Below are 144,179 nucleotides of genomic sequence, written 5' to 3'. Positions count from 1 at the left end.
ACAGCGAGAGAACCGTTAAGGTTAGAAACACAATTTGACCTCAGGAATGTTCTAAAGGTCCTCCCGATCTGTGCAAGCCTAACCTTGACCTCGTGGCATTAACCCTTCACAGTTAAAAGAAGGTGTTTACATCAAAAAGTTTACAATGACATGTCTCCCCATTGGAATACATTGAGTGCGCCTCTAAATTCAACCTGGAGCCTATGTGGGTTATGAATGTCTTATGAACCTGTCTTTTATGTCAGTCCATCAGGCCACCATGAGGTCTACCTGTGTCGATTCTAAGCTTCCTGGAGCAACCGGAAGTGGTTAAATCACCCTAAAAGTGTTTGCCATAGCCAACCTGCAGTTTGAGAGAAATAGTGCATTCAACCCAATGTAAATCAGTCAATTTTTAACATACAGACTTAAAACTCAGGATTCTGTAACAGCCTACTCCAGTGATGATATGTGTTTATTTATAGCTTCCTGTGACAACAGGAAGTGCCATAACTGGTGTCAAATGGGCTGTTTCGAAGGGTTAAAAATGTCAAATCTTTCCAAAACTTCATATATGTGAATAGACAACCCTCATGAACTGTAAATCAGTCATTCATCCCATCAGATTTCAACAACAAAAAAATACACACCCACACAGAAATGATGGAGGGACACACTGAGGGGCTGAGGCAGACAGTGCCTGCAGTAGTTACTTTTGTTCCAACTTTTAAAGAACCGTCCGACCTAGAGTTCTGAAATTTTACAAACCTGTTCTAGACCTCAGGTCGATTGTGCACGGTGAATTATGTGGCTCTAGAAGGTTCTCGGATTGTTAAAATGCATCGTGTATTTGCCTTGTTTTCAATTCATTTTGACCTCAACGAAATGGACGACCTTTAGAAAAGTCCCAGAGTCTCAAGACTAGGTGCATTGAAACCGGCTCGGCCCACAGAGACAGACCCCGACGAGCCTCTTTGATTGCTCATTCAAGGACCCCGTAGCAAGGCAATGAAAAAAGTGGAATTTCAGCACCAATTAGGGTTTTTCTCGGGCACCGAATGACCTATCGAGCCGAAACTTGGGATTCGAGGTCGCCTCACATAGAGCTAAACATAATGTGAGCACTGGACCCGCAGCAAGAACATAACTACGTATTATTTGTTTTATTATGGTTTAAATAGAAGGCGCTGTGAATTTTGGGCCTGCTCTGAAATATGTTATAGTTGGCATCTAAAGGAGTTGGAAAGAGTGAGTTTGGAGTCAGACGGTATCAGTTTGGTGTCTGAAAGTATCTATTTGACTGTTGGACACTGACTTGCTAGTTGACTTTTGTCCATTTGCAATATGTTTCAACGGGGAGGTACCATGAGGAAAAAGCGACATGATGAAATTTCACAAAACAAACGATGGAGATGAACCACTATCACTGCCCGGCCGTCCTGAGGTCATCAGACCGTTGACTTTTGCATTTCTAAAGTATTTAAAGAATGCCCGTTACATTTGCAATATGATTCAACATCACATCATATTGCAAATTTAACGGGCATTTGCAATATGATGTGATGTTGAATCAGATTGCAAACGTAACAGTGTGTGTTACTTTTTCAATATGATGTGGTGAATCATATTGCAAATGTAACGTGCATTCTTTAAATAAACCCTATGTGGGTTATGAATATCTTATGAACCAGTCTTCGATGACAATCCATCAAGCCACTATGAGGTCTACCTGTGTCGATTCTAAGCTTCCTGGAGCAACCAGAAGTGATAAAATCACCCTAAAAGTGTTTTGCCATTCCCAACCAGCAGTTTGTGATATATAGTGCATTCAACCCTGTGTAAATCAGTCAGTTCTTAACGTATAGACTTAAAACTCAGGATTCTCTAAGAGCATACCCCGATCAGGATATGTCTTTACTTATAGCTTCCTGTGACAAGCAGAAGGGCCTTAAGATGGTGTCATAGATGCTGTTTTGAAGGGTTAAAAGGTCAGAACTTTTCAAAACTTCATATATGTGATTAGACAACCCTCATGAACTGTCATCAGTCATTTCTCCCAACAGATGTCAAAGAAAAGCTCTCTCACACAAACACACACACACAAAAAGCAAGGATGGAGTGAAAAAGTACGGTGCTTAACGACACACAAAGCCTGCAATGGCATTACTATTATCTCCAGGCCGTGCCGAGTTCAACGAGATGCCCCGCTTAACCGTAGCTCGCTCGGTCTGAGCGCAGCGACCGTTACAAGAAGACGGACACAAATGACCCTTTGACCTCAATGTCAATTTGATTTGCTTTTGGGAGACAGAGAGAGAACCGTTCAGGTTAGAAGCACAATTTTACCTCAGGAACACTCCTAAGGTCCTCCCGATCTGTGCAAGCCTAACCTTGACTGTGTGGCATTAACCCTTCACAGTTAAAAGAAGGTGTTTACATCAAACAGTTTACTATGACATGTAGCCCCATAGGAATACATTGAGTGCACCTCTAAATTCAACCTGAAGCCTATGTGGGTTCTGAATGTCTTATGAACCTGTCTTTGATAACAATCCATCAGGCCACTATGAGGTCTACCTGTGTTGATTCTAAGCTTCCTGGAGCAACCGGAAGTGGTTAAATCACCCTAAAAGTGTTTTGCCATAGCCAACCAGCAGTTTGTGATTTATAGTGCATTCAACCCTGTGTAAATCAGTCAGTTCTTAACGTATAGACTAAAAACTCAGGACTCTAAGAGCATACCCCGATCAGCATATGTCTTTACCTATAGCTTCCTGTGCCAACCGGAAGTGCCTTAAAATGGGGTCATAGGTGCTGTTTTGAAGGGTTAAAAAAGTCAGATCTTTCCAAAACTTTAAGTGTGTGATTAGGCAACCTTCATGACCTGTAAATCAGTCATTTCTCGAAACAGATGTCAAAGAAAAGCTCACACACACACACAAGTCCAAACTGTTTGTGCACCTGGTATAATTTTTTTAGGTTACCAGATGCCCTGGTTGAAATTGCGTTTAGGGGGCATCCAGACTTCCATACCCGCTCTGGGAGCACTATTCGACGGACAAAAATCAATGGGTGTTGGCCTGAGTGATTTATGGAGGTTTTCCAAAAAAGTCAGAAAATATTCTGTTTTTTTTTCTGGAAAATATTTTTTGTTTTTTATTCTCGAGTCAATGGCCTGAGTGATTTATGGAGTTTTTCCAAAAAACTCGAAAAATATTCTAAGTCCAAACTTTTCGTGCACCTGGTATTTTTTTTCGGTTACCAGATGCCCTGGATGAAATTGCGTTTAGGGGGCATCCGGACTTCCATACCCGCTCTGGGAGCACTATTCGACGGACAAAAATCAATGGGTGTTGGCCTGAGTGATTTATGGAGGTTTTCCAAAAAAGTCAGAAAATATTCTGTTTTTTTTTCTGGAAAATATTTTTTGTTTTTTATTCTCGAGTCAATGGCCTGAGTGATTTAAGGAGGTTTCCAATAAAAGTAAAAAATATATATTTTTCATGTTTTGGGTTACCAGCCGTCATTTTTCAAAACGGTTTTAAATGCTTTTAGGTGTCATCCAGACGTCCATGGGAACGCTATACTACGGCCCCAAATCAATGGGTGCTGGCCTGAGTGATTTATGGAGGTTTGGGGGTGACAAGTTTTTTCTAATCTATTCACATTTTTGACTTCATATTAAATCAGATTGCAAATACCACAAAACATATTCCTTGAGTACAAGTAAACATTTATAAAAAATGATGATAGTAAAATGTGACTAAAGTATTTTCATACAGTTCTTATACATGTGTAATTGACGTAACAATCGAAAGAATTTCAAAAAACGGTCCAGAATGCACTTTTTTAAAGGGGGTGATAGGTTTTTTCCAAATATTTGACATTTTTGACTTTTGACTTTTGACTTCCTATGAAATCACATTCCAAATGCACAAAACATATTCCTTAAGTCCAAATAAATATGTCAAAAATATTATGTTAATAGAATTTGACAAAAGTATTTTCATACAGTTCTTACACATGTGTAATTGACATAAAACTCGAAAGAATTTCGAAAAACGGTCCAGAAAGCACTTTTTTAAAGGGGGTGATACGTTTTTTCCAAATTTTTGACATTTTTGACTTTTGACTTTTGACTTCCTATGAAATCACATTCCAAAATGCACAAAACATATTCCTTAAGTCCAAATAAATATGTCAAAAATATTATGTTAATAGAATTTGACAAAAGTATTTTCATACAGTGCTTACACATGTGTAATTAACATAAAACTCGAAAGAATTTCGAAAAACGGTCCAGAAAGCACTTTTTTAAGGGGGTGATAAGTTTTTGCCAAAATTTTCAAAATCTCAAAATTTGACTCTTGGGTTTTGACTTGTGTTACAAAAGGCCTATGAAAAATTAACATAGAACTCACTCGCCCACTATAGGATTTTTGGGGTGTTACACAGCTCAATTACAATATGGCAGTTGCCATCAAATTTGCCCGAAACACCGCCAGACGCAATATGAAATTCCACACGATCCCATCGTGTATATGGTTCGCTCGGTGCCAGTAAGTTGCCATGTTATTTTGTACAATTGGGGGGACATTGGTGAGTCAGCTGAGAAATAAAGTGTATATGTCTTGTTAATTCTTTAGATCAGTTTCATACCTGCCACCTCTATCCCATTCCAATTTCCAATTGCTGGACTCTCACATAGAGGTTTCCAGGTCACCCAGTTCAAAAACACATTTGAAAAATAGAACTAATTTGGCTTGTTTATCAAGTGTTCTGCCTCGCAATAATAAATATCATAAAAGGGCCCTAGAATTAGGGTTAAGGCTAAAATAGGTTATACATAGGGTAAGAGTCTCCGTATAGCACTTTGTGACATCTGCTGATGTAAAAAGGGCTGTATAAATACATTTGATTGATTGTTAGGTTTAAGGTTTGTAAGGCAAAAAACAGTATGGGTTTATAGCTCTCTTGGCCTTCTGTGGGTACTACATAACTCATTCACAACACCTGCTAGGCTCATAATCTGAGGTAGAAACTGAGTCAGATCTACAAATCAATTAGCTAGACCTGTCCATTTGGTTTGTAACTCAGTGAACCTGCGCAGCATTCGCTCAATTCGATGCCTACAAACAAAGATTTAGATACATATCAAATTACCCAGCAGCCATTAAGAAACAACAAGTCGTCAAAAGAGTGTAATTTCTTCATTAAAACATGTATTCAGGCTGTTTAAATCAGTCACATCTTGAAGAACAGGACATGTGTTTTGTTTTGATTGTATACCTTTTTCTGAAAACAAATATGGTTCAAATGCTAATTCAAATGACGTTTGGCTGAAAGGTGGCTGGTTCGAATCCCGGGCCGGGCCCTGGAAAAATCAGGCGGAATTGATCTAACCACTGGAGGGCTGCTGGGTTCATATCCTCAAAACATTAACCTTTCGTTGATCAGAACTCGAGAGGCTCTTCTTCACTGAGCCCAAAAATATATAATTTTATCAATTTTATAATTTTTAGTGATTCCATATATTAAGGAAGTGATAGAAGCCTTTTTGGTTCTATAAGGAACCTTCTCTTCTAAGAGTGTATAATAAACACGTTTTTCTTTTGATTATTTAATAACCTACATCATGTTATTTCAAGTTCTCCCTTTGGAGCGCAACATCACGTTGTTAAAAAATAATCCTAAATTGGGCGTGGCTATAAATTGGGCAATTGAAGTTATCTAAGGTGTAATATGTGTTAGATGTAAATGAACATTGTTGCAACGTTGTAGGCAACATTATTGGCAAGGGACTTGATGCTACTATGCCAAAGATATTTAGAGTTGTTAAACGGGTGTGAAGAGTGTGTTGATATAACGGTAATATTGTCAAAATTCTGCTTGTAATCAGAAATCAGAAATTGTAAAAAAAATATGCATTCCATTATATTAGGCAATAATTAAGAGTAGGCAAAGTGGTCGTGTCGTGAAAATTCTATCAAATGTATAACATTGCAACGAGTAGTCAGGGTACCGTGGAACCCCTGCAGTACCTCTGCAGACCCCGGATTGAGAACCCCTGCAGTACCTCCACAGACCCCGGATTGAGAACCCCTGCAGTACCTCCACAGACCCCGGATTGAGAACCCCTGCAGTACCTCCACAGACCCCGGATTGAGAACCCCTGCAGTACCTCCACAGACCCCGGATTGAGAACCCCTGCAGTACCTCCACAGACCCCGGATTGAGAACCCCTGCAGTACCTCCACAGACCCCGGATTGAGAACCCCTGCAGTACCTCCACAGACCCCGGATTGAGAACCCCTGCAGTACCTCCACAGACCCCGGATTGAGAACCCCTGCAGTACCTCCACAGACCCCAGATTGAGAACCCCTGCAGTACCTCCACAGACCCCGGATTGAGAACCCCTGATTTTGCAGATGCTCTTATCCAGAGTGATTTACAGGAAGTGCATTCATCTTAAAAAAGCTATTTATTTTGGAAATAAACTTAATCAAATCTTCATAAAATTGTCATCTTACCTCTTAGCTTTGGTGTCATGTCCCCCAGAGAGACTCATTTTAGAGGCAGGGCCCCCCTCCTCTCTCTCCCCAGAGAGACTCATTTTAGAGCACTGACCCCTAAACAGAGATCCAGCATGTCATTATCTCTTTGAGAAATGAAACATTTACTAACAGACATAGAAACAGTCAGGTGATTTAATGCATCACATGAACATGTAGTTGTGACATTTCATCTCCATGGTAACTGTCAATAATGATAATAATAAGTCACTGTTTGTTAATGTAGTTATAGACAGTACAGCAACAACAATAATAATAATAATAATAAGTCACTGTTTGTTAAGGTAGTTATAGACAGTACAGCAACAATAATAATAATAATAATAATAATAATAATAAGTCACTGTTTGTTAAGGTAGTTCTAGACAGTACAGCAACATAAGGCCATGTCTCACACTATGTCACGAACGTCGTAATCCTCCTCGTCTGACCAAAGCGCAGTGTGGTTTGAATACATTCTTCTATTTTTTAATTAACACTTAAACAAACTTACAAAACAAAATAAGACGAACGTGACTGCTATAATAACAATGTGCTAACATGCAACGTAACATAGACAATAACCCACAACCTACAATACAAAACAGGCTACCTAAATATGGTTCCCAATCAGAGACAATGACTAACACCTGCCTCTGATTGAGAACCATATCAGGCCAAACAAGAAACCCCACATAGAAACAGAAAACATAGACTATACCCGCCCAACTCACGTCTTGACCAACAAAATAAAGACTAAACAAAGGAAATAAGGTCAGAAAGTAGGCTATTTATTGTATTTCAATCTGTTCTTTTCTAAATGTATCTGAGAATGTAGACAGAAGGGCTAAAACGGACATGATTGATCTGAGGGGGAAATCATTGATCCATTCAGAAAGTTTATTTGCAACAAGTAAGAGATGTTATATTATGTAAAGTAGACTAGGTTATAATGTATAGTAGTGGGTTGTTAGTGATATGTAGATGTTATATTATGTAAAGTAGACTAGGTTATAATGTATAGTAGTGGGTTGTTAGTGATATGTAGATGTTATATTATGTAAAGTAGACTAGGTTATAATGTAAAGTAGAGGGTTGTTAGTGATATGTAGATGTTATATTATGTAATGTAGACTAGGTTATAATGTATAGTAGTGGGTTGTTAGTGATATGTAGATGTTATATTATGTAAAGTAGGCTAGGTTATAATGTATAATAGCAGTTTGTTAGTGATATGCAGATCAAGGTCTATACCTTAGCTACATATCATAGATGACCAGTCTAAACCTGTTCAGATCAGTTCACATAATATTATAGTCCTACCAGTAGCAGGACAGAGAATGTACTGTATATAACCTACATATCATAGATGACCAGTCTAAACCTGTTCAGGTCAGGTCACATAATGTTATAGTCCTACCAGTAGCAGGACAGAGAATGTACTGTATATAACCTACATATCATAGATGACCAGTCTAAACCTGTTCAGGTCAGTTCACATAATGTTATAGACCTACCAGTAGCAGGACAGAGCATCTACACTATATATACAAAAGTATGTGGACACCCCTTCAAATTAGTGGATTCGGCTATTTCAGCCACACCCGTTACTGACAGGTGTATGAAATCGAGCAGACAGCCACGCAATCTCCATAGACAAACATTGTCAGTAGAATGACCAGTACTGAAGAGCTCAGTGACTTTCAACGTGGCACAGTCATAGGATGCCACCTTTCTAACAAAGTCAGTTCTTCAAATTCCTGCTATAGCTGCTCCGGTCAACTGTAAGTGCTGTTATTGTGAAGCAGAAACATCTAAGAGCAACAACGGCTCAACCGTGAAGTGGTAGGCCACACAAGCTCACAGAAAGGGCCCGCCAAGCGCGGAAGCGCATAAAAATGGTCTGTCCTCGGATGCAACACTCACTACCAAGTTCCAAACTGCAACGTCAACAAAATAACTGTTTGTCGGGAGCTTCAAGAAATCAGTTTCCATGACAGAGCAGACGCACACAAGATCACCATGTGCAATGCCAAGCATCGGCTTGAGTGGTGTAAAGCTCGCCACCATTGGACTCTGGAGCAGTGGAAATGTGTTCTTTGGAGTTATGAATCACGCTTCACCATCTGGCAGTCCGACGGACTAATCTGGGTTTGGCGGATGCCAGGAAAACGCTACCTGCCAGAATGCATAGTGCCAACTGTAAAGTTTGGTGGAGGAGGAATGATGGTCTGGGGCTGTTTTTCATGGTTCGGGCCCCCTAGTTCTAGTGAAGAGAAATCTTAACTCTATAGTATAAAATTACATTCTAGACGATTCTGTGCTTCCAACTTTGTGGCAACCGTTTGGGGAAGTCCCTTTCCTGTTTCAGCATGACAATGTCCCCGTGCTCAAAGCAAGGTCCATACAGAAATGGCTTGTCGAGATCGGTGTGGATGAACTTGACTGGCCTGCACAGAGCCCTGACCTCAACCAATCGAACACATTTGGGATGAATTGGAACGCCGACTACGAGCCAGGCCTAATCGCCCAACATCAGTGCCCGACCTCCCTAATGCTCTTGTGGCTGAATGGAAGCAAGTCCCCGCAGCAATGTTCCAACATCTAGTGGAAAGTCTTACCAGAAGAGTGGAGGCTGTTATAGCAGCAAAGGGGGAACAACTCCATATTAATGCCTATGATTTTGGAATGAGATGTTCGACTAGCAGGTGTCCACATACTTTTGGTCAGGTAGTATATATAGCCTAATCTAAATCAAATGAAATCAAATGTTATTGTTGTATATAGCCTAATCTAAATCAAATCAAATTGTATTGGTGTTAGGAATTTTGTTAATAAATAGTTAAAACATATTCTAGCTTTAGATAAAACTATAAACAAATTGAACTCTGCATGCCTGGTGAAAAGAGATTTGTGTTGTGGGTTATAAAGTAAGCAGAAAGGGTCATTAAACTCTGGTTGAACTGACCCAACTTAGCCCTGAGATGTTTAGATAAGGCTGTGGGTCACTTTTTAGGTCTTCCATTATCTTGAGTTGTCTGCTCAAGTGGTAATCAATTATAGTGAGCCTTCAGGATAAATGATTATATGGTGTTTTCATGTGAGTGCCCTGTGAGGTTAGAATGAACTTTTGAACCTGTTTTCTATTTGATTAGGACAATGAGACGCATTCTGTAACCTATGACGTCATATATTGTATATAAGTCTGTGTTTATGATCAAATGAGAGCTTGCTCCGAGAATAAACACTATTATCTAATTTTAATATGACTGTATCCTGTCTATTTTATGTTAATAAGTATCTTACAAATTCTTATAAATAGACAGATTGAATTGAATTAATGAGTATATTGTAGGAATTATTTAATTCCACTAACAATTGGTCCTTCGAGTGGATTTCCAAACTTTGCCTCTGTCATCCGAAGATATTAGCCGAAAACCGTGCACGGGCGGGTCAAGAACCGTTATTTAAAGTCCTGGCCTCTGAATTGGGGTTAAACAACAGGCCGGTATATATATATATCTGAGGTAGACAGAGACGGTGACGGAATCAAACCAGCATTGCTTTTCCCAGTCTGCAAGACGAAGGTAAATAGTCTTTATTCTCGAATGTGGGGGGTATGATGTAAGTTATCTTTGATTTTAAATTCTAAACGTGTTTAGCATTTATCAATAATAGTAGCTTCGGATATTCCAAACATATTGTGTGTTACTTGTATGACCGAAATACAAGGAAGTTGTTATAGGTCCGAAAAGACCTATGGTGGGTGCATGACCGAAAAAAAAATATTGCCTTAAATGATCCTGGCCTTGCAAGCCGTAAGGATTATTTAGGGAGGATATAGTAAGTGTTGTTAGATAGGACGGTCGTTTTGTACAAATAGGACAGCCATTAATTCAAAAGACATACCCAAATAAAGTTTTAACCTAAATAGTCTATCTGTCTGGGGGACGTAGTCTGACTATGAAATATAGCGGATAGGGATATTAAAACAGGTGAGGATAAATTCGGTTTGGTGAGAAGGCAGGGTAATCCTAGGCGAACGGAATAACTGATCCTATTCAATACTGAAAGGGAATATCCAAAAGAATGTGAGGGAAACTTAATATAGCGAAGTGAGATTGGATAAATACAACCAGAGTTTGACCAGGGAAGTAAGTCCCCTGGCTAATAACTGATAGTTAAAAGTGAGATCTAATGTCCGATCGATAACAACGCTATAGATAAAGTTTCCAAGGAAGAGAATCATATAAATTCATACACATAGATTATAACTTGGGTAAAAGTAGTAACACACACATAGAGAAATAAATAAATAAATAGAAAGACATGGATAGGTGATAATACCATAACTACTAGTAAAGGCAAGGATTTATCAAAAATGGGTAGTAAATCCTCCAAGGAGGTCCCGGTATTAACGGGAGACCAGCGTTTAATGGAACTGAAAGATAAGAGGAATTTAGAATTCTGTCTAAAATGTAGTAAGTATTATGAATTTGATGGTAGGCTAAATGTTGAAAAACTAGAATTGCTTATCAAACAGATACATAAGGAGGGTGGTGAGGATGAAAAGAAGCAGAATAAACAGGGGTTATACACAGCTAGAGTCTGGCTTTCGGAAGCTAGGAAAAGAGTAGAGGGCGATAACAGAAGTCGAGAAAAGTGGGTAATAGTAATGTGAGTCAAAAGAAAAATAGAAAATGTTTTAATTGTAATGAAACTGGACATTTCGCCTGGGAGTGTAACACTCCCTGCAAACATTGTGACAGGATTGGACACAATCACCGAGATTGTAATTTAACTAAGGGAAAGGTAAGGCGCGACTATCGGGAGAATAAGAGAGAGTCGAGAAACAACGAAAGCGAGAAAAATGGGAATTCTCACTGAGGAAAGGCTTGAGCTTTTAAATTAGGATATTTTGTTGACTCGGAATTGGAATTACGAATACAGATACATGTAAAGTGGGCTTAAATGCGAATAAGTTTTTGTTATCTACATAGCTTTGGTGGATCAGTGGTAGAATTCTCGCCTGGAACGCGAGAGTCTCGGGTTCGTTTCCCGGTTAATGCTTTTGCTAAATTCAGAGTTTTTGATTGTAATTAAACTAATTATATGGGTTGTCCAGAAAAATACGGTCGCTAGTGTTTGTATAAGATATAAATTGAACTATTTTAATGGATTGTTTAGGTTAAATTGAGTGACTGATTTATCAAAATAAATAAAATAACAAAACGAATTTCGATGCAAGACGATGTCTTTTGCCTAAATTATATGTTTGAATAATGTATTGGGAATATAGTCGTAATTAAAATGCTGAATCAAGGAAGAGATAGTTACAAAATTCTAATGAATTCTAAAATAATAATGAAGAGAGACTTAATTGTATGGTGATAACACAAAACTGCGTCGTTACGTTGAATACACATTTACGTTACTCAAATGAATTTGAAAGTAGTTTAGGGACGGACTCCCACTCTTTTCTGTACTTCTGGAAGTACAATTTGGATTGGGAGATGTTGATTGATGTTGTAAGTTCTATACAAGTTCCAACATTTGTGATAAATTGGGTTTGGTTTATCGAACCCGTAAAACTGCTGCTACAATCAGTCAACTATGATTGTGCAATTCGTTGAAAGTCGCTGTGGCATGGAGACAGGATGAGCGCATGTTGATGACATCACTCACAAGGCACTTTTGTCGCCACGGCAATGATGTTGTGACTGGGGTGTGGCAGAGAAAAGTGTTTGTGACATTTAGAAGGGAAATACGTCCATTATGTTTTTGAGTCACTTTTCAGAAGTTGATAAACATTTCCAGATACATTTTTAAAAGTAGCTGTAAATCGTCAGGGTAGTTAGTAAAGATGCTAAAAACTAGCAACAGATTCGCTAGGTGGGCATCATTGATTTATGGTGTTTATTGGACTATATTCACCTGTGTGAAGGGAGATCTGAATGTCTGAATCGTAAAACATAGTAAAAATGGATTCTGATGGTTATTGATTATAAACATTGTATTCTGGTGTGTTTAAGTAGAATTCCTTCTTCCGGGACGGATGGAAGTTATCTAAAATATGTAAGTTGAAGGAGCCATGGGAAAATACGTTACATTTTTATTAAATACCTGGGATTAAATTACTGATTTCTTACACTGAGAAATGTACGACATTTGCGACAGAGGAAAAAAGTAATACGTTTGGATAATAAATATTAGGTTAATTGCATCTAAGGCTAGCATGTTCACTTAAGTACACATATACATTGACGTTGTTTAAAACTTATGATTAATGATTTGAGGTAAAGAGGAATTATCATTAGGTTTGGTTAATAGTTCACTTTTGAGTTTCTGAATTGATGTAGCACAGTGAATGCTAGTTAGGCTTTGTGTTTTTCCTGGGAGAGTGCGAGTTTTATTGTCTTCTTGAATGTTTAAAGGGACTATTATCTTGGGGAGAGATTGAGGAGTGAGATTGAGGCCATAAACGACCAAATTGGAAAGGGCCTGAAAGGTTTTTGTTTTTCATTAAGGTTTGCAAATATACACACATAAAACATTTGTTAGGACTATTTGTTTTAGTGCAAAGGTATTTTAAAGGGGCATGCTCACATATGGAGTTTTATGAGTTTTTATCTTCTGAGTTTTAATTACACAAGTGAATTTTTTTGATTTTAAGGATAAAGGGTTCTTTAAAATGTCTAGGAACATGACTATACAGGGGTGGTATAACCTTTGACGTTTATCATGGCTGTCTCTTGAAGTCTGATCAGCTTCAGGGGAGGGCCATGAAGATAATGCATTTGTGGTCATTTGGGATTAATATTTGGATGGAGATTGATTTTAGTTTTGATTAAGGTTATGTAAGGACTTTAGAGATTGACACTATAAGACATGTTGTTTTTTTAAGTCCATGATTTTAGATAAAGCCAAAACAGTGAGACACTTAGTTAATATTTGGATGGAACACATAGTTGTTATTGACTATTATGAGAAAAAAGGCATACAGAGGGGTCTGCCACGCACTGTTGAGATCTTGAAGGTTTGAGAGCAGAGTGGAGAGGGGGGACCAGGACATGAGCAAGGTAGGCTGTGAAATAAGGTAGGTGAGAAAAGGGTTACGGTTTAAATCAATAAATATATATATATTTAAGAACATATATAAGCAGCACAGATACCTTTTAAAGTAGATAAGTCACTTGACAGAGAATTGGAAAAGGATAGATATGAATGGACGCCCAAGGGAGAATTGGAAATGCGGTGAAAGAAAGGGGCGTTCCTACATGATAATGTCAGACATAAGGATGATTTACACTAATTTTACCTAAGTCATTGGTTAGGTTAGGCAAGGTTGTTACTGGCAGAGCCAGGTAACAAGGGGGGATGGGTAAGTGTTGGTCTAGGATAGGATGTGGCCTATTGGATGATAAACTAATAAATAAAAAAAATCTAGCTAAACAAGCAGATATTGAAAGAAGTATTGTTAATTACATGAGGTTGTTTGTTTAACCAAACCTGTATGTCCAAGGTTTTATGCACTACAGGTGAATTACAGGTGAAGTCACTCAATCCAGTCCCTGAGGCCTGTTGGGGGGACCATACCAAGGACTCCTGGTAACAGCTAGCTGAAAGAGCTACCCGGATTCATATCACACTAAGGGAGGGTAAGACACATTGACACTGTCGAACAAGCACAGTGTCCGAGAGGAGAACTGGAATTAACAGAATTCTGGGGGCCATCTCTCGGATAAAGATTTTCCTTTTCCCCGTCATTCCATTCCTGTGTTTGTTCATAGAAGTGAAAGTGTGTCTGGCTTCTTGCTGATGATGTTTTCTCTGGGAGAGGGTGGGGCTTTATAGGTGGGCGGTCCATCCTGAGCTGTCTGGTTGTGGGAGCCATATTCCTGATACACCATGAACCCCAAGAAGGCCAGAGGGTAATATTGACACATAGTTAGACAATGAGGATTTTGTATTAACCAAGCATAAGAGATCACTTGATCTGGATAAACAGGAAGTGAGAGTGGGATTGGGAAGGAAGTCTCAGTGGAGTTTTATGTAGACCAAATGGGGCCTCTGACTCCTTGGAAGTTTAGGACTAAGAGCAGCCATTGTGGAAGACATCTATGCAAGTCCTTGTGTAGTTCATGGAAACAGGTTATAGCTCACATCATGAGAGAGGGATACATAAATCTACATACCCAGTATGGAAGAAGATGGAGAGTAGTGAAAGTAAGGGTTTCAGTTGATAACCTAGTGCCATTCCGAATACGAGAAGTTAGAGCAGATGATAGTCAGCCAGAATACAAGCAGAGCCCTAGACAAAGCAAATACTGACCGTAGAGTTGTCCAGAGCCAAGGCCGATGTGGATGGTTTAGATGAAAGATTTTAAGGAAGTGATTGAGGTGGAAACTGTTATGGGATTCTAACCTATGGTTAGGCATGCCTCAGCAAAACCTCAGTTCATACTCATTTCCTTTCCATTTGATGGAATTGCTACACCCATGGAATGGCCTGTATGATAAAGCGGTTCAAGAGGGCAGGAAGCTGAACTATGACAGTTGCATTGATCTGTGATATGTGTCCCCAGGTGCCGATTACATCCAGATTTTCTCTTTCACAGTGACAGGATTTTATGGATCGCTACATAACACACGGATGGGAAGTAGGGGAAGTCAGTACATGCAAGAGGACTGAGAATGTTACAACCGAGAAGACAATGAGGGACATGATTGGCAGATGAAAAGGTTTAGAGTGTGGAGGTATGAAGCTGTGACCTAACCTTCCTACCAATTGGAATGGTAGTTGTGCACTAGTGCAGTTAGGCATGCTCTTTACCCTTACTCAGATCCAATTCAAAGCGAGGAATTAGATCTTAGCAGGATTAGAGTCAAGTATTTTCTAGTGGTCCACTCTCAATAAAAATGTGGACTAGATCAATTATACCAGAGATGTAATGAATGGCTTGGCAGAATAGAATAGAATCGAGATAGATATGTTATTGGCAGAAAAGGGTGGGGTTTGTGTGTTATTCGGGTCGATGTGCTGTACGTTTATCCCAAGTAACACAGCTCTGGATGGATCAGTGACCAAGGCCTTGGCAGGTTTAACCACCCTAGCTCACGAGTTGGCAGTGACCTCAGGGGTGGATACTTTTCTGACTAATTGGTTCGACAGTAAGTTTGGGAAATGGAAAAATGTCATGATTACTGTGTTATGGGCTATCTTCACATGTGTGACTATTAGTTTTGTGTGGATGTGGTTTGATTCCGTGTGTGAAAGTTCTCATTTCCAGGATTCTGGAGAAATCGATGACACAACAGATGATGAAGTATGGACCAATTCTAAGCTCTGACCAGTGGAAGGATGAATGTATGGGCCCGGATCTAGTGGAAAACGACTCCGGATCTTTTAATTATGAGGAACCGAGATTGGACGAGACTGTATTTGATGTTTAGAGAATTTAGACGGTTACATGTTTCAATGTATAGACTGTTTCTTTAATGAAGATTGTAACGAAAATCCTAATAGAAGTGTTACAATTCTGATATAAGTTAGAACAGTCATTGATGGAGTGTAAATACATATATTGGTTTGGTATTATTCTTGTATAAACATTTAAGTTTATATATGATCTTTTGATATGTAGCTATGAATTGTTTTGTTATTTAGGGTGGATTGTTAGGAATTTTGTTAATAAATAGTTAAAACATATTCTAGCTTTAGATAAAACTATAAACAAATTGAACTCTGCATGCCTGGTGAAAAGAGATTTGTGTTGTGGGTTATAAAGTAAGCAGAAAGGGTCATTCAACTCTGGTTGAACTGACCCAACTTAGCCCTGAGATGTTTAGATAAGGCTGTGGGTCACTTTTTAGGTCTTTCATTATCTTGAGTTGTCTGCTCAAGTGGTAATCAATTATAGTGAGCCTTCAGGATAAATGATTATATGGTGTTTTCATGTGAGTGCCCTGTGAGGTTAGAATGAACTTTTGAACCTGTTTTCTATTTGATTAGGACAATGAGACGCATTCTGTAACCTATGACATCATATATTGTATTTAAGTCTGTGTTTATGATCAAATGAGAGCTTGCTCCGAGAATAAACACTATTATCTAATTTTAATATGACTGTATCCTGTCTATTTTATGTTAATAAGTATCTTACAAATTCTTATAAATAGACAGATTGAATTTAATTAATGAGTATATTGTAGGAATTATTTAATTCCACTAACAATTGGTCACAATGTCTGAGCGGTATAGACTAAGATACAGTAGAATAGTATAGAATGCACTATATACATATGAGATGAGTAATGCATAGACTAAGATACAGTAGAATAGTATAGAATACAGTATATACATATGAGATGAGTAATACATAGACTAAGATACAGTAGAATAGTATAGAATACAGTATATACATATGAGATGAGTAATGCATAGACTAAGATACAGTAGAATAGTATAGAATACAGTATACACATATGAGATGAGTAATACATAGACTAAGATACAGTAGAATAGTATAGAATGCAGTATATACATATGAGATGAGTAATGCCAGATATTTATAGCCGAGGCCAGATACTTTTCACAACATTTCCAACAGAGACCATCAGGTTGGTCGGCATGATTAGTGATCATACTGTAGCTCAAACCTACTGTGACTGTTGAATGTCTGACGACGACCTAACTTTATAATAGTTCGTAGCCTACCTACCAGAATCTGCCCGTCTTTCCTTCAAATCAACACATTTATCTATCTTCTAATGCAGTGGTGTAAAGAACTTAAGTAAAAATAATTTAAAGTACAACTTAAGTAGTTTTTTGGGGTATCTGTCCTTTACTTTACTATTTATATTTTTAACAACTTATACTTCACTACATTCATGAATACAATTATGTACTTTTTACTCCATACATTTTCACTGACACCCAAAAGTACTCTTTACATTTTGAATGCTTAGCAGGACAGGAAAATGGTCTAATTCACACACTTATCAATGAACATTCCTGGTCATCCCTACTGCCTCTGATCTGGAAGACTCACTAAACAGAGAACATCCCTGGTCATCCCTACTGCCTCTGATCTGGTGGACTCAATATACAGAGAACATCCCTGGTCATCCCTACTGCCTCTGATCTGGCGGACTCACTAAACAGAGAACATCCCTGGTCATCCCTACTGCCTCTGATCTGGCAGACTCACTAAACAGAGAACATCCCTGGTCATCCCTACTGCCTCTTATCTGGCAGACTCACTAAACAGAGAACATCCCTGGTCATCCCTACTGCCTCTGATCTGGCAGACTCACTAAACACAAATGTTTTGTTTTTAAATGATGTCTGAGTGTTGGAGTGTGACCCTGGCTATCCGTAAATTAAAATAACAAGAAAATTGTACTGCCTGGTTTGCTTAATAAAATGAATATTAAATTATTACTACTTTACATTTACTTTTGATGCTAAAATATATTTAAAACCAAATACTTTTAGACATTTACTGAAGTAGTATTTTACTGGGTGACTTTACTTTTACTTGAGTCATCTTCTATGAAGGAATCTTTCCTTTGACTCCAGTTTGAGAACTGAGTTCTGTTTCCACCACTGTTCTAACGTTCCATATGAGACACAGTTTCAACAGACATTCTGGAACTGCGTCGGCTACAAAGTTACTTTACATTTCATATCAGGAAATAAAGTAACGGTCACTGGGGGAATTAGTTTTGCATTGCCCGTCTCCCCGGGTGAGCAGAGTTTCGCATTTAATACCGTTCCATTGGTCCTTAAAATAAATGTCCACTCCCCTGTAGCACCGGGCCATGCAAAACGAACTTCCCACTGTTGCAGCGCACTGAGACACAGAGTTCTAAACCCAGACGCGTTTCTTCAAGACATCTCTCTTACATTATTTTAGATAAACATATAATTTACTGGAAACCAAGTTTAGCTGTGTTTTTTTCCTCCAAAATGTGAGTTACTGTTGGACTTTAATTGTAAGCAGGCCTACAAACCCAAAATGTTTTAATTTGTGAATGTTCATTTGTAGGCCTCAAATATTAAACTGTCTTAAAATATTTGATGATTAGTTGAATCAGGTGTGTAAGTGCTGGTAAGAACAAGAGGATTGAGAAACCCTGAGATAAACATAAAACCATATAATTGAAAAGCTCCTCCACCATCTTTACCAGACGTTTTACTGATAACATGTCGGCCTACTGATTAGTTTACACTTTGAAAACTGCTGTCTGTCAGCAACTCAGCTCAAGTAGCAGTTCTACTAACTAGTAATATCTCATTCCAGGTATTCATTCTCTTACTCTGTCCTTTAGAATAGATTATTGTTCAGAAATACTTACTTTATTTGTCAGTTCTCTCCATTTCGCGTTTTCTGCTCTGTCCTCAAAATGGATCCTTTCCAAAAGAACAACTTTACTTTCTGTTCCCCATTTTTGTAGTGACTTCTTGGTCGACCCCCAATTTTCCCTTTTGTCTAACAAGCCGCCATGCCGGTTCAGCCCACTAGGGCATATTTCTCCCATCATTTCATGTAACCATTTTAAGTTTGTTTGTTTATGCATTTCTGTGAATTACTTAGTAATAAATAAATGATTTAAGACAATTGATGTATGGATGACTCAGTGAAGACTGGGTTCGTGCAGATAACCAACAATTTACGACGTTTGGAATGAGACTAACGTGAGGTAAAGTTAATAAATTATTAATCAGAAGACTATTGATCAGATTTGAAAATATCTGAAAGGTTATATTGGGAAATTATAACTTTGTAATCTGACTACTTTCTCTGGTGCCCTCGAATTCATAGTTAATTAGTTACGTTATTAATCAGTTGATCGCGTAATAACTAATTACAAGAATCTTTGATGTAAACTATAAGTCTTCAATTTAATCATAGCAAAGACACGACAACTGTTACCACTATTTAGGGTGTTTTGAAGGGGCTGATACAGTGTCACCACTATTTAGGGTGTTTTGAAGGGGCTGATACAGTGTCACCACTATTTAGGGTGTTTTGAAGGGGCTGATACAGTGTCACCACTATTTAGGGTGTTTTGAAGGGGCTGATACAGTGTTACCACTATTTAGGGTGTTTAGAAGGGGCTGATACAGTGTTACCACTATTTGGTCTGATCAGGGCTCCTGTTACCATTTGTAACAGGGAACAACTTATTATAGCTTATTATATTGTCGACTGACCTTCAAATAGGCTACGCAAAACAGGACTATATGTGATAATAAGCACATCTTCATAGAGGAGTTTATTATAGACCTCTAATAGACTAGGTGGAGATATAGATTATAATACATATAGACCTCTAATAGACTAGGTGGAGATATAGATTATAATACATATAGACCTCTAATAGACTAGGTGGAGATATAGATTATAATACATATAGACCTCTAATAGACTAGGTGGAGATATAGATTATAATACATATAGACCTCTAATAGACTAGGTGGAGATATAGATTATAATACATATAGACCTCTAATAGACTAGGTGGAGATATAGATTATAATACATATAGACCTCTAATAGACTAGGTGGAGATATAGATTATAATACATATAGACCTCTAATAGACTAGGTGGAGATATAGATTATAATACATATAGACCTCTAATAGACTAGGTGGAGATATAGATTATAATACATATAGACCTCTAATAGACTAGGTGGAGATATATATTATAATACATATATTGACATGCTGCTTGGGTTCTGCAGGCTACTACTGTATCATATTGACAAGCTGCTTGGGTTCTGTAGGCTACTACTGTATCATATTGACATGCTGCTTGGGTTCTGTAGGCTACTACTGTATCATATTGACAAGCTGCTTGGGTTCTGGAGGCTACTACTGTATCATATTGACATGCTGCTTGGGTTCTGTAGGCTACTACTGTATCATATTGACAAGCTGCTTGGGTTCTGGAGACTACTACTGTATCATATTGACATGCTGCTTGGGTTCTGTAGGCTACTACTGTATCATATTGACATGCTGCTTGGGTTCTGTAGGCTACCACTGTATCATATTGACATGCTGCTTGGGTTCTGTAGGCTACTACTGTATCATATTGACATGCTGCTTGGGTTCTGTAGGCTACCACTGTATCATAATGACATGCTGCTTGGGTTCTGTAGGCTACTACTGTATCATATTGACATGCTGCTTGGGTTCTGTAGGCTACTACTGTATCATATTGACATGCTGCTTGGGTTCTGTAGGCTACTACTGTATCATATTGACATGCTGCTTGGGTTCTGTAGACTACTACTGTATCATTGTTACGAATCCCTTTGGCCCGACAATCTAGGGGTGATGGTAATGGGATCCGTAACACAACTCATGCAATTTATTTTAGTGACAACGTAACAGTGAGAACAAAAATAACCACAGACAACTTAATTACCGTCAAACACTAAATGTTTATTTATAAACACACGGTAAATGGGGGGAGCAGGAAAAGGGGCTGAGCGGGACCCAAGGAATGAAAGAATAATAATTCAAAAACACCCCTAAGCTAGACTAGCCTACTTCACAAACAGCTAACTAACTAACCAAAAATACAGGGGGTGGTCCGCCCAGTTCTAACTAGTGTTTTTAACAATGTTTAACTACGGGTAGTGTAGCCCAAGGGCAACTTGTCTGGTTACCCCCTTATCAAACAAACACTCAAACACCATAACCAAAAACAATACTCACAGATGGGGACCAAGTGACATGTAGATGCAAACCACACAAGCGACCTACAGACAGAAGGCCTTTACAAAAGAGATTGAGCTGGGGAGAAAACAACTGACAGGGGTTTTAAACCAAGGGAAAGGGACTGTGATTGGGTAAGGGAAAAGGAGCAGGTGTCTTCTGATTAGCGACTAATTGATGACTGATTGGGGAATGATGATGGTCACCTGTGAGTAGGGGAGAAGGAGAGAAAAGAAATACACAGGATACACACAGAACACTTGTATCCGTAACAATCATATTGACATGCTGCTTGGGTTCTGTAGGCTACTACTGTATCATATTGACATGCTGCTTGGGTTCTGTAGACTACTACTGTATCATATTGACATGCTGCTTGGGTTCTGTAGGCTACTACTGTATCATATTGACATGCTGCTTGGGTTCTGTAGGCTACTACTGTATCATATTGACATGCTGCTTGGGTTCTGTAGGCTACTACTGTATCATATTGACATGCTGCTTGGGTTCTGTAGGCTACTACTGTATCATATTGACATGCTGCTTGGGTTCTGTAGACTACTACTGTATCATATTGACATGCTGCTTGGGTTCTGGAGGCTACTACTGTATCATATTGACATGCTGCTTGGGTTCTGTAGACTACTACTGTATCATATTGACATGTTGCTTGGGTTCTGTAGACTACTACTGTATCATATTGACATGCTGCTTGGGTTCTGTAGACTACTACTGTATCATATTGACATGCTGCTTGGGTTCTGTAGGCTACTACTGTATCATATTGACATGCTGCTTGGGTTCTGTAGACTACTACTGTATCATATTGACATGTTGCTTGGGTTCTGTAGGCTACTACTGTATCATATTGACATGCTGCTTGGGATCTGTAGGCTACTACTGTATCATATTGACATGTTGCTTGGGTTCTGTAGACTACTACTGTATCATATTGACATGTTGCTTGGGTTCTGTAGACTACTACTGTATCATATTGACATGTTGCTTGGGTTCTGTAGACTACTACTGTATCATATTGACATGCTGCTTGGGTTCTGTAGACTACTACTGTATCATATTGACATGCTGCTTGGGTTCTGTAGGCTACTAATGTATCATATTGACATGCTGCTTGGGTTCTGTAGACTACTACTGTATCATATTGACATGCTGCTTGGGTTCTGTAGACTACTACTGTATCATATTGACATGTTGCTTGGGTTCTGTAGGCTACTACTGTATCATATTGACATGCTGCTTGGGATCTGTAGGCTACTACTGTATCATATTGACATGCTGCTTGGGTTCTGTAGGCTACTAATGTATCATATTGACATGCTGCTTGGGTTCTGTAGACTACTACTGTATCATATTGACATGCTGCTTGGGTTCTGTAGACTACTACTGTATCATATTGACATGCTGCTTGGGTTCTGTAGGCTACTACTGTATCATATTGACATGCTGCTTGGGTTCTGTAGACTACTACTGTATCATATTGACATAATGACTACTACTGTATCATATTGACATGCTGCTTGGGTTCTGTAGGCTACTACTGTATCATATTGACATGCTGCTTGGGTTCTGTAGACTACTACTGTATCATATTGACATGCTGGCTACTACTGTATCATATTGACATGCTGCTTGGGTTCTGTAGGCTACCAATGTATCATATTGACATGCTGCTTGGGTTCTGTAGACTACTACTGTATCATATTGACATGCTGCTTGGGTTCTGTAGGCTACTAATGTATCATATTGACATGCTGCTTGGGTTCTGTAGACTACTACTGTATCATATTGACATGCTGCTTGGGTTCTGTAGGCTACTACTGTATCATATTGACATGCTGCTTGGGTTCTGTAGACTACTACTGTATCATATTGACATGCTGCTTGGGTTCTGTAGACTACTACTGTATCATATTGACATGCTGGCTACTACTGTATCATATTGACATGCTGCTTGGGTTCTGTAGACTACTACTGTATCATATTGACATGCTGCTTGGGTTCTGTAGGCTACTACTGTATCATATTGACATGCTGCTTGGGTTCTGTAGACTACTAATGTATCATATTGACATGCTGCTTGGGTTCTGTAGGCTACTACTGTATCATATTGACATGCTGCTTGGGTTCTGGAGGCTACTACTGTATCATATTGACATGCTGCTTGGGTTCTGTAGGCTACTACTGTATCATATTGACATGCTGCTTGGGTTCTGTAGGCTACTACTGTATCATATTGACATGCTGCTTGGGTTCTGTAGACTACTAGTGTATCATATTGACATGCTGCTTGGGTTCTGTAGACTACTACTGTATCATATTGACATGCTGCTTGGGTTCTGTAGGCTACTACTGTATCATATTGACATGCTGCTTGGGTTCTGTAGGCTACTACTGTATCATATTGACATGCTGCTTGGGTTCTGTAGACTACTACTGTATCATATTGACATGCTGCTTGGGTTCTGTAGACTACTACTGTATCATATTGACATGCTGCTTGGGTTCTGTAGACTACTACTGTATCATATTGACATGCTGCTGGGGTTCTGTAGACTACCACTGTTAGAGCCGATTTGGACATATTTGTATAAAAGACTGAACATACTGAGCTCCATGTACATTTGTGTAAATATATTAATTATTAATGTATATGATGAAATATTAGGTACGTACCTTTATGATTTATATTTACCTGATTGAGATATATTCATTTGTTGTTTGCGTAACTCAGTTTTTGGCCCCCCCTCTTGCCCATTCATTGTACTGTGTTAATTGTGTTAGTATAAAGGCAGGAAGTTGGGCCTTCGGGGGAGGGAGTCCTTGCTAGACACGGGAGCGGTATAGTTTTTTGACCAGACAGACAGACAGACAGACAGACAGACAGACAGACAGACAGACAGACTATGTATTTGCATTTCAAGTAATCTCTGCTTTAAGTTGATTGGAGAATACTTTTTTGTTAGATAAGAAGAATAAACATTTTTTTGTTGCACCATATCCCTGGATCTCATTGAATGTTTGGCCGTTTGGAAACGTTGAGTGTGGACTGTATGCGTCCGAAACAACCCCGCTTCAGGCTTGGGCAGTGGCTATGGTAAAGAGGAAAGGAAGCCACTACATTCAAGTAAAAAAACTCCGTGAAGGATTACTACCGGAAGGAAATCTCCGGTTCGGACACACGCTGGATTTGGTTCTATTTGTAATTGCATTCGGACCTTAAGGACAGCTCGCTTGGAAGGATTTGAACTCCTAGATTTCGCCAGCCGTGAGTAACCACTGCGAATGAATGAGCTGCCCTGTTCAATGCGATCGTTTGATCGTGCATATTATGGAAGCGCAAATGTGCTTATAATTAAACTTGGGAATGGAATTCAAAACAAGGCGCTGTGAAAACAATGAACAAGTTTAAGTTTGGGAAACACAGATCCAATGCACAATGTAGCCTAATCATATGTCTAATATTTGGCCTAACGTGGAAATGCAATGCATCAACGCAACGAATGCAACTTAAGGATCTAAAGATACTGCGTGTTAACTTCATTAAAGGGATAGAACTTACAACGGGATGAAATGTTTAAAACGCATCTAAAATGCCAAACTTGCACATGTGCAATTCAAAATGGGTCAATTTGCTGAAATGGATGACTGTTTTAAAGCGTTAAAGGAGGTCTAAAGGGGCATTACGTTTAACAATCAAACCAACAACTGTGTCATTGTAAATTGAGTGAACTAAAAGTGAATGATGGAGGATGAAATCCCAAATAAGACTCCACTGGAGAGGGCAGAGGAGCATCTAAATTCAGACGTAAACTGTTACTCAACAGTTAGTTCCTTTTCTGTTGGAGGTATTTTCTGATTACATTGCAAATAATGCTGTTCCTCCCAGTTTGACTCCAGGTCTGATTACATTGTAAATAATGCTCTCTCTCCCAGTTTGACTTCAGGTCTGATTACATTGTAAATAATGCTCTCTCTCCCAGTTTGACTCAAGCTCTGACTACATTAATACCCCAAGAAAGCCCCGTAAACGTATTAAACTGTGATAGAGGATCACTTTGTAAATGTATTAAACTGTGATTTTGACCAGTCCCCTTTCTTCGGGATGGGGATAGAGGATCACTTTGTAAATGTATTAAACTGTAACAGAGGATCACTTTGTGAATGTATTAAACTGTGATAGACGATCACTCTGTAAATGTATTACACTGTGATAGAAGACCACTTTGTAAATGTATTAAACTGTGATAGAAGACCACTTTGTAAATGTATTAAACTGTGATAGAGGATCACTCTGTAAATGTATTAAACTGTGATAGGGGATCACTTTGTAAATGTATTAAACTGTGATAGAGGATCACTTTGTAAATGTATTAAACTGTGATAGAGGATCACTTTGTAAATGTATTAAACTGTGATAGAGGATCACTTTGTAAATAAATTAAACTGTGATAGAGTATCACTATGTAAATGTATTAAACTGTGATAGGGGATCACTTTGTAAATGTATTAAACTGTGATAGAGGCTCACTTTGTAAATGTATTGAACTGTGAATGAGGATCACTTTGTAAATGTATTCAACTGTGAATGATGATCACTTTGTAAATGTATTAAACTGTGATAGAAGACCACTTTGTAAATGTATTACACTGTGATAGAGGATCACTTTGTAAATGTATTAAACTGGGATAGAGGATCACTTTGTAAATGTATTACACTGTGATAGAGGATCACTTTGTAAATGTATTAAACTGTGATAGAGGATCACTATGTAAATGTATTACACTGTGACAGAGGATCACTTTGTAAATGTATTAAACTGGGCATTTGACCAATTCCAGTCCTCTTCCTCCTGGGGATACTATTTGAGAAGCTCAGTTCTGAGATACTCAGTTCTGGTGACCAAATAAAAGTACATTCTACTCCAAAATGTATCAAAATATAATGATGACACCATTTAAAATATGATTTCCACCTCCAGAAATGAGCCCAATAAGATATTGGTAAAAAATTATGTTAAATGATTTTAACATATTGGACTATATAACCTGTATAGATGGTCTATTATCAGATGTTAAATGAGTTTAACATAGTGGACCATATAACCTGTATGGATGGTCTATTATCAGATGTTAAATGAGTTTAACATAGTGGACCATATAACCTGTATAGATGGTCCATATTATCAGATGTTAAATGATTTTAACAGATTGGACCATATAATATGTATGGATGGTCTATTATCAGATGCGATAATGCTTGTTGCAAATAGCACCTGTATCAACTGATGCAGCATAGTGTCTATAAATACATAGGCTGGAGCATGGGGTTTGTCTGTCTACATTAGCACCTGTATCAACTGATGCAGTCTGATAAACACTCCTAACAACCCCACCACTAGGAGGTGTCCACATGGTCTGATAAACACTCCTAACAACCCCACCACTAGGAGGTGTCCACATGGTCTGATAAACACTCCTAACAACCCCACCACTAGGAGGTGTCCACATGGTCTGATAAACACTCCTAACAACCCCAACACTAGGAGGTGTCCACATGGTCTGATAAACACTCCTAACAACCCCACCACTAGGAGGTGTCCACATGGTCTGATAAACACTCCTAACAACCCCACCACTAGGAGGTGTCCACATGGTCTGATAAACACTCCTAACAACCCCACCACTAGAAGGTGTCCACATGGTCTGATAAACACTCCTAACAACCCCACCACTAGGAGGTGTCCACACGGTCTGATAAACACTCCTAACAAACCCACCACTAGGAGGTGTCCACATGGTCTGATAAACACTCCTAACAACTCCACCACTAGGAGGTGTCCACATGGTCTGATAAACACTCCTAACAACCCCACCACTAGGAGGTGTCCACATGGTCTGATTAACACTCCTAACAACCCCACCACTAGGAGGTGTCCACATGGTCTGATTAACACTCCTAACAACCCCACCACTAGGAGGTGTCCACATGGTCTGATAAACACTCCTAACAACCCCACCACTAGGAGGTGTCCACATGGTCTGATTAACACTCCTAACAACCAGACCACTAGGAGGTGTCCACATGGTCTGATAAACACTCCTAACAACCCCACCACTAGGAGGTGTCCACATGGTCTGATTAACACTCCTAACAACCCCACCACTAGGAGGTGTCAACATGGTCTGATAAACACTCCTAACAACCCCAGCACTAGGAGGTGTCCACATGGTCTGATAAACACTCCTAACAACCCACCACTAGGAGGTGTCCACATGGTCTGATAAACACTCCTAACAACCCCACCACTAGGAGGTGTCCACATGGTCTGATAAACACTCCTAACAACCCCACCACTAGGAGGTGTCCACATGGTCTGATAAACACTCCTAACAACCCCACCACTAGGAGGTGTCCACATGGTCTGATAAACACTCCTAACATCCCCACCACTAGGAGGTGTCCACATGGTCTGATAAACACTCCTAACAACCCCACCACTAGGAGGTGTCCACATGGTCTGATAAACACTCCTAACAACCAGACCACTAGGAGGTGTCCACATGGTCTGATAAACACTCCTAACAACCCCACCACTAGGAGGTGTCCACATGGTCTGATAAACACTCCTAACAACCCCACCACTAGGAGGTGTCCACATGGTCTGATAAACACTCCTAACAACCAGACCACTAGGAGGTGTCCATATGGTCTGATAAACACTCCTAACAACCCCACCACTAGGAGAAGTCCACATGGTCTGATAAACACTCCTAACAACCAGACCACTAGGAGGTGTCCACATGGTCTGATAAACACTCCTAACAACCCCCCCACTAGGAGGTGTCCACATGGTCTGATAAACACTCCTAACAACCCCACCACTAGGAGGTGTCAACATGGTCTGATAAACACTCCTAACAACCCCACCACTAGGAGGTGTCCACATGGTCTGATAAACACTCCTAACAACCCCACCACTAGGAGGTGTCCACATGGTCTGATAAACACTCCTAACAAACCCCACCACTAGGAGGTGTCCACATGGTCTGATAAACACTCCTAACAACCAGACCACTAGGAGGTGTCCATATGGTCTGATAAACACTCCTAACAACCCCACCACTAGGAGGTGTCCAGATGGTCTGATAAACACTCCTAACAACCCCACCACTAGGAGGTGTCCACATGGTCTGATAAACACTCCTAACAACCCCACCACTAGGACGTGTCCACATGGTCTGATAAACACTCCTAACAACCCCACCACTAGGAGGTGTCCACATGGTCTGATAAACACTCCTAACAAACCCCACCACTAGGAGGTGTCCACATGGTCTGATAAACACTCCTAACAACCCCACCACTAGGAGGTGTCCACATGGTCTGATAAACACTCCTAACAAACCCCACCACTAGGAGCTGTCCACATGGTCTGATAAACACTCCTAACAACCAGACCACTAGGAGGTGTCCATATGGTCTGATAAACACTCCTAACAACCCCATCACTAGGAGGTGTCCACATGGTCTGATAAACACTCCTAACAACCCCACCACTAGGAGGTGTCCACATGGTCTGATAAACACTCCTAACAACCCCACCACTAGGACGTGTCCACATGGTCTGATAAACACTCCTAACAACCCCACCACTAGGAGGTGTCCACATGGTCTGATAAACACTCCTAATAACCCACCACTAGGAGGTGTCCACATGGTCTGATTAACACTCCTAACAACCCACCACTAGGAGGTGTCCACATGGTCTGATAAACACTCCTAACAACCCCACCACTAGGAGGTGTCCACATGGTCTGATAAACACTCCTAACAACCAGACTACTAGGAGCTGTCCACATGGTCTGATAAACACTCCTAACCACCCCACCACTAGGAGGTGTCCACATGGTCTGATAAACACTCCTAACAACCCCACCACTAGGAGGTGTCCACATGGTCTGATAAACACTACTAACAACCCCACCACTAGGAGGTGTCCACATGGTCTGATAAACACTCCTAACAACCCCACCACTAGGAGGTGTCCACATGGTCTGATAAACACTCCTTACAACCAGACCACTAGGAGGTGTCCATATGGTCTGATAAACACTCCTAACAACCCCACCATTAGGAGGTGTCCACATGGTCTGATAAACACTCCTAACAACCCCACCACTAGGAGGTGTCCACATGGTCTGATTAACACACCTCACAACCCCACCACTAGGAGGTGTCCACATGGTCTGATAAACACTCCTAACAACCCCACCACTAGGAGGTGTCCACATGGTCTGATTAACACTCCTAACAACCCCAGCACTAGGAGGTGTCCACATGGTCTGATAAACACTCCTAACAACCCCACCACTAGGAGGTGTCCACATGGTCTGATAAACACTCCTAACAACCCCACCACTAGGAGGTGTCCACATGGTCTGATTAACACTCCTAACAACCCCACCACTAGGAGGTGTCCACATGGTCTGATAAACACTCCTAACAACCCCACCACTAGGAGGTGTCCACATGGTCTGATAAACACTCCTAACAACCCCACCACTAGGAGGTGTCCACATGGTCTGATAAACACTCCTAACAACCAGACCACTAGGAGGTGTGAATATGGTCTGATAAACATTCCTAACAACCCCACCACTAGGAGGTGTCCACATGGTCTGATAAACACTCCTAACAACCCCACCACTAGGAGGTGTCCACATGGTCTGATTAACACTCCTAACAACCAGACCACTAGGAGGTGTCCATATGGTCTGATAAACACTCCTAACAACCCCACCACTAGGAGGTGTCCACATGGTCTGATAAACACTCCTAACAACCAGACCACTAGGAGGTGTCCACATGGTCTGATAAACACTCCTAACAACCTGACCACTAGGAGGTGTCCACATGGTCTGATAAACACTCCTAACAACCCCACCACTAGGAGGTGTCCACATGGTCTGATAAACACTCCTAACAACCCCACCACTAGGAGGTGTCCACATGGTCTGATTAACACTCCTAACAATCCCACCACTAGGAGGTGTCCACATGGTCTCATTAACACTCCTAACAACCCCACCACTAGGAGGTGTCCACATGGTCTGATTAACACTCCTAACAACACCACCACTAGCAGGTGTCCACATGGTCTGATAAACACTCCTAACAACCCCACCACTAGGAGGTGTCCACATGGTCTGATAAACACTCCTAACAACCCCACCACTAGGAGGTATCCACATGGTCTGATTAACACTCCTAACAACCCCACCACTAGGAGGTGTCCACATGGTCTGATAAACACTCCTAACAACCCCACCACTAGGAGGTGTCCACATGGTCTGATTAACACTCCTAACAACCCCACCACTAGGAGGTGTCCACATGGTCTGATAAACACTCCTAACAACCCCACCACTAGGAGGTGTCCACATGGTCTGATAAACACTCCTAACAACCCACCACTAGGAGGTGTCCACATGGTCTGATAAACACCCCTAACAACCCCACCACTAGGAGGTGTCCACATGGTCTGATTAACACTCCTAACAACCCCACCACTAGGAGGTGTCCACATGGTCTGATAAACACTCCTAACAACCCCAGCACTAGGAGGTGTCCACATGGTCTGATTAACACTCCTAACAACCCCACCACTAGGAGGTGTCCACATGGTCTGATAAACACTCCTAACAACACACCACTAGGAGGTGTCCACATGGTCTGATAAACACTCCTAACAACCAGACCACTAGGAGGTGTCCACATGGTCTGATAAACACTCCTAACAAACCACCACTAGGAGGTGTCCACATGGTCTGATAAACACTCCTAACAACCCCACCACTAGGAGGTGTCCACATGGTCTGATAAACACTCCTAACAACCCCACCACTAGGAGGTGTCCACATGGTCTGATCAACACTCCTAACAACCCCACCACTAGGAGGTGTCCACATGGTCTGATAAACACTCCTAACAACCAGACCACTAGGAGGTATCCACATGGTCTGATAAACACTCCTAACAACCCCACCACTAGGAGGTGTCCACATGGTCTGATAAACACTCCTAACAACCCCACCACTAGGAGGTGTCCACATGGTCTGATTAACACTCCTAACAACCCCACCACTAGGAGGTGTCCACATGGTCTGATAAACACTCCTAACAACCCCACCACTAGGAGGTGTCCACATGGTCTGATAAACACTCCTAACAACCCCACCACTAGGAGGTGTCCACATGGTCTGATAAACACTCCTAACAACCCCACCACTAGGAGGTGTCCACATGGTCTGATAAACACTCCTAACAACCCCACCACTAGGAGGTGTCCACATGGTCTGATTAACACTCCTAACAACCAGACCACTAGGAGGTGTCCACATGGTCTGATAAACACTCCTAACAACCCCACCACTAGGAGGTGTCCACATGGTCTGATTAACACTCCTAACAACCCCACCACTAGGAGGTGTCCACATGGTCTGATAAACACTCCTAACAACCCCAGCACTAGGAGGTGTCCACATGGTCTGATAAACACTCCTAACAACCCACCACTAGGAGGTGTCCACATGGTCTGATAAACACTCCTAACAACCCCACCACTAGGAGGTGTCCACATGGTCTGATAAACACTCCTAACAACCCCACCAATAGGAGGTGTCCACATGGTCTGATAAACACTCCTAACATCCCCACCACTAGGTGTCCACATGGTCTGATAAACACTCCTAACAACCCCACCACTAGGAGGTGTCCACATGGTCTGATAAACACTCCTAACAACCAGACCACTAGGAGGTGTCCACATGGTCTGATAAACACTCCTAACAACCCCACCACTAGGAGGTGTCCACATGGTCTGATAAACACTCCTAACAACCCCACCACTAGGAGGTGTCCACATGGTCTGATAAACACTCCTAACAACCAGACCACTAGGAGGTGTCCATATGGTCTGATAAACACTCCTAACAACCCCACCACTAGGAGGTGTCCAGATGGTCTGATTAACACTCCTAACAACCCCACCACTAGGAGGTGTCCACATGGTCTGATAAACACTCCTAACAACCAGACCACTAGGAGGTGTCCACATGGTCTGATAAACACTCCTAACAACCCCACCACTAGGATGTGTCCATATGGTCTGATAAACACTCCTAACAACCCCACCACTAGGAGAAGTCCACATGGTCTGATAAACACTCCTAACAACCAGACCACTAGGAGGTGTCCACATGGTCTGATAAACACTCCTAACAACCCCACCACTAGGAGGTGTCCACATGGTCTGATAAACACTCCTAACAACCCCACCACTAGGAGGTGTCAACATGGTCTGATAAACACTCCTAACAACCCCACCACTAGGAGGTGTCCACATGGTCTGATAAACACTCCTAACAACCCCACCACTAGGAGGTGTCCACATGGTCTGATAAACACTCCTAACAAACCCCACCACTAGGAGGTGTCCACATGGTCTGATAAACACTCCTAACAACCAGACCACTAGGAGGTGTCCATATGGTCTGATAAACACTCCCAACAACCCCACCACTAGGAGGTGTCCACATGGTCTGATAAACACTCCTAACAACCCCACCACTAGGAGGTGTCCACATGGTCTGATAAACACTCCTAACAACCCCACCACTAGGACGTGTCCACATGGTCTGATAAACACTCCTAACAACCCCACCACTAGGAGGTGTCCACATGGTCTGATAAACACTCCTAACAAACCCCACCACTAGGAGGTGTCCACATGGTCTGATAAACACTCCTAACAACCCCACCACTAGGAGGTGTCCACATGGTCTGATAAACACTCCTAACAAACCCCACCACTAGGAGGTGTCCACATGGTCTGATAAACACTCCTAACAACCAGACCACTAGGAGGTGTCCATATGGTCTGATAAACACTCCTAACAACCCCACCACTAGGAGGTGTCCACATGGTCTGATAAACACTCCTAACAACCCCACCACTAGGAGGTGTCCACATGGTCTGATAAACACTCCTAACAACCCCACCACTAGGACGTGTCCACATGGTCTGATAAACACTCCTAACAACCCCACCACTAGGAGGTGTCCACATGGTCTGATAAACACTCCTAACAACCCCACCACTAGGAGGTGTCCACATGGTCTGATAAACACTCCTAATAACCCACCACTAGGAGGTGTCCACATGGTCTGATTAACACTCCTAACAACCCACCACTAGGAGGTGTCCACATGGTCTGATAAACACTCCTAACAACCCCACCACTAGGAGCTGTCCACATGGTCTGATAAACACTCCTAACCACCCCACCACTAGGAGGTGTCCACATGGTCTGATAAACACTCCTAACAACCCCACCACTAGGAGTCGTCCACATGGTCTGATAAACACTCCTAACAACCCCACCACTAGGAGGTGTCCACATGGTCTGATAAACACTCCTAACAACCAGACCACTAGGAGGTGTCCATATGGTCTGATTAACACTCCTAACCACCCCACCACTAGGAGGTGTCCACATGGTCTGATTAACACTCCTAACAACCCCACCACTAGGAGGTGTCCACATGGTCTGATTAACACACCTAACAACCCCACCACCAGGAAGTGTCCACATGGTCTGATAAACACTCCTAACAACCCCACCACTAGGAGGTGTCCACATGGTCTGCTTAACACTCCTAACAACCCCACCACTAGGAGGTGTCCACATGGTCTGATAAACACTCCTAACAACCCCACCACTAGGAGGTGTCCACATGGTCTGATAAACACTCCTAACAACCCCACCACTAGGAGGTGTCCACATGGTCTGATAAACACTCCTAACAACCCCACCACTAGGAGGTGTCCACATGGTCTGATAAACACTCCTAACAACCCCACCACTAGGAGGTGTCCACATGGTCTGATAAACACTCCTAACAACCCCACCACTAGGAGGTGTCCACATGGTCTGATAAACACTCCTAACAACCAGACCACTAGGAGGTGTCCATATGGTCTGATAAACATTCCTAACAACCCCACCACTAGGAGGTGTCCACATGGTCTGATAAACACTCCTACCAACCCCACCACTAGGAGGTGTCCACATGGTCTGATTAACACTCCTAACAACCCCACCACTAGGAGGTGTCCACATGGTCTGATAAACACTCCTAACAACCCCACCACTAGGAGGTGTCCACATGGTCTGATAAACACTCCTAACAACCCCACCACTAGGACGTGTCCACATGGTCTGATAAACACTCCTAACAACCCCACCACTAGGAGGTGTCCACATGGTCTGATAAACACTCCTAACAACCCCACCACTAGGAGGTGTCCACATGGTCTGATAAACACTCCTAATAACCCACCACTAGGAGGTGTCCACATGGTCTGATTAACACTCCTAACAACCCCACCACTAGGAGGTGTCCACATGGTCTGATAAACACTCCTAACAACCCCACCACTAGGAGCTGTCCACATGGTCTGATAAACACTCCTAACCACCCCACCACTAGGAGGTGTCCACATGGTCTGATAAACACTCCTAACAACCCCACCACTAGGAGTCGTCCACATGGTCTGATAAACACTCCTAACAACCCCACCACTAGGAGGTGTCCACATGGTCTGATAAACACTCCTAACAACCAGACCACTAGGAGGTGTCCATATGGTCTGATTAACACTCCTAACCACCCCACCACTAGGAGGTGTCCACATGGTCTGATTAACACTCCTAACAACCCCACCACTAGGAGGTGTCCACATGGTCTGATTAACACACCTAACAACCCCACCACCAGGAAGTGTCCACATGGTCTGATAAACACTCCTAACAACCCCACCACTAGGAGGTGTCCACATGGTCTGATTAACACTCCTAACAACCCCACCACTAGGAGGTGTCCACATGGTCTGATAAACACTCCTAACAACCCCACCACTAGGAGGTGTCCACATGGTCTGATAAACACTCCTAACAACCCCACCACTAGGAGGTGTCCACATGGTCTGATAAACACTCCTAACAACCCCACCACTAGGAGGTGTCCACATGGTCTGATAAACACTCCTAACAACCCCACCACTAGGAGGTGTCCACATGGTCTGATAAACACTCCTAACAACCCCACCACTAGGAGGTGTCCACATGGTCTGATAAACACTCCTAACAACCAGACCACTAGGAGGTGTCCATATGGTCTGATAAACATTCCTAACAACCCCACCACTAGGAGGTGTCCACATGGTCTGATAAACACTCCTAACAACCCCACCACTAGGAGGTGTCCACATGGTCTGATTAAAACTCCTAACAACCAGACCACTAGGAGGTGTCCACATGGTCTGATAAACACTCCTAACAACCCCACCACTAGGAGGTGTCCACATGGTCTGATAAACACTCCTAACAACCAGACCACTAGGAGGTGTCCACATGGTCTGATAAACACTCCTAACAACCTGACCACTAGGAGGTGTCCACATGGTCTGATAAACACTCCTAACAACCCCACCACTAGGAGGTGTCCACATGGTCTGATAAACACTCCTAACAACCCCACCACTAGGAGGTGTCCACATGGTCTGATTAACACTCCTAACAACACCACCACTAGGAGGTGTCCACATGGTCTGATAAACACTCCTAACAACCCCACCACTAGGAGGTGTCCACATGGTCTGATAAACACTCCTAACAACCCCACCACTAGGAGGTGTCCACATGGTCTGATTAACACTCCTAACAACCCCACCACTAGGAGGTGTCCACATGGTCTGATAAACACTCCTAACAACCCCACCACTAGGAGGTGTCCACATGGTCTGATTAACACTCCTAACAACCCCACCACTAGGAGGTGTCCACATGGTCTGATAAACACTCCTAACAACCCCACCACTAGGAGGTGTCCACATGGTCTGATAAACACTCCTAACAACCCACCACTAGGAGGTGTCCACATGGTCTGATAAACACTCCTAACAACCCCACCACTAGGAGGTGTCCACATGGTCTGATAAACACTCCTAACAACCCCAGCACTAGGAGGTGTCCACATGGTCTGATTAACACTCCTAACAACCCCACCACTAGGAGGTGTCCACATGGTCTGATAAACACTCCTAACAACCCACCACTAGGAGGTGTCCACATGGTCTGATAAACACTCCTAACAACCCACCACTAGGAGGTGTCCACATGGTCTGATAAACACTCCTAACAACCCCACCACTAGGAGGTGTCCACATGGTCTGATAAACACTCCTAACAACCCCAGCACTAGGAGGTGTCCACATGGTCTGATTAACACTCCTAACAACCCCACCACTAGGAGGTGTCCACATGGTCTGATAAACACTCCTAACAACCCACCACTAGGAGGTGTCCACATGGTCTGATAAACACTCCTAACAACCAGACCACTAGGAGGTGTCCACATGGTCTGATAAACACTCCTAACAACCCACCACTAGGAGGTGTCCACATGGTCTGATAAACACTCCTAACAACCAGACCACTAGGAGGTATCCACATGGTCTGATAAACACTCCTAACAACCCCACCACTAGGAGGTGTCCACATGGTCTGATAAACACTCCTAACAACCCCACCACTAGGAGGTGTCCACATGGTCTGATAAACACTCCTAACAACCCCACCACTAGGAGGTGTCCACATGGTCTGATAAACACTCCTAACAACCCCACCACTAGGAGGTGTCCACATGGTCTGATTAACACTCCTAACAACCCCACCACTAGGAGGTGTCCACATGGTCTGATAAACACTCCTACCAACCCCACCACTAGGAGGTGTCCACATGGTCTGATTAACACTCCTAACAACCCCACCACTAGGAGGTGTCCACATGGTCTGATAAACACTCCTAACAACCCCACCACTAGGAGGTGTCCACATGGTCTGATAAACACTCCTAACAACCCCACCACTAGGAGGTGTCCATATGGTCTGATAAACACTCCTAACAACCCCACCACTAGGAGGTGTCCACATGGTCTGATAAACACCCCTAACAACCCCACCACTAGGAGGTGTCCACATGGTCTGATAAACACTCCTAACAACCCCACCACTAGGAGGTGTCCACATGGTCTGATAAACACTCCTAACAACCCCACCACTAGGAGGTGTCCACATGGTCTGATAAACACTCCTAACAAACCCCACCACTAGGAGGTGTCCACATGGTCTGATAAACACTCCTAACAACCAGACCACTAGGAGGTGTCCATATGGTCTGATAAACACTCCTAACAACCCCACCACTAGGAGGTGTCCACATGGTCTGATAAACACTCCTAACAACCCCACCACTAGGAGGTGTCCACATGGTCTGATAAACACTCCTAACAACCCCACCACTAGGAGGTGTCCACATGGTCTGATAAACACTCGTAACAACCCCACCACTAGGACGTGTCCACATGGTCTGATAAACACTCCTAACAACCCCACCACTAGGAGGTGTCCACATGGTCTGATAAACACTCCTAACAACCCCACCACTAGGAGGTGTCCACATGGTCTGATAAACACTCCTAATAACCCACCACTAGGAGGTGTCCACATGGTCTGATTAACACTCCTAACAACCCACCACTAGGAGGTGTCCACATGGTCTGATAAACACTCCTAACAACCCCACCACTAGGAGGTGTCCACATGGTCTGATTAACACTCCTAACAACCCCACCACTAGGAGGTGTCCACATGATCTGATAAACACTCCTAACAACCCCACCATTAGGAGGTGTCCACATGGTCTGATTAACACTCCTAACAACCCCACCACTAGGAGGTGTCCACATGGTCTGATAAACACTCCTAACAACCCCACCACTAGGAGGTGTCCACATGGTCTGATAAACACTCCTAACAACCCCACCACTAGGAGGTGTCCACATGGTCTGATAAACACTCCTAACAACCCCAACACTAGGAGGTGTCCACATGGTCTGATAAACACTCCTAACAACCCACCACTAGGAGGTGTCCACATGGTCTGATAAACACTCCTAACAACCCCACCACTAGGAAGTGTCCACATGGTCTGATAAACACTCCTAACAACCCCACCACTAGGAAGTGTCCACATGGTCTGATAAACACTCCTAACAACCCACCACTAGGAAGTGTCCACATAGTCTGATAAACAGTCCTACAACCCCACCACTAGGAGGTGTCCACATGGTCTGATAAACACTCCTAACAACCAGACCACTAGGAGGTGTCCACATGGTCTGATAAACACTCCTAACAACCCCTCCACTAGGAGGTGTCCACATGGTCTGATAAACACTCCTAACAACTCCACCACTAGGAGGTGTCCACATGGTCTGATAAACACTCCTAACAACCCACCACTAGGAAGTGTCCACATGGTCTGATAAACACTCCTACAACCCCACCACTAGGAGGTGTCCACATGGTCTTATAAACACTCCTAACAACCAGACCACTAGGAGGTGTCCACATGGTCTGATAAACACTCCTAACAACCCCACCACTAGGAGGTGTCCACATGGTCTGATAAACACTCCTAACAACCCCACCACTAGGAGGTGTCCACATGGTCTGATAAACACTCCTAACAACCCCACCACTAGGAGGTGTTCACATGGTCTGATAAACACTCCTAACAACCCCACCACTAGGAGGTGTCCACATGGTCTGATAAACACTCCTAACAACCCCACCACTAGGAGGTGTCCACATGGTCTGATAAACACTCCTAACAACCCCACCACTAGGAGGTGTCCACATGGTCTGATAAACACTCCTAACAACCCCACCACTAGGAGGTGTTCACATGGTCTGATAAACACTCCTAACAACCCACCACTAGGAGGTGTCCACATGGTCTGATAAACACTCCTAACAACCCCACCACTAGGAAGTGTCCACATGGTCTGATAAACACTCCTAACAACCCCACCACTAGGAAGTGTCCACATAGTCTGATAAACACTCCTAACAACCCACCACTAGGAAGTGTCCACATGGTCTGATAAACAGTCCTACAACCCCACCACTAGGAGGTGTCCACATGGTCTGATAAACACTCCTAACAACCAGACCACTAGGAGGTGTCCACATGGTCTGATAAACACTCCTAACAACCCCTCCACTAGGAGGTGTCCACATGGTCTGATAAACACTCCTAACAACTCCACCACTAGGAGGTGTCCACATGGTCTGATAAACACTCCTAACAACCCACCACTAGGAAGTGTCCACATGGTCTGATAAACACTCCTACAACCCCACCACTAGGAGGTGTCCACATGGTCTTATAAACACTCCTAACAACCAGACCACTAGGAGGTGTCCACATGGTCTGATAAACACTCCTAACAACCCCACCACTAGGAGGTGTCCACATGGTCTGATAAACACTCCTAACAACCCCACCACTAGGAGGTGTCCACATGGTCTGATAAACACTCCTAACAACCCCACCACTAGGAGGTGTTCACATGGTCTGATAAACACTCCTAACAACCCCACCACTAGGAGGTGTCCACATGGTCTGATAAACACTCCTAACAACCCCACCACTAGGAGGTGTCCACATGGTCTGATAAACACTCCTAACAACCCCACCACTAGGAGGTGTTCACATGGTCTGATAAACACTCCTAACAACCCCACCACTAGGAGGTGTCCAAATGGTCTGATAAACACTCCTAACAACCCCACCACTAGGAGGTGTCCACATGGTCTGATAAACACTCCTAACAACCAGACCACTAGGAGGTGTCCACATGGTCTGATAAACACTCCTAACCACCCCACCACTAGGAGGTGTCCACATGGTCTGATCAACACTCCTAACAACCAGACCACTAGGAGGTGTCCACATGGTCTGATAAACACTCCTAACAACCCCACCACTAGGAGGTGTCCACATGGTCTGATAAACACTCCTAACAACCCCACCACTAGGAGGTGTCCACATGGTCTGATAAACACTCCTAACAACCCCAACACTAGGAGGTGTCCACATGGTCTGATAAACACTCCTAACAACCCACCACTAGGAGGTGTCCACATGGTCTGATAAACACTCCTAACAACCCCACCACTAGGAAGTGTCCACATGGTCTGATAAACACTCCTAACAACCCCACCACTAGGAAGTGTCCACATGGTCTGATAAACACTCCTAACAACCCACCACTAGGAAGTGTCCACATAGTCTGATAAACAGTCCTACAACCCCACCACTAGGAGGTGTCCACATGGTCTGATAAACACTCCTAACAACCAGACCACTAGGAGGTGTCCACATGGTCTGATAAACACTCCTAACAACCCCTCCACTAGGAGGTGTCCACATGGTCTGATAAACACTCCTAACAACTCCACCACTAGGAGGTGTCCACATGGTCTGATAAACACTCCTAACAACCCACCACTAGGAAGTGTCCACATGGTCTGATAAACACTCCTACAACCCCACCACTAGGAGGTGTCCACATGGTCTTATAAACACTCCTAACAACCAGACCACTAGGAGGTGTCCACATGGTCTGATAAACACTCCTAACAACCCCACCACTAGGAGGTGTCCACATGGTCTGATAAACACTCCTAACAACCCCACCACTAGGAGGTGTCCACATGGTCTGATAAACACTCCTAACAACCCCACCACTAGGAGGTGTTCACATGGTCTGATAAACACTCCTAACAACCCCACCACTAGGAGGTGTCCACATGGTCTGATAAACACTCCTAACAACCCCACCACTAGGAGGTGTCCACATGGTCTGATAAACACTCCTAACAACCCCACCACTAGGAGGTGTCCACATGGTCTGATAAACACTCCTAACAACCCCACCACTAGGAGGTGTTCACATGGTCTGATAAACACTCCTAACAACCCACCACTAGGAGGTGTCCACATGGTCTGATAAACACTCCTAACAACCCCACCACTAGGAAGTGTCCACATGGTCTGATAAACACTCCTAACAACCCCACCACTAGGAAGTGTCCACATAGTCTGATAAACACTCCTAACAACCCACCACTAGGAAGTGTCCACATGGTCTGATAAACAGTCCTACAACCCCACCACTAGGAGGTGTCCACATGGTCTGATAAACACTCCTAACAACCAGACCACTAGGAGGTGTCCACATGGTCTGATAAACACTCCTAACAACCCCTCCACTAGGAGGTGTCCACATGGTCTGATAAACACTCCTAACAACTCCACCACTAGGAGGTGTCCACATGGTCTGATAAACACTCCTAACAACCCACCACTAGGAAGTGTCCACATGGTCTGATAAACACTCCTACAACCCCACCACTAGGAGGTGTCCACATGGTCTTATAAACACTCCTAACAACCAGACCACTAGGAGGTGTCCACATGGTCTGATAAACACTCCTAACAACCCCACCACTAGGAGGTGTCCACATGGTCTGATAAACACTCCTAACAACCCCACCACTAGGAGGTGTCCACATGGTCTGATAAACACTCCTAACAACCCCACCACTAGGAGGTGTTCACATGGTCTGATAAACACTCCTAACAACCCCACCACTAGGAGGTGTCCACATGGTCTGATAAACACTCCTAACAACCCCACCACTAGGAGGTGTCCACATGGTCTGATAAACACTCCTAACAACCCCACCACTAGGAGGTGTTCACATGGTCTGATAAACACTCCTAACAACCCCACCACTAGGAGGTGTCCAAATGGTCTGATAAACACTCCTAACAACCCCACCACTAGGAGGTGTCCACATGGTCTGATAAACACTCCTAACAACCAGACCACTAGGAGGTGTCCACATGGTCTGATAAACACTCCTAACCACCCCACCACTAGGAGGTGTCCACATGGTCTGATCAACACTCCTAACAACCAGACCACTAGGAGGTGTCCACATGGTCTGATTAACACTCCTAACAACCCCACCACTAGGAGGTGTCCATATGGTCTGATAAACACTCCTAACATCCCCACCACTAGGAGGTGTCCACATGGTCTGATAAACACTCCTAACAACCCCACCACTAGGAGGTGTCCACATGGTCTGATTAACACTCCTAACAACCCCACCACTAGGAGGTGTCCACATGGTCTGATAAACACTCCTAACAACCCCACCACTAGGAGGTGTCCACATGGTCTGATTAACACTCCTAACAACCCCACCACTAGGAGGTGTCCACATGGTCTGATAAACACTCCTAACAACCCCACCACTAGGAGGTGTCCACATGGTCTGATAAACACTCCTAACAACCCCACCACTAGGAGGTGTCCACATGGTCTGATAAACACTCCTAACAACCCCACCACTAGGAGGTGTCCACATGGTCTGATAAACACTCCTAACAATCCCACCACTAGGAGGTGTCCACATGGTCTGATAAACACTCCTAACAACCCAAGCACTAGGAGGTGTCCACATGGTCTGATAAACACTCCTAACAACCCCACCACTAGGAGGTGTCCACATGGTCTGATAAACACTCCTAACAACCCACCACTAGGAGGTGTCCACATGGTCTGATCAACACTCCTAACAACCAGACCACTAGGAGGTGTCCACATGGTCTGATTAACACTCCTAACAACCCCACCACTAGGAGGTGTCCATATGGTCTGATAAACACTCCTAACATCCCCACCACTAGGAGGTGTCCACATGGTCTGATAAACACTCCTAACAACCCCACCACTAGGAGGTGTCCACATGGTCTGATTAACACTCCTAACAACCCCACCACTAGGAGGTGTCCACATGGTCTGATAAACACTCCTAACAACCCCACCACTAGGAGGTGTCCACATGGTCTGATAAACACTCCTAACAATCCCACCACTAGGAGGTGTCCACATGGTCTGATAAACACTCCTAACAACCCAAGCACTAGGAGGTGTCCACATGGTCTGATAAACACTCCTAACAACCCCACCACTAGGAGTTGTCCACATGGTCTGATAAACACTCCTAACAACCCACCACTAGGAGGTGTCCACATGGTCAGATAAACACTCCTAACAACCCCACCACTAGGAAGTGTCCACATGGTCTGATTAACACTCCTAACAACCCCACCACTAGGAGGTGTCCACATGGTCTGATAAACACTCCTAACAACCCCACCACTAGGAGGTGTCCACATGGTCTGATAAACACTCCTAACAACCCCACCACTAGGAGGTGTCCACATGGTCTGAATAACACTGCTAACTACCCCACCACTAGGAGGTGTCCACATGGTCTGATAAACACTCCTAACAACCCCACCACTAGGAGGTGTCCACATGGTCTGATAAACACTCATAACAACCCCACCACTAGGAGGTGTCCACATGGTCTGATAAACACTCCTAACAACCCCACCACTAGGAGGTGTCCACATGTTCTGATAAACACTCCTAACAACCCCACCAATAGGAGGTGTCCACATGGTCTGATAAACACTCCTAACAACCCCAACACTAGGAGGTGTCCACATGGTCTGATAAACACTCCTAACAACCCCACCACTAGGAGGTGTCCACATGGTCTGATAAACACTCCTATCAACCCAACCACTAGGAGGTGTCCACATGGTCTGATAAACACTCCTAACAACCCGACCACTAGGAGGTGTCCACATGGTCTGATAAACACTCCTAACAACCCCACCACTAGGAGGTGTCCACATGGTCTGATAAACACTCCTAACAACCCCACCACTAGGAGGTGTCCACATGGTCTGATAAACACTCCTAACAACCAGACCACTAGGAGGTGTCCACATGGTCTGATAAACACTCCTAACAACCCCACCACTAGGAGGTGTCCACATGGTCTGATAAACAGTCCTAACAACCCCACCACTAGGAGGTGTCCACATGGTCTGATAAACACTCCTAACAACCAGACCACTAGGAGGTGTCCACATGGTCTGATAAACACTCCTAACAACCCCAACACTAGGAGGTGTCCACATGGTCTGATTAACACTCCTTACAACCCCACCACTAGGAGGTGTCCACATGGTCTCATTAACACTCCTAACAACCCCACCACTAGGAGGTGTCCACATGGTCTGATAAACACTCCTAACAACCAGACCACTAGGAGGTGTCCACATGGTCTGATAAACACTCCTAACAACCCCACCACTAGGAGGTGTCCACATGGTCTGATAAACACTCCTAACAACCCCACCACTAGGAGGTGTCCACATGGTCTGATAAACACTCCTAAAAACCCCACCACTAGGAGGTGTCTACATGGTCTGATAAACACTCCTAACAACCCACCACTAGGAGGTGTCCACATGGTCTGATTAACACTCCTAACAACCCCACCACTAGGAGGTGTCCACATGGTCTGATAAACACTCCTAACAACCAGACCACTAGGAGGTGTCCACATGGTCTGATAAACACTCCTAACAACCTGACCACTAGGAGGTGTCCACATGGTCTGATTAACACTCCTAACAACCAGACCACTAGGAGGTGTCCACATGGTCTGATTAACACTCCTAACAACCCCACCACTAGGAGGTGTCCACATGGTCTGATAAACACTCCTAACAACCCCACCACTAGGAGGTGTCCACATGGTCTGATTAACACTCCTAACAACCAGACCACTAGGAGGTGTCCACATGGTCTGATAAACACTCCTAACAACCCCACCACTAGGAGGTGTCCACATGGTCTGATAAACACTCCTAACAACCCCACCACTAGGAGGTGTCCACATGGTCTGATAAACACTCCTAACAACCCGACCACTAGGAGGTGTCCACATGGTCTGATAAACACTCCTAACAACCCCACCACTAGGAGGTGTCCACATGGTCTGATAAACACTCCTAACAACCCCAACACTAGGAGGTGTCCACATGGTCTGATTAACACTCCTTACAACCCCACCACTAGGAGGTGTCCACATGGTCTCATTAACACTCCTAACAACCAGACCACTAGGAGGTGTCCACATGGTCTGATAAACACTCCTAACAACCCCACCACTAGGAGGTGTCCACATGGTCTGATAAACACTCCTAACAACCCCACCACTAGGAGGTGTCCACATGGTCTGATAAACACTCCTAACAACCCCACCACTAGGAGGTGTCCACATGGTCTGATAAACACTCCTAACAACCCCAACACTAGGAGGTGTCCACATGGTCTGATTAACACTCCTTACAACCCCACCACTAGGAGGTGTCCACATGGTCTCATTAACACTCCTAACAACCAGACCACTAGGAGGTGTCCACATGGTCTGATAAAAACTCCTAACAACCCCACCACTAGGAGGTGTCCACATGGTCTGATAAACACTCCTAACAACCCCACCACTAGGAGGTGTCCACATGGTCTGATTAACACTCCTAACAACCCCAACACTAGGAGGTGTCCACATGGTCTGATAACCACTCCTAACAACCAGACCACTAGGAGGTGTCCACATGGTCTGATAAACACTCCTAACAACCCCACCACTAGGAGGTGTCCACATGGTCTGATAAACACTCCTAACAACCCCAACACTAGGAGGTGTCCACATGGTCTGATAACCACTCCTAACAACCCCACCACTAGGAGGTGTCCACATGGTCTGATAAACACTCCTAACAACCCCACCACTAGGAGGTGTCCACATGGTCTGATAAACACTCCTAACAACCAGACCACTAGGAGGTGTCCACCTGGTCTGATAAACACTCCTAACAACCCCAACACTAGGTGGTGTCCACATGGTCTGATAAACACTCCTAACAACCCCACCACTAGGAGGTGTCCACATGGTCTGATAAACACTCCTAACAACCCCACCACTAGGAGGTGTCCACATGGTCTGATAAACACTCCTAACAACCAGACCACTAGGAGGTGTCCACATGGTCTGATAAACACTCCTAACAACCCCACCACTAGGAAGTGTCCACATGGTCTGATAAACACTCCTAACAACCCCACCACTAGGAAGTGTCCACATGGTCTGATAAACACTCCTAACAACCCACCACTAGGAAGTGTCCACATAGTCTGATAAACAGTCCTACAACCCCACCACTAGGAGGTGTCCACATGGTCTGATAAACACTCCTAACAACCAGACCACTAGGAGGTGTCCACATGGTCTGATAAACACTCCTAACAACCCCTCCACTAGGAGGTGTCCACATGGTCTGATAAACACTCCTAACAACTCCACCACTAGGAGGTGTCCACATGGTCTGATAAACACTCCTAACAACCCACCACTAGGAAGTGTCCACATGGTCTGATAAACACTCCTACAACCCCACCACTAGGAGGTGTCCACATGGTCTTATAAACACTCCTAACAACCAGACCACTAGGAGGTGTCCACATGGTCTGATAAACACTCCTAACAACCCCACCACTAGGAGGTGTCCACATGGTCTGATAAACACTCCTAACAACCCCACCACTAGGAGGTGTCCACATGGTCTGATAAACACTCCTAACAACCCCACCACTAGGAGGTGTTCACATGGTCTGATAAACACTCCTAACAACCCCACCACTAGGAGGTGTCCACATGGTCTGATAAACACTCCTAACAACCCCACCACTAGGAGGTGTCCACATGGTCTGATAAACACTCCTAACAACCCCACCACTAGGAGGTGTCCACATGGTCTGATAAACACTCCTAACAACCCCACCACTAGGAGGTGTTCACATGGTCTGATAAACACTCCTAACAACCCACCACTAGGAGGTGTCCACATGGTCTGATAAACACTCCTAACAACCCCACCACTAGGAAGTGTCCACATGGTCTGATAAACACTCCTAACAACCCCACCACTAGGAAGTGTCCACATAGTCTGATAAACACTCCTAACAACCCACCACTAGGAAGTGTCCACATGGTCTGATAAACAGTCCTACAACCCCACCACTAGGAGGTGTCCACATGGTCTGATAAACACTCCTAACAACCAGACCACTAGGAGGTGTCCACATGGTCTGATAAACACTCCTAACAACCCCTCCACTAGGAGGTGTCCACATGGTCTGATAAACACTCCTAACAACTCCACCACTAGGAGGTGTCCACATGGTCTGATAAACACTCCTAACAACCCACCACTAGGAAGTGTCCACATGGTCTGATAAACACTCCTACAACCCCACCACTAGGAGGTGTCCACATGGTCTTATAAACACTCCTAACAACCAGACCACTAGGAGGTGTCCACATGGTCTGATAAACACTCCTAACAACCCCACCACTAGGAGGTGTCCACATGGTCTGATAAACACTCCTAACAACCCCACCACTAGGAGGTGTCCACATGGTCTGATAAACACTCCTAACAACCCCACCACTAGGAGGTGTTCACATGGTCTGATAAACACTCCTAACAACCCCACCACTAGGAGGTGTCCACATGGTCTGATAAACACTCCTAACAACCCCACCACTAGGAGGTGTCCACATGGTCTGATAAACACTCCTAACAACCCCACCACTAGGAGGTGTTCACATGGTCTGATAAACACTCCTAACAACCCCACCACTAGGAGGTGTCCAAATGGTCTGATAAACACTCCTAACAACCCCACCACTAGGAGGTGTCCACATGGTCTGATAAACACTCCTAACAACCAGACCACTAGGAGGTGTCCACATGGTCTGATAAACACTCCTAACCACCCCACCACTAGGAGGTGTCCACATGGTCTGATCAACACTCCTAACAACCAGACCACTAGGAGGTGTCCACATGTTGCGTCAAAACAGAACACTCAAAACATGAGCACAATGGCAGCTCTTCCTTTAAAGACCTCCAGGCCTCAAGAGGGCAGATAACCCAAAAAACACGGGTGGAACTAAAAAATTGAGCCAGGATTTCTGGAGGGACTACTTTTACATGCGCACCTGTCAGATAAGCATGGGTATAAAATGTTTGGTCCTCAACATACACACAGCTCATTGTTCAACCCTAAAGACGCAACTGGTATGTAATGTTTGGAATTATTTATTATGTTGCATCCAGTGCTTAGCACAATTTACATGTTTAACTCTGGTAGGAGTGTTGACTTTTGGTGTGGATATTTTCTGACTGCAGAAGTAATTGCTAGAAGTGCTAGATTAAATTGTTTAAACGTTTACTTTATTCAAAGCCATGCTTTGTTGCTGTGTCATGCATTGTTTAGTGTAAAATAATGCATGTTTATTCTCTGTTTGTTTAAGGTTATCAACCTATTCCTAGTGCTAGTGCTATTCCTAGTGCTAGTGCTATTCCTAGTGCTAGTGCTATTCCTAGTGCTAGTGCTATTCCTAGTGCTAGTGCTATTCCTATTGCTAGTGCTATTCCTATTCCCTATTCCTCTGTGATTCAACTACTCTATTCAACAAATCAACTATTTCAACATATTCAACAAATGGCATCAAAACCATAATAAAACACTGGAAAGGAATTGAGTTGTCCCTTTGCATCCTTCACGGGTTGAGCAAGCCGTTTTCAAGTTTGGGCAGAGCTGAAAATAATTATAACACCTAGACAACTTGACAGTTGATAACCAACGTGGCAGTGAAGACAAAAGGATTAACGGCCTGAAGTCAGGAAAGCTGTCGTCGCAGAGAGGAGTATTGGCTTACATCTCAAAATGGCGGAGGAAACTCTTGGGAAAACAGTGAAGGAGCTGAAGCAAGAAAGAACTTTGGCTAAGAGTGCTTTTACCAAGCAAGCAAACTTCCTTAGCAGAGGTGCAAAACACATGACTAAGAGCGAACTGCGAGAGGAGTTCAAGAAGCTCACGTCGGAGGCAAGGAAGGTCAGTGAGACAAATGATGAATACAGGGCTGGACTTCTGGCAGACATTGAAGCTGAAACCGATGAGGGTGAAGAAGCTGACCTGAGCAAGCAGCAGCAGACTGAACTTGAGAAGACATTCCAAGAATGCGAAGTACGATTGGATGAGGTCAGGGGGATGATCCAGTCCAACCTATGGCCTAGATACGGGGAGGACGAGGTGAAGTCTGCAATCAAAGAAGCTGAGACCGCCTGTGATGGAGTTACTCAAATACCTGTTATGGCTGTAAATAGAGATGGCTTCGAGCTACGGTGGGATGGTGCGAAGGCACAAGTCCAAGATGCAATCACAAGCCTAGCAGAGTGGGAGATGTGGATTCCAGTAGCAGAAAAAGAACGGCTGGAAGCCAGAGTAAAGGATCTGAAAGCATTCAGAAACAACCTTGAAGCAAGGAGGGCAGGATTTCTCACAGCGCAAAGAATTGCGGAAGAGGATAAAGACAGAGGGAGAGTGCTGCAGATGCCCATGCCAGCTCCACAGCCGACACTGAGAATAAAACCAACCTGTTTACCCAAGTTCAGTGGGTATAAAAGGAATTTCCATCGATGGAGGAGAGACTGGGAGAGTCTACAGAAGCAGGGGGAACCAACAGGCTCAGTCGAAGTAAAGAAAATCCAACTCATTGACAGTGTAGATGAGAGAATGTGCAGAGACCTCCGTTTGTCTACTTACAATACTGCTGAGGACATGTTCAGGGTGCTTGAGAACAGGTATGGAAACAAGTCTACAATTGCCTTGGAGATAATTGAGGATCTGGAGAAAATTCCTGCTTTAAGAGCAAATCAGCCAAGGAAAGTTATCGACATGATCCAAACTATAGAGAAGGCACTGGATGATCTCACAGAGCTTGGAGGCACAGGAGCCATCAACAACCCTCTAGTGATTAGATCCATAGAAAGCAAGTTACCTGACAACATCAAGCGGGATTGGCTTGTCTTCATGGTTAACCCGAGGAATAATGTCACGCCGGACAATCACTTTGAAAACCTTCTTAAATTCCTGAAAACACAGGAGGAAATTCTTGAAAAATTAGAGCAGCTGGGAGGGAGTGAAAAGCCAGAGAAGAAATATGCTTGTGTGGAGAGGAGATATGCGTCCACACGTTCCACAAGGAAAGGCGGCTGTGTTGTCTGTGGAGATGAAAAGCATAGAGAAAAGATCTTCTTTTGCAAGCGTTTCAAAGAGCTGAAGCCGGTGGAAAAGTTGGATGCTGTAGAAAAGCTGGGGGCCTGCAAGAGGTGCTTGGTCTGTCATGGAGAAGATGATGAATGCAAAGACACTTACCTGTGCAGGAAAAGAGACTGTAAGAAAGACCATCATTTCTTTCTTTGTCTGAAGGGAGATTTCAAGAGAAGTGACTCAGACAGAAGACAATCCAATGTGAGAAGGTATACGCTTACAGAGGAGCAGGAGGAATTGGTATCTAAGCTCTCCCCAGAGATGGCAGAGAAATTCAAGAAAGCATTCACCAACGCCACTGCGAAAACAAACTGTGTCAAAAATAATCAGCTGGGAGTGACTGAGTCAAGTGCAGTAGAAGAATTGCCAGTTATTCTAATGCTGCTCAAGGTAACTGCCAATGCAGGACAAAGAATTGGAACCCTGATCGACTTGGCATCGGACACAAACTACATCACTCACAGAGCTGCCAGAAGATTAAATCTTCGAAGTGAAAACATCACTTTAGTCGTTCATGGAGTCGGAGGAATGGGCATGAAGGTTAGAACCAGAAGATATCTCCTCAGAGTGAGGGTCAAAACGCCCATAGGCACGGAAAGAGCTCATGAGCTTATCTGCTATGGTTTGAATGAAATTGCCAACGTCCACAGAGTCATCAAACCTGAGCAACTCAAGAAGTTCTTCCCAGAAGTCAATCTAGGAGATCTGAGTAGACCAGAGAATATTGAGCTACTGATAAGCCACCGCGAAGGAAGACTTGCTCCGCAAAGAGTGAAGGTGATTGGAGACCTTGTCTTGTGGGAAGGCCCGCTAGGAAAGACTGTTGGTGGAGCACATCCAGATCTGTTTGAAGAAGTGGATATAGCCGCACACAGGTCTGAAACACACTTTGCTCGATCCATGAAAGCAACTGCTGTCAAATATCAAGAGATAGCTAAGCTGTTCACAGCTGAAACCAAAGGAACAGTTGCTCACAGAGAGTTCTTGGATTGGTGGAAGTGGGACAGCATTGGAGCAGCTTGCGACCCAAAGTGTGGAGGATGCCGGTGCGGCAACTGTCAACCAGGAGGCAAAGAAATGACTCTGAGTGAGGAAAGAGAGCTGGAGATCATAAGGAAAGGCCTCACCTACATCAAAGCAGATGCTCACAGTGATGAACCCCACTGGGACACAAAATACCCCTGGATTCAAGATCCAAGTTCCCTTCCTGACAATAGGAGTGGGGTGGAAGCCACCTTCTTGAGAACAGAAAAGCAACTCAAAAAAGAGCCAGAGTGGAGAATAGCATACACAGCTCAAGTCCATGAAATGGTCGAGAGAAGAGCAGCGAAGAAACTCACCAAAGAGCTCATTGCCAGCTGGAAGGGGCCAGTATGGTATGTCAGCCACTTGGTGGCAGCAAACCCGCACTCTCTCACAACACCTGTGAGACTGGTATGGAACAGCAGCCAGAAGTTTAGAGGGGTCAGCATGAATGACCTTCTGCTGAAAGGGCCTGATGTCCTCAATCCCATCCGAGCAGTACTACTCAGGTTCAGGAGAGGCGTCAATGCTGCCCTCGGCGACATTAAGAAAATGTACAATTCTGTGTGGTTGGAAGACCTGGAGATGCACCTCCACAGATTTCTCTGGAGAGACACTGAGGAGGAAGAGATTGAAGAGTATGCGATCACCAGAGTCAATATTGGCGATCGACCAGCAGGGTGCATTGCGCAATTGGCTATGAGAGAGACAAGCAAACTGCCCATGTTTGCTCACCTGGAGGAGGAACGTAGGATCCTTGAAGAGGATACCTATGTCGATGACATCCTGACTTCCCATAATGACTTGCAAAAGCTGGACCAGAACACCAAAAGTGTTGAAGAGATCCTGAAGGCAGGCGGCTTCGTCCTCAAGCCCTGGGTCCGGTCAGATCAAAGTGGGAGGCAGGAGATCGTACCAGAAGAACAAGGAGCGCAGTCAAGCACAGCACTCATTCTCCCAAACCAAATGAGGGAAGGATACAATAAAGCCCTTGGAGTTGGATACCTTGTTGAGGAGGATAGACTGTACCTCATGACTTCAATCAATTTCTCAAAGAGGAAAGGGAAAATGAGAGTCGGCCAAAATCTCCTTGATGAAGAGGTGAGAGGGAAAACTCCAAACCCACTGACGAGAAGAGAACTGCTGAGCCAGGTAGCTAGCCTGTATGACCCAATAGGCCTCGTCACACCTGCCAAACAAAAGGGTGCCATTCTTGTCAGAAAGGCGTTTCAGGAAGCTGGAGGCAAAACTCTGAACCGAGACACTTGGGACAAACCTTTGTCTGAAAATTTGAGGGAAGAAGCCATCCAATTCTTTGAGGAATACACACGTCTTGGCCAAATCACCTTTCACAGAAGCCTCACACCAGCCAACTGGATTGGAAAACCATGGGGAATAACATTCTCTGATGGAAGTGACAAGAGCTATGGAGCCGTAGTGTACTTAAGATGGGAGACCCAGCAAGGCATCAAAGTCAGACTGGTTGAATCCAAAGCAAAGCTCACACCATTGGACCAAAAGGGAGAACCAGTAAAAGCTGAAATCTGCGGTGCTGTCTATGCAGCACGACTTCGAAAGTACGTTGAAAAGCACAGTCGAATAGAAATTGAACGATGGCTCCATCTACTGGACAGTCAAACTGTGTTGGGAGCAATCCAGAGAGACAGCTATGGATATCAAACTTTCTTTGCAAATAGAGTTGGAGAGATCCAGAAATCCACATCCATAGAAGACTGGTGGTGGATCCCAGGAAGCCTGAACAGTGCTGACATCATAACAAGAGGGGCAGCCCCAGAAGACCTCCAGGAATATTCCATGTGGCAGGATGGACCAGCATTCCTGAGGAAACCTGTGAAAGAGTGGCCACATAAGTCAGCCAAAGAAATCGCTGCGTATGCCAAGGAAGGTATAAACAAACTTCGAAGGAAAGCTTTCTCGGCAGCACTGACCAGAGCGCAGGTCAAGAGAAACCAGAGTGATGCACAGCAAAATAACCCAGATGAACCCAAGACTCGGATCCGAAGATCACCAGCCGGCTCTGCGGTAACAAAACTGATTGACATCAGGAAATTCAGCAATCTGACCAGGCTGATCCGAGTCATTGCCTGGGTTTGGAGAGCCGCAACGAGATGGAAAGAAATGTTAACCAAGAATTCAGCCTCAGATAAACCAAAGTGGGAGGACGCTCTTTCAACAAACTGGAGGTACAGAGCCAAACAAGCTGTACTCACTGTCGGGGAGTGTGAGGATGCACTAAGAGACTTGTTCCTTGCAGCTCAAGAAGGTATAACCTTTCAAGATACCACTCTCAACAGACTCGCTGTTTACAGAGATAAAGAGACTGGGCTCTTAGTTTGTGGAGGAAGGTTCCAGATCTTTGATGAGGAGGAAACTGCCGTACCAATTCTACCATATGAGGCATGGATATCCACTCTCCTAGCTCAAGAGGCCCATGGTGCAAATCATGAAGAAATAGCAGGCACACTCCTCCGGATGAGGAAGAAAGCCTGGGTGATAAAAGGCCGGAAGCTGGCTAAAAAGAGAGTTGACAATTGTGTGGTGTGCAGAAAGGCCAGGGCCAGAAAGTGCCAACAGATCATGAGTGACCTTCCATCCGAGCGGATAACACCAGCCAGACCATTTGAGTACACAACAGTGGACTTATTTGGACCGTATGAAGTCAAGGACGAGGTGAAAAAGAAAACCAAGCTCAAGGTGTGGGGTATTGTCTTCTGTTGCATGGTATCCAGAGCTATACACACAGATGTTGTCAGTGACCAGTCGACGGAAGACTTCCTACTGGCTTACCAAAGATTCACGGCACTGAGAGGGCACCCAAAGAAATTGTGGTCAGATCCTGGAAAGAACTTTGTGGGTGCCAGACCTGCCCTCAAAGAACTCTACATCTTCTTGGATCAACTAGATAAATCTGAGCTTGAAAATGAAGCTTCCAAGCATGGGACAGAATGGAGCTGGAAAATCCACCCAGCAGACTCCCCTCACAGGAATGGAGCTGCAGAAGCAGCTGTTCGTACTGTGAAGCGGGCTTTGCACAACCTGGGAGGAGAAGGACTCTTCACATGGACTGAGTTTCAAACATTTCTCTACACGGCTGCTAACCTTGCCAATGAGAGGCCCATAGATGCAAGAACTCAAAGCCGGGAGGACTGCATAGAATACATCAGCCCAAATTCCCTTCTGCTTGGACGGATTGGACCCAGAGGAGATCTTGGATGCTTTGATTTTGAAAGGTACCCATACAAAAGATTGAGAGCTATCCAAACAGAAGTTGACCGGTTCTGGAGGAAGTGGAGTCAGTTAGCTGGGCCCAATCTATTCGTGAGGAGTAAATGGCACACAACACATAGGAATGTGGCTGTTGGAGATGTTGTCTGGCTGGCTGACCAAAATGCCTGGAGGGGTCACTACAAACTAGCCAGAGTCATCAGTGTCAACATTGACAAGAAGGGCATCGTCAGAGATGTGCATGTCAGAACTTTTCCCAGCTACCCAGTCCCAACTGTGAAGCCTGCTCAAGAGAAGTCAAAGACACTCTCAACTAAAATACCTGCTACAGTTCTTCATAGGGATGTCAGACGCATCATTGTTATACTTCCTGTTGAAGAAGGAAGAGCCTGATAGCTGAAATCGAACATGCCCCAACACAGAGGTTCGTGTGACCTCCTTCGGTTCAAGAACCAGGAGGTCAAGTGGGAGGTGTTGCGTCAAAACAGAACACTCAAAACATGAGCACAATGGCAGCTCTTCCTTTAAAGACCTCCAGGCCTCAAGAGGGCAGATAACCCAAAAAACACGGGTGGAACTAAAAAATTGAGCCAGGATTTCTGGAGGGACTACTTTTACATGCGCACCTGTCAGATAAGCATGGGTATAAAATGTTTGGTCCTCAACATACACACAGCTCATTGTTCAACCCTAAAGACGCAACTGGTATGTAATGTTTGGAATTATTTATTATGTTGCATCCAGTGCTTAGCACAATTTACATGTTTAACTCTGGTAGGAGTGTTGACTTTTGGTGTGGATATTTTCTGACTGCAGAAGTAATTGCTAGAAGTGCTAGATTAAATTGTTTAAACGTTTACTTTATTCAAAGCCATGCTTTGTTGCTGTGTCATGCATTGTTTAGTGTAAAATAATGCATGTTTATTCTCTGTTTGTTTAAGGTTATCAACCTATTCCTAGTGCTAGTGCTATTCCTAGTGCTAGTGCTATTCCTAGTGCTAGTGCTATTCCTAGTGCTAGTGCTATTCCTAGTGCTAGTGCTATTCCTATTGCTAGTGCTATTCCTATTCCCTATTCCTCTGTGATTCAACTACTCTATTCAACAAATCAACTATTTCAACATATTCAACAAATGGCATCAAAACCATAATAAAACACTGGAAAGGAATTGAGTTGTCCCTTTGCATCCTTCACGGGTTGAGCAAGCCGTTTTCAAGTTTGGGCAGAGCTGAAAATAATTATAACACCTAGACAACTTGACAGTCTGATAAACACTCCTAACAACCCCACCACTAGGAGGTGTCCACATGGTCTGATAAACACTCCTAACAACCCCACCACTAGGAGGTGTCCACATGGTCTGATAAACACTCCTAACAACCCCAACACTAGGAGGTGTCCACATGGTCTGATAAACACTCCTAACAACCCACCACTAGGAGGTGTCCACATGGTCTGATAAACACTCCTAACAACCCCACCACTAGGAAGTGTCCACATGGTCTGATAAACACTCCTAACAACCCCACCACTAGGAAGTGTCCACATGGTCTGATAAACACTCCTAACAACCCACCACTAGGAAGTGTCCACATAGTCTGATAAACAGTCCTACAACCCCACCACTAGGAGGTGTCCACATGGTCTGATAAACACTCCTAACAACCAGACCACTAGGAGGTGTCCACATGGTCTGATAAACACTCCTAACAACCCCTCCACTAGGAGGTGTCCACATGGTCTGATAAACACTCCTAACAACTCCACCACTAGGAGGTGTCCACATGGTCTGATAAACACTCCTAACAACCCACCACTAGGAAGTGTCCACATGGTCTGATAAACACTCCTACAACCCCACCACTAGGAGGTGTCCACATGGTCTTATAAACACTCCTAACAACCAGACCACTAGGAGGTGTCCACATGGTCTGATAAACACTCCTAACAACCCCACCACTAGGAGGTGTCCACATGGTCTGATAAACACTCCTAACAACCCCACCACTAGGAGGTGTCCACATGGTCTGATAAACACTCCTAACAACCCCACCACTAGGAGGTGTTCACATGGTCTGATAAACACTCCTAACAACCCCACCACTAGGAGGTGTCCACATGGTCTGATAAACACTCCTAACAACCCCACCACTAGGAGGTGTCCACATGGTCTGATAAACACTCCTAACAACCCCACCACTAGGAGGTGTCCACATGGTCTGATAAACACTCCTAACAACCCCACCACTAGGAGGTGTTCACATGGTCTGATAAACACTCCTAACAACCCACCACTAGGAGGTGTCCACATGGTCTGATAAACACTCCTAACAACCCCACCACTAGGAAGTGTCCACATGGTCTGATAAACACTCCTAACAACCCCACCACTAGGAAGTGTCCACATAGTCTGATAAACACTCCTAACAACCCACCACTAGGAAGTGTCCACATGGTCTGATAAACAGTCCTACAACCCCACCACTAGGAGGTGTCCACATGGTCTGATAAACACTCCTAACAACCAGACCACTAGGAGGTGTCCACATGGTCTGATAAACACTCCTAACAACCCCTCCACTAGGAGGTGTCCACATGGTCTGATAAACACTCCTAACAACTCCACCACTAGGAGGTGTCCACATGGTCTGATAAACACTCCTAACAACCCACCACTAGGAAGTGTCCACATGGTCTGATAAACACTCCTACAACCCCACCACTAGGAGGTGTCCACATGGTCTTATAAACACTCCTAACAACCAGACCACTAGGAGGTGTCCACATGGTCTGATAAACACTCCTAACAACCCCACCACTAGGAGGTGTCCACATGGTCTGATAAACACTCCTAACAACCCCACCACTAGGAGGTGTCCACATGGTCTGATAAACACTCCTAACAACCCCACCACTAGGAGGTGTTCACATGGTCTGATAAACACTCCTAACAACCCCACCACTAGGAGGTGTCCACATGGTCTGATAAACACTCCTAACAACCCCACCACTAGGAGGTGTCCACATGGTCTGATAAACACTCCTAACAACCCCACCACTAGGAGGTGTTCACATGGTCTGATAAACACTCCTAACAACCCCACCACTAGGAGGTGTCCAAATGGTCTGATAAACACTCCTAACAACCCCACCACTAGGAGGTGTCCACATGGTCTGATAAACACTCCTAACAACCAGACCACTAGGAGGTGTCCACATGGTCTGATAAACACTCCTAACCACCCCACCACTAGGAGGTGTCCACATGGTCTGATCAACACTCCTAACAACCAGACCACTAGGAGGTGTCCACATGGTCTGATTAACACTCCTAACAACCCCACCACTAGGAGGTGTCCATATGGTCTGATAAACACTCCTAACATCCCCACCACTAGGAGGTGTCCACATGGTCTGATAAACACTCCTAACAACCCCACCACTAGGAGGTGTCCACATGGTCTGATTAACACTCCTAACAACCCCACCACTAGGAGGTGTCCACATGGTCTGATAAACACTCCTAACAACCCCACCACTAGGAGGTGTCCACATGGTCTGATTAACACTCCTAACAACCCCACCACTAGGAGGTGTCCACATGGTCTGATAAACACTCCTAACAACCCCACCACTAGGAGGTGTCCACATGGTCTGATAAACACTCCTAACAACCCCACCACTAGGAGGTGTCCACATGGTCTGATAAACACTCCTAACAACCCCACCACTAGGAGGTGTCCACATGGTCTGATAAACACTCCTAACAATCCCACCACTAGGAGGTGTCCACATGGTCTGATAAACACTCCTAACAACCCAAGCACTAGGAGGTGTCCACATGGTCTGATAAACACTCCTAACAACCCCACCACTAGGAGGTGTCCACATGGTCTGATAAACACTCCTAACAACCCACCACTAGGAGGTGTCCACATGGTCTGATCAACACTCCTAACAACCAGACCACTAGGAGGTGTCCACATGGTCTGATTAACACTCCTAACAACCCCACCACTAGGAGGTGTCCATATGGTCTGATAAACACTCCTAACATCCCCACCACTAGGAGGTGTCCACATGGTCTGATAAACACTCCTAACAACCCCACCACTAGGAGGTGTCCACATGGTCTGATTAACACTCCTAACAACCCCACCACTAGGAGGTGTCCACATGGTCTGATAAACACTCCTAACAACCCCACCACTAGGAGGTGTCCACATGGTCTGATAAACACTCCTAACAATCCCACCACTAGGAGGTGTCCACATGGTCTGATAAACACTCCTAACAACCCAAGCACTAGGAGGTGTCCACATGGTCTGATAAACACTCCTAACAACCCCACCACTAGGAGTTGTCCACATGGTCTGATAAACACTCCTAACAACCCACCACTAGGAGGTGTCCACATGGTCAGATAAACACTCCTAACAACCCCACCACTAGGAAGTGTCCACATGGTCTGATTAACACTCCTAACAACCCCACCACTAGGAGGTGTCCACATGGTCTGATAAACACTCCTAACAACCCCACCACTAGGAGGTGTCCACATGGTCTGATAAACACTCCTAACAACCCCACCACTAGGAGGTGTCCACATGGTCTGAATAACACTGCTAACTACCCCACCACTAGGAGGTGTCCACATGGTCTGATAAACACTCCTAACAACCCCACCACTAGGAGGTGTCCACATGGTCTGATAAACACTCATAACAACCCCACCACTAGGAGGTGTCCACATGGTCTGATAAACACTCCTAACAACCCCACCACTAGGAGGTGTCCACATGTTCTGATAAACACTCCTAACAACCCCACCAATAGGAGGTGTCCACATGGTCTGATAAACACTCCTAACAACCCCAACACTAGGAGGTGTCCACATGGTCTGATAAACACTCCTAACAACCCCACCACTAGGAGGTGTCCACATGGTCTGATAAACACTCCTATCAACCCAACCACTAGGAGGTGTCCACATGGTCTGATAAACACTCCTAACAACCCGACCACTAGGAGGTGTCCACATGGTCTGATAAACACTCCTAACAACCCCACCACTAGGAGGTGTCCACATGGTCTGATAAACACTCCTAACAACCCCACCACTAGGAGGTGTCCACATGGTCTGATAAACACTCCTAACAACCAGACCACTAGGAGGTGTCCACATGGTCTGATAAACACTCCTAACAACCCCACCACTAGGAGGTGTCCACATGGTCTGATAAACAGTCCTAACAACCCCACCACTAGGAGGTGTCCACATGGTCTGATAAACACTCCTAACAACCAGACCACTAGGAGGTGTCCACATGGTCTGATAAACACTCCTAACAACCCCAACACTAGGAGGTGTCCACATGGTCTGATTAACACTCCTTACAACCCCACCACTAGGAGGTGTCCACATGGTCTCATTAACACTCCTAACAACCCCACCACTAGGAGGTGTCCACATGGTCTGATAAACACTCCTAACAACCAGACCACTAGGAGGTGTCCACATGGTCTGATAAACACTCCTAACAACCCCACCACTAGGAGGTGTCCACATGGTCTGATAAACACTCCTAACAACCCCACCACTAGGAGGTGTCCACATGGTCTGATAAACACTCCTAAAAACCCCACCACTAGGAGGTGTCTACATGGTCTGATAAACACTCCTAACAACCCACCACTAGGAGGTGTCCACATGGTCTGATTAACACTCCTAACAACCCCACCACTAGGAGGTGTCCACATGGTCTGATAAACACTCCTAACAACCAGACCACTAGGAGGTGTCCACATGGTCTGATAAACACTCCTAACAACCTGACCACTAGGAGGTGTCCACATGGTCTGATTAACACTCCTAACAACCAGACCACTAGGAGGTGTCCACATGGTCTGATTAACACTCCTAACAACCCCACCACTAGGAGGTGTCCACATGGTCTGATAAACACTCCTAACAACCCCACCACTAGGAGGTGTCCACATGGTCTGATTAACACTCCTAACAACCAGACCACTAGGAGGTGTCCACATGGTCTGATAAACACTCCTAACAACCCCACCACTAGGAGGTGTCCACATGGTCTGATAAACACTCCTAACAACCCCACCACTAGGAGGTGTCCACATGGTCTGATAAACACTCCTAACAACCCGACCACTAGGAGGTGTCCACATGGTCTGATAAACACTCCTAACAACCCCACCACTAGGAGGTGTCCACATGGTCTGATAAACACTCCTAACAACCCCAACACTAGGAGGTGTCCACATGGTCTGATTAACACTCCTTACAACCCCACCACTAGGAGGTGTCCACATGGTCTCATTAACACTCCTAACAACCAGACCACTAGGAGGTGTCCACATGGTCTGATAAACACTCCTAACAACCCCACCACTAGGAGGTGTCCACATGGTCTGATAAACACTCCTAACAACCCCACCACTAGGAGGTGTCCACATGGTCTGATAAACACTCCTAACAACCCCACCACTAGGAGGTGTCCACATGGTCTGATAAACACTCCTAACAACCCCAACACTAGGAGGTGTCCACATGGTCTGATTAACACTCCTTACAACCCCACCACTAGGAGGTGTCCACATGGTCTCATTAACACTCCTAACAACCAGACCACTAGGAGGTGTCCACATGGTCTGATAAAAACTCCTAACAACCCCACCACTAGGAGGTGTCCACATGGTCTGATAAACACTCCTAACAACCCCACCACTAGGAGGTGTCCACATGGTCTGATTAACACTCCTAACAACCCCAACACTAGGAGGTGTCCACATGGTCTGATAACCACTCCTAACAACCAGACCACTAGGAGGTGTCCACATGGTCTGATAAACACTCCTAACAACCCCACCACTAGGAGGTGTCCACATGGTCTGATAAACACTCCTAACAACCCCAACACTAGGAGGTGTCCACATGGTCTGATAACCACTCCTAACAACCCCACCACTAGGAGGTGTCCACATGGTCTGATAAACACTCCTAACAACCCCACCACTAGGAGGTGTCCACATGGTCTGATAAACACTCCTAACAACCAGACCACTAGGAGGTGTCCACCTGGTCTGATAAACACTCCTAACAACCCCAACACTAGGTGGTGTCCACATGGTCTGATAAACACTCCTAACAACCCCACCACTAGGAGGTGTCCACATGGTCTGATAAACACTCCTAACAACCCCACCACTAGGAGGTGTCCACATGGTCTGATAAACACTCCTAACAACCAGACCACTAGGAGGTGTCCACATGGTCTGATAAACACTCCTAACAACCCCACCACTAGGAGGTGTCCACATGGTCTGATAAACACTCCTAACAACCCCACCACTAGGAGGTGTCCACATGGTCTGATAAACACTCCTAACAACCAGACCACTAGGAGGTGTCCACCTGGTCTGATAAACACTCCTAACAACCAGACCACTAGGAGGTGTCCACATGGTCTGATAAACACTCCTAACAACCCCACCACTAGGAGGTGTCCACATGGTCTGATAAACACTCCTAACAACCCAACCACTAGGAGGTGTCCACATGGTCTGATAAACACTCCTAACAACCAGACCACTAGGAGGTGTCCACCTGGTCTGATAAACACTCCTAACAACCAGACCACTAGGAGGTGTCCACATGGTCTGATAAACACTCCTAACAACCCCACCACTAAGAGGTGTCCACATGGTCTGATAAACACTCCTAACAACCCAACCACTAGGAGGTGTCCACATGGTCTGATAAACACTCCTAACAACCCCACCACTAGGAGGTGTCCACATGGTCTGATAAACACTCCTAACAACCAGACCACTAGGAGGTGTCCACCTGGTCTGATAAACACTCCTAACAACCCCACCACTAGGAGGTGTCCATATGGTCCTAAAGAACACCATTGCTTCGTTTTTTTATCACATTCTAATAATCAAACTGGGGGAGAGAAATATGAACCTGTATGGTATGGTCAGATTGCTTGCGATTAGAGTATTTGGTCAGTAACCGAAAGGTCACTGGTTCGAATACCCAAGCCGTCACGGTGAAAATCTGTCTATGTGCCGTTAAGCAAGGCACTTAACCATATTTTGCTCTAGGGGAACCGTACTACTATGGTTGACCCTGTAAAACAACACTTTTTCACAGCATGTGACAATAAAACGTTATAATTCTTTCTCAATTACAACATTTAGTTTAATAACAATGTTGGTTATAAACCTTGTTGACATTCATCCAATGACACCTTGACTTGAATTACACTCTCACTGCAGAAAAACATTCTCATGTTATTGACAAACCAGAAATGTGACATGTCTGTTTGACAGTCACCCTGATGATGAATGTGTGAACTATCTTGTCATCTTTTTCGGTAACCACATTGGAACATTCTAGTCTTTAAGGACATGTACTGGCATAACAGGTTTCAGCAAAGTCTGGAGTCATTGTTTTCAGGAAGGTGTAACCATGCCGAATGGAGGGACAGGAGGCAGACTAAGCTGCAAGGGCAGCCACCTGAACTACTGTCCTACAAAGACAAACAGCCACCTGAACTACTGTCCTACAAAGACAAACAGCATCTACACAAACAGTCACCTGAACTACTGTCCTACAAAGACAAACAGCATCTACACAAACAGCCACCTGAACTACTGTCCTACAAAGACAAACAGCCACCTGAACTACTGTCCTACAGAGACAAACAGCATCTACACAAACAGCCACCTGAACTACTGTCCTACAGAGACAAACAGCCACCTGAACTACTGTCCTACAAAGACAAACAGCATCTACACAAACAGCCACCTGATCTACTGTCCTACAAAGACAAACAGCATCTACACAAACAGCCACCTGAACTACTGTCCTACAAAGACAAACAGCATCTACACAAACAGCCTCCTGAACTACTGTCCTACAGAGACAAACAGCCACCTGAACTACTGTCCTACAAAGACAAACAGCATCTACACAAACAGCCACCTGATCTACTGTCCTACAAAGACAAACAGCATCTACACAAACAGCCACCTGAACTACTGTCCTACAAAGACAAACAGCATCTACACAAACAGTCACCTGAACTACTGTCCTACAAAGACAATCAGCCACCTGAACTACTGTCCTACAAAGACAAACAGCATCTACACAAACAGTCACCTGAACTACTGTCCTACAAAGACAAACAGCATCTACACAAACAGCCACCTGAACTACTGTCCTACAAAGACAAACAGCATCTACACAAACAGTCACCTGAACTACTGTCCTACAAAGACAAACAGCATCTACACAAACAGCCACCTGAACTACTGTCCTACAAAGACAAACAGCATCTACACAAACAGTCACCTGAACTACTGTCCTACAAAGACAAACAGCATCTACACAAACAGCCACCTGAACTACTGTCCTACAAAGACAAACAGCCACCTGAACTACTGTCCTACAAAGACAAACAGCCACCTGAACTACTGTCCTACAAAGACAATCAGCCACCTGAACTACTGTCCTACAAAGACAAACAGCATCTACACAAACAGTCACCTGAACTACTGTCCTACAAAGACAAACAGCATCTACACAAACAGCCACCTGAACTACTGTCCTACAAAGACAAACAGCATCTACACAAACAGTCACCTGAACTACTGTCCTACAAAGACAAACAGCATCTACACAAACAGCCACCTGAACTACTGTCCTACAAAGACAAACAGCATCTACACAAACAGTCACCTGAACTACTGTCCTACAAAGACAATCAGCCACCTGAACTACTGTCCTACAAAGACAAACAGCATCTACACAAACAGTCACCTGAACTACTGTCCTACAAAGACAAACAGCATCTACACAAACAGCCACCTGAACTACTGTCCTACAAAGACAAACAGCATCTACACAAACAGTCACCTGAACTACTGTCCTACAAAGACAAACAGCATCTACACAAACAGTCACCTGAACTACTGTCCTACAAAGACAAACAGCATCTACACAAACAGCCACCTGAACTACTGTCCTACAAAGACAAACAGTCACCTGAACTACTGTCCTACAAAGACAAACAGCATCTACACAAACAGTGAATCTGATAACATTTGCTTTAAAGTTTTTATTTTCCCCGTGCATATCAACTATGACCACTGATCTGACCTATGACCCCTAAAATACTGATGCTGCCCTCTGCCTTGGTATGACCTTAAACAGCTGTCTGGGTGATGAAACAGCAAAGTGCAGCATCTACATGTGTTGATTCAGCTTCTTGTTGTTTTTCTGTTTGATGGAAACACTTTGAGAGTTCTAACTACATTCCAAGTATTTTTTTATTTAACTAGACAAGTCAGTTAAGAACAAATTATTATTTACAATGACCGTCTAGGAACAGTGGGTTAACTGCCTTGTTCAGGGGCAGAAGAACAGATTATTACCTTGTCAGCTCTGGGATTCGATCTATAGATAGATATTCCTGGGGAGAGAGGAGCTGCTACCCCTTGGGAGAGGAGCTGCTACCCCTGGGGAGAGGAGCTGCTACCCCTGGGGAGAGGAGCTGCTACCCCTGGGGAGAGAGGAGCTGTTACCCCTGGAGAGAGGAGCTGCTACCCCTGGGGAGAGGAGCTGCTACCCCTGGGGAGAGAGGAGCTGTTACCCCTGGAGAGAGGAGCTGCTACCCCTGGGGAGAGAGGAGCTGTTACCCCTGGAGAGAGGAGCTGCTATCCCTGGGAGAGAGAGGAGCTGCTACCCCTGGGGGAGAGAGGAGCTGTTACCCCTGGAGAGAGGAGCTGCTACCCCTGGGGGAGAGAGAGGAGCTGTTACCCCTGGAGAGAGGAGCTGCTACCCCTGGAGAGAGGAGCTGCTACCCCTGGAGAGAGAGGAGCTGCTACCCCTGGGTGAGAGAGGAGCTGTTACCCCTGGAGAGAGGAGCTGCTACCCCTGGGGAGAGAGGAGCTGTTACCCCTGGAGAGAGGACCTGCTACCCCTGGGGAGAGAGGAGCTGCTACCCCTGGGGTGAGAGGAGCTGCTACCCCTGGGGTGAGAGAGGAGCTGCTACCCCTGGGGAGAGAGGAGCTGCTACCCCTGGGGAGAGAGGAGCTGCTACCCCTGGGGTGAGAGGAGCTGCTACCCCTGGGGTGAGAGAGGAGCTGCTACCCCTGGGGAGAGAGGAGCTGCTACCCCTGGAGAGAGGAGCTGCTACCCCTGGGGAGAGAGGAGCTGCTACCCCTGGGGAGAGAGAGGAGCTGCTACCCCTGGGGAGAGAGGAGCTGCTACCCCTGGGGAGAGAGGAGCTGCTACCCCTGGGGAGAGAGAGGAGCTGCTACCCCTGGGGTGAGAGAGGAGCTGCTACCCCTGGGGAGAGAGGAGCTGCTACCCCTGGGGAGAGACCATCAACAAAACACCAAATGATGGAATTTCTTGTGGAAGAATGGTGTCACATCCCTCCAATAGAGTTCCAGACAGTTGTAGAATGTATGCCAAGGCACATTGTAAGAGCTGTAAAGAGAGAGGGAGGGGAGAGAGAACAGGCAGAACCTGATATGTAAATGAGCAGAGCAAATGAAAGTAACTTTCGAAGACCGAATGATCATTCCAGTCTCTGTTTCTATTGAGAGATAAAAGGTAAGACAACGATTGTTATGTGTATTAATATAGTAGATGATATTGTTATGTGTATTAATATAGTAGATGATATTGTTATGTGTATTCATATAGTTGATGATATTGTTATGTGTATTCATATAGTTGATGATATTGTTATGTGTATTCATATAGTTGATGATATTGTTATGTGTGTATTCATATAGTTGATGATATTGTTATGTGTATTCATATAGTTGATGATATTGTTATGTGTATTCATATAGTTGATGATATTGTTATGTGTTTTCATACAGTTGATGATATTGTTATGTGTATTCATATAGTTGATGATATTGTTATGTGTATTAATATAGTAGATGATATTGTTATGTGTATTCATATAGTTGATGATATTGTTATGTGTATTCATATAGTTGATGATATTGTTATGTGTATTCATATAGTTGATGATATTGTAATGTGTATTCATATAGTTGATGATATTGTAATGTGTATTCATATAGTTGATGATATTGTTATGTGTATTCATATAGTTGATGATATGTTTATTCACATAGTTAATTATATTTATGATGGACAGTGTTGTAATAGTCCTTAAATGTTTGATATAAATTAGATGTGTTGGGTGAATTCGTTCTGTGTCCATCTGTGTGCCCCAGGATGATCACTCATACACTATCTAGAATCTAAAACGTTTTTTTGGGCTGTCCCCAAAGGTTAACCCTTTGTAGAACCCTTTTTGGTGCTAGTAGAACACGTTGGGTTCCATACAGAACCCTTTCCACAGAGGGTTCTACATGGACGCCAGAAGGGTTCTACCTGGAACCCAAAAGCGTTCTCCTATGGGGACAGCCGGAGGACCCGTTTGGAACCCTTTATTCTAAGAGTGTATTGTATCATAGGTCTATAGACTTGTCTTCTCAAAACAGGTTTAAAACACAACAAGCAACAAACAAACATTTTCTCTTTCTAATCTACTGTTAATGCTTTTCACTCAGGAAGGTTTGTTGTGTGAAAGAGAGACAAATAAATATTGTGGACAGACTAACAACAAATTACACTTCCTCAAAACAGGTTGTGTGTGTTCATTAGTGCCCATCGTAGCAAAATGTTTGGCAACAGAAACCGTTTAGGTCACGTTGTACAGTGTTTGGAGTAAACTGTTTTTGCAACATTTTAAAACTGTTGTCTGTGGTGTAAACTAATGAATACAACCCAGGTTGTAGCCTACGACTCGGCTGTTGATACCTGATGCTGAAACCTGAACGTAGCCTGAGGGGTCTACTATGATGCAAGCTAGATATACTGGTTTTCTAAAGTTAGCCAGCTTCAGTTAGCTTCACATTCCAGCTCAGACCTCATCCATCAGAATATACAGAGACCTAGTCATCAGGAAGGTGCTCTCTCAGCAAAACGGAAAATATCTCAAAGACTTGACATGTTCTGGTTATGAATTCAGGCTACAAGGTGAGAATCCTGACACTAGTACTGGGTTAACACTATCTATACTGATACTGGGTTAACCCTGTTTATACTGATACTGGGTTAACCCTTTTTATACTGACACTGGGTTAACCTTATTTATACTGATACTGGGTTAACCCTATTGATACTGATACTGGGTTAACCCTATTTATACTGATACTGGGTTAACCCTATTTATACTGATACTGGGTTAACCCTTTTTATACTGATACTGGGTTAACCCTATTTATACTGATACTGGGTTAACACTATTTATACTGATACTGGGTTAACACTATTTATACTGATACTGGGTTAACACTATTTATACTGATACTGGGTTAACCCTATTTATACTGATACTGGGTTAACCCTGTTTATACTGATACTGGGTTAACCCTATTTATACTGATACTGGGTTAACTCTGTTTATGCTGATACTGGGTTAACACTATTTATACTGATACTGGGTTAACACTATTTATACTGATACTGGGTTAACCCTATTTACACTGATACTGGGTTAACCCTATTTATACTGATACTGGGTTAACACTATTTATACTGATACTGGGTTAACCCTATTTATACTGATACTGGGTTAACCCTGTTTATACTGATACTGGGTTAACCCTATTGATACTGATACTGGGTTAACCCTGTTTATACTGATACTGGGTTAACACTATTGATACTGATACTGGGTTAACCCTGTTTATACTGTTCTGGGTTAACCCTATTTATACTGATACTGGGTTAACACTATTGATACTGATACTGGGTTAACCCTGTTTATGCTGATACTAGGTTAACCCTATTCATACTAATACTGGGTTAACACTATTTATACTGATACTGGGTTAACCCTTTTTATACTGATACTGGGTTAACCCTGTTTATACTGATACTGGGTTAACCCTGTTTATACTGATACTGGGTTAACACTATTGATTCTTATACTGGGTTAACACTGTTTATACTGATACTAGGTCAACCCTATTGATACTGATACTGGGTTAACCCTATTGATACTGATACTGTGTTAACCCTATTTATACTAAAACTGGGTTAACCCTATTTACACTGATACTGGGTTAACCCTATTTGTACTGATACTGGGTTAACCCTATTTATACTGATACTGGGTTAACCCTACTTATGATGATACTGGGTTAACCCTATTTATACTGATACTGGGTTAACCCTACTTATGATGATACTGGGTTAACCCTATTTATACTGATACTGGGTTAACCCTACTTATGATGATACTGGGTTAACACTATTTATACTGATACTGGGTTAACCCTACTTATGATGATACTGGGTTAACCCTATTTATACTGATACTGGGTTAACCCTATTTATGATGATACTGGGTTAACACTATTTATACTGATACTGGGTTTACCCTGTTTATACTGATACTGGGTTAACACTATTGATACTGATACTGGGTTAACCCTATTTATACTGATACTGGGTTAATCCTATACTGATACTGGGTTAACCCTATTTATACTGATACTGGGTTAACCTTATTTATACTGATACTGGGTTAACCCTATTTATACTGATACTGGGTTAACCTTATTTATACTGATACTGGGTTAACCCTATTCATACTGATACTGGGTTAACCCTATTTATGATGATACTGGGTTAACCCTATTTATACTGATACTGGGTTAACCCTGTTTATACTGATACTGGGTTAACCCTATTTATACTGATACTGGGTTAACCCTATTTATACTGATACTGGGTTAACCCTATTGATACTGATACTGTGTTAACCCTATTTATACTGATACTGGGTTAACCCTATTGGTGCGATGCGTAGGGTGTTTTCCTTTTACGCCAGCGACCTGGGCTCACTGCCCTGCCCCGCTGTTTGCTACAATGTTAATACCATAGGCTGCCCAACATCCATTGAACAAAGCGACACAATAATATGAGGGGGGGTATTTTTGTATAATATAATATGTATAACAGCATAGTCCTTTAGTCTCTATGGACCAGATGGCCAGTTGGTGAGGGCCACAGCATAGTCCTCTAGTCTCTATGGGCCAGGTAGCCAGTTGGTGAGGGCCACAGCATAGTCCTTTAGTCTCTATGGGCCAGATGGCCAGTTGGTGAGGGCCACAGCATAGTCCTCTAGTCTCTATGGGCCAGGTAGCCAGTTGGTGAGGGCCACAGCATAGTCCTTTAGTCTCTATGGGCCAGGTACCCAGTTGGTGAGGGCCACAGCATAGTCCTTTAGTCTCTATGGGCCAGATGGCCAGTTGGTGAGGGCCACAGCATAGTCCTTTAGTCTCTATGGGCCAGGTGGCCAGTTGGTGAGGGCCACAGCATAGTCCTTTAGTCTCTATGGGCCAGATGGCCAGTTGGTGAGGGCCATAGCATAGTTATTTAGTCTCTATGGGCCAGGTGGACAGTTGGTGAGGGCCACAGCATAGTCCTTTAGTCTCTATGGGCCAGGTACCCAGTTGGTGAGGGCCACAGCATAGTCCTTTAGTCTCTATGGGCCAGGTACCCAGTTGGTGAGGGCCACAGCATAGTCCTTTAGTCTCTATGGGCCAGGTGGCCAGTTGGTGAGGGCCACAGCATAGTCCTTTAGTCTCTATGGGCCAGATGTCCAGTTGGTGAGGGACACAGCATAGTCCTCTAGTCTCTATGGGCCAGATGGCCAGTTGGTGAGGGCCACAGCATAGTCCTTTAGTCTCTATGGACCAGGTGGCCAGTTGGTGAGGGCCACAGCATAGTCCTCTAGTCTCTATGGGCCAGGTGGCCAGTTGGTGAGGGCCACAGCATAGTCCTCTAGTCTCTATGGGCCAGATGGCCAGTTGGTGAGGGCCACAGCATAGTCCTTTAGTCTCTATGGGCCAGATGGACAGTTGGTGAGGGCCACATCATAGTCCTTTAGTCTCTATGGGCCAGATGGCCAGTTGGTGAGGGCCACAGCATAGTCCTCTAGTCTCTATGGGCCAGGTGGCCAGTTGGTGAGGGCCACAGCATAGTCCTCTAGTCTCTATGGGCCAGGTGGCCAGTTGGTGAGGGTCACAGCATAGTCCTTTAGTCTCAAAGGGCCAGATGGCCAGTTGGTGAGGGCCACAGCATAGTTATTTAGTCTCAATGGGCCAGATGGCCAGTTGGTGAGGGTCACAGCATAGTCCTTTAGTCTCAATGGGCCAGGTGGCCAGTTGGTGAGGGTCACAGCATAGTCCTTTAGTCTCAAAGGGCCAGGTGGCCAGTTGGTGAGGGTCACAGCATAGTCCTTTAGTCTCAATGGGCCAGATGGCCAGTTGGTGAGGGCCACAGCATAGTCCTTTAGTCTCTATGGGCCAGATGGCCAGTTGGTGAGGTCCACAGCATAGTCCTTTAGTCTCTATGGGCCAGATGGCCAGTTGGTGAGGGCCACAGCATAGTCCTTTAGTCTCTATGGGCCAGTTGGTGAGGGCAACATCAAGGGGAAATAAACTGTTCAGATGGGGGTCTATAACATCCAATCCCAGAGGTTTACAGCAGCTAACAGTTGTAACGTTGATAATTACTCAAACTGCTTTATTCAGATAAAGACAATCTCTGTACAGATGTAGGATCTTCATTTGATCAACCTGTTGCAGGAAAACTAAAACTTGTACTGTATTTGAGGTTGTTTAAGCTTTAAAAAAAGTTTCTGAAGATGATAAATTCCAATTTTCCATTTTAAAATGGTTCATTGATTATAATCTACATAATAATTCAAATTATCCTGTTTCTGCAGGATTATTCTTATGCTGTAGCAAACTGGTTCAAATTAAGATTCAACATCTGTAGCAATATACCTCTCTTTAATGTATATGGCTCTATCAGGATATATATACCTCTCTAATGTATATGGCTCTATCAGGATATATATACCTCTCTCTAATGTATATGGCTCTATCAGGATATATATACCTCTCTCTAATGAATATGACTATATCAGGATATATATACCTCTCTCTAATGTATATGACTATATCAGGATATATATACCTCTCTCTAATGTATATGGCTCTATCAGGATATATATACCTCTCTCTAATGTATATGACTATATCAGGATATATATACCTCTCTCTAATGTATATGGCTCTATCAGGATATATATACCTCTCTCTAATGTATATGACTATATCAGGATATATATACCTCTCTCTAATGTATATGGCTCTATCAGGATATATATACCTCTCTCTAATGTATATGGCTATATCAGGATATATATACCTCTCTCTAATGAATATGACTATATCAGGATATATATACCTCTCTCTAATGAATATGACTATATCAGGATATATATACCTCTCTCTAATGTATATGACTCTATCAGGATATATATACCTCTCTAATGTATATGACTCTATCAGGATATATATACCTCTCTCTAATGTATATGGCTCTATCAGGATATATATACCTCTCTCTAATGTATATGACTCTATCAGGATATATATACCTCTCTCTAATGTATATGACTATATCAGGATATATATACCTCTCTCTAATGTATATGACTATATCAGGATATATATACCTCTCTCTAATGTTTATGACTATACCAGGATATATATACCTCTCTCTAATGTATATGACTATATCAGGATATATATACCTCTCTCTAATGTATATGGCTATACCAGGATTCACTTTTGACCATTTGCCATCTTTTATTTACTGTTGTTTAGGCTGGTTGAATGAGTTGTCTATGAAAGCTACTTCATCTGCCAGAAAACAGGCGGCTGCACCAGTGACTGTAAGTTATGTGATTTCCTCATATGAAATTAAAAGTATGTTTGTAGCCTACGCAGTTACTAAATGGCTGTTGAAACTGTGGCACATATTTCTCTGTAACATTAAATAAATGTGTTGGTATGTAGGAAAGACGGGCAGACTCTCGTACTGTAGGTCTAGGCTACCTACAAACTATTATAAGGTTAGGTCGATGTCAGACATTCAATAGTCAGAGTAGGTTGGAGCTATGATCACTGTTGTTGACAAACCTGATGGTCTCTGTGAACTGATCTGAACAGGTTTAGACTGGTCATCTATGATATGTAGGTTATATACAGTACATTCTCTGTCCTGCTACTGGTAGGACTATAACATTATGTGAACTGACCTGAACAGGTTTAGACTGGTCATCTATGATATGTAGGCTATAGCTGAGGTATAGACCTCAATCTGCATATCACTAACAAACCACTATTATACATTATAACCTAGTCTACTTTACATAATATAACATCTACATATCACTAACAACCCACTATTATACATTATAACCTAGTCTACTTTACATAATATAACATCTACATATCACTAACAACCCACTACTATACATTATAACCTAGCCTACTTTACATAATATAACATCTACATATCACTAACAACCCACTACTATACATTATAACCTAGTCTACTTTACATGATTTAACATATCTTACCTGTTGCAAATAAACTTTCCGAATCGATCAAAGATTTCCCCCTCAGATCAATCATGTCCGTTTTATCCCTTCTGTCTATATTCTCAGATACATTTAGAAAACAACAGATTGAAAGACAATAAATAGCCTACTTTTAATGAATACAAATAAGTGTGAGACATGGCCTTGTGTTGCTGTACTGTCTATAACTACCTTAACAAACAGTGACTTATTATTATTATTGTTGCTGTACTGTCTAGAACTACCTTAACAAACAGTGACTTATTATTATTATTATTATTATTGTTGCTGTACTGTCTATAACTACCTTAACAAACAGTGACTTATTATTATTATTATTATTATTATTATTGTTGTTGCTGTACTGTCTATAACTACCTTAACAAACAGTGACTTATTATTATTATTATTATTGTTGCTGTACTGTCTAGAACTACCTTAACAAACAGTGACTTATTATTATTATTATTATTATTGTTGCTGTACTGTCTATAACTACCTTAACAAACAGTGACTTATTATTATTATTATTATTATTATTATTGTTGTTGCTGTACTGTCTATAACTACCTTAACAAACAGTGACTTATTATTATTATTATTATTGTTGCTGTACTGTCTATAACTACCTTAACAAACAGTGACTTATTATTATTATTGACAGTTACCATGGAGATGAAATGTCACAACTACATGTTCATGTGATGCATTAAATCACCTGACTGTTTCTATGTCTGTTAGTAAATGTTTTAATTCTCAAAGAGATAATGAATAAATAAGAACAATTGACAATCAAGAATTAGTTGTCACTGTGTTAACCACAACTAACATGTTGGATCTCTGTTTAGTTGTCACTGTGTTAACCACAACCAACATGTTGGATCTCTGTTTAGGGGTCAGTGCTCTAAAATGAGTCTCTCTGGGGTGAGAGAGGAGGGAGCCCTGCCTCTAAAATGAGTCTCCCTGGGGAGAGAGAGGAGGGAGGCCCTGCCTCTAAAATGAGTCTCCCTGGGGAGAGAGAGGAGGGGGGCCCTGCCCCTAAAATGAGTCTCTCTGGGGAGAGAGAGGAGGGGGGCCCTGCCTCTAAAATGAGTCTCTCTGGGGAGAGAGAGAAGGGGGGTCCTGCCTCTAAAATGAGTCTCTCTGGGGAGAGAGAGGAGGGGAGCCCTGCCTCTAAAATGAGTCTCCCTGGGGAGAGAGAGGAGGGGGGTCCTGCCTCTAAAATGAGTCTCTCTGGGGAGAGAGAGGAGGGGGGCCCTGCCTCTAAAATGCATCTGTCTGGGGGACATGACACCCAAGCTAAGAGGTGAGATGACAATTTTATGAAGAATTTATCAAGTTTATTTCCAAAATAAATAGCTATCTTAAGATGAATGCACTTACTGTAAATCGTTCTGGATAAGAGCATCTGCTAAATCAGGGGTTCTCAATCCGGGGTCTGTGGAGGTACTGCAGGGGTTCTCAATCCGGGGTCTGTAGAGGTACTGCAGGGGTTCTCAATCCGGGGTCTGTGGAGGTACTGCAGGGGTTCTCAATCTGGGGTCTGTGGAGGTACTGCAGGGGTTCTCAATCCGGGGTCTGTGGAGGTACTACAGGGGTTCTCAATCCGGGGTCTGTGGAGGTACTGCAGGGGTTCTCAATCCGGGGTCTGTGGAGGTACTGCAGGGGTTCTCAGTCCGGGGTCTGTGGAGGTACTGCAGGGTTTCTCAATCCGGGGTCTGTGGAGGTACTGCAGGGGTTCTCAATCCGGGGTCTGTGGAGGTACTGCAGGGGTTCTCAATCCGGGGTCTGTGGAGGTACTGCAGGGGTTCTCAATCCGGGGTCTGTGGAGGTACTGCAGGGGTTCTCAATCCAGGGTCTGTGGAGGTACTGCAGGGGTTCTCAATCCGGGGTCTGTGGAGGTACTGCAGGGGTTCTCAATCCGGGGTCTGTGGAGGTACTGCAGGGGTTCTCAATCCGGGGTCTGTGGAGGTACTGCAGGGGTTCCGCGGCACCCTGACTGTACTCGTTGCAATGTAAGACATTTGATATAATTTTCACATGACACGACCACTTTGCCTACTCTTAATTATTGCCTAATATGCAGGTACTGCATATTGTTTTAACCAGTTCTGATGGTTGTTACAAGCAGAATTTTGACATTATTACCATAACATCAACACACTCTTCAAACCCGTTTAACAACTCCAAATACCTTTGGCATAGTAGCTTTAAGTCCCTTGCCAATAATGTTGCATACAATGTTCAGATGCCTTCAATTGCCCAATTTATAGCCACGCCCAATTTATAGCCACGCCCAATTTATAGCCACGCCCAATTTATAGCCACGCCCAATTTATAGCCACGCCCAATTTATAGCCACGCCCAATTTATGATTGTTTTTTAACAACGTGATGTTGCGCTTCAAAGGAAGATCTTGAAATAACATGATGTAGATAATTAAATAATCAAAAGACAAATGTGTTCATCATACACTCTTAGAAAAGGGAGCGCTGCTCTCGGATCAGTTTTCTCCTTTCAAATCTTTCCTTATTATCTTATCTTCCCTTTCCTTACATTATAATTCTTGCAAAATACTGATGAGGGATCAGCACCTAGAGAAATATTCTCACCCATGGCTGCAAATATTGAGGTGTCTTAATCTAATGATTACCCAATAAAAATGCACTAAATCACAGATTTGGCACATCATTGTGTTCATGTTAGGCTACACATTATAAAATATATGGAGATAAATTACAGACAGTAGTCTACGTAGCTTTGTATTTGTAGTCAACTTTGAGAATCACAGAGACTGATGTGATTCTAGGTTTAGGGGAGATCTCCTGTGTTTTAACCCTCCTGTTGTGTTCGTTTCATGTTAATTAATTCTGTGTTCCCGGTCCAAAATGACCCCCCCCCATTATAGCTGATTATAAATCCATAATTATACATATATTATCACCTAATGCTGTGTTAGATCTATTTATCAACTTAAGTCCTTGTGAACATTACACCTCATTGTCCTGAACTCATACAACTCGTTTTTGAGTAAAAAAAGCATAATGTATGGATTATTTAGAATACAACAAATACTCAGATGAAACATATTGTGCTATTTATCACAGACTACTTTGTGTCAAAGGTTAACAAGGACTCTCCTCCTCACCAGTGTCATGATTAAAGATATGATCAAGAGCCTCACATACAGTATATTGTTTGGTCATTGTGCTTGTCATGGCTTCCTCCGAAGTTGGGTCCTCTCCTTGTTAGGGCAGCGTTCGGCGGTCGGCGTCACCGGTCTTCTAGCCATCATCAATCCACTTTTCATTTTCCATTTGTTTTGTCTTGTTTTTCCTCACACCTGGTTTCAATTCCCTCATTTACTTGTTGTGTATTTAACCCTCTGTTCCCCCATGTCTTTGGGATTGTTTATTGTAGTGCTTGTGCACGTTCCCCGTGAGCGCACGGCAGGTTATTTTTGTGCCCATTTATCTTGTTGTTCTGGATGCCTTTGGTTTTGCTTAATAAATCTCCGGTTGTTACCCACTTCTGCTCTCCTGCAACTGACTTCTCTGCCGCCAATTACGCACCCCGCTACAGTGCTGCCACAGAATGAATTGTGACCAAGGCCTCACAAAAGCTTTATATATCAGAGCTGTGAGAAAAGTTCTATATATTATTGAAACAATGTTGCGATTGTTTGTGAGAATGCCAACAGGTGTGGTTCCCATGGGGGGGAAGGTTCTATTGGGGAAAGGTTCCTGTGGGGGTTGCCATGGAAGCCAAGAAGGGGAGTGAGGTGTGTGCGTGTGCGTGTGCGTGTGCGTGTGCGTGTGTGTGTGCGTGTGTGTGTGTGTGTGTGTGTGTGTGTGTGTGTGTGTGTGTGTGTGCTCAAACACACATGCATGTGGGGGTCTGGGAGAGGAAGTGTGTTCATCTGATGAATGGGAATGTGCCTGAACTAAATGTTATACTCTAATTGTAGTCTCACCCATTAATTTCTAATGAGCAGACATTTTTGACCGGGAACACCACAGGTGTACAAAAGTTAAATAAAACACCAAATATGTTATGAAAATCATCAAAATGTATTTTGTGTGTTCAGATGCCCAGTTATGACAATCAGATTAAATGAACTGTAACAGTCCTGACCTATTTATGTTAGTTTTTATGTGTTTATGGTCAGGGCATGTGTTTTGGGTGGGCAGTCTATGTTATCTGTTTCTATGTTGGTTTCGGTTTGCCTGGTATGGCTCTTGATTAGAGGCAGGTGGTTTGCATTTTCCTCTAATCAAGAGTCATATTTAGGTAGGGCATTCTCACTGTTTGTTTGTGGGTGATTGTCTCCTGTGATGTCTTCGTTTTGTGTTCGATGTATTCACTTTTGGAGCTGTTTGGCTGTTCGTATGTTTCGATGTCCGTTCCTGTTCGTGAGTTTACGTTTGTCTATGTAAGTTTATGTTCAGGTTGCGTCAACGTCGTTTTGTTATTTTGTAAGTTTTGAAAGTGTTTGTTTTGTTTCGTGTTGCCATCAGTTTTCGTATTAATAATAAAGATGGCATATTTCCCTGACTCCGCATATTGGTCTGAAGATCCTTCTCTCCTCACCTCATCTGAGGATGAGGAAAGCGTCAGCTATTACAGAATCACCCACCAACAAAATGTGACCAAGCGGTATGGGAATGCTCGACGGAGCAACAAGGACTTTTGGACTTGGGAGGAGATCCTGTCTGGTAGAGGACCCTGGGCGCAAACTGGAGAATATCGCTGCTCTCGTGAGAAGAGTGAGGCAGCCACAGCCCAGGAGCGGTGGTTTAAGGAGGCAGCTAGGAGACGTGGATGGAAGCCGGAGAATCAAGCTCGAAACCGGAATTATGAGGGGACACGTCTTGCACGGAAGCCCGAAAAGCCCGTGAGTAACTCCCAAAAATTTCTTGGGGGGGGGGCTAAAGGGTAGTGGGCCAAGGGCAGGTAGGAGACCTGCGCCCACTTCCCAGGCTAACCGTGGAGAGCGGGAGTACGGGCAGACACCGTGTTACGCAGTAGAGCGCACGGTGTCTCCTGTACGTGTGCATAGGCCGGTGCGGGTTATTCCACCTCCCCGCACTGGTAGGGCGAGATTGGGCATTGAGCCAGGTGTCATGAGGCCGGCTCAACGCGTCTGGTCTCCAGTGCGTCTCCTCGGGCCGGCATACATGGCACCTGCCTTACGCATGGTTTCCCCGGTTCGCCTACACAGGCCGGTGCGGGTTATTCCACCTCCCCGTACTGGGCGGGCGACCGGGAGCATTCAACCAGGTAAGGTTGGGCAGGCTCAATGCTCAAGAGAGCCAGTACGCCTGCACGGTCCGGTATTTCCGGCGCCACCTCCCCGCCCCAGCCTAGTACCTACAGTGCCTACACTACGCACTAGGCTACCAGTGCATTTCCAGAGCCCTGTTCCTCCTCCACGCACTCTCCCTATAGTGCGTGTATCCAGTTCAGTGCCTCCAGTTCCGGCCCCACGCACTAAGCCACCTGTGCGTCTCCTAAGTCCTGTACACACTGTCACTTCTCCCCGTACTAGTCCTGAGGTGCGTGCCCTCAGCCAGGTGCCACCAGTGCCGGTACCACGCACCAGGTATAGAGTACGCTTTGAGAGTTCAGTGTGCCCTGTCCCTGCTCCACGCACTAGTAGGAAGGTGCTTATCATTAGCCCGGTGCCTCCAGTTCCGGCACCACGCACCAGGTCTACAGTGCGCCGTATCCGGCCAGAGCCATCCGTCTCCCCAGCGCCATCTGAGCCATCCGTCTCCCCAGCGCCATCTGAGCCATCCGTCTCCCCAGCGCCATCTGAGCCATCCGTCTCCCCAGCGCCATCTGAGCCATCCGTCTGCCAGGAGCCTGCAAAGCCGCCCGTCTGCCATGAGCCTGCAAAGCCGCCCGTCTGCCATGAGCCTACAGAGCCATCCGCCAGACAGGAGCCGCTAGAGCCGTCAGCCAGACAGGAGCCGCTAGAGCCGCCCGCCAGACAGGATCTGCCAGAGCCGCCAACCAGACAGGATCTGCCAGAGCCGCCAACCAGACAGGATCTGCCAGAGCCGCCAACCAGACAGGATCTGCCAGAGCCGCCAACCAGACAGGATCTGCCAGAGCCGCCAGAGAGCCATGAGCAGTCAGAGCCGTCAGAGAGCCATGAGCAGCCAGAGCCGTCAGAGAGCCATGAGCAGCCAGAGCTGTCAGAGAGCCATGAGCAGCCAGAGCCGTCAGAGAGCCATGAGCGTCGAGAGCCGTCAGCCTGCCATGAGCGTCGAGAGCCGTCAGCCTGCCATGAGCGTAGAGAGCCGTCAGTCTGCCATGAGCGTCGAGAGCCGTCAGCCTGCCATGAGCGTAGAGAGCCGTCAGTCTGCCATGAGCGTCGAGAGCCGTCAGCCTGCATGGACCTGCCAGAGCCGTCCAAACAGGACCTGCCAGAGTCCTTCAGCCGGGATCTGCCCCTTGTCCCGGTGTTGCCCCTTGTCCCGGTGTTGCCCCTTGTCCCGGAGCTGCCCCTTGTCCCGGTGCTGCCCCTTGTCCCGGTGCTGCCCCTTGTCCCGGTGCTGCCCCTTGTCCCGGTGCTGCCCCTTGTCCCGGTGCTGCCCCTTGTCCCGGTGCTGCCCCTTGTCCCGGTGCTGCCCCTTATTCCAGTGATGGTCCTTATCCTGGTGCTGCCCCTTGTTCTGGTGCTGCCCCTTGTCCCGGTGCTACCCCTTGTCCCGGTGCTGCCCCTTGTCCCGGTGCTAGCTGTTTATTTAGGGGAAGGTAGTGTTAGGGTGGTCAGTAGAAGGGGTAGAAAGAAGAGGGGAGTGACTATGGTGGTGCGGGGACAGCGTCCTGAACCGGAACCACCACCGTGGTCAACTGCCCACCCGGACCCTCCCCTGGACTTTGTGCTGGTGCGCCCGGCGTTCGCACCTTGGGGGGGGGGGTACTGTAACAGTCCTGACCTATTTATGTTAGTTTTTATGTGTTTATGGTCAGGGCATGTGTTTTGGGTGGGCAGTCTATGTTATCTGTTTCTATGTTGGTTTCGGTTTGCCTGGTATGGCTCTTGATTAGAGGCAGGTGGTTTGCATTTTCCTCTAATCAAGAGTCATATTTAGGTAGGGCATTCTCACTGTTTGTTTGTGGGTGATTGTCTCCTGTGATGTCTTCGTTTTGTGTTCGATGTATTCACTTTTGGAGCTGTTTGGCTGTTCGTATGTTTCGATGTCCGTTCCTGTTCGTGAGTTTACGTTTGTCTATGTAAGTTTATGTTCAGGTTGCGTCAACGTCGTTTTGTTATTTTGTAAGTTTTGAAAGTGTTTGTTTTGTTTCGTGTTGCCATCAGTTTTCGTATTAATAATAAAGATGGCATATTTCCCTGACTCCGCATATTGGTCTGAAGATCCTTCTCTCCTCACCTCATCTGAGGATGAGGAAAGCGTCAGCTATTACATGAACAACATATTTCAGAAAGAGAACTTGTAAAACGGTCCAATTTGACCAGAACACAGCAGGAGGGTTAAGTGATGCAGGAGGGCAAAAGTTTCTAACGATTCACAATTCACTTAGTCTTTCTATGAGAGATGTAATGTTTGTGATAGATTATAATCAAATACATGTCTGTTATTGAACATGCCATGATTAGATAGTGAGAAAACACAATCATTTATTTGATCATTTCTAGAAACAATAAAAGCAAATTTGCAAAAGATTTCTGAAAATGGATATATGGGATTTTTGGAATGAACCGCTTCTTTATGTTTCCCCATCTGAGCTCAGAGTAGATTAGAGATGTATTGTTTGTCTCTGTTGTGTTGAAGCCCAATCAAGCAGGAGAGACCAGCCTCCCCTGTACCCAGCTGTGTGTCCATGAAGAGTGACATGTCTATGTATCAACCTATAACCTTTAGAGAGGGAGACTTTTCTACTGAACAAAGGTAAGAAGAACTCATGGGTCATGGTCAGTGAGTTAAACAACACTGTCTCTAGTCATTTCTCCTCTCCCATTTTCCCATTTATTTTTTATATTTTCATAATCATAGGCTAATCCTTTTGTCCATTTTCATAGTACTCAAACAACATTAAACAAACACAACATTCCCTGTGTGTGTGTGTGTGTGTGTGTGTGTGTGTGTGAATCTCTAGTCACTTTTACCCCTAACTACATGTACATGTTACCTCGATTATAGTCTCATTATTACCTCAGCTACCTGGTACCCCTGCACATTGACTCAGTACTGGTACTCCTTATAGTCTCATTATTACCTCAACTACCTGGTACCCCTGCACATTGACTCAGTACTGGTACTACTTATAGCCTCATTATTATCTCAACTACCTGGTACCCCTGCACATTGACTCAGTACTGGTACTCCTTATAGTCTCATTATTACCTCAACTACCTGGTACCCCTGCACATTGACTCAGTACTGGTACTCCTTATAGTCTCATTATTACCTCAACTACCTGGTACCCCTGCACATTGACTCAGTACCGGTTCTCCTTATAGTCTCATTATTACCTCAACTACCTGGTACCCCTGCACATTGACTCAGTACTGGTACTCCTTATGGCCTCATTATTACCTCAACTACCTGGTACCCCTGCACATTGACTCAGTACTGGTACTCCTTATAGCCTCATTATTACCTCAACTACCTGGTACCCCTGCACATTGACTCAGTACTGGTTCTCCTTATAGTCTCATTATTACCTCAACTACCTGGTACCCCTGCACAATGACTCAGTACTGGTACTCCTTATAGTCTCATTATTACCTCAACTACCTGGTACCCTGCACATTGACTCAGTACTGGTACTCCTTATAGCCTCATTATTGTTATTTTGTGTTACTATTTCCTTTCTTTTTTATTTATTTACAAGGTATAAGTGCAACGTAGCAAGTCCGGTGAACAGGTCAGAGTTCATATCCTCAGTCAGACCAGTAGAAACTGGATCAGCAGCACTACAAGGTATCAGGTCTGGTGAACAGGTCAGAGTTCATATCCTCAGTCAGACCAGTAGAAACTGGATCAGCAGCACTACAAGGTATCACGTCTGGTGAACAGGTCAGAGTTCATATCCTCAGTCAGACCAGTAGAAACTGGATGAGCAGCACTACAAGGTATCACGTCTGGTGAACAGGTCAGAGTTCATATCCTCAGTCAGACCAGTAGAAACTGGATCAGCAGCACTACAAGGTATCACGTCTGGTGAACAGGTCAGAGTTCATATCCTCAGTCAGACCAGTAGAAACTGGATCAGCAGCACTACAAGGTATCACGTCTGGTGAACAGGTCAGAGTTCATATCCTCAGTCAGACCAGTAGAAACTGGATCAGCAGCACTACAAGGTATCACGTCTGGTGAACAGGTCAGAGTTCATATCCTCAGTCAGACCAGTAGAAACTGGATCAGCAGCACTACAAGGTATCAGGTCTGGTGAACAGGTCAGAGTTCATATCCTCAGTCAGACCAGTAGAAACTGGATCAGCAGCACTACAAGGTATCACGTCTGGTGAACAGGTCAGAGTTCATATCCTCAGTCAGACCAGTAGAAACTGGATGAGCAGCACTACAAGGTATCACGTCTGGTGAACAGGTCAGAGTTCATATCCTCAGTCAGACCAGTAGAAACTGGATCAGCAGCACTACAAGGTATCAGGTCTGGTGGATCATGTATCAATACTGATAGGATGGAAAGAAAGGGAGCGCTGCTCTCAGATCAGTTTTCTACATTCAAATCTTTCCTTAACATTCTAAGGATCATCCTAGATCTGAATGAATGAAATATTCTTATTAAATACTTTTGTCTTTACATAGTTGAATGTGCTGACAACAAAATCACAAAAAAATTATCAATGGAAATCAAATTTATCAACCCATGGAGGTCTGGATTTGGAGTCACACTCAAAATTAAAGTGGAAAACTACACTACAGGCTGATCCAACTTTGATGTAATGTCCTTAAAACAAGTCAAAAGCAGGCTCAGTAGTGTGTGTGGCCTCCACGTGCCTGTATGACCTCCCTACAACGCCTGGGCATGCTCCTGATGAGGTGGCGGATGGTCTCCTGAGGGATCTCCTCCCAGACCTGGACTAAAGCATCCGCCAACTCCTGGACAGTCTGTGGTGCAACGTGGCGTTGGTGGATGGAGCGAAACATGATGTCCCAGATGTGCTCAATTGGATTCAGGTCTGGGGAACGGGCGGGCCAGTCCATAGCATCAATGCCTTTCTCTTGCAGGAACTGCTGACACACTCCAGCCACATGGGGTCTAGCATTGTCTTGCATTAGGAGGAACCCAGGGCCGACCGCACCAGCATATGGTCTCACAAGGGGTCTGAGGATCTCATCTCGGTACCTAATGGCAGTCAGGCTACCTCTGGTGAGCACATGGAGGGCTGTGTGGCCCCCCAAAGAAATGCCACCCCACACCATGACTGACCCACCGCCAAACCGGTCATGCTGGAGGATGTTGCAGGAAGCAGAACGTTCTCCACGGCGTCTCCAGATTGTCACGTCTGTCACATGTGCTCAGTGTGAACCTGCTTTCATCTGTGAAGAGCACAGGGCGCCAGTGGCGAATTTGCCAATCTTGGTGTTCTCTGGCAAATGCCAAACGTCCTGCACGGTGTTGGGCTGTAAGCACAACCCCCACCTGTGGACGTCGGGCCCTCATACCACCCTCATGGAGTCTGTTTCTGACCGTTTGAGCAGACACATGCACATTTGTGGCCTGCTGGAGGTCATTTTGCAGGGCTCTGGCAGTGCTCCTCCTGCTCCTTCTTGCACAAAGGCGGAGGTAGCGGTCCTGCTGCTGGGTTGTTGCCCTCCTACGGCCTCCTCCACGTCTCCTGATGTACTGGCCTGTCTCCTGGTAGCGCCTCCATGCTCTGGACACTACACTGACAGACACAGCAAACCTTCTTGCCACAGCTCGCATTGATGTTCCATCCTGGATGAGCTGCACTACCTGAGCCACTTGTGTGGGTTGTAGACTCCGTCTCATGCTACCACTAGAGTGAAAGCACCGCCAGCATTCAAAAGTGACCAAAACATCAGCCAGGAAGCATAGGAACTGAGAAGTGGTCTGTGGTCACCACCTGCAGAATCACTCCTTTATTGGGGGTGTCTTGCTAATTGCCTATAATTTCCACCTGTTGTCTATTCCATTTGCACAACAGCATGTGAAATTTATTGTCAATCAGTGTTGCTTCCTAAGTGGACAGTTTGATTTCACAGAAGTGTGATTGACTTGGAGTTACATTGTGTTGTTTAAGTGTTCCCTTTATTTTTTTGAGCAGTGTATTATCACATATGGCTGCAAATATTGAGGAGGCTTATTCTAATGCCTACCCAATAAAAATGCACTAAATCACAGATTTGGCACATCATTGTGTTCATGTTAAGAAACACATCATTAAATATTTTGAGACAAATTACAGACAGTAGCCTACAAGTAGCAAAATATAACTCAATATATTGAACATGGAATATATTTCAATATGATTGAAATAGTCCTATAGCCTACTATTTCTATTTTAATGCAGTCATCTCAGTTTTCATTTGAAGTAAATTTGTAGAAGTCCCTTGTTTCTATCAATTGCAAAGACATTGGCAACTTCGTATTTGTAGTCAACTTTATTCTGAAATAATTGGCGGTCACAAAGAGACGGATAAACCATGTGATTCTATGTTTAGCAGAGATCTTCTGTATATAAAGTGATACAGGAGGGCAAAAAAGCATCTAACGACTCACTCAGCTGTTCTAGTGGTCTGAGGCAGGTGTTAGATTACTCAGCTGTTCTAGTGGTCTGAGGCAGGTGTTAGATTACTCAGCTGTTCTAGTGGGCTGAAGCAGGTGTTAGATTACTCAGCTGTTCTAGTGGTCTGGGGCAGGTGGTAGATTACTCAGCTGTTCTAGTGGTCTGAGGCAGGTGTTAGATTACTCAGCTGTTCTAGTGGTCTGAGGCAGGTGTTAGATTACGAGCGTTATAAAAGTGAAACGTGAATAACAATGGTTTATATAAACAGCTCAGAGATTTACAATGCTCCTATAAAAATGTTAATGATGAACTTGGCCTTAAAATGCTTTTGAAAACCGGACCCTGGATAAAAAATATCTGCTAAATGACTAAAATGTAAAATATAAATGTTTTACATACAGATCTCATATTATTTTATTGAATTATTATTTTTAAATATTTAAATATTGATGTCACAAGTGTATAATTTGTACAATTCTTTATTAAAGATGTAGTTCTTTGTTACATTTGTCTGTGTTAAATCTAGTAGTACCACCTATGTAGCATTTTGCAAAAAAATAACATTTGTTTCTCTGAGGGGAATTGATAGATTATATACAAATACATGTCTGTCATTTAACAACCCCATGCCATGATTAGTTTGTGAGAAAACAACCATTTATTTGAGAATTTCTTTAAACAATAAAAGCTAATTTACGAACGTTTCTGAAAATGTATATATAGCAATTTGGAATGAAACTCTTCTTATGTTTCCCCATCTGAGCTCAGAGTAGATGAGAGATGTAATGTTTGTCTCTGTTGTGTTGAAGCCCAATCAAGCCGGAGAGACCAGCCTCCCCTGTACCCAGCTGTGTGTCCATGAAGAGTGACAAGTCTATGGAACCTCCTATACACTTTCGAGAGGGAGACTTTTCTACTGAACAAAGGTAAGAAGAACTCATGGGTCATGGTCAGTGAGTTAAACAACACTGTCTCTAGTCATTTCTCCTCTCCCATTTTGCCATTTATTTTTGTTGTTTTCATAATCCATAGGCTAATCCTTTTGTCCATTTTCATAGTCCTAAAATAATATTAAACAAACACAACATTCCCTCTGTGTGTGTGTGTGTGTGTGTGTGTGTGTGTGTGTGTGTGTGTGTGTGTACTCCCTGGATGAGGAGAGTAATCTCATGTTTTGTCCACAGAAACCAACAGGAGAGATCAGAGTCAGAGATTCTCAGTGGTCAGTCTTCCCAGAGTCATCAAACAGACCTGGCCTCCATATTCAGTGTATGTGGTCCTGTTATGTACATGTGTTTTTGTTTACCTCAAGTAAAGTTGATTTGTCAATCATTCATTAATGTGTTAATGAGAAAGCGTTTAGTCTCTTGCTTAACTTACTTACTTTATTTATTTCAGTTGCTTGAAGAGAATATTATTACATTTGTGAAGAACGAGCTGAAGATGTTCAAGAGGATTCTTAGTCCAGAACTCCCAGAAGGCTTTGAGAGTCAGAAGCAGGATAAGGAAGTGGTGGATGGTGAAGATGAGAAGCAGGAGAGCAGTGCCAGAGAGGGGGCTCTGAAGATCACACTGCACGTCCTGAGGAAAATGAACCAGAAGGAGCTTGCTGACACACTGGAGAAATGTAAGATCTGTCTGCCTCATGTTGAATGCTGTTTTATAACATTTAAAAGCTGTAGCTAAAGTACAGCTAAAGTAGCTGTGTAACTCAATGATATTGTAGCAGCCTTAACACTATTAGGTTCGAGTTTCTCAGAGTAAATAACTCACGGACTCCAGAGAAGCTTAACCAAGATTCTTTCCAGAGGGTCAATACAGCTGTAATTCAGACAACAACAACAGAACATTTCATACAGCACTGATATTTAACCCTTCCTCATAGGCTGAGTCTCCTCCTACACATCTGTACAAACATTGTTCTTTACTGATAGGCAGGACACTAGTGATACGGGCCATGAACTTTATTTCTCCCTTACGGTGACCTGACCTGACCTCAACCCCCCTCCATCACTAATCCATGGCTCTCTCCCCTTATCAATACCTGCCCTGACCTCAACCCCCCTCCATCACTAATCCATGGCTCTCTCCCCTTATCAATGCCTGCCACATGTAATCACTTCCCTGCACTCAACACATTCCAAGCTTAGGGCATACACTATATACCCTCCTCCTATAACAATTAACTTCTGGTGTAGACCCTCCACTATATACCTTCCTCCTATAACCATTACCTTCTGGTTTAGACCCTCCACAATATACCTTCCTCCTATAACCATTACCTTCTGGTGTAGACCCTCCACTATATACCTTCCTCCTATAACCATTACCTTCTGGTGTAGACCCTCCACTATATACCCTCCTCCTATAACCATTAACGTCTGGTGTAGACCCTCCACTATATACCTTCCTCCTATAACCATTACCTTCTGGTGTGGACCCTCCACTATATACCCTCCTCCTATAACCCTTACCTTCTGGTGTAGACCCTCCACTATATACCTTCCTCCTATAACCCTTACCTTCTGGTGTGGACCCTCCACTATATACCTTCCTCCTATAACCATTACCTTCTGGTGTGGACCCTCCACTATATACCCTCCTCCTATAACCCTTACCTTCTGGTGTAGACCCTCCACTATATACCTTCCTCCTATAACCATTACCTTCTGGTGTGGACCCTCCACTATATACCCTCCTCCTATAACCCTTACCTTCTGGTGTAGACCCTCCACTATATACCTTACTCCTATACCCATTAAATTCTGGTGTAGACCCTCCACTACATACTTTTCTCCTATAACCCTTAACTTCTAGTGTAGACCCTCCACTATATACCTTCCTCCTATACCCATTAACTTCTGGTGTAGACCCTCCACTATATACTTTTCTCCTATAACCCTTAACTTCTAGTGTAGACCCTCCACTATATACCTTCCTCCTACAGATACCCATTAACTTCTGGTGTAGACCCTCCACTATATACCTTCCTCCTCCTATACCCATTAACTTCTGGTGTAGACCCACCACTATATACCTTCCTCCTATACCCATTAACTTCTGGTGTAGACCCTCCACTATATACTTTTCTCCTATAACCCTTAACTTCTAGTGTAGACCCTCCACTATATACCTTCCTCCTACAGATACCCATTAACTTCTGGTGTAGACCCTCCACTATATACTTTTCTCCTATAACCCTTAACTTCTAGTGTAGACCCTCCACTATATACCTTCCTCCTCCTATACCCATTAACTTCTGGTGTAGACCCTCCACTATATACCTTCCTCCTCCTATACCCATTAACTTCTGGTGTAGACCCTCCACTATATACCTTCCTCCTCCTATACCCATTAACTTCTGGTGTAGACCCTCCACTATATACCTTCCTCCTCCTATACCCATTAACTTCTGGTGTAGACCCTCCACTATATACCTTCCTCCTCCTATACCCATTAACTTCTGGTGTAGACCCTCCACTATATACCTTCCTCCTCCTATACCCATTAACTTCTGGTGTAGACCCTCCACTATATACCTTCCTCCTCCTATACCCATTAACTTCTGGTGTAGACCCTCCACTATATACCTTCCTCCTCCTATACCCATTAACTTCTGGTGTAGACCCTCCACTATATACCTTCCTCCTCCTATACCCATTAACTTCTGGTGTAGACCCTCCACTGTATACCTTCCTCCTCCTATACCCATTAACTTCTGGTGTAGACCCTCCACTGTATACCTTCCTCCTCCTATACCCATTAACTTCTGGTGTAGACCCTCCACTATATACCTTCCTCCTCCTATACCCATTAACTTCTGGTGTAGACCCTCCACTGTATACCTTCCTCCTCCTATACCCATTAACTTCTGGTGTAGACCCTCCACTATATACCTTCCTCCTCCTATACCCATTAACTTCTGGTGTAGACCCTCCACTATATACCTTCCTCCTCCTATACCCATTAACTTCTGGTGTAGACCCTCCACTATATACCTTCCTCCTCCTATACCCATTAACTTCTGGTGTAGATCCTCCACTATATACCTTCCTCCTCCTATACCCATTACCTTCTGGTGTAGACCCTCCACTATATACCTTCCTCCTATACCCATTAACTTCTGGTGTAGACCCTCCACTGTATACCTTCCTCCTCCTATACCCATTAACTTCTGGTGTAGACCCTCCACTATATACCTTCCTCCTCCTATACCCATTAACTTCTGGTGTAGACCCTCCACTATATACCTTCCTCCTCCTATACCCATTAACTTCTGGTGTAGACCCTCCACTATATACCTTCCTCCTCCTATACCCATTAACTTCTGGTGTAGACCCTCCAAACCTCAGCACTCCCTCAGTGACATGAATAAGTATCTTTTATATTCTCCAAACCCAACAACACAACACCTTGTGACCTCATCAAGTAGCAACAGGGATGTGTTGTGGTCATACATTTAGAGAGTGAGAGGAGAGAGACAACATTAATAATACCATTAATAAAGCCAATAATAATATAATCAGTCACACCAGTCTGTAATGCATTATGAAAACATTTACACATTTATACAGTCAGAATATAAGATTATACTTTAAAACTTTATAACAGTCCTACAATAGTGTAGGCATTAAAACAGACGTAATATTAATATCCTCTGTGGTATTTCTAGATTCAGATGAGCTTGCTGTGATTTGCCAACGTGAACTCAAATCTAATCTAAAGAAGAAGTTTCAATGTGTATTTGAGGGGATCGCTAAACAAGGAAACCCAACACTTCTCAATAAGATCTACACAGAGCTCTACATCACAGAGGGTGGAACAGGAGAGGTCAATAATGAACATGAGCTGAGACAGATTGAGACAACAACCAGGAAACAAGCAAGACCAGAGACTGCAATCAAATGTAACGACATCTTCAAATCCTTAACTGGACAAGACAAACCTATCAGAACTGTGCTGACAAAGGGAGTCGCTGGCATTGGAAAAACAGTCTCTGTGCAGAAGTTCATTCTGGACTGGGCTGAAGGAAAAGCAAATCAGGATGTCCAATTTGTATTTTCATTCCCTTTTCGGGAGCTGAATTTAATGAAAGAGGACAAACACACGTTCATTGAACTTCTCAATCACTTCTCAATGGAAATCAAAGAATCAAGAATCTCCAACTACAACAAGTACAAAGTTCTGTTCATCTTTGATGGTCTGGATGAGTGCCGACTGCCCCTAGACTTCCAGAAGAACAAGATCTGTTGTGACGTCACAGAGTCATCCTCAGTGGATGTTCTGCTGACAAATCTCATCAAGGGAAATCTGCTTCCCTCTGCTCTCCTCTGGATAACTACCCAACCTGCAGCAGCCCATAAGATCCCTTCAGGGTGTGTTGACCAGGTGACAGAGGTACGAGGGTTCAATGACCCACAGAAGGAGGAGTACTTCAGGAAGAGATTCAGTGATGAGGACCTGGCCAGCAGAATCATCTCACACATAAAGACATCAAGGAGCCTCCACATCATGTGCCACATTCCAGTCTTCTGTTGGATTTCTGCAACAGTCCTTGAACACATGCTGAAACATAAGAGAGAAGAGATGCCCAAGACTCTGACTGAGATGTACACACACCTTGTGGTGTTTCATACCAAACAGAAGAATGAAAAGTATCTTGGGAAAGAAGAGACAGGTCCACACTGGAATAAAGAGAGCATTCTGTCACTGGGAAAACTGGCTTTTCAGCAGCTTGTGAATGGCAATCTGATTTTCTCTGAAGAAGACCTGAAAGAGGCTGACATTAATGTCACTGACGCCTCAGTGTACTCAGGATTGTGCACACAGCTCTTTAAAGAGGAATGTGGGCTGTACCAGGAGAAGGTGTACTGCTTTTTCCATCTGAGCATTCAGGAGTTTCTGGCTGCTGTATATGTGTTCCTCTCATTCATCAACAACAATGAGAATCTAATGGACAAACCGCAATCAACGTCCAGGAACCTTTCTGCGCTGTTCAGAGACAAGCCTGCAGTTACTGTCTACAAGAGTGCTGTGGATAAAGCCTTACAAAGTGAGACGGGAAACCTGGACCTTTTCCTCCGCTTCCTTCTGGGCCTCTCACTGGAGTCCAATCAGAAGCACTTACAAGGTCTATTGACAAAGACAAGAAGCAGCTCACAGACACATGAAGAAACAGTCAAGTACATCAAGGAGAAGATCAGGAAGAATCCCTCTCCAGAGAGGAGCATCAATCTGTTCCACTGTCTGAATGAACTGAATGACCATTCTCTAGTGGAGGAGATCCAAAGCTACCTGAGATCAGGAAGTCTCTCAAAACCCAACCTGTCACCTGCACAGTGGTCAGCTCTGGTCTTTGTGTTGCTGACTTCAGAAAAGGAGGTGGATGTGTTTGACCTGAAGAAATACTCCAGATCAGAGGAAGGTCTTCTGAGGCTGCTGCCAGTGGTCAAAGCCTCCAGAGCTGTTCTGTGAGTAAATAAAATGACATATAAGAACTAATCATCAGGAAGAAATATTCAGTTTAGAGTAAAATATGCATTATAATATGTGTATATTATTATATTGAAAAACAAATTGAATAAATGCATTGATTTTCCCGTTAGTATAACATTATGACCATATAATTCTAGGAGACGGAAGATTAATCTTTATGTTGTTTGGGAGAATTAACTAAATGCATCTGCCATTGTCCTTCTACACTACTGGTGTTAAATTAACAGTGTGTTTGTGAAGTCATGATGATCTCTTTGTCAGGCTGTCAGGCTGTGGAGTCACAGGGAAAGGCTGTGCTTCTCTGGTCTCAGCTCTGGAGTCAAACCCCTCACACCTGAGAGAGCTGGATCTGAGTAACAATGACCTGAAGGATTCAGGAGTGAAGCTGCTCTCTGCTGGACTGGGGAATCCCCACTGTAAACTGGAGACTCTGAGGTCAGTATTATCACATACGAAAGCACTTTATTTATTTAATTCTCCCATTTGTAAAAGTCGTAATTATTCAGACATATTCACTTATAGTGTATTAAAGTAGTCATAAGTTTAGTATTTGGTCCCATATTCCATGCCTGCAGTGATCACATCAAGCTTGTGATTCTACTAACTTGTTGAATTCATTTGCAGTTTGTCTTGGTTGTGTTTTGGATGTTTTTCCTGATAGAAACTGAATGGTGAATAATGTCCTGTCATTTTGGAGTCACTTCACTTGTATTGTCAGTAAGAATAGAAGATGTTTCTGAACACTTCTACATTCATGTGGATGCTACCAAGATTATGAATAATCAGGAAGGAATCGTGAATGATGATAAATGAAAAAGTTACAGAGGCACAAAGAGCATACCCCCCTCTGTTATTGGTAATGGTGACAGGTTAGCATGTTTTGTTGTAGCCTCTGTTATTGGTAATGGTGAGATGTTAGCATGTTTTGTTGTAGCTTCTGTTATTGGTAATGGTGAGAGGTTAGCATGTTTTGTTGTAGCCTCTGTTATTGGTAATGGTGAGATGTTAGCATGTTTTGTTGTAGCTTCTGTTATTGGTAATGGTGAGAGGTTAGCATGTTTTGTTGTAGCCTCTGTTATTGGTAATGGTGAGAGGTTAGCATGTTTTGTTGTAGCCTCTGTTATTGGTAATGGTGAGAGGTTAGCATGTTTTGTTGTAGTCTCTGTTATTGGTAGTGGTGAGAGGTTAGCATGTTTTGTTTTAGTCTCTGTTATTGGTAATGGTGAGAGGTTAGCATGTTTTGTTGTAGTCTCTGTTATTGGTAATGGTGAGAGGTTAGCATGTTTTGTTGTAGCCTCTGTTATCTTCTCACGTGTCACCATCCCGGATCCGGGAGCACCCCCCACAGTAAAAAAGCTGACTAGCATAGCCTAGCATAGCGTCACAAGTAAATACTAGCTTCTAAATATCATTAAATCACAAGTCCAAGACACCAGATGAAAGATACAGATCTTGTGAATCCAGCCATCCTTTCTGATTTTTAAAATGTTTTACAGGGAAGACACAATATGTAAATCTATTAGCTAACCACGATAGCAAAAGACACAACTTTTTTTTCTCCACCATTTTTTTCCTGCATGGGCAGCTATCACAATTTCAACTAAATAAAGATATATATAGCCACTAACCAAGAAACAACTTCATAAGATGGCAGTCTGATAACATATTTATGGTATAGCATATGTTTTTTAGAAAAATGTGCATATTTCAGGTATAAATCACAGTTCTACATTGCAGCTGAAATCTGAAATAGCGTTGGAAGCAGCCGGAATAATTACAGAGACCGACGTCAATTACCAAAATACTCATCCTAAAACATTTCTGAAAAATACACAGCATACAGCAAATGAAAGACCAACATCTTGTGAATCCAGCCATCATTTCTGATTTTTAAAATGTTTTACAGGGAAGACACAATATGTAAATCTATTAGCTAACCACGTTAGCAAAAGACACCACTTTTTTTACTCCACCAGTTTTTTACTCCATCAGTAGCTATCACTAATTCGACTAAATAAAGATATATATAGCCACTAACCAAGAAACAACTTCATAAGATGACAGTCTGATAACATATTTATGGTATAGCATATGTTTTTTTAGAAAAATGTGCATTTTTCAGGTATAAATCATAGTTTACCATTGCAGCCACTATCACAAAACTCACCAAAGGGACTAGAATAACTACAGAGAGCAACGTGTATTACCTAATTACTCATCATAAAACATTTCTTAAAAATACACAGCGTACAGCAATTGAAAGACACAGATCTTGTGAATCCAGACAATATTTCAGATTTTCTAAGTGTTTTACAGCGAAAACACAATATATCGTTATATTAGCATACCACATGAGCTAACATCACCCCAGCATTGATTCAAGGCAAAAAGAGCGATAACGTTATCACCACCAAAATATATAAATTTTTTCACTAACCTTCTCAGAATTCTTCAGATGACAGTCCTGTAACATCATATTACACAATGCATATAGAGTTTGTTCGAAAATGTGCATATTTAGCATCACAAATCGTGGTTATGCAATGTAATCTGTCAAAACATGGCATGCATTCTGGCCGGCGCCATCTTGGAAAGGCACCTAAGTTTACGATTATTTATCGATTAGATTGATAAAAAAAATACAGGTTGGACAGCTAATGAAAGATGCATTGGTTATTAATGCAACCGCCGATTTAGATTTTTAAAATTAACGTTACTAGACATACAGTGTGCGTTACAGCCAGACTAGTGCCGCAACAATGGCCGACAAATGCGTTTACATTTTTCCACATAAATACGGAATAAAATCATAAATAGCTCTTACTTTTGGACGAGCTTCCATCAGTATCTTGGGCAAGGTGTCCTTTGTCCAAAATAATCATTGCTTTGTTGTAAAACGTCCTCTTCAACTTCGGAACTAGCAGCTAACAATAGCTACGTGGCACACACATGTCCAAATCATCAAAACACAATACTACGAAAATTCCGAAAATAGCAATATACTCGCATAAACTGATATAAATCGGTTTAAAATAACTTCGTTATGATGTTTCTAACACCTATATCGAATTAAATCACAGACGGATATATCTTAGGCCGATAACGAGAGCTTTTGAGCATGCCATTCTGATGTCCTCTCTTGCGTCTTGACGAGCGACGAAAAGAAGGGACACGTCACTCCATTGCCTTTTATAAACTCTGAGAAATACGTAGAGACTCCATTCCACTTCTCATTGGTTACTGACATCCAGGGGAAGGCGGGTGCAGTTCATTTCGACCCATAGGACACATACAGACCTTTAAACTGATCCGAGATCGGAGCCTAGTTTTCAGACCTTCGCATGTCCTGTCATGATTTTCGCTGTGGAAAGAGTTCTGGTTCACCCACAGACATAATTCAAACGGTTTTAGAAACTAGAGATTGTTTTCTATCCAATAGTAATAATAATATGCATATTGTACGAGCAAGAATTGAGTACGAGGCAGTTTAATTTGGAGACGCAAAATGTCGAAGTTGAAACAGCACCCCCTGTATTCTCAAAAGGTTATTGGTAATGGTGAGAGGTTAACATTTTTTGTTTCAGCCTCTGTTATTGGTAATGGTGAGAGGTTAGCATGTTTTGTTGTCGTCTCTGTTATTGGTAATGGTGAGAGGTTAGCATCTTTTCTTGTAGCCTCTGTAACTTTCTCACTCATTATTATTCATGATTCATTAATGATGTTTCTTAATCATGGCATCATCAGAATTAATTTATTATTGTTTAGAAACATGTTATCTACTCACTTAGACAGAACATTTCTCCAGTCATCATCCACCATTTTGTTATTGGGCAAAACACAACCCAAAACACAACCAAAACGAACTGCAAATGCAACCAGTGAGTTTACAACCAAATACTAAACTTTTGACTACTTTAATACACTATGAGTGAATTGGTCAGAATACTTATGACTTCTTCAAATGGGGGGACTGGAAACATAAAGTGTTTTAATTTTTAATCTTGAAACAGATACAGTTGAAGTCGGAAGTTTACACTAGGTTGGAGTCATTAAAACTTGTTTTTCAACCACTCCACACACTTCTTGTTAACAAACTATAGTTTTGGCAAGTCCGTTAGGATATCTACTTTGTACATGACACAAGTCATTTTTCAAACAATTGTTTACAGATAGATTATTTCACTTATAATTCACTATATCACAATTCCAGTGGGTCAGAAGTTTACATACACGAAGTTGACTGTGCCTTTAAACAGCTTGGACAATTCCAGAAAATGATGTCATGGCTTTAGAAGCATCTGATAGACTAATTTACATAATTTGGATGTATTTCAAGGCCTACCTTCAAACTCAGTGCCTCATTGCTTGACATCATGGGAAAATGAAAAGAAATCAGCCAAGATCTCAAATGTTTTTGTAGACCTCCACAAGCCTGGTTCATCCTTGGGAGCAATTTCCAAACGCCTGAAGGTAACACGTTCATCTGTTCAAACAATAGTTCGCAAGTCTAAACACGATGGGACCACACAGCTGTCATACCGCTCAGGAAGGAGACACGTTCTGTCTCCTAGAGATGAACTTACTTTGGTGCAAATGAATCCCAGAACAACAGCAAAGGACCTTGTGAAGATGCTGGAGGAAACAGGTACAAAAGTGTCTATATCCACAGTAAAACGAGTCCTATATCGACATCACCTGAAAGGCCGCTCAGCAAGGAATAAGCCACTGCTCTCAAACCGCCATAAAAAAAGCCAGACTACGGTTTGCAGCTGCGCATGGGGACAAAGATCGTACTTTTTGGAGAAATGTCCTCTGGTCAGATGAAACTAAAAAATAACTGTTTGGTTATAATGACCATCGTTATGTTTGGAGGAAAAAGGGGGAGGCTTGCAAGCCGAAGAACACCATCCCAACAGTGAAGTCCGGGGGTGGCAGCATCATGTTGTGGGGGTGCTTTGCTGCAGAAGGGACTGGTGCACTTCACAAATAGTTGGCATCATGAGGAGGGAAAATTATGTGGATATATTGAAGCAACATCTCAAGACATCAGTCAGGAAGTTAAAGATTGGTCACAAATTGGTCTTCCAAATGGACAATGACCCCAATCATACTTCCAAGTTGTGGCAAAATGGCTTAAGGACAACAAAGTCAAGGTATTGGAGTGGCCATCACAAAGCCCTGACCACAATCCTAATGAAAATTTGTGGACAGAACTGAAAAAGCGTGTGCGAGCAAGGTGGACTACAAACCTGACTCAGTTACACCATCTCTGTCAGGAGGAATGGGCCAAAATTCACACAACTTATTGTGGGAAGCTTGTGTAAGGCTACCCGAAACGTTTGACCCAAGTTAAACAATTTAAAGGCAATGCCACCAAATACTAATTAAGGGTATGTAAACTACTGACACTCTGGGAATGTGATGAAATAAATAAAAGCTGAAATAAATCATATTCTCTACTATTATTCTAACATTTCACATTCTTAAAATAAAGTGGTGATCCTAACTGACCTAAGACAGGGGATTTTTACTTGGATTCAATGTCAGGAATTGTAAAACTGAGTTTAAATGTATTTGGCTAAGGTGTATGTAAACTTCCGACTTCAACTGTATGTATTAAAATACCCTAAAATAAAAGGTGACATTTTATACTGTCACCTCATATAAAACATTTGATCTGAAATCCAAAATGTTGGTGTATAGATCCACATTTAAAATGTTTGCTTCACTGTCAAAATAGATATGGTGTGGACTGTATACTCAATACAACCTAAATCTGATACCTCACTGTCTGCCATTTGACTGATACTGCTTTTTAAACTGGTCTGGTCAGTCTACTCAAATGTTTGTACTATACATGTTTCTCTCTACAAGCAATACTTTGATAATTTGTCATTTTTAATGATGATACATATAAATAGATATGGAAGGTTTCAGGACACTGATAAATAAGAATATGTTGAACAAATATACTGCCTCTTCATTTTCACCACCAAAGAATAGCAGTGTGATTTTAATACGATGTGACTCTTTGCAGGCTGTCAGGCTGTCTAGTCACAGAGGAAGGCTGTGCTTCTCTGGTCTCAGCTCTGAGGTCAAACCCCTCACACCTGAGAGAGCTGGATCTGAGTAACAATGACCTGAAGGATTCAGGAGTGAAGCTGCTCTCTGCTGGACTGGGGAATCCCCACTGTAAACTGGAGACTCTGAGGTCAGTATTCCTGTAGTTGGTCAACAAGTGATAACTGTTCACCAGATCCACATGTGTTGACCAGGCACACATAGTCCACACCATATGTGTTTGGACAGTGAAGCTTACAGTTTTACATTTGGTGCTATTCTCCAGCATTTTGGATTTGAGATAGAATTTTTCATATTAGGTGACAGTATAGAATGTCACCTTATATTTCAGGTATTTTGAGACATATATTTGTTACTGTTAAGAAAGGAAAGCACTTTATGTATATAGCTCTCCCATTTGAAATAGTTGTAATTAATCGGACATATTCACTTAAAGTGTATTAAAGTAGTCATAAGTTTAGTATTTGGTCCCATATTCCATGCCTGCAGTGATTACATCAAGCTTGTGATTCTACTAACTTGTTGAATGTATTTGCAGTTTGTCTTGGTTGTGTTTTGGATGTTTTTCTTAATAGAAACTGAATGGTGAATAATGTCCTGTCATTTTGGAGTCACTTCACTTGTATTGTCAGAAAGAATAGAAGATGTTTCTGAACACTTCTACATTCATGTGGATGCTACCATGATTATGAATAATCAGGAATTAATAGAGAATGATGATGAATAACAAAGTAATAGAGGCACAAAGATCAGAATAAATGCTGACCTTGTAACAATTCCAGTGGTGGAAACAAGAGTCAGGTGCAGAGAGCAGGAATCTCTTACAAAAGGTGGAATTTATTTCCTTCACGTAATCACCTACAAAACGGTGACGCCACTTTAAACACTGGGCGCGTAAAGAAAAAATGTCCAACATCAATAGAATGACGAAATCCACAAAATACACACCACAAACACGAAACAGAAAATCAAGCCCGCACAAAAGGGAGCGGGCAAACTGGGTTTAAATAACCCCTAATCTAAACATACAACAGGTGAAACAAATTAGACAAACTAAAAGGATAACAGAAAAGGGGATCGGTGGCAGCTAGTAGACCGGAGACGACGACCGCCGAGCGCCGCCCGAACGGGAAGAGGCACCATCCTCGGCGGGACTCGTAACAGTACCCCCCTCCCGACGCGCGGCTCCCGCAGCGCGCCGACTCCGGCCTCGAGGACGACCCGGAGGACGAGGAGCAGGGCGCTCCGGATGGAGGCGGTGAAAGTCCCTCAACAGGGACGGATCCAAGATGTCCCCCACCGGTACCCAGCATCTCTCCTCCGGACCGTACCCCTCCCAGTCCACGAGGTACTGCAGGCCCCTCACCCGGCGTCTTGAGTCCAGAATAGTTCTGATCCTATACGCCGGGGACCCCTCGATGTCGAGAGGGGGAGGAGGGACCTCCGGCACCTCACCTTCCTGCAGGGGACCAGCTACCACCGGCCTGAGGAGAGACACATGAAACGAGGGGTTAATACGATAGTAAGAGGGAAGTTGTAACCTATAACACACCTCGTTTATCCTCCTCAGGACTTTAAATGGCCCCACACACTGCGGCCCCAGCTTCCGGCAGGGCAGGCGGAGGGGCAGGTTTCGGGCCGAGAGCCAGACCCTGTCCCCTGGTGCAAACACAGGGGCCTCACTGCGGTGGCGGTCAGCGCTCCTCTTCTGCCGTTCACTGGCCTGCTTAAGAGAGTCCTGGACCGCTCGCCAGGTCTCTCTAGAGCGCTGTACCCATTCCTCCACCGCAGGAGCCTCAGTCTGGCTCTGGTGCCACGGAGCCAGGACCGGCTGGTACCCCAGTACACACTCGAAAGGCGACATGTTCGTAGATGAGTGGCGGAGTGAGTTCTGGGCCAACTCCGCCCACGGGACGTACCTCGCCCATTCTCCTGGCCGGTCCTGGCAATACGACCTCAGAAACCTACCCACCTCCTGGTTCACTCTCTCCACCTGCCCATTACTTTCGGGGTGATACCCAGAGGTAAGGCTGACCGAGACCCCCAGACGCTCCATAAACGCCCTCCATACCCGGGACGTGAACTGGGGACCCCGATCAGATACGATATCCTCCGGCACCCCATAATGCCGGAAGACGTGGGTAAATAGAGCCTCCGCAGTCTGTAGGGCCGTAGGGAGACCAGGCAATGGGAGGAGACGACAGGACTTAGAGAACCGATCCACAACGACCAAAATGGTAGTGTTCCCCTGAGACGGAGGAAGATCCGTCAAAAAATCTACTGATAGATGAGACCATGGCCGTTGTGGAACCGGAAGGGGTTGTAACTTCCCCCTTGGTAGGTGCCTAGGAGCCTTACTCTGAGCGCATACCGAGCAGGAGGAGACATAGAGTCTCACGTCCTTAGCCAAGGTGGGCCACCAGTATTTCCCTCTAAGACCACGCACTGTCCTCTCCACCCCCGGATGACCCGAAGCAGGTATTGAGTGAGCCCACCGAATCAATCGATCACGAACACCAAGCGGTACGTACCTACGGCCAGTCGGACACTGGGACGGCGCAGGTTCTACCCTCAACGCCCGCTCGATGTCCGCGTCCACCTCCCATACCACCGGAGCCACCAGACATGAGGCGGGAAGGATGGGAGTCGGATCGATGGGCCGGTCATCCGTGTCATAGAGACGAGACAGCGCGTCGGCCTTTGTGTTGAGGGAACCTGGTCGGTAAGAGATCGTAAATCTAAAACGAGTAAAAAACATGGCCCACCTCGCCTGACGCGGATTCAATCTCCTCGCCTCTCGGATATACTCCAGATTGCGATGGTCAGTCCAGATGAGAAAAGGGTACTTAGCCCCCTCAAGCCAGTGTCTCCACACCTTCAGGGCTTTTACCATAGCTAGTAACTCCCTGTCCCCCACATCATAGTTCCGCTCCGCCGGACTCAACTTCTTAGAAAAGAAAGCACAGGGACGGAGCTTCGGTGGCGTGCCCGAGCGCTGTGATAGCACGGCTCCAACACCAGCCTCGGACGCATCCACCTCCACTATGAACGCTAATGAAGGGTCCGGATGCGCCAACACGGGAGCCTCAGTGAAACGTGCCTTCAACTGGTTAAAAGCTCTCTCAGCCTCGGCCGACCACTGTAGACGCACCGGCCCTCCCTTTAGCAGTGAGGTAATGGGGGCCGCCACTTGGCCAAAACCCCGGATAAACCTCCGGTAGTAATTGGCAAACCCTAAAAACCGCTGCACCTCCTTTACCGTGGCTGGAGTCGGCCAATTACGCACGGCGTTAACGCGATCACACTCCATAACCACCCCTGACATGGAAATGCGATAACCCAGGAAGGAAACGGCTTGTTTGGAAAACACACATTTCTCAGCCTTGACGTATAGGTCATGCTCCAGCAGCCTCCCAAGAACCCTGCGCACCAGGGAAACATGCGCGGCGCGTGTAGCAGAATAGATCAGGATGTCATCAATATACACTACCACACCCTGCCCGTGCAGGTCCCTGAGAATCTCATCTACAAAGGATTGGAAAACGGCTGGAGCATTCTTTAACCCATACGGCATGACGAGGTACTCATAGTGGCCTGATGTGGTACTAAACGCTGTTTTCCACTCGTCTCCCTCCCGAATACGCACCAAATTATACGCGCTCCTAAGATCCAGTTTTGTGAAAAAACGTGCTCCGTGGAATGATTCCACCGCCGTAGCGATGAGAGGTAGCGGATAACTAAATCCCACTGTGATTGAATTTAGACCTCGATAATCAATGCACGGACGCAGTCCTCCCTCCTTTTTTCTCACAAAAAAGAAACTCGAGGAGACGGGTGACATGGAGGGCCGAATGAACCCCTGTCTCAGAGCTTCCGTGACATATGTCTCCATAGCCAACGTCTCCTCCTGTGACAAGGGGTACACATGACTCCTGGGAAGTGCAGCGTTCACCTGGAGGTTTATCACACAATCCCACCGTCGATGAGGTGGTAATTTAGTCGCTTTCTTTTTACTAAAAGCGATAGCCAAATCGGCATATTCTGGGGGAATGCGCACAGTGGAAAACTGGTCTGGACTCTCCACCGAGGTGGCACCGATGGAAACTCCCACACACCTACCTGAACACTCCTCTGACCACCCCTGAAGAGCTCCCTGTCTCCAGGAAATGAGGGGATTGTGAATGGCTAGCCAAGGAACCCCCAACACCACTGGAAACCCAGGTGAATCAATAAGGTAGAAACTAATCTGTTCCCTATGATCCCCCTGTGTACCATGTCCAGCGGAATCGTGGCCTCCCTGACCAGCCCTGACCCTAGCGGTCGGCTATCTAAGGAGTGCACAGGGAAAGGAGGGTCTATCTGTACCAACGGAATACCCAACTTACGGGCTAGACCGCGATCCATAAAACTCCCAGCTGCGCCTGAGTCTACGAGCGCCTTATGCTGAAGAGAAGGGAAAAACGCAGGGAAGAAAATAATCAAAAACATGTGACCGACAGGAAGCTCTGGGTGAGTCTTGTGCCTACTCACCTGGGGTGATCGAGGAGTATTCCGCCTGCCATCTCCATTCCCAGAGGCGCTCCTCCAACACCGGTCTGAAGTGTGTCCTCTCCTGCCACAATAGGTGCAAGAGTAGCTACCTCCTCTGGCCCCCCTAGATGCAGCCCCTCCCAACTCCATCGGGGTTGAAGTGGGAGGACTGGGAGGTGGAACGGACAGGACCCCCTCTGAACGCCCGCGGGCAGCTAGCAGGTTGTCCAGTCGAATAGACATGTCAATTAACTCATCCAGAGAGAGCGTAGTGTCTCGACAAGCTAGCTCCCGACGGACGTCCTCCCGAAGGCTACATCGATAATGGTCCATCAGGGCCCTGTCATTCCACCCCGCGCCAGCAGCCAAGGTCCGGAACTCCAAAGCGAAGTCTTGCGCACTCCTCGTCTCCTGTCTGAGGTGAAACAGTCTCTCACCCACCGCTCGGCCCTCCTGAGGGTGGTCAAATACGGCCCGAAAGCGGCGAGTGAACTCTGGGTAGTTGTCCCGAACAGAGTCTGGGCCGTTCCAGACCGCATTAGCCCATTCCAGGGCTCTACCAGTCAGACAGGAGATGAGGAGGCTAACACTCTCCTCTCCAGAGGGAGTCGGACGAACAGTGGCCAAGTAGAGCTCCAACTGGAGCAAAAACCCCTGGCACCCAGCCACCGCTCCATCGTACTCCCTTGGGAGCGCAAGACGCAATGCACCCGAACCTGATGCTGACGTTGATGGGGAAGGTTGCCCCGTCTGGGAAGGAGCTGGGGTTGTAGTCGGGATACCACTCCTCTCCCATCGTTCCATCCTCTCCATCATCATGTCCATTGCTGTCCCTATTCGATGGAGAACGGCGGTGTGATGCTGGACACGCTCCTCCATCGATGGGAGAGGGGTGGTTGCTGCTTCTGCTGACTCCATTCCTTTTTGTGCGGGCTTCTGTAACAATTCCAGTGGTGGAAACAAGAGTCAGGTGCAGAGAGCAGGAATCTCTTACAAAAGGTGGAATTTATTTCCTTCACGTAATCACCTACAAAACGGTGACGCCACTTTAAACACTGGGCGCGTAAAGAAAAAATGTCCAACATCAATAGAATGACGAAATCCACAAAATACACACCACAAACACGAAACAGAAAATCAAGCCCGCACAAAAGGGAGCGGGCAAACTGGGTTTAAATAACCCCTAATCTAAACATACAACAGGTGAAACAAATTAGACAAACTAAAAGGATAACAGAAAAGGGGATCGGTGGCAGCTAGTAGACCGGAGACGACGACCGCCGAGCGCCGCCCGAACGGGAAGAGGCACCATCCTCGGCGGGACTCGTAACAGACCTCCTCTGTTATTGGTAATGGTGAGAGGTTAGTATGTTTTGTTGTAGACTCTGTTATTGGTAGTGGTGAGAGGTTAGTATGTTTTGTTGTAGACTCTGTTATTGGTAGTGGTGAGAGGTTAGCATGTTTTGTTGTAGCCTCTGTTATTGGTAATGGTGAGAGGTTAGCATGTTTTGTTGTAGTCTCTGTTATTGGTAATGGTGAGAGGTTAGTATGTTTTGTTGTAGCCTCTGTTATTGTTAATGGTGAGAGGTTAGCATGTTTTGTTGTTGTCTCTGTTATTGGTGATGGTGAGAGGTTAGCATGTTTTGTTGTAGCCTCTGTTATTGGTAATGGTGAGAGGTTAGCATGTTTTGTTGTAGCCTCTGATAATGGTAATGGTGAGAGGTTAGCATGTTTTGTTATAGCCTCTGATATTGGTAGTGGTGAGAGGTTAGCATGTTTTGTTGTAGACTCTGTTATTGGTAGTGGTGAGAGGTTAGCATGTTTTGTTGTAGCCTCTGTTATTGGTAATGGTGAGAGGTTAGCATGTTTTGTTGTTGTCTCTGTTATTGGTAATGGTGAGAGGTTAGCATGTTTTGTTGTAGCCTCTGTTATTGGTAATGGTGAGAGGTTAGCATGTTTTGTTGTAGCCTCTGTTATTGGTAATGGTGAGAGGTTAGCATGTTTTGTTGTAGCCTCTGATAATGGTAATGGTGAGAGGTTAGCATGTTTTGTTGTAGCCTCTGATATTGGTAGTGGTGAGAGGTTAGCATGTTTTGTTGTAGCCTCTGTTGTTGGTAATGGTGAGAGGTTAGCATGTTTTGTTGTAGTCTCTGTTATTGGTAATGGTGAGAGGTTAGCATGTTTTGTTGTAGCCTCTGTTATTGGTAATGCGGAGAGGTTAGCATGTTTTGTTGTAGCCTCTGATAATGGTAATGTTGAGAGGTTAGCATGTTTTGTTGTAGCCTCTGTTATTAGTAATGGTGAGAGGTTAGCATGTTTTGTTGTAACCTCTGTTTTTGGTATTGGTAAGAGGTTAGCATGTTTTGTTGTAGCCTCTGTTATTGGTAATGGTGAGAGGTTAGCATGTTTTGTTGTAGCCTCTGTTATTGGTAGTGGTGAGAGGTTAGCATGTTTATTGTGGCCTCTGTAACTTTCTCACTCATTATTATTCATGATTCATTCATGATTTTTCTGAATCATGGCTTCATCAGGATTAATTTAGTAGTGTTTAGAGACATGTTATCTACTCACTTAGACAGAATAATTATCCAGTCATCACCCACCATTTATTACTGGGCAAAACACAACCCAAAACACAACCAAAACAAACTGCAAATGCAACAAACGAGTTGACTGCCAAATACTAAACTTTTGACCACTTTAGTACACTATGAGTGAGTTGGTCAGAATACTTATGACTTCTTCAAATAGGGGGAAAAGATACATAAAGTGCTTTCATTTCTAAACATGAAACAGATTTGTATTAAAATATCCTCAAATAAAAGGTGACATTATATACTGTCACCTCATATGAAACATTTGATCTCAAATCCAAAATGTTGGAGTATAGAGCCACATTTAAAATGTTAGCTTCACTGTCAAAATAGATGTGTTGTGGACTGTATACTCAATACAATCTAAATCTGATACCTCACTGTCTGTCTTTTGACTGATACTGCTTTTAAACTGGTCTGGTCAGTCTACTAAAATATTTGTACTATACATGTTTCTATCTGCAGGCAATACTTTGATCATTTGTCATTTTTAATGATGATACATTAATTTATAAATAGATATTGAATGTTTCAGGACACTGATGTATCTGAACATGTTAACAAAACAATCTGCCACTATTTTCACCACCAAATAATATCAGTGTGATTTTAATATGATTTGACTCTTTGCAGGCTGTCAGGCTGTCTAGTCACAGAGGAAGGCTGTGCTTCTCTGGTCTCAGCTCTGAGGTCAAACCCCTCACACCTGAGAGAGCTGGATCTGACTAACAATGACCTGAAGGATTCAGGAGTGAAGCTGCTCTCTGCTGGACTGGGGAATCCCCACTGTAAACTGGAGACTCTGAGGTCAGTATTCCTGTAGTTGGTCAACAAGTGATCACTGTTCACCAGATCCACATGTGTTTACCAGACACACATAGTCCACACCATATGTGTTTGGACAGTGAAGCTTACAGTTTTACATTTGGTGCTATGCTCCAGCATTTTGGATTTGAGATATAATGTTTCATATTAGGCAACAGTGCATAATGTCACCTTATATTTCAGGTATTTTGAGACATATATTTGTTACTGTTAAGAAAGGAAAGCACTTTATGTATATAGCTCTCCCATTTGAAATAGTTGTAATTAATCGGACATATTCACTTATAGTGTATTAAAGTAGTCATAAGTTTTGTATTTGGTCCCATATTCCATGCCTGCAGAGATTACATCAAGCTTGTGATTCTACTAACTTGTTGAATCCATTTGCAGTTTGTCTTGGTTGTGTTTTGGATAATGTTTTTCCTAATAGAAACTGAATGGTGAATAATGTCCTGTCATTTTGGAGTCACTTCACTTGTATTGTCAGTTAGAACAGAAGATGTTTCTGAACACTTCTACATTCATGTGAATGATACCATGATTATAAATAATCATGAATGAATCGTGAATAATGACGAATAACAAAGTTATAGAGGCACAAAGATCAGAATAAATGCTGACCTCCCCTGTTATTGGTAATGGTGAGAGGTTAGCATGTTTTGTTGTAGTCTCTGTTATTGGTAATGGTGAGAGGTTAGCATGTTTTGTTGTAGCCTCTGTTATTGGTAATGTTGAGAGGTTAGCATGTTTTGTTGTAGCCTCTGTTATTGGTAGTGATGATAGGTTAGCATGTTTTGTTGTAGCCTCTGTTATTGGTAATGGTGAGAGGTTAGCATGTTTTGTTGTAGTCTCTGTTATTGTTAATGGTGAGAGGTTAGCATGTTTTGTTGTAGACTCTGTTATTGGTAATGGTGAGAGGTTAGCATGTTTTGTTGTAGCCTCTTATTGGTAATGGTGAGAAGTTAGCATGTTTTGTTGTAGCCTCTGTTATTTGTAATGGTGAGAGGTTAGCATGTTTTGTTGTAGCCTCTGTTATTGGTCATGGTGAGAGGTTAGCATGTTTTGTTGTAGCCTCTGTTATTGGTATTGGTAATGGTGAGAGGTTAGCATGTTTTGTTGTAGTCTCTGTTATTGTTAATGGTGAGAGGTTAGCATGTTTTGTTGTAGACTCTGTTATTGGTAATGGTGAGAGGTTAGCATGTTTTGTTGTAGCCTCTGTTATTGGTAATGTTGAGAGGTTAGCATGTTTTGTTGTAGCCTCTTATTGGTAATGGTGAGAAGTTAGCATGTTTTGTTGTAGCCTCTGTTATTGGTAATGGTGAGAGGTTAGCATGTTTTGTTGTAGCCTCTGTTATTGGTAATGGTGAGAGGTTAGCATGTTTTGTTGTAGCCTCTGTTATTGGTCATGGTGAGAGGTTAGCATGTTTTGTTGTAGCCTCTGTTATTGGTAATGGTGAGAGGTTAGCATGTTTTGTTGTAGCCTCTGTTATTGGTAATGGTGAGAGGTTAGCATGTTTTGTTGTAGCCTCTGTTATTGGTAATGGTGAGAGGTTAGCATGTTTTGTTGTGGCCTCTAACTTTCCCACTCTTTATTATTTTTGATTCGTTCATGATTTTTCTTAATCAAGTCATCATCAGGATTAATTTAGTAGTGTTTAGAAACATGTTATCTACTCACTTAGACAGAACATTTCTCCAGTCATCATTCACCATGTTATTATTGGGCAAAACACAACCAAAACAAACTGCAAATGCAACCAACGAGTTTACAACCAAATACTATACTATTGACTACTTTAATACACTATGAGTGAATTCAAATCAAAATCAAATCAAGTTTATTTTCTAGCCCTTCGTACATCAGCTAATATCTCGAATTGCTGTACAGAAACCCAGCCTAAAACCCCAAACAGCAAGCAATGCAGTTGTAGAAGCACGGTGGCTAGGAAAAACTCCCTAGAAAGGCCAAAACCTAGGAAGAAACCTAGAGAGGAACCAGGCTATGAGGGGTTGCCAGTCCTCTTCTGGCTGTGCCGAGTGGAGATTATAACAGAACTATGCCAAGATGTTCAAAATGTTCATACGTGACAAGCATGGTCAAATAATAATCATGAATAAATGTCAGTTGGCTTTTCATAGCCGATCATTAAGAGTTGAAAATAGCAGGTCTGGGACAGGTGGCGGTTCCATAACCGCAGGCAGAACAGTTGAAACTGGAATAGCAGCAAGGCCAGGCGGACTGGGGACAGCAAGGAGTCATCATGCCCGGTAATCCTGACGTATGGTCCTAGGGCTCCGGTCCTCCGAGGGAGAAAAAGAAAGAGAGAAGGAGAGAATTAGAGAGAGCCAAGATTTTCAAAATGTTCATAAATGACAAGCATGGTCAAATAATAATCAGGAATAAAAGTCAGTTGGCTTTTCATAGCCGATCATTAAGAGTTGAAAGCAGCAGGTCTGGGACAGGTAGGGGTTCCATAACCGCAGGCAGAACAGTTGAAACTGGAACAGCAGCAAGGCCAGGTGGACTGGGGACAGCAAGGAGCCATCATGCCCAGTTTGCCGTGACGTATGGTCCTAGGGCTCAGGTTCTCCGAGAGAGAGAAAGAAAGAGAGAACGAGAGAATTAGAGAGAGCATACTTAAATTCACACAGGACACTGGATAAGATAGCAGAAGTACTCCAGGTATAACCAACTGACCCTAGCCCCCCGACACATAAACTACTGCAGCATAAATACTGGAGGCTGAGACAGGAGGGGTCAGGAGACACTGTGGCCCCATCCGAAGATACCCCCGGACAGGGCCAAACAGGAAGGATATAACCCCACCCACTTTGCCAAAGCACAGCCCCCACACCACTAGAGGGATATCTTCAACCACCAACTTACAATCCTGAGACAAGGCCGAGTATAGTCCACAAAGATCTCCACCACAGCACAAACCAAGGGGGGGCGCCAACCCAGACAGGAAGATCACGTCAGTAACTCAACCCACTCAAGTGACGCACAAGTGACTCAGCCCCTGTAATAGGGTTAGAGGCAGAGAATCCCAGTGGAGAGAGGGGAACCGGCCAGGCAGAGACAGCAAGGGCGGTTCTTTGCTCCAGAGCAATTGGTCAGAATACTTATGACTTCTTCAAATGGGGGACTAGATACATAAAATGCTTTTATTTCTAAATGGTGAAACAGATATGTATTAAAATTTCCTCAAATAAAAGGTGACATTATATACTGTCACCTCATATGAAACATTTGATCTCAAATCCCAAATGTTGGCGTATAGAGCCACGTTTAAATTGTTTGCTTCACTGTCAAAATAGATATGATGTGGACTGTTTACTCAATACAATCTAAATCTGATACCTCACTGTCAAAATAGATATGGTGTGTCACTGTTACTCAATGCAACCTAATCTGATACCTCACTGTCTGTCTTCTGACTGATACTGCTTTTTAAACTGGTCTGGTCAGTCTACTCAAATATTTGTACTATACATGTTTCTATCTGCAGGCAATACTTTGATCATTTGTCATTTTTAATGATGATACAATAATTTACAAACAGACATGGAAGGTTTCAGGACACTGATGAATCTGAATATGTCGATTAAATTTACTGCCACTATTTTCACCACCAAAGAATAGCAGTGTGATTTTAATATGATTTGACTCTTTGCAGGCTGTCAGGCTGTCTAGTCACAGAGGAAGGCTGTGCTTCTCTGGTCTCAGCTCTGAGGTCAAACCCCTCACACCTGAGAGAGCTGGATCTGAGTAACAATGACCTGAAGGATTCAGGAGTGAAGCTGCTCTCTGCTGGACTGGGGAATCCCCACTGTAAACTGGAGACTCTGAGGTCAGTGTTCCTGTAGTTGGTCAACAAGTGGTAACTGTTCACCAGATCCACATGTGTTTACCAGAAACACATAGTCCACACCATATGTGTTTGGACAGTGAAGATTACAGTTTTACATTTGGTGCTATGCTCCAGCATTTTGGATTTGAGATACAATGTTTCATATTAGGTGACAGTATATAATGTCACCTTCTATTTGAGGTATTTTCAGACATATATTTGTTACTGTTAAGAAAGGAAAGCACTTTATGTATATAGTTCTCCCATTTGTAAAAGTTGTAATTAATCGGACATATTCACTTATAGTGTATTAAAGTAGTCATAAGTTTAGTATTTGGTCCCATATTTCATTTCATTTGTTGTAGCTTCTGTTATTGGTAATGGTGAGAGGTTAGCATGTTTTGTTGTAGCCTCTGTTATTGGTAATGGTGAGAGGTTAGCATGTTTTGTTGTAGTCTCTGTTATTGGTAATGGTGAGAGGTTAGCATGTTTTGTTGTAGCCTCTGTTATTGGTAATGGTGAGAGGTTAGCATGTTTTGTTGTAGTCTCTGTTATTGGTAATGGTGAGAGGTTAGCATGTTTTGTTGTAGTCTCTGTTATTGGTAATGGTGAGAGGTTAGCATGTTTTGTTGTAGTCTCTGTTATTGGTAATGGTGAGAGGTTAGCATGTTTTGTTGTAGCCTCTGTTATTGGTAATGGTGAGAGGTTAGCATGTTTTGTTGTAGTCTCTGTTATTGGTAATGGTGAGAGGTTAGCATGTTTTGTTGTAGTCTCTGTTATTGGTAATGGTGAGAGGTTAGCATGTTTTGTTGTAGAGTCTGTAAATTTCTCACTCATTATTATTCATGATTCATTCATGATTTGTATTAATCAAGGCATCATCAGGATTGATTTAGTAGTGTTTAGAAACATGTTATCTACTCACTTAGACAGAACATTTCTCCAGTCATCATTCACCATGTTATTATTGGGCAAAACACAACCAAAACAAACTGCAAATGCAACCAACGAGTTTACAACCAAATAGTAAACCTTTGACTACTTTAATACACTATGAGTGAATTGGTCAGAATCCTTATGACGTCTTCAAATAGGGGGACTAGATACATAAAGTGCTTTCATTTCTAAATGGTGAAACAGATATGTATTAAAATACCCTCAAATAAAAGGTGACATTATATACTGTCACCTCATAAGAAACATTTGATCTCAAATCCAAAATGTTGGAGTATAGAGTCACATTTAACATGGTAGCTTCACTGTCAAAATAGACATAGTGTGGACTGTATACTCAATACAATCTAAATCTGATACCTCACTGTCTGTCTTTTGACTGATACTGCTTTTTAAACTGGTCTGGTCAGTCTACTCAAATATTTGTACTATACATGTTTCTCTCTACAAGCAATACTTTGATCATTTGTCATTTTTAATGATGATACATTAATTTACAAATAGATATGGAAGGTTTCAGGAAACTGATGTATCTGAACATTTAGAAAAAAATACACTGCCACTATTTTCACCACCAAAGAATATCAGTGTGATTTTAATATGATTTGACTCTTTGCAGGCTGTCAGGCTGTCTAGTCACAGAGGAAGGCTGTACTTCTCTGGTCTCAGCTCTGAGGTCAAACCCCTCACACCTGAGAGAGCTGGATCTGAGTAACAATGACCTGAAGGATTCAGGAGTGAAGCTGCTCTCTGCTGGACTGGGGAATCCACACTTTAAACTGGAGACTCTGAGGTCAGTATTCCTGTAGTTGGTCAACAAGTGATAACTGTTCACCAGATCCACATGTGTTTACCAGACACACATAGTCCACACCATATGTGTTTGGACAGTGAAGCTTACAGTTTTACATTTGGTATTATGCTCCAGCATTTTGGATTTGAGATAGAATGTTTAATATTAGGTGACAGTACAGAATATCACCTTATATTTCAGGTATTTTCATGCATAGCTTTGTTACTGTTAAGAAACGAAAGCACTTTATGTATATAGTTCTCCCATTTGTAAAAGTCGTAATTAATCGGACATATTCACTTATAGTTTATTAAAGTAGGGTTAGGGTTAGGGTTAGTAGTAGTCATAGGTTTAGTATTTGGTTCCAAATTCCATTCCATTTGTTGTAGCCTCTGTTATTGGTAATGGTGAGAGGTTAGCATGTTTTGTTTTATCCTTTGTTATTGGTAATGGTGAGAGAGAGGTTAGTATGTTTTGTTGTAGCCACTGTTATTGGTAATGGTGAGAGGTTAGCATGTTTTGTTGTAGCCTCTGTTATTGGTAATGGTGAGAGGTTAGTATGTTTTGTTGTAGCCTCTGTTGTTGGTAATGGTGAGAGGTTAGCATGTTTTGTTGTAGCCTCTGTTATTGGTAATGGTGAGAGGTTAGCATGTTTTGTTGTAGCCTCTGTTGTTGGTAATGGTGAGAGGTTAGCATGTTTTGTTGTAGCCTCTGTTATTGGTAATGGTCAGAGGTTAGCATGTTTTGTTGTAGCCTCTGTTATTGGTAATGGTGAGAGGTTAGCATGTTTTGTTGTAGTCTCTGTTATTGGTAATGGTGAGAGGTTAGCATGTTTTGTTGTAGCCTCTGTTATTGGTAATGGTCAGAGGTTAGCATGTTTTGTTGTAGCCTCTGTTATTGGTAATGGTGAGAGGTTAGCATGTTTTGTTGTAGTCTCTGTTATTGGTAATGGTGAGAGGTTAGCATGTTTTGTTGTAGTCTCTGTTATTGGTAATGGTGAGAGGTTAGCATGTTTTGTTTTATCCTTTGTTATTGGTAATGGTGAGAGAGAGGTTAGTATGTTTTGTTGTAGCCTCTGTTATTGGTAATGGTGAGAGGTTAGCATGTTTTGTTGTATCCTCTGTTATTGGTAATGGTGAGAGGTTAACATGTTTTGTTGTATCCTCTGTTATTGGTAATGGTGAGAGGTTAGCATGTTTTGTTGTAGTCTCTGTTATTGGTAATGGTGAGAGGTTAGCATGTTTTGTTGTAGCCTCTGTTATTGGTAATGGTGAGAGGTTAGCATGTTTTGTTGTAGCCTCTGTTATTGGTAATGGTGAGAGGTTAGCATGTTTTGTTGTAGTCTCTGTTATTGGTAATGGTGAGAGGTTAGCATGTTTTGTTGTAGCCTCTGTTATTGGTAATGGTCAGAGGTTAGCATGTTTTGTTGTAGCCTCTGTTATTGGTAATGGTGAGAGGTTAGCATGTTTTGTTGTAGTCTCTGTTATTGGTAATGGTGAGAGGTTAGCATGTTTTGTTGTAGTCTCTGTTATTGGTAATGGTGAGAGGTTAGCATGTTTTGTTTTATCCTTTGTTATTGGTAATGGTGAGAGAGAGGTTAGTATGTTTTGTTGTAGCCTCTGTTATTGGTAATGGTGAGAGGTTAGCATGTTTTGTTGTATCCTCTGTTATTGGTAATGGTGAGAGGTTAACATGTTTTGTTGTATCCTCTGTTATTGGTAATGGTGAGAGGTTAGCATGTTTTGTTGTAGTCTCTGTTATTGGTAATGGTGAGAGGTTAGCATGTTTTGTTGTAGCCTCTGTTATTGGTCATGGTGAGAGGTTAGCATGTTTTGTTGTAGCCTCTGTTATTGGTAATGGTGAGAGGTTAGCATGTTTTGTTGTAGCCTCTGTAACTTTCTCACTCATTGTTATTTTTGATTCCTTCATGATTTGTGTAAATCATGGCATCATCAGGATTGATTTAGTAGTGTTTAGAAACATGTTATCTACTCACTTAGACAGAAAATTACTCCAGTCATCATTCACCATGTTATTATTGGGCAAAACACAACCCAAAACACAACCAAAACAAACTGCAAATGCAACCAACGAGTTTACAACCAAATACTAAACTTTTGACTACTTTAATACACTATGAGTGAATTGGTCAGAATACTTATGACTTCTTAAAATAGGGGGACTAGATACATAAAGTGCTTTCATTTCTAAATGGTGAAACAGATATGTATTAAAATATCCTCAAATAAAAGGTGACATTATATACTGTCACCTCATATGAAACATTTGATCTCAAATCCAAAATGTTGGTGTATAGAGCCACGTTTAAATTGTTTGCTTCACTGTCAAAATAGATATGGTGTGGACTGTATACTCAATGCAACCTAAATCTGATACCTCACTGTCTTTTTTCTGACTGATACTGCTTTTTAAACTGGTCTGGTCAGTCTACTCAAATATTTGTACTATACATGTTTCTCTCTACAAGCAATACTTTGATCATTTGTCATTTTTAATGATGATACAATAATTTACAAATAGATATGGAAGGTTTCAGGACACTGACATATCTGAATATGTTGAAAAAATATACTGACACTATTTTCACCACCAAAGAAGATCAGTGTGATTTTAATATGATTTGACTCTTTGCAGGCTGTCAGGCTGTCTAGTCACAGAGGAAGGCTGTGCTTCTCTGGTCTCAGCTCTGGAGTCAAACCCCTCACACCTGAGAGAGCTGGATCTGAGTAACAATGACCTGAAGGATTCAGGAGTGAAGCTGCTCTCTGCTGGACTGGGGAATCCCCACTGTAAACTGGAGACTCTGAGGTCAGTATTCCTGTAGTTGGTCAACAAGTGATAACTGTTCACCAGATCCACATGTGTTTACCAGACACACATAGTCCACACATATGGCCTTGTACAGTGAAGGTTACAGTTTTACATTTGGTGCTATGCTCCAGCATTTTGGATTTGAGATAGAATGTTTCATATTAGGTGACAGTACAGAATGTCAACTTTTATTTAAAAGTATTCATACATAAATATTTTACAGTTTAGAAAGGAAAGCACTTTATGTATTTAGTTCTCCCATTTGAAGAATTTTTATTTATTTGGACAAATTCACTTATAGTGTATTAAATTAGTCATAAGTTTAGTATTTGGTCCCATATTCCACGCCTGCAGTGATCACATCAAGCTTGTGATTCTACTAACTTGTTGAATTCATTTGCAGTTTTTCTTGGTTGTGTTTTGGATTATATTTTTCTTAATAGAAACTGAATGGTGAATAATGTCCTGTCATTTTGGAGTCACTTCACTTGTATTGTCAGTAAGAATAGAAGATGTTTCTGAACACTTCTACATTCATGTGGATGCTACCATGATTATGAATAATCAGGAATGAATCGTGAATAATGACGAATAACAAAGTTACAGAGGCACAAAGATCAGAATAAATGCTGACCTCCCCTGTTATTGGTAATGTTGAGAGGTTAGCATGTTTTGTTGTATCCTCTGTTATTGGTAATGTTGAGAGGTTAGCATGTTTTGTTGTAGCCTCTGTTATTGGTAATGTTGAGAGGTTAGCATGTTTTGTTGTAGCCTCTAACCTTCTCACTCATTATTATTCATGATTCATTCATGATTTTTCTTAATCATGGCATCAGGATTAATTTATTATTGTTTAGAAACATGTTATCTACTCACTTAGACAGAAATTACTCCAGTCATCATCCACCATTCAGTTACTTTTGGACAAAACACAACCAAAATAATCCGAAAACAAACTGCAAGTGCAACCAACAAGTTCACAATCAAATACTCAACTTTGACTACATTAATACACTATAAGTGAATTGGTCAGAATACGTATGACTTCTTCAAATAGGGGGACTCGATACATAAAGTGCTTTCATTTCAAATCCTGAAACGTTTGACCCAACTTCTTCAGGCTGCAAGCCCGACACCGGTACACTTATGACAACATCCAGCTCAAGTGCAGGGCGCGAAATTCAAAATGTATTTTTTAGAAATATTTAACTTTCACACATTAACAAGTCCAATACAGCATTTGAAAGATAAACATCTTGTGAATCCAGCCAACATGTCCGATTTTTTAAATGTTTTACAGCGAAAACACCACGTATATTTATGTTAGCTCACCACCAAATACAAAAAAGGACAGACATTTTTCACAGCACAGGTAGCATGCACAAAGCCAACCTAACTAACCAAGATCCAACCAAACAAACCTAGAAACAACTTCCTCAGATGACAGTCTTATAACATGTTATACAATAAATTTACATTTACATTTAAGTCATTTAGCAGACGCTCTTATCCAGAGCGACTTACAAATTGGTGCATTCACCTTATGACATCCAGTGGAACAGCCACTTTACAATAGTGCATCTAGATCTTTTAAGGGGGGGGGGGGGGGGGGGGGGGCCGAAGGATTGCTTTATCCTAGGTATTCCTTGAAGAGGTGGGGTTTCAGGTGTCTCCGGAAGGTGGTGATTGACTCCGCTGTCCTGGCGTCGTGAGGGAGTTTGTTCCACCATTGGGGTGCCAGAGCAGCGAACAGTTTTGACTGGGCTGAGCGGGAACTGTACTTCCTCAGTGGTAGGGAGGCGAGCAGGCCAGAGGTGGATGAACGCAGTGCCCTTGTTTGGGTGTAGGGCCTGATCAGAGCCTGAAGGTACTGAGGTGCCGTTCCCCTCACAGCTCCGTAGGCAAGCACCATGGTCTTGTAGCGGATGCGAGCTTCAACTGGAAGCCAGTGGAGAGAGCGGAGGAGCGGGGTGACGTGAGAGAACTTGGGAAGGTTGAACACCAGCCGGGCTGCGGCGTTCTGGATGAGTTGTAGGGGTTTAATGGCACAGGCAGGGAGCCCAGCCAACAGCGAGTTGCAGTAATCCAGACGGGAGATGACAAGTGCCTGGATTAGGACCTGCGCCGCTTCCTGTGTGAGGCAGGGTCGTACTCTGCGGATGTTGTAGAGCATGAACCTACAGGAACGGGCCACCGCCTTGATGTTGGTGGAGAACGACAGGGTGTTGTCCAGGATCACGCCAAGGTTCTTAGCGCTCTGGGAGGAGGACACAATGGAGTTGTCAACCGTGATGGCGAGATCATGGAACGGACAGTCCTTCCCCGGGAGGAAGAGCAGCTCCGTCTTGCCGAGGTTCAGCTTGAGGTGGTGATCCGTCATCCACACTGATATGTCTGCCAGACATGCAGAGATGCGATTCGCCACCTGGTCATCAGAAGGGGGAAAGGAGAAGATTAATTGTGTGTCGTCTGCATAGCAATGATAGGAGAGACCATGTGAGGTTATGACAGAGCCAAGTGACTTGGTGTATAGCGAGAATAGGAGAGGGCCTAGAACAGAGCCCTGGGGGACACCAGTGGTGAGAGCGCGTGGTGAGGAGACAGATTCTCGCCACGCCACCTGGTAGGAGCGACCTGTCAGGTAGGACGCAATCCAAGCGTGGGCCGCGCCGGAGATGCCCAACTCGGAGAGGGTGGAGAGGAGGATCTGATGGTTCACAGTATCGAAGGCAGCCGATAGGTCTAGAAGGATGAGAGCAGAGGAGAGAGAGTTAGCTTTAGCAGTGCGGAGCGCCTCCGTGATACAGAGAAGAGCAGTCTCAGTTGAGTGACTAGTCTTGAAACCTGACTGATTTGGATCAAGAAGGTCATTCTGAGAGAGATAGCAGGAGAGCTGGCCAAGGACGGCACGTTCAAGAGTTTTGGAGAGAAAAGAAAGAAGGGATACTGGTCTGTAGTTGTTGACATCGGAGGGATCGAGTGTAGGTTTTTTCAGAAGGGGTGCAACTCTCGCTCTCTTGAAGACGGAAGGGACGTAGCCAGCGGTCAAGGATGAGTTGATGAGCGAGGTGAGGTAAGGTAGAAGGTCTCCGGAAATGGTCTGGAGGAGAGAGGAGGGGATAGGGTCAAGCGGGCAGGTTGTTGGGCGGCCGGCCGTCACAAGACGCGAGATTTCATCTGGAGAGAGAGGGGAGAAAGAGGTCAAAGCACAGGGTTGGGCAGTGTGAGCAGAACCAGCGGTGTCGTTTGACTTAGCAAACGAGGATCGGATGTCGTCGACCTTCTTTTCAAAATGGTTGACGAAGTCGTCTGCAGAGAGGGAGGAGGGGGGGGGAGGGGGAGGAGGATTCAGGAGGGAGGAGAAGGTGGCAAAGAGCTTCCTAGGGTTAGAGGCAGATGCTTGGAATTTAGAGTGGTAGAAAGTGGCTTTAGCAGCAGAGACAGAAGAGGAAAATGTAGAGAGGAGGGAGTGAAAGGATGCCAGGTCCGCAGGGAGGCGAGTTTTCCTCCATTTCCGCTCGGCTGCCCGGAGCCCTGTTCTGTGAGCTCGCAATGAGTCGTCGAGCCACGGAGCGGGAGGGGAGGACCGAGCCGGCCTGGAGGATAGGGGACATAGAGAGTCAAAGGATGCAGAAAGGGAGGAGAGGAGGGTTGAGGAGGCAGAATCAGGAGATAGGTTGGAGAAGGTTTGGGCAGAGGGAAGAGATGATAGGATGGAAGAGGAGAGAGTAGCGGGGGAGAGAGAGCGGAGGTTGGGACGGCGCGATACCATCCGAGTAGGGGCAGTGTGGGAAGTGTTGGATGAGAGCGAGAGGGAAAAGGATACAAGGTAGTGGTCGGAGACTTGGAGGGGAGTTGCAATGAGGTTAGTGGAAGAACAGCATCTAGTAAAGATGAGGTCAAGCGTATTGCCAGCCTTGTGAGTAGGGGGGGAAGGTGAGAGGGTGAGGTCAAAAGAGGAGAGGAGTGGGAAGAAGGAGGCAGAGAGGAATGAGTCAAAGGTAGACATGGGGAGGTTAAAGTCACCCAGAACTGTGAGAGGTGAGCCGTCCTCAGGAAAGGAGCTTATCAAGGCATCAAGCTCATTGATGAACTCTCCAAGGGAACCTGGAGGGCGATAAATGATAAGGATGTTAAGCTTGAAAGGGCTGGTAACTGTGACAGCATGGAATTCAAAGGAGGCGATAGACAGATGGGTAAGGGGAGAAAGAGAGAATGACCACTTGGGAGAGATGAGGATCCCGGTGCCACCACCCCGCTGACCAGAAGGTCTCGGGGTGTGCGAGAACACATGGGCAGACGAAGAGAGAGCAGTAGGAGTAGCAGTGTTATCTGTGGTGAGCCATGTTTCCGTCAGTGCCAGGAAGTCGAGGGACTGGAGGGACGCATAGGCTGAGATGAGCTCTGCCTTGTTGGCCGCAGATCGGCAGTTCCAGAGGCCACCGGAGACCTGGAACTCCACGTGGGTCGTGCGGGCTGGGACCACCAGGTTAGGGTGGGCGCGGCCACGCGGTGTGAAGCGTTTGTATGGTCTGTGCAGAGAGGAGAGAACAGGGATAGACAGACACATGGTTGACAGGCTACAGAAGAGGCTACGCTAATGCAATGGAGATTAGAATGACAAGTGGGCTACACGTCTCGAATGTTCAGAAAGTTAAGCTTACGTTGCAAAAAATAAAAATAAAATACAAGATCTTATTGACTAAAATGATATAGTACTGCTGGCTGGTGAAGTAGCCTGGCTATAAATCTATGTTTTGTTCGAAAAATGTGCATATTTGAGCTATAAATCAGTTTTACATTGATGCTACCATCACAGCTACAGTCAGAAATAGCACGGAAGTAGCCAGAGTAAATACAGACACCAACGTCAAATACCTAATTACTCATCATAAAACATTTCTGAAAAATATATGGTGTATAGCAAATGAAAGACAAAGATCTTGTGAATACAGCCAATATTTCCGATTTTTTAAGTGTTTTACAGCGAAAACACAATATAGCGTTATATTAGCTTACTACAATAGCTAACACACAACAGCATTGATTCCAGGTAATCGGTAGCGATCGCACAGTTTGACAGATATATGAAATAGCATCCCAAATTGGGTCCTACCTTTCTTGATCTTCCATCAGAATGTTGTACAGGGGGTCCTTTGTCCAGAACCGTCTTTGTTTGGATTCAGAACCACCTCTTTCCCTCTTGAATTAGCAAGCACACTGGCCATGCGGCGCTAAGCTGTCCATCCTGAACAAAACCAGACAACGCAACACGCCTAACGTCCCGAATAAATTTCAATAATCTAATGAAACTATATTGAAAAAAACATACTTTAGGATGATATTGTAACATGTATCAAATAAAATATAAACCGGAGATTGTATTTGCCCATAACGACAGCTTTCCAGAAGGCGATTCCAGGTTCAACTTCGCGCTTTCGAAAAAAAAAAAAATGGCGGACCCCTCATTCCAAGATGATGTATTCAACCTCAGAACAAGATAATCAACTCATTTCTGCTCTCACTTCCTCTTGACATCTAGGGGAAGGTGTATGACGTGTATGTATACTCCTAAGTGTCATGCCCATTTATAGGCAAGCTCTTGAACAGAGACCTCGCGTTCAGAAATCTCACTTCCGGATAGGAAATGGGCTGCAGAATGAGTTCTGTTTCACTTAGAGAAATAATTCAAACGGTTTTAGAAACTAGAGAGTGTTTTCTATCCAATAGTAATAATAATATGCATATTGTACGAGCAAGAATTGAGTACGAGGCCGTTTGAAATGGGCACCTTTTTCCTGGTTACTCAATACTGCCCCTGCAGCCATAAGAAGTTAAACAATTTAAAGGCAATGCCACCAAATACTAATTAAGTGTATGTAAACTACTGACACTCTGGGAATTTGATGAAATAAATAAAAGCTGAAATAAATCATATTCTCTACTATTATTCTAACATTTCACATTCTTAAAATAAAGTGGTTATCCTAACTGACCTAAGACAGGGGATTTTTACTTGGATTAAATGTCAGGAATTGTGAAACTGAGTTTAAATGTATTTGGCTAAGGTGTATGTAAATTACCGACATCAACTGTATGTATTAAAATATCCTCAAATAAAAGGTGACATTATTTTCTGTCATCTCATATAATACATTTGACCTCCAATCCAAATGTTGGAGTACAGAGCCACATTTAAAATGTTAGCTTCACTGTCAAAATAGATATGGTGTGGACTGTATACTCAATACAATCTAAATCTGATACCTCACTGTCTGTCTTTTGACTGATACTGCTTTTTAAACTGGTCTGGTCAGTCTATATTTGTACCGTACATGTTTCTATCTGCAGGCAATACTTTGATCATTTGGCATTTCTAATAATGATACATTAAATATCATAACATTTAATTTTCATGAAATCACAAGTCCAATACAGCAAATGAAAGATAAACATCTTGTGAATCCAGCCATCATTTCCAATTTTTAAAATGTTTTACAGCGAAAACACAATATGTATTTCTATTAGCTAACCACAATAGCAAAAGACTCAACCGCATATTTTCACAATTTTTTTACCGCATAGGTAGCTATCACAAAACCGACCAAATAGAGATATAATTAGTCACTAACCAAGAAACAACTTCATCAGATGACAGTCTTATACCATGTTATACAATAAATCTATGTTTTGTTCGAAAATGTGCATATTTGAGGTATAAAATCATGGTTTTACATTGCAGCTACCATCTCAAATAGCACCGAAGCAGCCAGAATAATTATAGAGAGCAACGTGAAATACATAATACATAAAACATTTATGAAAAATACATGGTGTACAGCAAATGAAAGATGAACATCTTGTGAATCCAGCCAATGTTTCAGATTTTTTAAGTGTTTTACAGCGAAAACACAATATAGCATTATATTAGCTTTCCACAATAGCCAACCACACAAACACATTTATCAGTAGCAAAATGTAGCGATTGCAAAACCCAGCAAAAGATATTAAATTATTCACTAACCTTACCAAACTTCATCAGATGACAGTCCTATAACATCATGTTACACAATACATATATGTTTTGTTCAAAAATGTGCATATTTAGAGCTACAAATCCTGGTTTTACAATGTGAATACGTAGCCAAAATGCACCAAATTGTCCGGAGATATTTTGGACAGTGACCTAATCTAATCAAATAACTCAACATAAACTTTACTAAAAAATACATGTTGTACAGCAAATGAAAGATACACTAGTTCTTAATGCAATCGCCGTGTTAGATTTTAAAAAATAACTTTAGTACGACATACAGCTTACTTTATAGCGAGACAGCGCCCGCCAAAACGCTGGATAACAGTACAAAACATTTTCAACAGAAATACGAAATAACATCATAAATGGTTCCTACTTTTTCTGAGCTTCCATCAGAATCTTGTACAAGGGGTCCTTTGTCCAGAACAATCGTTGTTTGGTTGTAGAATGTCCTCTTCTCCTATAGAATTAGCAACCATAGCTAGCCAAGTGGCGCTAAGCTGTCCAAAATCCGTCGATGCAAACAACGCAATACGCCAAAACCCCCGATCAACGGTGAAAATTCTGATAAAACTATATTAAAAAAACATACTTTACGATGATATTGTCACATTTATCAAGTAAAATCAAAGCCGGAGATATTACACGTCTATACCGAACGCTTTTCAGAAGGCAATCCAGGGTTCCTTCCCGCACAAAGGAAATATGTGGTCACGTCATTCCAAACGTTCTTGTTCGGCCTCAGATCAAGCAAGACCATTCCACCTCTCACAGCCTATTGACATCTAGTGGAAGGCGTATGCAGTGCATGTCTATCCATTGATTTCAAGCAAATGAATGGGGAGGCCCTAGAACAGAGCCTCGATTTCAGATTTTTCACTTCCTGACAGGAAGTTTGCTGCAGAATGAGTTCTGTTTTACTCACAGATATAATTCAAACGGTTTTGGAAAGCTGAGAGTGTTTTCTATCCAATAGTAATAATAATATGCATATTGTACAAGCAAGAATAGAGTATGAGGCATTTTAATTTGGGCACGAATTTTTTCCAAAGTGGGAACAGCGCCCCCCTATTGACAAGAAGTTAATTTATGAATCTGAACATTTTGAAAAAAATATACTGCCACTATTTTCACCACCAAACAGTGTGATTTTAATATGATTTGACTCTTTGCAGGCTGTCAGGCTGTCTAGTCACAGAGGAAGGCTGTGCTTCTCTGGTCTCAGCTCTGAGGTCAAACCCCTCACACCTGAGAGAGTTGGACCTGAGCTACAATCACCCAGGAGACTCAGGAGTCAGACTGCTCTCTGCTGAACTGGAGGATCGAAACTGCAGACTGGAGAAACTCAAGTATGTAGAGGGTTTATGTCAATGTTCATATCAGACATGTTTGACTTATCAGGCTAGTTAAGACAAACATGCTAACCACCACTTGGACAAAGTTATATGCTGACTGTGTGTGTGTCCAGTGTGTGTCTCCCGTGTGTGTGTCTCCAGTGTGTGTGTCTCCAGTGTGTGTGTGTGTGTGTCTCCAGTGTGTGTGTGTGTGTCTCCAGTGTGTGTGTGTGTGTCTCCAGTGTGTGTGTGTGTGTCTGTGTCCAGTGTGTGTGTGTGTGTGTCCAGTCTCCAGTGTGTGTGTCTCCAGTGTGTGTGTGTGTGTGTCTCCAGTGTGTGTGTGTGTGTCTCCAGTGTGTGTGTGTGTCTCCAGTGTGTGTGTGTGTGTCTGTGTCCAGTGTGTGTGTGTGTGTCCAGTGTCCAGTGTGTGTGTGTGTCCAGTGTCTGTGTCTCCAGTGTGTCTAGTGACACACACACACACACACACTGGGCACACTGGACACACACACACACTGGGGACACACACGCTGGACACAAACACACAAAGGACACACACACACACAAACACAGGACACACACATACACACATACACACACACTGGACACACACACACACACACACTGACAAACATTTGCTTGAAGTTTTATACTATATATCTGTGTGTGTGTGTGTGTGTGTGTGTGTGTGTGTGTGTGTGTGTGTGTGTGTGTGTGTGTGTGTGTGTGTGTGTGTGTGTGTGTGTGTGTGTGTGTGTGTGTGTGTGTGTGTGTGAGTTCAGGTGTATCACTCAATGACTGTCTCTTCTTCTGCTTACCGCTACAGTGTGGAACATGGTGGAGAGAACACAATGAAACCTGGGCTTAGAAAATGTGAGTGTTGACTGCTGTGAAGAATATGACTAAGAATAAGTCTTAATTTAAGTCAAAGTCAAAGACCACCATCATTACTTACTTGGTCATATTAAATATCATTAAATATCAGCTGTAGTTCTACAGAAGCAGAAATCAGGGATACCAAAGTTAACAAAGTGTTGCTTTGACAATGTGTGTGTCTGTGTGTGGCGCATTTGTGTTACATTAGAAATGTGTGTTTGTGTTCATGATGCATACAGGTGTGTGTGTGTGTGTGTGTGTGTGTGTGTGTGTGTGTGTGTGTGTGTGTGTGTGTGTGTGTGTGTGTGTGTGTAATTAATGGGAATAAGTGTGTTTTACATTACCATACAGTATAACATATGATCATTCAACAAGTCTCAAGTTACCTTAACTTCTCCTTTTGATACCTAGAAACATCTACATTAAATGAATTAGTGAAAAGTGAGTTAACATTCTAATGTGAATGACAATGATTTCTAATATTGTGTCTGGTTTCATCCATCAGATGTCTGTGATCTCACACTGGACCTAAACACAGTAAACAGACTCCTCTCTCTGTCTGAGGAGAACAGAAAGGTGACATGTAGGAGAGAGGAGCAGCCGTATCCTGATCACCCAGAGAGATTTGAGTACTGTAAACAGCTGCTGTGTAGAGAGGGTCTGACTGGGCGCTGTTACTGGGAGGTAGAGTGGAGTGGGAGGGCTGATATAGGAGTGACATATAAAGGAATCAGCAGGAGAGGAAGGGGTATCGACTGTTGGCTTGGACACAATGACAAGTCCTGGAGTCTGTTCTGCTCTGACAACAGTTACTCTGCCTGGCACAATAATAATCGGACTACCATAGACGTCCTCTCCTCCAGCCCCCACCGAGTAGGAGTGTATCTGGACTGGCCAGCCGGCACTCTGTCCTTCTATAGAGCCTCCTCTGACACACTGACCCACCTGATCACATTCACCTCCACATTTACTGAGCCCCTCTATCCAGGGTTTGGGTTTGATTATGACTCCTCAGTGTCCCTGTAAATAATAACCTGACACACACATGTGACACACACATGCACACGGACACACTGGACACACACACACACACACACACACTGGACACACATTGGAAACACACACTGGACACACACACACTGGACACACACACACACACTTTGGACACACACACACTTTGGACACACACACACACACACACACACATTGGACACATACACACACACACATACACATTGGACACAAACACACACACACACACACACACATATACTCATTGGACATATACACGAACACGCTGGACACTCACACACACAAAGGCACACACAGACACAAACATAGGACACTGGACACACACACACACTGGACACACACACAGACATACACATTGGACACATAGACACACACACACACACCTACTGGACACACACACACACACACTGGACACACATATTGGACACACACACATATTGGACACAAACACGCTGGACACAGACACACACACACACACTGGACACAGACACACACACACACACACACACACTGGACACAGACACACACACACACACACACATTGGACACACACACACACACATTGGACACACACAAACACACACACGACACACACACACATTGGACACACACACACACATTGGACACACACACACACACATTGGACACACACAAACACACACACGACACACACACACATTGGACACACACACACACATTGTACACACACACACACACACACACACACATTGGACAGACACACACACAAACACTGGACACACACACACACGCACACACATGCTGGACACACACACACACACATTCATATTGGACACACACACACACGCACACATATTGGACACACAAACACACTGGCTACACGCACTGGACACACACACACACACACACACACACACACACACACACACACACACTGGACACACACACACTGGACACACACACACGCATGATCCTATAATTGTGAGGAACTTAACACAGGACCTTCAAATGAGGACCATCATTTCTGTTTGGGAACAAACAGACACCTCATTCCAGCACCAAGTGGTCCCACAAACACACAGTTTCTGGATCACAGGTTCTAGAACAGCTTTTATCCCAGTTAAATCAGTTTCTGGACCACAGGTTCTAGAACAGCTTCTATCCCAGTTCTATCTGCCTTTTAAATCAGTTTCTGTACCACAGGTTCTAGAACAGCTTCTGTCCCAGTTCTATCTGCCTGCTAAATCAGTTTCTGGATCACAGGTTCTAGAACAGCTTCTATCCCAGTTCTATCTGCCTGTTAAATCAGTTTCTGGACCACAGGTTCTAGAACAGCTTCTATCCCAGTTCTCTCTGCCTGTTAAATCAGTTTCTGGACCACAGGTTCTAGAACAGTTTCTATCCCAGTTCTATCTGCCTGTTAAATCAGTTTCTGGACCACAGGTTCTAGAACAGTTTCTATCCCAGTTCTATCTGCCTGTTAAATCATCAACCTAAACTGTTTTCATCAGACTATTAGAACATGACTGAACCTTTTGGTTCCTTTTCTGATCTTTTACCACTTTGCATTTTAATGATATATTTTACTGTTTGTGTTTGTACCACAGGAGGTTGGTGGGACCTTAATTGGGGAGGACAGGCTTGTAATGGCTGGAGGGGAATAAGTGGAATGGTATCAAACACGTGGTTTCCATGTGTTCCATTTCATTCACTCTGTTCCAGACATTATTATGAGCCGTCCTCCCCTCAGCAGCCTCCTCTGGTATGTACTGTCCTATATGTGAGAGCTCCAACAAGGAATTACAATGTATGTATTACTTTTAATACCTGCAAATGGCAAATAAACCACTTGAACTCCTTATGAATGTCTGCAGCCGACTAGACTGTTGGCGTCTGACAAGAGGTGAAAATATTACAGGAATATTCTGCAAATGTTGATGAAGACGTCACTCAATACACCCAAAACAACATGCTGTCTTTCCACAAGACTCCCATGAAGTTACAGTGTGACGTTATGAGTTGACGTTAAAGTAACATTCTCAGAACATACTGCACTTGTTTTATACTGTTTTAGATGGATCCTGTGTTTAAACATTTAAACTCTTACAATAACAACGTTAAAATACCAATGTGATCATTTGTTGTATGTCTTTTATGTTGAATAACAAATTGTACAATTATATATGGACATATGCTGCATAGTTATACAAGTATACAAGGATATATTGTACTTTTCATAATAAAACATACTTGAAACAAGAAAAAGCATGTTAATTGTGAAAACAGTTTCGTTATTGATTTCACATTGCCTCTGCCAGTCGCAGGTTGACGTTTGTCATGAATCTTGACCTGGAGGCAGAACTGCGTAATTTCCTCTAGATATGCCAGCTGCAAAGTCAAAATTGGCTGTGGAAAATAATGTTGTTTTAAGGTCTTAAACCTTTTGTCAATAGGGGGGTGCTATTTTCACTTTGTAAAAGATCGTTCCCAAATTAAACTGCCTCGTACTCAATTCTTGCTCGTACAATATGCATATTATTATTACTATTGGATAGAAAACACTCTCTAGTTTCTAAAACCGTTTGAATTATATCTGTGAGTAAAACAGAACTCATTTTGCAGCAAACTTCCTGTCAGGAAGTGAAAAATCTGAAATCGAGGCTCTGTTCCAGGGCCATCCTATTCAATTGCCTGAAATCTATGGATATACATGCACTTCATACGCCATCCACTAGATGTCAACAGGCAGTGGGAGGTGGAATGGGGTGTCTAGCTTGATCTGAGGTCAAACGAGAGCTCTTGGAATGACATGACCCCAAATTTCCTTTGTTCAGCAAGGCGCGGGAAGGAACCCTGGATTGCGTTCTGAAAAGCTTTCGGTATAGACATTATATATCTCCGGCTCTGATTTTATTTGATATATATGTGTTAAAAACATCATAAAGTAGTTATTTTAAACCGAGTTATATCAGTTGTTTAAACGTTTATTGCGATTTCGGCATTTTCTTTTCTTTGCGTTATGTGATGTTGGACACTTCTGTGCCACATGGCTAGCTTTGGTTGCTAATTCGACAGGTGAAGAGGACATTCTACAACCAAACAACGATTATTCTGGACAAAGGACAACTTGTATAGCATTCTGATGGAAGCTCATCAAAAGTAGGAACCATTTATGATGTTATTTCGTATTTCTGTCGAAAATGTGTAGTCATATTTTCTGCCCTGATTTTGGGCGCGTTTTGGCGGGCGCTGTCTCGCTATAACGTAAGCTGTATGTCGTACTAAAGTTATTTTTATTTGCTGTCCAACATGTATTTTTTAGTAAAGTTTATGATGAGTTATTTGATTAGATTAGGTGAGTCTCAGAAATATATCCGGATAATTTTGTGCGGTTTGGCTACGTATTCACATTGTAAAACCACGAATTGTACCGCTAAATATGCACATTTTCGAAAAAAACATATATGTATTGTGTAATATGATGTTACCCACATCACTAGCTTCTCTTTATTCAACCTGCCATCTACCCACCTGGGGACTGAGGGTTATGAGAGAACCCCCACATCACTAGCTTCTCTGTATACAACCTGTCATCTACCCACCTGGGGACTGAGGGTTATGAGAGAACCCCCACATCACTAGCTTCTCTTTATACAACCTGCCATCTACCCACCTGGGGACTGAGGGTTATGAGAGAACACCCACATCACTAGCTTCTCTTTATACAACCTGCCATCTACCCACCTGGGGACTGAGGGTTATGAGAGAACCCCCACATCACTAGCTTGCATGTTCTGCAGCCTTGTAAAGATAAGGAGAAGATGACTGGGAGGCAGGTTGGTATGTATTGTCATGAATCTTGTTCTGGAGGCAGTTCAGCAAAGTGGTCACCAGCTGGAACAGGCACAAAGTAATAACATCTGATTTTAATCCTAACCTCACTGCTCATCCTTCCCTTAAATTAACTTCTACTTGGTACTCATCCCGGATCCGGTAGCACCCTCATCAGTAAAAAAGCTGACTAGCATAGCCTAGCATAGCGCCACAAGTAAATACTAGCATCTAAATATCATGAAATCACAAGTCCAAGACACCAGATGAAAGATACACATCTTGTGAATCCAGCCATCATTTCTGATTTTTAAAATGTTTTACAGGGAAGACACAATATGTATTTCTATTAGCTAACCACGATAGCAAAAGACTCAACTTTTTTGTGGCCAAAATGCAAACAAAATGTCGGGAGAAATCTTGGTAGAGGCACCTAATCTAATCAATAACTAATCATAAACTTGACAAAAAAATACAAGTTGGACAGCAAATGAAAGATACATTAGTTCTTAATGCAACCGCTGTGTTAGATTTTTAAAATTAACGTTACTACGACATACAGCGTGCGGTAAAGCGAGACCGCACCGAAAATAATGGCGGAATAATAATTTCACTTTTTTGACAGAAATTACGAATTAACATCATAAATAGTTCTTACTTTTTGATGAGCTTCCATCAGAATCTTGTAAAAGTTGTCCTTTGTCCTGAAGAATCGTTGCTCGGTTGTAGAATGTCGTCTTCAACTGTGTAATTAGCAGCAAACGTTAGCCATGTGGCGCAGATGTGTCCAAATCCACAGAACGCAGAAGAAAAGAAAATACCAAAAATCGCAATATACTGATATAAACTGATATAACTTGGTTTAAAATAACTACATTATGATGTTTTTAACACCTATTTCGATTAAAATCAAAGCCGGATATATCTAAAGCCTATAACGAGAGCTTTTCAGAATGCAATCCTGAGGTCTGTCTTGCGTCATGGCGAACGTTGAAAAGATTGCACACCCAGTTCCAAGAGGTTTTATATGGCCTCAGATCTACCTAGCAACTCCATTCCAATTCTCACTGCTTACTGACATCTAGGGGAAGGCGCATGCAGTGCATGTCGACCCATAGAATACATGATAATTTATAAACTGACCCTGGAACAGAGACCCCGATCTGAGATTTTTCAGTTCCTGACAGGAAGTTTGCTTCAAAATGAGTTCTGTTTTACTCACAGATATAATTCAAACGGTTTTAGAAACTAGAGAGTGTTTTCTATCCAATAGTAATAATAATATGCATATTGTACGAGCAAGAATTGAGTACGAGGCAGTTTAATTTGGGAACACATTTTTACAAAGTCGAAATGGCGCCCCCATATTGAGGGACACGTTTCTTTCCATGACAAACTGACCAGGTGAATCCAGGTGAAAGCTATGATTCCTTATTTGTCACTTGTAGATGAAAGGGAGGAGAAAGGTTAACTTCTCTGGGATATGTGGGACGCTAACGTCCCACTTGGCCAAAAGCCAGTAAAAATGCAGCGCGCCAAATTCAAATAAATTACTATAAAAATCTATCTTTCAATAAATCACACATGAAAGATACCAAATTAAAGCTACACATCCAGCCAACATGTCTGATTTCAAAAAGCATTTACGGCGAAAGCACACCAAATGATTATGTTAGGTCAGTACATAGCCACAGAAAAAACACAGCCATTTTCCCAGCCAAAGATAGGAGTCACAAAAAGCACAAATAGAGATAAAATGAATCACTAACCTTTGATGATCTTCATCAGATGACATTCATAGGACATCATGTAACACAATACATGTATGTTTTGTTCGATAATGTGCATATTTATATCCACAAATCTCAGTTTACATTGGCGCCATGTTCAGAAATGCCTCCAAAATATCCAGAGACATTGCAGAGAGCCACGTCAAATAACAAAAATACTCATCATAAACTTTGATGAAAGATACATGTTTTACATATAATTAAAGATACACTTGTTCTTAATGCAACCGCTGTGTCAGATTTATAAAAAAAACTTTACGGAAAAAGCAAACCATGCAATAATCTGAGACGGCCCTCAGATATAAACAACATTTCTCCGCCATGTTGGAATCAACAGAAATATGAAATTACATCATAAATATTCCCTTACCTTTGATGATCTTCATCAGAATGCACTCCCAGGAATCCTAGTTCCATAATAAATTGTTGTTTTGTTCGATAATGTCCATTAATTATGTACAAGTAGCTACTTTTGCTAGCACGTTTAGTACACATGTTCAAACGCTCGCACAGGTCCAGGCGAGCGTCGGACGAAACTTCAAAAAAGTTATATTACAGGTCGAATAAACTTGTCAAACTAAGTAGAGAATCAATCTTCAAAATGTTTTTATCATAAATATTCAATAACGTTCCAACCGGAGAATTCCTTTGTGTCTACAGAAATAAAGGAACGCAAGGCGATATCATGTGGAATGCTCTCTCCAGACCACTGACTGAAACACCTCCCATCCGGCTCAACATCACAGTAGAGGCTTCATTCAACGTTCTACAGACTGTTGACATCTAGTGGAAGGCATCGGCAGTGCAAACAGATCCATATCGTACTGGGATTTCAATAGGCGATGAGTTGAAAATGGACCAGCCTCAGAATTCTCACTTCCTGTTTGGATTTTTTCTCAGGTTTTTGCCTGCCATATGATTTCTGTTATACTCACAGACATCATTCAAACAGTTTTAGAAACTTCAGAGTGTTTTATATCCAATAGTAATATGGATATAATATGCATATATTAGCAACTGGGACAGAGTAGGCGGCAGTTCACTCTGGGCACGCTATTCATCCAAAGTGAAACTGCTGCCCCCTATCCTAGAGAAGTTTTAAAGAAGGATTTTTAAGCCTGGAGACAATTGAGACATGGATTGTGTATGTGTGTCATTCAGAGGGTGAATGAGCAAGACAAAAGATATGGTAGTAGGTGCCATGCACACTGGTTTGTGTCAAGAACTGCAACACTGCTGGGTTTTTCAAGCTCATGTTCGACCACCCAAAGGACATCCAGCCAACTTGACAACTGTGGGAAGCATTGGAGTCAACATGGGTCATCATCCCTGCGGAACTCAATGTTAGGAAGGTGTCCTTAATATCTAGTCCACTCAGTGTATAACCTGTAGGCTACACTGCTCAGTCAGAGTAATATCTAGTCCACTCAGTGTATAACCTGTAGGCTACACTGCTCAGTCAGAGTAATATCTAGTCCACTCAGTGTATAACCTATAGACTACACTGCTCAGTTAGAGTAATATCTAGTCCACTCAGTGTATAACCTGTAGGCTACTGTCACGTTCCTGACCTTATTTCCTTTGTTTAGTCTTGTTTAGTTGGTCAGGGCGTGAGCTGGGTGGGCATTCTATGTTATGTGTTTCTATGTTGGTTTGTCAACTAGCCTGATATGGTTCTCAATCAGGGGCAGGTGTTTTACGTTTCCTCTGATTGAGAACCATATTAATTAAGGTAGGCTGTTCTCACTGTTTGTTTGTGGGTGATTGTTGCCGTGTCTGTGTTTGTGTGCCACACGGTACTGTTTTCGTTCGTTCGTTTGTTCACGTTGTTTATTTGTTTTGTATTTTGTCAAGTGTGTTTTTCGTCTTCGTTGCTTTATTGAAAGATATGTATTCAACCCACGCTGCGTTTTGGTCCGATCCATGCTCCTCTTCAGACGAGGAGGAAGACGAGCGTTACAGCTACACTGTTCAGTTAGAGTAATATCTAGTCCACTCAGTGTATAACCTGTAGACTACACTGCTCAGTTAGAGTAATATCTAGTCCACTCAGTGTATAACCTGTAGGCTACACTGCTCAGTAAGAGTAATATCTAGTCCACTCAGTGTATAACCTGTAGACTACACTGCTCAGTTAGAGTAATATCTAGTCCACTCAGTGTATAACCTGTAGGCTACACTGCTCAGTTAGAGTAATATCTAGTCCACTCAGTGTATTACCTGTAGGCTACACTGCTCAGTTAGAGTAATATCTAGTCCACTCTTTGTATAACCTATAGACTACACTGCTCAGTTAGAGGCCATCTGTTAATAGGTGTGCCTGTGGTACTAGTAAACTCTCTTGCTCTCCAAATCCTACACCATGACAAATAAACCCCAATAACATATACTGAGTCAGAGTAGCCAGTAAAGGCCTTCCCTTCCCCCAATTCACAAGCTGTGGTCAGAGATAATAAATCTGCCTGCTGTACTGACAAATGGTCTGGTAGGGGCCGTATATCCTCAATATCACCTCCCACATCTACTACAGCCGATCCTACATGTTTCTACCCTGTGTTTGATCTATACAGTCAGAGGTTCATCTTATCCTACATGTTTCTACCCTGTGTTTGATCTATACAGTCAGAGGTTCATCTTATCCTACATGTTTCTACCCTGTGTTTGATCTATACAGTCAGAGGTTCATCTTATCCTACATGTTTCTACCCTGTGTTTGATCTATACAGTCAGAGGTTCATCTTATCCTACATGTTTCTACCCTGTGTTTGATCTATACAGTCAGAGGTTCATCTTATCCTACATGTTTCTACCCTGTGTTTGATCTATACAGTCAGAGGTTCATCTTATCCTACATGTTAATACCCTGTGTTTGATCTATACAGTCAGAGGTTCATCTTATCCTACATGTTACTACCCTGTGTTTGATCTATACAGTCAGAGGTTCATCTTATCCTACATGTTTCTACCCTGTGTTTGATCTATACAGTCAGAGGTTATTCTTATCCTACATGTTTCTACCCTGTGTTTGATCTATACAGTCAGAGGTTCATCTGATCCTACATGTTTCTACCCTGTGTTTGATCTATACAGTCAGAGGTTCATCTTATCCTACATGTTAATACCCTGTGTTTGATCTATACAGTCAGAGGTTCATCTTATCCTACATGTTAATACCCTGTGTTTGATCTATATAGTCAGAGGTTCATCTTATCCTACATGTTTCTACCCTGTGTTTGATCTATACAGTCAGAGGTTCATCTTATCCTACATGTTTCTATCCTGTGTTTGATCTATATAGTCAGAGGTTCATCTTATCCTACATGTTTCTACCCTGTGTTTGATCTATATAGTCAGAGGTTCATCTTATCCTATCAATCAATCAATCAATCAAGTTTATTTTATATAGCCCTTCGTACATCAGCTAATATCTCGAAGTGCTGTACAGAGACCCAGCCTAAAACCCCAAACAGCTAGAATGCAGGTGTAGAAGCACGGTGGCTAGGAAAAACTCCCTAGAAAGGCCAAAACCTAGGAAGAAACCTAGAGAGGAACCAGGCTATGAGGGGTGGCCAGTCCTCTTCTGGCTGTGCCGGGTGGAGATTATAACAGAACTATGCCAAGATGTTCAAAAATGTTCATAAGTGACAAGCATGGTCAAATAATAATCATGAATAATATTCAGTTGGCTTTTCATAGCCGATCATTAAGAGTTGAAAAACAACAGGTCTGGGACAGGTGGCGGTTCCATAACCGCAGGCAGAACAGCTGAAACTGGAATAGCAGCAAGGCCAGGCGGACTGGGGACAGCAAGGAGCCACCACGCCCGGCAGTCCCGACGTATGGTCCTAGGGCTCAGGTCCTCCGAGAGAAAGAAAGAGAGAAGGAGAAAATTAGAGAGAGCCAAGATTTTCAAAATGTTCATAAATGACAAGCATGGTCAAATAATAATCAGGAATAAATCTGTTGGCTTTTCATAGCCGATCATTAAGAGTTGAAAACAGCAGGTCTGGGACAGGTAGGGGTTCCGTAACCGCAGGCAGAACCGTTGAAACTGGAATAGCAGCAAGGCCAGGCGGACTGGGGGCAGCAGGGAGTCGTCATGCCCGGTAGTCCTGACGTATGGTCCTAGGGCTCAGGTTCTCAGAGAGAGAAAGAAAGAGAGAACGAGAGAATTAGAGAGAGCATACTTAAATTCACACAGGACACTGGATAAGACAGGAGAAGTACTCCAGGTATAACCAACTGACCCTAGCCCCCCGACACAAACTACTGCAGCATAAATACTGGAGGCTGAGATCCTACATGATCCTACTGATCCTACATGTTTCTACTCTGTGTTTGATCTATATAGTCAGAGGTTCATCTTATCCTACATGTTTCTACCCTGTGTTTGATCTATACAGTCAGAGGTTCATCTTATCCTACATGTTTCTACCCTGTGTTTGATCTATACAGTCAGAGGTTCATCTTATCCTACATGTTTCTACCCTGTGTTTGATCTATACAGTCAGAGGTTCATCTTATCCTACATGTTTCTACCCTGTGTTTGATCTATACAGTCAGAGGTTCATCTTATCCTACATGTTTCTACCCTGTGTTTGATCTATACAGTCAGAGGTTCATCTTATCCTACATGTTTCTACCCTGTGTTTGATCTATACAGTCAGAGGTTCATCTTATCCTACATGTTTCTACCCTGTGTTTGATTTATACAGTCAGAGGTTCATCTTATCCTACATGTTTCTACCCTGTGTTTGATCTATACAGCCAGAGGTTCATCTTATCCTACATGTTAATACCCTGTGTTTGATCTATACAGTCAGAGGTTCATCTTATCCTACATGTTTCTACCCTGTGTTTGATCTATACAGTCAGAGGTTCATCTTATCCTACATGTTTCTACCCTGTGTTTGATCTATACAGTCAGAGGTTCATCTTATCCTACATGTTTCTACCCTGTGTTTGATCTATACAGTCAGAGGTTCATCTTATCCTACATGTTTCTACCCTGTGTTTGATCTATACAGTCAGAGGTTCATCTTATCCTACATGTTTCTACCCTGTGTTTGATTTATACAGTCAGAGGTTCATCTTATCCTACATGTTTCTACCCTGTGTTTGATCTATACAGTCAGAGGTTCATCTTATCCTACATGTTAATACCCTGTGTTTGATCTATACAGTCAGAGGTTCATCTTATCCTACATGTTTCTACCCTGTGTTTGATCTATACAGTCAGAGGTTCATCTTATCCTACATGTTTCTACCCTGTGTTTGATCTATACAGGCAGATCCATCAACGAACAGCATCATGTCAGAGTCAAGCAGAGGTTCTTCAAACAAGTCTTTGTCCAGTACACATTCCTGTCCAGATGTCCCTGTTATTGTTACTGATGATTTGCTCAGGGAAGCTCCAACAACTTGTCCAGGTTTACCTAAACAGGAACAGTGAGCTCTAGTGTCTATTAAAAATGGTAGGTCATGTCCTTAACATTAAGAGTATCCATTGGCTCTTTTCTTCCATCATTGAATTCATACTGGAGCAGGGGAGTCGGGCACCTTCATTGTTGATTCTGAGGGAAATTAAAACCGTTGGTGTTCTGATTTCCCATCTGCCTTGGCTGTCCTCCATCATTATCTTGTCCTTCTTGTCCATGGCTGTCCTCCATCATTATCTTGTCCTTCTTGTCCATGGCTGTCCTCCATCATTATCTTGTTCTTCTTGTCCATGGCTGTCCTCCATCATTATCTTGTCCTTCTTGTCCATGGCTGTCCTCCATCATTATCTTGTTCTTCTTGTCCATGGCTGTCCTCCATCATTATCTTGTCCTTCTTGTCCATGGCTGTCCTCTGTCATTATCTTGTCCTTCTTGTCCATGGCTGTCCTCCATCATTATCTTGTCCTTCTTGTCCATGGCTGTCCTCTGTCATTATCTTGTCCTTCTTGTCCATGGCTGTCCTCCATCATTATCTTGTCCTTCTTGTCCATGGCTGTCCTCCATCATTATCTTGTCCTTCTTGTCCATGGCTGTCCTCCATCATTATCTTGTCCTTCTTGTCCATGGCTGTCCTCTGTCATTATCTTGTCCTTCTTGTCCATGGCTGTCCTCTGTCATTATCTTGTACTTCTTGTCCATGGCTGTCCTCCATCATTATCTTGTCCTTCTTGTCCATGGCTGTCCTCCATCATTATATTGTCCTTCTTGTCCATGGCTGTCCTCCATCATTATCTTGTCCTTCTTGTCCATGGCTGTCCTCCATCATTATCTTGTCCTTCTTGTCCATGGCTGTCCTCCATCATTATCTTGTCCTTCTTGTCCATGGCTGTCCTCTGTCATTATCTTGTCCTTCTTGTCCATGGCTGCCCTCCATCATTATCTTGTCCTTCTTGTCCATGGCTGTCCTCCATCATTATCTTGTCCTTCTTGTCCATGGCTGTCCTCCATCATTATCTTGTCCTTCTTGTCCATGGCTGTCCTCTGTCATTATCTTGTCCTTCTTGTCCATGGCTGTCCTCCATCATTATCTTGTCCTTCTTGTCCATGGGGCATATGTAGCCCCTCGGGAGCATTTCCAGCTCCGGCCGATTGGTACTGTGGCTGAGTTTCCTCTTCCAGACACAAAGTTTCCTCTTCCCCTGTTGTAACCTCTTCCTCTTCTAGACACAAAGTTTCCTCTTCCCCTGTTGTAACCTCTTCCTCTTCTAGACACAAAGTTTCCTCTTCCCCTGTTGTAACCTCTTCCTCTTCCAGACACAAAGTTTCCTCTTCCCCTGTTGTAACCTCTTCCAGACACAAAGTTTCCTCTTCCCCTGTTGTAACCTCTTGCAGACACAAAGTTTCCTCTTCCCCTGTTGTAACCTCTTCCTCTTCCAGACACAAAGTTTCCTCTTCCCCTGTTGTAACCTCTTCCAGACACAACGTTTCCTCTTCCCCTGTTGTAACCTCTTCCTCTTCCAGACACAACGTTTCCTCTTCCCCTGTTGTAACCTCTTCCTCTTCCAGACACAGTGTCCTCTTCCCCTGTTGTAACCTCTTCCTCTTCTAGACACAAAGTTTCCTCTTTCCCTGTTGTAACCTCTTCCTCTTCCAGATACAAAGTTTCCTCTTCCCCTGTTGTAACCTCTTCCTCTTCCAGATACAAAGTTTCCTCTTCCCCTGTTGTAACCTCTTCCTCTTCTAGACACAAAGTTTCCTCTTCCCCTGTTGTAACCTCTTCCTCTTCCAGACACAAAGTTTCCTCTTCCCCTGTTGTAACCTCTTCCAGACACAAAGTTTCCTCTTCCCCTGTTGTAACCTCTTCCAGACACAACGTTTCCTCTTCCCCTGTTGTAACCTCTTCCTCTTCCAGACACAAAGTTTCCTCTTCCCCTGTTGTAAGCTCTTCCTCTTCCAGACACAACGTTTCCTCTTCCCCTGTTGTAAGCTCTTCCTCTTCCAGACACAAAGTTTCCTCTTCCCCTGTTGTAACCTCTTCCTCTTCCAGACACAACGTTTCCTCTTCCCCTGTTGTAACCTCTTCCAGACACAAAGTTTCCTCTTCCCCTGTTGTAACCTCTTCCTCTTCCAGACACAAAGTTTCCTCTTCCCCTGTTGTAACCTCTTCCAGACACAAAGTTTCCTCTTCCCCTGTTGTAAGCTCTTCCTCTTCCAGACACAAAGTTTCCTCTTCCCCTGTTGTAACCTCTTCCTCTTCTAGACACAAAGTTTCCTCTTCCCCTGTTGTAACCTCTTCCTCTTCCAGATACAAAGTTTCCTCTTCCCCTGTTGTAACCTCTTCCTCTTCTAGACACAAAGTTTCCTCTTCCCCTGTTGTAACCTCTTCCTCTTCCAGACACAAAGTTTCCTCTTCCCCTGTTGTAACCTCTTCCAGACACAAAGTTTCCTCTTCCCCTGTTGTAACCTCTTCCAGACACAACGTTTCCTCTTCCCCTGTTGTCACCTCTTCCTCTTCCAGACACAAAGTTTCCTCTTCCCCTGTTGTAACCTCTTCCTCGTCCAGACACAAAGTTTCCTCTTCCCCTGTTGTAACCTCTTCCTCTTCCAGACACAAAGTTTCCTCTTCCCCTGTTGTCACCTCTTCCTCTTCCAGACACAAAGTTTCCTCTTCCCCTGTTGTAACCTCTTCCTCTTCCAGACACAAAGTTTCCTCTTCCCCTGTTGTCACCTCTTCCTCTTCCAGACACAAAGTTTCCTCTTCCCCTGTTGTAACCTCTTCCTCTTCCAGACACAAAGTTTCCTCTTCCCCTGTTGTAACCTCTTCCTCTTCCAGACACAAAGTTTCCTCTTCCCCTGTTGTAACCTCTTCCTCTTCCAGACACAAAGTTTCCTCTTCCCCTGTTGTAACCTCTTCCTCTTCCAGACACAAAGTTTCCTCTTCCCCTGTTGTAACCTCTTCCTCTTCCAGACACAAAGTTTCCTCTTCCCCTGTTGTAACCTCTTCCTCTTCCCCTGTTGTAACCTCTTCCTCTTCCAGACACAAAGTTTCCTCTTCCCCTGTTGTCACCTCTTCCTCTTCCAGACACAAAGTTTCCTCTTCCCCTGTTGTAACCTCTTCCTCTTCTAGACACAAAGTTTCCTCTTCCCCTGTTGTAACCTCTTCCTCTTCCAGATACAAAGTTTCCTCTTCCCCTGTTGTAACCTCTTCCTCTTCTAGACACAAAGTTTCCTCTTCCTCTGTTGTAACCTCTTCCTCTTCCAGACACAAAGTTTCCTCTTCCCCTGTTGTAACCTCTTCCAGACACAAAGTTTCCTCTTCCCCTGTTGTAACCTCTTCCTCTTCCAGACACAAAGTTTCCTCTTCCCCTGTTGTAACCTCTTCCTCTTCCAGACACAAAGTTTCCTCTTCCCCTGTTGTAAGCTCTTCCTCTTCCAGACACAACGTTTCCTCTTCCCCTGTTGTAAGCTCTTCCTCTTCCAGACACAAAGTTTCCTCTTCCCCTGTTGTAACCTCTTCCTCTTCCAGACACAACGTTTCCTCTTCCCCTGTTGTAAGCTCTTCCTCTTCCAGACACAAAGTTTCCTCTTCCCCTGTTGTAACCTCTTCCTCTTCCATTCCCCCACACTGCAAACTCACATGCCCAACTGCCCACAGGTTCAGCATTGAGTGTTGTTCCATTCACAAAGGGCTCTGGCGGGCCCACATCCTCTCCCAGTCCATGGTTGTGGTCACCATAATGTTGAGTGTTGTTCCATTCACAAAGGGCTCTGGCGGGCCCACGTCCTCTCCCAGTCCATGGTTGTGGGTCACCATAATGTTGAGTGTTGTTCCATTCACAAAGGGCTCTGGCGGGCCCACGTCCTCTCCCAGTCCATGGTTGTGGTCACCATAATGTTGAGTGTTGTTCCATTCACAAAGGGCTCTGGCGGGCCCACGTCCTCTCCCAGTCCATGGTTGTGGGTCACCATAATGTTGAGTGGTGAAAAGCACATACCCTTCAGGCACCAGGTTCACAGGTGTGACAGATATGACTGTGGGGGAGCTGCAGGCTGTGGTTGTGGTGAGACTGTAGAAACAACTTGATCAGATGTCTGGATCCTCCAGTCTGGTCCTTTTTGTAGAGTGAGTTGGGGTGGTGAGGGAAACTCCCTCCAGTCTGGTCCTTTTTGTAGAGTGAGTTGGGGTGGTGAGGGGAAACTCCCTCCAGTCTGGTCCTTTTTGTAGAGTGAGTTGGGATGGTGAGGGAAACTCCCTCCAGTCTGGTCCTTTTTGTAGAGTGAGTTGGGATGGTGAGGGAAACTCCCTCCAGTCTGGTCCTTTTTGTAGAGTGAGTTGGGGTGGTGAGGGGAAACTCCCTCCAGTCTGGTCCTTTTTGTAGAGTGAGTTGGGGTGGTGAGGGGAAACTCCCTCCAGTCTGTTCCTTTTTGTAGAGTGAGTTGGGATGGTGAGGGAAACTCCCTCCAGTCTGGTCCTTTTTGTAGAGTGAGTTGGGGTGGTGAGGGGAAACTCCCTCCAGTCTGGTCCTTTTTGTAGAGTGAGTTGGGGTGGCGAGGGGAAACTCCCTCCAGTCTGGTCCTTTTTGTAGAGTGAGTTGGGGTGGTGAGGGGAAACTCCCTCCAGTCTGTTCCTTTTAGTAGAGTGAGTTGGGGTGGCGAGGGGAAACTCCCTCCAGTCTGGTCCTTTTTGTAGAGTGAGTTGGGGTGGTGAGGGGAAACTCCCTCCAGTCTGGTCCTTTTTGTAGAGTGAGTTGGGGTGGTGAGGGGAAACTCCCTCCAGTCTGGTCCTTTTTGTAGAGTGAGTTGGGGTGGTGAGGGAAACTCCCTCCAGTCTGGTCCTTTTTGTAGTGAGTTGGGGTGGTGAGGGAAACTCCCTCCAGTCTGGTCCTTTTTGTAGAGTGAGTTGGGGTGGCGAGGGAAACTCCATCCAGGAACTGTGCCTCCTTTTTCTTCCAGCACCATCATCCCCATCACAGTTTCTGAGACAAGGGCACTCGTCATCTCCTTTTTCTACCAGCACCATCATCCCCATCACAGTTTCTGAGACAAGGGCACTCGTCATCTCCTTTTTCTTCCAGCACCATCATCCCCATCACAGTTTCTGAGACAAGGGCACTCGTCATCTCCTTTTTCTTCCAGCACCATCATTCCCATCACAGTTTCTGAGACAAGGGCACTCGTCATCTCCTTTTTCTTCCAGCACCATCATTCCCATCACAGTTTCTGAGACAAGGGCACTCGTCATCTCCTTTTTCTTCCAGCACCATCATTCCCATCACAGTTTCTGAGACAAGGGCACTCGTCATCTCCTTCTTTTTGTCAATTTTTCTTGTCTGAATTATCTCCTTGACTAAATCCAACCTTGTCTTGTTGAATGAACCAGCTATTGGATATCTACTTTCTCCTGCCATCTCTGTCCAGACATGCCATTTCTTAAAAGTGACTGTAAATTCCACAGCAGGAAACTTCTTTTGCATGTATTCAACAGGCGTGACAGGCTTCATTGCTCCCATCTCCTCATCCTGGTTTGACTGTGCCATGGTGCTCCGGCTTTTTATTTAGATAGTCTGTGTGTAATGTGTTTTTCTATAGGGTTATCCTAAAGTGGGTGTAATATGTAGGAATACGCCTATATAAATTATCCTCTATCTTCATTCAGTGTGTGTTCAATAACAGTGGGTGAAACTGTAATCCTAATTCTACTCTCACTTGATCCAGGCTATAGTAAATGGTTCTACTTATACTCAAATATATTTCACACACAGGCCTCAGAGACAACCTCATGGTAAACTTTCTAATGTTTTATCTCAAGAGTGTAGAGTAATAGTTAGATGTTTTACACCAGTGTTCCCTGGTGTAGGATCACAAAATAACTTTCGTTCAAATGTTCCCAATACTGTTCCATGGTAGAAAAGTGTCATTATCAAATAACTTTTATTCAAATCATTTCTATCCTACGCCTAACTTTTTATTCCACCACTGGGCCATTACCCAATAACTCCCCATAATCCACAGACAAACAAACAATGAAACATACAACGGACTATACATAAACAGTTCAATTCATTCACTTGGTAAATTTCACACAAAATTACCACTATTCATAACCAACTCAACTCATTCGCTGGGTACCTCTACAAAAATAAAAAAATAACTAGTCTTTACTACCCAAAATAAAATAGATGATTAACACTGAAGCACTTCTGCAAAACCAAAAATAATGATAATGATCGCTGCATTACTACTCAATATATAATAAATGATTAACACTGAATCACCTCTTCAAACATTCAATTCATTCATCATATATTGACATCATGCATTTCACCAATAGTCCGTTACGTACTTTCTCCAAACTAAGATCCGACTGTGTCATATTCAAAGTGTATGTCTATCATTTAGATTGAGTGAGGTGCCACTTACTTGTTAGAGAGAAACCACACCAGTAAATGCCATTTAATTACAGACTAAGATTAAACGGGTGTCTGCTTACCTTGTTTAATTTGGAGCTCTGGCACCATGGTGTAGAATCTCTTCCAACCGCGGTGACAGTCACTCCTGGCTCGTTCGCCAAATGTTAGGGTTCGTTCCTTACGTCCTTCTTTGTCAATCGTTGGTTCATTGGTGAAATTAGCATTATGACAATATCTGTAATTAAATCATTCAAAAACCTTTATTAATGCAATTGCAGACAGAAGTTGACAAACAGGAACACAGCACGCATGTTTCCCAGTATCTGCATCAAACAAAAAGTCTCCAGTTGTTTTGTTACACCCTCAGTCTAGCCATGTTTCCCAGTATCTGCATCAAACAAAAAGTCTCCAGTTGTTTTGTTACACCCTCAGTCTAGCCATGTTTTCCAGTATCTGCATCAAACAAAAAGTCTCCAGTTGTTTTGTTACACCCCCAGTCTAGCCATGTTTCCCAGTATCTGCATCAAACAAAAAGTCTCCAGTTGTTTTGTTACACCCTCAGTCTAGCCATGTTTCCCAGTATCTGCATCAAACAAAAAGTCTCCAGTTGTTTTGTTACACCCTCAGTCTAGCCATGTTTCCCAGTATCTGCATCAAACAAAAAGTCTCAAGTTGTTTGTTACACCCTCAGTCTAGCCATGTTTCCCAGTATCTGCATCAAACAAAAAGTCTCCAGTTGTTTTGTTACACCCTCAGTCTAGCCATGTTTCCCAGTATCTGCATCAAACAAAAAGTCTCCAGTTGTTTTGTTACACCCCCAGTCTAGCCATGTTTCCCAGTATCTGCATCAAACAAAAAGTCTCCAGTTGTTTTGTTACACCCCCAGTCTAGCCTGGTGATGTCACTACCTACGTCAGTACCTTTTTACTCCTGAGACCAAAACACTGCCTACCAAGCTATATCAACAATGGCTTTTAGTGTTATCTAAAACAAAACCCTGCCTACCAAGCTATATAAACAATGGCTTTTAGTGTTATCTAAAACTTAGCAGTAAACGTCCACTCCCCAAAGCTGATTTCTTGTGTAATGTGTGACTAGTCTTATCTCCTCCACTCCCCTGCAGAGCTCCTTCTTCACAGTCACACATTACTCAGAGGGGCCTCTTTTTAATGAGGCAGAGAGAGAGAATTAGAAAACAACAGTGGAACAATATTAAAACCTCATCATGTATATATATTGTTAATCTGTAGTCTAGGACCCTATTCATGTAAGGAGGGAGGGGTCTTATAACCCCTTCCCTTCTATTAAAACCTCATAATGTATATATATTGTTAATCTGTAGTCTAGGACCCTATTCATGTAAGGAGGGAGGGGTCTTATAACCCCTCCCCTTCTATTAAAACCTCATCATGTATTTATATTGTTAATCTGTAGTCTAGGACTCTATTAATGTAAGGAGGGAGGGGTCTTATAACCCCTTCTATTAAAACCTCATCATGTAAATATATTGTTAATCTGTAGTCTAGGACTCTATTCATGTAAGGAGGGAGGGGTCTTATAACCCCTTCCCTTCTATTAATACAACATCAGAATAATCAATTATTCTAATACATCAAACATTTTGGTACAACCCTTTTCATGACCCCTAGGTGAACCCGACAATAGGGAAGAGGATGATTTAGGTGACCAAGACACAGGCCTAGAGATTGATTTACTTGTCTGCCGGTTATTGTCATGCAAAAGACCTGACCTGAAGGTAAATGACTGTTAATTAACATAAACAAGTTTAGCAACTCCAGGCCTCCACTGTCTACAAGCCTCATACAAACCACTGTCTACAAGCCTCATACAAACCACTGTCTACAAGCCTCATACAAACCACTGTCTACAAGCCTCATACAAACCACTGTCTACAAGCCTCATAAAAACCACTGTCTACAAGCCTCATACAAACCACTGTCTGCAAGCCTCATACAAACCACTGTCTACAAGCCTTATACAAACCACTGTCTACAAGCCTCATACAAACCACTGTCTACAAGCCTCATACAAACCAGTGATGAGCATCTTTGGAACATCTACATTAAAAAACTGGCAGCATACTGGCAGCAATATCCTTGCCTGTGAAGCCCTTTTTGTGCAAAGCAAGGATGACAGCACGTGTTTCCTTGCAGGTAACCATGGTTGACAGAGGAAGAACAATGATTCCAAGCACCACCCTCCTTTTGAAGCTTCCAGTCTGTTATTCGAACTCAATCAGCATGACAGAGTGATCTCCAGCCGTGTCCTCGTCAACACTCACACCTGTGTTAACGAGAGAATCACTGACATGATGTCAGCTGGGCCTTTTGTGGCAGGGCTGAAATGCGGTGGAAATGTTTTTGGGGGATTCCGTTCATTTGCATGGCAAAGAGGGACTTTGCAATTATAAGGAGGCAATTCATCTGATCACTCTTCATAACATTCTGGAGTATATGCAAATTGCCATCATACAAACTGAGGCAGCAGACTGTGAAAAGTAATATT

At 43.5% G+C, this 144,179-nt stretch overlaps 3 protein-coding genes across 4 annotated transcripts in view; 2 read left to right on the top strand and 1 right to left on the bottom strand.

Moving 5' to 3' along the window:
• Positions 1-18,942, bottom strand: part of LOC129841951 (NLR family CARD domain-containing protein 3-like) — a 268,945-nt gene extending 250,003 nt beyond the window's left edge. Inside the window, exons 1-2 of the mRNA XM_055910318.1 lie at positions 18,892-18,942; positions 6,511-6,609 (exon numbers count right to left, since the gene is read on the bottom strand). Of these exons, the coding sequence (XP_055766293.1) occupies positions 6,511-6,593 (83 nt within the window). The 5' untranslated portion in view covers positions 6,594-6,609; positions 18,892-18,942. The remainder of the gene's footprint in view (positions 1-6,510; positions 6,610-18,891) is intronic.
• Positions 18,943-48,122: 29,180 nt separating this feature from the next.
• LOC129841926 (uncharacterized) lies at positions 48,123-55,818 on the top strand. The gene is made up of 2 exons (XM_055910295.1): positions 48,123-52,981; positions 53,102-55,818. The coding sequence occupies exons 1-2, from the start codon at positions 48,996-48,998 to the stop codon at positions 55,041-55,043; spliced, it is 5,928 nt and encodes a 1,975-aa protein (XP_055766270.1). The 5' UTR covers positions 48,123-48,995; the 3' UTR covers positions 55,044-55,818.
• Positions 55,819-74,453: 18,635 nt separating this feature from the next.
• Positions 74,454-126,452, top strand: LOC129841927 (NACHT, LRR and PYD domains-containing protein 12-like). Of its 2 annotated transcripts, XM_055910296.1 has the most exons (14): positions 74,454-74,529; positions 81,029-81,145; positions 86,160-86,244; positions 86,374-86,602; positions 89,648-91,445; positions 91,732-91,905; positions 97,508-97,681; positions 105,309-105,482; positions 109,178-109,351; positions 110,925-111,098; positions 113,754-113,927; positions 122,142-122,315; positions 123,124-123,170; positions 123,679-126,452. In XM_055910296.1, exons 1-14 carry the CDS (start codon positions 74,492-74,494, stop codon positions 124,197-124,199), a joined length of 4,053 nt encoding a protein of 1,350 aa, XP_055766271.1. In that variant the 5' UTR covers positions 74,454-74,491; the 3' UTR covers positions 124,200-126,452. The 2 variants fall into 2 exon arrangements, with proteins under 2 accessions (XP_055766271.1, XP_055766273.1); XM_055910298.1 differs by lacking the exons at positions 74,454-74,529; positions 81,029-81,145 and adding an exon at positions 85,700-85,901.
• Positions 126,453-144,179: the final 17,727 nt, after the last annotated feature.

Source organism: Salvelinus fontinalis, unplaced genomic scaffold (genome assembly GCF_029448725.1).
Source record: "Salvelinus fontinalis isolate EN_2023a unplaced genomic scaffold, ASM2944872v1 scaffold_0004, whole genome shotgun sequence".
Taxonomy (NCBI): Eukaryota; Metazoa; Chordata; class Actinopteri; order Salmoniformes; family Salmonidae; genus Salvelinus; species Salvelinus fontinalis.
This window is presented reverse-complemented; position numbering and strand designations above follow the sequence as displayed.

What these genes read in the sequence shown, in the direction of transcription:
- LOC129841926 (XM_055910295.1), top strand. Translation starts at nt 48,996, where the DNA reads ATGGCGGAGGAAACTCTTGGGAAAACAGTGAAGGAGCTGAAGCAAGAA. An exon ending in TATGCAGCACGACTTCGAAA is followed by an intron (nt 52,982 to 53,101) that starts GTACGTTGAAAA and finishes CTTTGCAAATAG; the next exon opens with AGTTGGAGAGATCCAGAAAT.
- LOC129841927 (XM_055910296.1), top strand. Translation starts at nt 74,492, where the DNA reads ATGCATCTGTCTGGGGGACATGACACCCAAGCTAAGAG. An exon ending in TGTAAACTGGAGACTCTGAG is followed by an intron (nt 109,352 to 110,924) that starts GTCAGTGTTCCT and finishes GACTCTTTGCAG; the next exon opens with GCTGTCAGGCTGTCTAGTCA. An exon ending in GAAACCTGGGCTTAGAAAAT is followed by an intron (nt 123,171 to 123,678) that starts GTGAGTGTTGAC and finishes TTCATCCATCAG; the next exon opens with ATGTCTGTGATCTCACACTG.